General features: G+C 48.5%; 1 protein-coding gene across 1 annotated transcript; it reads right to left on the bottom strand.

The window, feature by feature from the left end:
* Positions 1-30,990: 30,990 nt before the first annotated feature.
* On the bottom strand, positions 30,991-112,562 carry wnt6b (wingless-type MMTV integration site family, member 6b). Its single transcript, XM_078227847.1, has 4 exons — positions 112,323-112,562; positions 82,467-82,687; positions 47,054-47,355; positions 30,991-31,452 (listed from the first exon to the last, which is right to left on the bottom strand). The coding sequence occupies exons 1-4, from the start codon at positions 112,397-112,399 to the stop codon at positions 30,991-30,993; spliced, it is 1,062 nt and encodes a 353-aa protein (XP_078083973.1). The 5' UTR covers positions 112,400-112,562.
* Between the last annotated feature and the right edge of the window lie 31,617 nt (positions 112,563-144,179).

Here is a 144,179-nt window from a genome sequence, read left to right as displayed (position 1 = left end):
CACTCGCTGACACTCGCTGACACTCGCTCTCACTCGCTCTCACTCGCTGACACTCGCTGACTCTCGCTGACTCTCGCTGACTCTCGCTCTCACTCGCTGACTCTCGCTCTCACTCGCTGACACTCGCTGCCTCTCGCTCTCACTCGCTCTCACTCGCTGACACTCGCTGACTCTCGCTCTCACTCGCTGACTCTCGCTCTCACTCGCTGACACTCGCTGACACTCGCTCTCACTCGCTCTCACTCGCTGACACTCGCTGACTCTCGCTGACTCTCGCTGACACTCGCTCTCACTCGCTGACTCTCGCTCTCACTCGCTGACACTCGCTGACTCTCGCTCTCACTCGCTGACACTCGCTGACTCTCGCTCTCACTCTCTCTCACTCGCTGACTCTCACTCTCACTCGCTGACACTCGCTCTCACTCGCTCTCACTCGCTGACACTCGCTGACACTCGCTCTCACTCGCTGACTCTCGCTGACACTCGCTCTCACTCGCTGACTCTCGCTGACTCTCGCTGACTCTCGCTCTCACTCGCTGATTCTCGCTCTCACTCGCTCTCACTCGCTGACACTCGCTGACACTCGCTCTCACTCGCTCTCACTCGCTGACACTCGCTGACACTCGCTCTCACTCGCTCTCACTCGCAGACACTCGCTGACTCTCGCTCTCACTCGCTCTCACTCGCTGACTCTCGCTCTCACTCGCTGACTCTCGTTGACTCTCGCTCTCACTCCCTGACTCTCGCTGACTCTCGCTGACTCTCGCTGACTCTCGATTCCACTCGCTGACTCTCGCTCTCACTCGCTGATACTCGCTGACTCTCGCTCTCACTCGCTCTCACTCGCTGACTCTCGCTGACTCTCGCTGACTCTCGCTCTCACTCGCTGAGTCTCGCTCTCACTCGCTCTCTCTCGCTCACTCTCGCTGACTCTCGCTCTCACTCGCTCTCACTCGCTGACTCTCGCTCTCACTCGCTCTCACTCGCTGACTCTCGCTCTCACTCGCTCTCACTCGTTGACTCTCACTCTCACTCGCTCTCACTCGCTGACACTCACTGACACTCGCTGACTCTCGCTCTCACTCGCTGACTCTCGCTCTCACTCGCTGACTCTCGCTGACTCTCGCTCTCACTCGCTGACTCTCGCTGATTCTCGCTGACTCTCGCTCTCACTCGCTGACACTCGCTGACTCTCGCTCTCACTCGCTGACTCTCGCTCTCACTCGCTGACTCTCGCTGACTCTCGCTGACTCTCGCTCTCACTCGCTGACACTCGCTGACTCTCACTGACTCTCGCTCTCACTCGCTGACTCTCGCTGACTCTCGCTCTCACTCGCTGACTCTCGCTGACTCTCGCTGACTCTCGCTCTCACTCGCTGACACTCGCTGACTCTCGCTCTCACTCGCTGACTCTCGCTCTCACTCGCTGACTCTCGCTAACTCTCGCTGACTCTCGCTCTCACCCGCTGACACTCGCTGACTCTCACTGACTCTCGCTCTCACTCGCTGACTCTCGCTGACTCTCGCTCTCACTCGCTGACTCTCGCTGACTCTCGCTGACTCTCGCTCTCACTCGCTGACTCTCGCTGACTCTCGCTCTCACTCGCTGACTCTCGCTCTCACTCGCTGACACTCGCTGACTCTCGCTCTCACTCGCTCTCACTCGCTGACTCTCGCTCTCACTCGCTGACACTCGCTGACTCTCGCTCTCACTCGCTCTCACTCGCTGCCTCTCGCTCTCACTCGCTGACTCTCGCTCTCACTCGCTCTCACTCGCTGACTCTCGCTGACTCTCGCTCTCACTCGCCGACTCTCGCTCTCACTCGCTGACTCTCGCTCTCACTCGCTGACTCTCGCTGACTCTCGTTCTCACTCGCTGACACTCGCTGACACTCGCTGACTCTCGCTCTCACTCGCTGACACTCGCTGACTCTCGCTGACTCTCGCTCTCACTCGCTGACTCTTGCTCTCACTCGCTGACTCTCGCTCTCACTCGCTCTCACTCGCTGACTCTCGCTGATTCTCGCTGACTCTCGCTCTTACTCGCTGACTCTCGCTGACTCTTGCTCTCACTCGCTCTCACTCGCTGACTCTCGCTCTCACTCGCTGAGTCTCGCTCTCACTCGCTCTCACTCGCTGACTCTCGCTGACTCTCGCTCTCACTCGCTCTCACTCGCTGACTCTCGCTCTCACTCGCTCTCACTCGCTGACTCTCGCTCTCACTCGCTCTCACTCGCCGACTCTCACTCTCACTCGCTCTCACTCGCTGACACTCACTGACACTCGCTGACTCTCGCTCTCACTCGCTGACTCTCGCTGACTCTCGCTCTCACTCGCTGACTCTCGCTGACTCTCGCTGACTCTCGCTCTCACTCGCTGACTCTCGCTGACTCTCGCTGACTCTCGCTCTCACTCGCTGACACTCGCTGACTCTCACTGACACTCGCTCTCACTCGCTGACTCTCGCTGACTCTCGCTCTCACTCGCTGACTCTCGCTGACTCTCGCTCTCACTCGCTGACTCTCGCTGACTCTCGCTCTCACTCGCTGACTCTCGCTCTCACTCGCTGACACTCGCTGACTCTCGCTCTCACTCGCTCTCACTCGCTGACTCTCGCTCTCACTCGCTCTCACTCGCTGACTCTCGCTCTCACTCGCTCTCACTCGCTGACTCTCGCTCTCACTCGCTGACTCTCGCTCTCACTCGCTCTCACTCGCTGACTCTCGCTGTCTCTCGCTCTCACTCGCCGACTCTCGCTCTCACTCGCTGACTCTCGCTCTCACTCGCTGACTCTCGCTGACTCTCGTTCTCACTCGCTGACACTCGCTGACTCTCGCTCTCACTCGCTGACACTCGATGACTCTCGCTGACTCTCGCTCTCACTCGCTGACTCTCGCTCTCACTCGCTCTCACTCGCTGACTCTCGCTGACTCACGCTGACTCTCGCTCTTACTCGCTGACTCTCGCTGACTCTTGCTCTCACTCGCTCTCACTCGCTGACTCTCGCTCTCACTCGCTGAGTCTCACTCTCACTCGCTCTCTCTCGCTGACTCTCGCTGACTCTCGCTCTCACTCGCTCTCACTCGCTGACTCTCACTCTCACTCGCTCTCACTCGCTGACACTCACTGACACTCGCTGACTCTCGCTCTCACTCGCTGACTCTCGCTCTGACTCGCTGACTCTCGCTGACTCTCGCTCTCACTCGCTGACTCTCGCTGACTCTCGCTGACTCTCGCTCTCACTCGCTGACACTCGCTGACTCTCGCTCTCACTCGCTGACTCTCGCTCTCACTCGCTGACTCTCGCTGACTCTCGCTGACTCTCGCTCTCACTCGCTGACACTCGCTGACTCTCACTGACTCTCGCTCTCACTCGCTGACTCTCGCTGACTCTCGCTCTCCTCGCTGACTCTCGCTGACTCTCGCTCTCACTCGCTGACTCTCGCTCTCACTCTCTGACACTCGCTGAATCTCGCTCTCACTCGCTCTCACTCGCTGACTCTCGCTCTCACTCGCTCTCACTCGCTGACTCTCGCTCTCACTCGCTGACTCTCGCTCTCACTCGCTCTCACTCGCTGACTCTCGCTGACTCTCGCTCTCACTCGCTGACTCTCGCTCTCACTCGCTGACTCTCGCTGACTCTCGCTCTCACTCGCTGACACTCGCTGACACTCGCTGACACTCGCTGACTCTCGCTCTCACTCGTTGACACTCGCTGACTCTCGCTGACTCTCGCTCTCACTCGCTGACTCTCGCTCTCACTCGCTGGCTCTCGCTCTCACTCGCTCTCACTCGCTGACTCTCGCTGACTCTCGCTCTCACTTGCTGACTCTCGCTCTCACTCGCTGACTCTCGCTCTCACTCGCTGACACTCGCTGACACTCGCTGACACTCGCTGACACTCGCTGACTCTCGCTCTCACTCGCTGACTCTCGCTCTCACTCGCTCTCACTCGCTGACTCTCGCTGACTCTCGCTCTCACTTGCTGACTCTCGCTCTCACTCGCTGACTCTCGCTCTCACTCGCTGACACTCGCTGACACTCGCTGACACTCGCTGACACTCGCTGACTCTCGCTCTCACTCGCTGACTCTCGCTCTCACTCGCTGACTCTCGCTGACTCTCGCTCTCACTCGCTGACACTCGCTGACACTCGCTCTCACTCGCTGACACTCGCTGACTCTCGCTCACACTCGCTGACTCTCGCTCTCACTCGCTGACTCTCGCTGACTCTCGCTCTCACTCGCTGACTCTCGCTGACTCTCGCTCTCACTCGCTGATTCTCGCTGACACTCGCTGACACTCGCTCTCAGTCGCTGACACTCGCTCTCACTCGCTGACTCTCGCTGACTCTCGCTGACTCTCGCTCTCACTCGCTGACACTCGCTGACACTCGCTGACACTCGCTCTCACTCGCTGGCACTCGCTGACTCTCGCTCTCACTCGCTGACTCTCGCTCTCACTCGCTGACTCTCGCTGACTCTCGCTCTCACTCGCTGACTCTCGCTCTCACTCGCTGACTCTCGCTGACTCTCGCTGACTCTCGCTCTCACTCGCTGACACTCGCTGACACTCGCTGACACTCGCTCTCACTCGCTGGCACTCGCTGACTCTCGCTCTCACTCGCTGTATCTCGCTGACTCTCGCTGACTCTCGCTCTCACTCGCTGACACTCGCTCTCACTCGCAGACACTCGCTGACTCTCGCTCTCACTCGCTCTCACTCGCTGACTCTCGCTCTCACTCGCTGACTCTCGCTGACACTCGCTGACACTCGCTCTCACTCGCTGACTCTCGCTCTCACTCGATGACACTCGCTGTCACTCGCTCTCACTCGCTGACTCTCGCTCTCACTCCCTGACACTCGCTCTCACTCGCTGACTATCGCTCTCACTCGCTGACTCTCGCTGACTCTCGCTCTCACTCGCTGACTCTCGCTGAATCTCGCTCTCACTCGCTGACACTCACTGACTCTCGCTGACTCTCGCTCTCACTCACTGACTCTCGCTCTCACTCGCTGACTCTCGCTCTCACTCGCTGACACTCGCTCTCACTCGCTGACTCTCGCTCTCACTCGCTGATTCTCGCTGACTCTCGCTCTCACTCGCTCTCACTCGCTGACTCTCGCTCTCACTCGCTGACTCTCGCTCTCACTCGCTCTCACTCGCTGACTCTCGCAGACTCTCGCACTCACTCGCTGACTCTCGCTCTCACTCGCTGACTCTCGCTGACTCTCGCTCTCACTCGCTGACACTCGCTGACACTCGCTGACACTCGCTGACTCTCGCTCTCACTCGCTGACACTCGCTGACTCTCGCTGACTCTCGCTCTCACTCGTTGACTCTCGCTGACTCTCGCTGACTCTCGCTCTCACTCGCTGACTCTCGCTCTCACTCGCTGACACTCGCTGACACTCGCTGACACTCGCTGACTCTCGCTGACTCTCGCAGTCTCTAGCTCTCACTCGCTGACTCTCGCTCTCACTCGCTGACTCTCGCTCTCACTCGCTGACTCTCGCTGACTCTCGCTGACTCTCGCTCTCACTCGCTGACACTCGCTGACACTCGCTCTCACTCGTTGACACTCGCTGACTCTCGCTCACACTCGCTGACTCTCGCTCTCACTCGCTGACTCTCGCTGACTCTCGCTCTCACTCGCTGACTCTCGCTGACTCTCGCTCTCACTCGCTGACTCTCGCTGACACTCGCTGACACTCGCTCTCACTCGCTGACTCTCGCTGACTCTCGCTCTCACTCGCTGACTCTCGCTCTCACTCGCTGACTCTCGCTGACTCTCGCTGACTCTCGCTCTCACTCGCTGACACTCGCTGACACTCGCTGACACTCGTTCTCACTCGCTGACACTCGCTGACTCTCGCTCTAACTCGCTGAATCTCGCTGACACTCGCTGACTCTCGCTCTCACTCGCTGACACTCGCTCTCACTCGCAGACACTCGCTGACTCTCGCTCTCACTCGCTCTCACTCGCTGACTCTCGCTCTCACTCGCTGACTCTCGCTGACACTCGCTGACACTCGCTCTCACTCGCTGACTTTCGCTCTCACTCGCTGACTCTCGCTGACACTCGCTCTCACTCGCTCTCACTCGATGACACTCGCTGTCACTCGCTCTCACTCGCTCTCACTCGCTGACACTCGCTGACACTCGCTCTCACTCGCTCTCACTCGCAGACACTCGCTGACTCTCGCTCTCACTCGCTCTCACTCGCTGACTCTCGCTCTCACTCGCTGACTCTCGTTGACTCTCGCTCTCACTCCCTGACTCTCGCTGACTCTCGCTGACTCTCGATTCCACTCGCTGACTCTCGCTCTCACTCGCTGACACTCGCTGACTCTCGCTCTCACTCGCTCTCACTCGCTGACTCTCGCTGACTCTCGCTGACTCTCGCTCTCACTCGCTGAGTCTCGCTCTCACTCGCTCTCTCTCGCTCACTCTCGCTGACTCTCGCTCTCACTCGCTGACTCTCGCTCTCACTCGCTCTCACTCGCTGACTCTCGCTCTCACTCGCTCTCACTCGCTGACTCTCACTCTCACTCGCTCTCACTCGCTGACACTCACTGACATTCGCTGACTCTCGCTCTCACTCGCTGACTCTCGCTCTCACTCGCTGACTCTCGCTGACTCTCGCTCTCACTCGCTGACTCTCGCTGACTCTCGCTGACTCTCGCTCTCACTCGCTGACACTCGCTGACTCTCGCTCTCACTCGCTGACTCTCGCTCTCACTCGCTGACTCTCGCTGACTCTCGCTGACTCTCGCTCTCACTCGCTGACACTCGCTGACTCTCACTGACTCTCGCTCTCACTCGCTGACTCTCGCTGACTCTCGCTCTCACTCGCTGACTCTCGCTGACTCTCGCTCTCACTCGCTGACACTCGCTGACTCTCGCTCTCACTCGCTGACTCTCGCTCTCACTCGCTGACTCTCGCTGACTCTCGCTGACTCTCGCTCTCACTCGCTGACACTCGCTGACTCTCACTGACTCTCGCTCTCACTCGCTGACTCTCGCTGACTCTCGCTCTCACTCGCTGACTCTCGCTGACTCTCGCTGACTCTCGCTGACTCTCGCTCTCACTCGCTGACTCTCGCTGACTCTCGCTCTCACTCGCTGACTCTCGCTCTCACTCGCTGACACTCGCTGACTCTCGCTCTCACTCGCTCTCACTCGCTGACCCTCGCTCTCACTCGCTCTCACTCGCTGACTCTCGCTCTCACTCGCTCTCACTCGCTGACTCTCGCTCTCACTCGCTGACTCTCGCTCTCACTCGCTCTCACTCGCTCTCACTCGCTGACTCTCGCTCTCACTCGCTGACTCTCGCTCTCACTCGCTCTCACTCGCTGACTCTCGCAGACTCTCGCACTCACTCGCTGACTCTCGCTCTCACTCGCTGACTCTCGCTGACTCTCGCTCTCACTCGCTGACACTCGCTGACACTCGCTGACACTCGCTGACTCTCGCTCTCACTCGCTGACACTCGCTGACTCTCGCTGACTCTCGCTCTCACTCGTTGACTCTCGCTGACTCTCGCTGACTCTCGCTCTCACTCGCTGACTCTCGCTCTCACTCGCTGACACTCGCTGACACTCGCTGACACTCGCTGACTCTCGCTGACTCTCGCAGTCTCTAGCTCTCACTCGCTGACTCTCGCTCTCACTCGCTGACTCTCGCTCTCACTCGCTGACTCTCGCTGACTCTCGCTGACTCTCGCTCTCACTCGCTGACACTCGCTGACACTCGCTCTCACTCGTTGACACTCGCTGACTCTCGCTCACACTCGCTGACTCTCGCTCTCACTCGCTGACTCTCGCTGACTCTCGCTCTCACTCGCTGACTCTCGCTGACTCTCGCTCTCACTCGCTGACTCTCGCTGACACTCGCTGACACTCGCTCTCACTCGCTGACTCTCGCTGACTCTCGCTCTCACTCGCTGACTCTCGCTCTCACTCGCTGACTCTCGCTGACTCTCGCTGACTCTCGCTCTCACTCGCTGACACTCGCTGACACTCGCTGACACTCGTTCTCACTCGCTGACACTCGCTGACTCTCGCTCTAACTCGCTGAATCTCGCTGACACTCGCTGACTCTCGCTCTCACTCGCTGACACTCGCTCTCACTCGCAGACACTCGCTGACTCTCGCTCTCACTCGCTCTCACTCGCTGACTCTCGCTCTCACTCGCTGACTCTCGCTGACACTCGCTGACACTCGCTCTCACTCGCTGACTTTCGCTCTCACTCGCTGACTCTCGCTGACACTCGCTCTCACTCGCTCTCACTCGATGACACTCGCTGTCACTCGCTCTCACTCGCTCTCACTCGCTGACACTCGCTGACACTCGCTCTCACTCGCTCTCACTCGCAGACACTCGCTGACTCTCGCTCTCACTCGCTCTCACTCGCTGACTCTCGCTCTCACTCGCTGACTCTCGTTGACTCTCGCTCTCACTCCCTGACTCTCGCTGACTCTCGCTGACTCTCGATTCCACTCGCTGACTCTCGCTCTCACTCGCTGACACTCGCTGACTCTCGCTCTCACTCGCTCTCACTCGCTGACTCTCGCTGACTCTCGCTGACTCTCGCTCTCACTCGCTGAGTCTCGCTCTCACTCGCTCTCTCTCGCTCACTCTCGCTGACTCTCGCTCTCACTCGCTGACTCTCGCTCTCACTCGCTCTCACTCGCTGACTCTCGCTCTCACTCGCTCTCACTCGCTGACTCTCACTCTCACTCGCTCTCACTCGCTGACACTCACTGACATTCGCTGACTCTCGCTCTCACTCGCTGACTCTCGCTCTCACTCGCTGACTCTCGCTGACTCTCGCTCTCACTCGCTGACTCTCGCTGACTCTCGCTGACTCTCGCTCTCACTCGCTGACACTCGCTGACTCTCGCTCTCACTCGCTGACTCTCGCTCTCACTCGCTGACTCTCGCTGACTCTCGCTGACTCTCGCTCTCACTCGCTGACACTCGCTGACTCTCACTGACTCTCGCTCTCACTCGCTGACTCTCGCTGACTCTCGCTCTCACTCGCTGACTCTCGCTGACTCTCGCTCTCACTCGCTGACACTCGCTGACTCTCGCTCTCACTCGCTGACTCTCGCTCTCACTCGCTGACTCTCGCTGACTCTCGCTGACTCTCGCTCTCACTCGCTGACACTCGCTGACTCTCACTGACTCTCGCTCTCACTCGCTGACTCTCGCTGACTCTCGCTCTCACTCGCTGACTCTCGCTGACTCTCGCTGACTCTCGCTGACTCTCGCTCTCACTCGCTGACTCTCGCTGACTCTCGCTCTCACTCGCTGACTCTCGCTCTCACTCGCTGACACTCGCTGACTCTCGCTCTCACTCGCTCTCACTCGCTGACCCTCGCTCTCACTCGCTCTCACTCGCTGACTCTCGCTCTCACTCGCTCTCACTCGCTGACTCTCGCTCTCACTCGCTGACTCTCGCTCTCACTCGCTCTCACTCGCTGACTCTCGCTGACTCTCGCTCTCACTCGCCGACTCTCGCTCTCACTCGCTGACTCTCGCTCTCACTCGCTGACTCTCGCTGACTCTCGTTCTCACTCGCTGACACTCGCTGACACTCGCTGACTCTCGCTCTCACTCGCTGACACTCGCTGACTCTCGCTGACTCTCGCTCTCACTCGCTGACTCTTGCTCTCACTCGCTGACTCTCGCTCTCACTCGCTCTCACTCGCTGACTCTCGCTGATTCTCGCTGACTCTCGCTCTTACTCGCTGACTCTCGCTGACTCTTGCTCTCACTCGCTCTCACTCGCTGACTCTCGCTCTCACTCGCTGCGTCTCGCTCTCACTCGCTCTCTCTCGCTGACTCTCGCTGACTCTCGCTCTCACTCGCTCTCACTCGCTGACTCTCGCTCTCACTCGCTCTCACTCGCTGACTCTCGCTCTCACTCGCTCTCACTCGCTGACTCTCACTCTCACTCGCTCTCACTCGCTGACACTCACTGACACTCGCTGACTCTCGCTCTCACTCGCTGACTCTCGCTGACTCTCGCTCTCACTCGCTGACTCTCGCTGACTCTCGCTGACTCTCGCTCTCACTCGCTGACTCTCGCTGACTCTCGCTGACTCTCGCTCTCACTCGCTGACACTCGCTGACTCTCACTGACACTCGCTCTCACTCGCTGACTCTCGCTGACTCTCGCTCTCACTCGCTGACTCTCGCTGACTCTCGCTCTCACTCGCTGACTCTCGCTGACTCTCGCTCTCACTCACTGACTCTCGCTCTCACTCGCTGACACTCGCTGACTCTCGCTCTCACTCGCTCTCACTCGCTGACTCTCGCTCTCACTCGCTCTCACTCGCTGACTCTCGCTCTCACTCGCTCTCACTCGCTGACTCTCGCTCTCACTCGCTGACTCTCGCTCTCACTCGCTCTCACTCGCTGACTCTCGCTGACACTCGCTCTCACTCGCCGACTCTCGCTCTCACTCGCTGACTCTCGCTCTCACTCGCTGACTCTCGCTGACTCTCGTTCTCACTCGCTGACACTCGCTGACTCTCGCTCTCACTCGCTGACACTCGCTGACTCTCGCTGACTCTCGCTCTCACTCGCTGACTCTCGCTCTCACTCGCTGACTCTCGCTCTCACTCGCTCTCACTCGCTGACTCTCGCTGACTCACGCTGACACTCGCTCTTACTCGCTGACTCTCGCTGACTCTTGCTCTCACTCGCTCTCACTCGCTGACTCTCGCTCTCACTCGCTGAGTCTCACTCTCACTCGCTCTCTCTCGCTGACTCTCGCTGACTCTCGCTCTCACTCGCTCTCACTCCCTGACTCTCACTCTCACTCGCTCTCACTCGCTGACACTCACTGACACTCGCTGACTCTCGCTCTCACTCGCTGACTCTCGCTCTCACTCGCTGACTCTCGCTGACTCTCGCTCTCACTCGCTGACTCTCGCTGACTCTCGCTGACTCTCGCTCTCACTCGCTGACACTCGCTGACTCTCGCTCTCACTCGCTGACTCTCGCTCTCACTCGCTGACTCTCGCTGACTCTCGCTGACTCTCGCTCTCACTCGCTGACACTCGCTGACTCTCACTGACTCTCGCTCTCACTCGCTGACTCTCGCTGACTCTCGCTCTCACTCGCTGACTCTCGCTCTCACTCTCTGACACTCGCTGACTCTCGCTCTCACTCGCTCTCACTCGCTGACTCTCGCTCTCACTCGCTCTCACTCGCTGACTCTCGCTCTCACTCGCTCTCACTCGCTGACTCTCGCTCTCACTCGCTGACTCTCGCTCTCACTCGCTCTCACTCGCTGACTCTCGCTGACTCTCGCTCTCACTCGCTGACTCTCGCTCTCACTCGCTGACCCTCGCTGACTCTCACTCTCACTCGCTGACACTCGCAGACACTCGCTGACACTCGCTGACTCTCGCTCTCACTCGCTGACACTCGCTGACTCTCGCTGACTCTCGCTCTCACTCGCTGACTCTCGCTCTCACTCGCTGACTCTCGCTCTCACTCGCTCTCACTCGCTGACTCTCGCTGACTCTCGCTCTCACTCGCTGACTCTCGCTCTCACTCGCTGACTCTCGCTGACTCTCGCTCTCACTCGCTGACTCTCGCTGACACTCGCTCTCACTCGCTGACACTCGCTGACACTCGCTGACACTCGCTGACACTCGCTGACTCTCGCTCTCACTCGCTGACTCTCGCTGTCTCTCGCTCTCACTCGCTGACTCTCGCTCTCACTCGCTGACTCTCGCTCTCACTCGCTGACTCTCGCTGACTCTCGCTCTCACTCGCTGACACTCGCTGACACTCGCTCTCACTCGCTGACACTCGCTGACTCTCGCTCACACTCGCTGACTCTCGCTCTCACTCGCTGACTCTCGCTGACTCTCGCTCTCACTCGCTGACTCTCGCTGATTCTCGCTCTCACTCGCTGACTCTCGCTGACACTCGCTGACACTCGCTCTCACTCGCTGACTCTCGCTGACTCTCGCTCTCACTCGCTGACTCTCGCTCTCACTCGCTGACTCTCGCTGGCTCTCGCTGACTCTCGCTCTCACTCGCTGACACTCGCTGACACTCGCTGACACTCGCTCTCACTCGCTGACACTCGCTGACTCTCGCTCTCACTCGCTGAATCTCGCTGACTCTCGCTGTCTCTCGCTCTCACTCGCTGACACTCGCTCTCACTCGCAGACACTCGCTGACTCTCGCTCTCACTCGCTCTCACTCGCTGACTCTCGCTCTCACTCGCTGACTGTCGCTGACACTCGCTGACACTCGCTCTCACTCGCTGACTCTCGCTCTCACTCGCTGACTCTCGCTGACACTCGCTCTCACTCGCTCTCACTCGATGACACTCGCTGTCACTCGCTCTCACTCGCTGACTCTCGCTCTCACTCGCTGACACTCGCTCTCACTCGCTGACTATCGCTCTCACTCGCTGACTCTCGCTGACTCTCGCTCTCACTCGCTGACTCTCGCTGAATCTCGCTCTCACTCGCTGACACTCACTGACTCTCGCTGATTCTCGCTCTCACTCACTGACTCTCGCTCTCACTCGCTGACTCTCGCTCTCACTCGCTGACACTCGCTCTCACTCGCTGACTCTCGCTCTCACTCGCTGATTCTCGCTGACTCTCGCTCTCACTCGCTCTCACTCGCTGACTCTCGCTCTCACTCGCTGACTCTCGCTCTCACTCGCTCTCACTCGCTGACTCTCGCTGACTCTCGCTCTCACTCGCTGACTCTCGCTCTCACTCGCTGACTCTCGCTCTCACTCGCTGACTCTCGCTGACTCTCGCTCACACTCGCTGACACTCGCTGACACTCGCTGACTCTCGCTGACTCTCGCTGACTCTCGCTCTCACTCGCTGACACTCGCTGACTCTCGCTGACTCTCGCTCTCACTCGCTGACACTCGCTGACACTCGCTGACTCTCGCTCTCACTCGCTGACACTCGCTGACTCTCGCTGACTCTCGCTCTCACTCGCTGACTCTCGCTCTCACTCGCTGACTCTCGCTCTCACTCGCTCTCACTCGCTGACTCTCGCTGACTCTCGCTCTCACTCGCTGACTCTCGCTCTCACTCGCTGACTCTCGCTCTCACTCGCTGACACTCGCTGACACACGCTGACACTCGCTGACTCTCGCTCTCACTCGCTGACTCTCGCAGTCTCTCGCTCTCACTCGCTGACTCTCGCTCTCACTCGCTGACTCTCGCTCTCACTCGCTGACTCTCGCTGACTCTCGCTGACTCTCGCTCTCACTCGCTGACACTCGCTGACACTCGCTCTCACTCGCTGACACTCGCTGACTCTCGCTCACACTCGCTGACTCTCGCTCTCACTCGCTGACTCTCGCTGACTCTCGCTCTCACTCGCTGACTCTCGCTGACTCTCGCTCTCACTCGCTGACTGTCGCTGACACTCGCTGACACTCGCTCTCACTCGCTGACTCTCGCTGACTCTCGCTCTCACTCGCTGACTCTCGCTCTCACTCGCTGACTCTCGCTGACTCTCGCTGACTCTCGCTCTCACTCGCTGACACTCGCTGACACTCGCTGACACTCGTTCTCACTCGCTGACACTCGCTGACTCTCGCTCTTACTCGCTGAATCTCGCTGACACTCGCTGACTCTCGCTCTCACTCGCTGACACTCGCTCTCACTCGCAGACACTCGCTGACTCTCGCTCTCACTCGCTCTCACTCGCTGACTCTCGCTCTCACTCGCTGACACTCGCTCTCACTCGCTGACTCTCGCTCTCACTCGCTGACTCTCGCTCTCACTCGCTGACTCTCGCTGAATCTCGCTCTCACTCGCTGACACTCACTGACTCTCGCTGACTCTCGCTCTCACTCACTGACTCTCGCTCTCACTCGCTGACTCTCGCTCTCACTCGCTGACGCTCGCTCTCACTCGCTGATTCTCGCTGACTCTCGCTCTCACTCGCTGACTCTCGCTGAATCTCGCTCTCACTCGCTGACACTCACTGACTCTCGCTGACACTCGCTGACTCTCGCTGACTCTCGCTGACTCTCGCTCTCACTCACTGACTCTCGCTCTCACTCGCTGACTCTCGCTCTCACTCGCTGACACTCGCTCTCACTCGCTGACTCTCGCTCTCACTCGCTGACACTCGCTGACACTCGCTCTCACTCGCTCTCACTCGCTGACTCTCGCTCTCACTCGCTGACTCTCGCTGACTCTCGCTGACTCTCGCTCTCACTCGCTGACACTCGCTGACACTCGCTCTCACTCGCTCTCACTCGCTGACACTCGCTGACTCTCGCTGACTCTCGCTGACTCTCGCTGACTCTCGCTCTCACTCGCTGACTCTCGCTCTCACTCGCTGACACTCGCTGCCTCTCGCTCTCACTCGCTGACACTCGCTGACTCTCGCTCTCACTCGCTCTCACTCGCTGACACTCGCTGACTCTCGCTCTCACTCGCTGACTCTCGCTCTCACTCGCTGACACTCGCTGACACTCGCTCTCACTCGCTCTCACTCGCTGACACTCGCTGACTCTCGCTGACTCTCGCTGACTCTCGCTCTCACTCGCTGACTCTCGCTCTCACTCGCTGACACTCGCTGACTCTCGCTCTCACTCACTGACACTCGCTGACTCTCGCTCTCACTCGCTCTCACTCGCTGACTCTCACTCTCACTCGCTGACACTCGCTCTCACTCGCTGACTCTCGCTGACACTCGCTCTCACTCGCTGACTCTCGCTGACTCTCGCTGACTCTCGCTGACTCTCGCTCTCACTCGCTGACTCTCGCTCTCACTCGCTCTCACTCGCTGACACTCGCTGACACTCGCTCTCACTCGCTCTCACTCGCTGACACTCGCTGACTCTCGCTGACTCTCGCTCTCACTCGCTGACACTCGCTCTCTCTCGCTGACTCTCGCTGACTCTTGCTCTCACTCGCTGAATCTTGCTCTCACTCGCTGCCTCTCGCTCTGACTCGCTCTCACTCGCTGACACTCGCTGACTCTCGCTGACTCTCGCTCTCACTCGCTGACTCTCGCTCTCACTCGCTCTCACTCGCTGACTCTCGCTGACTCTCGCTCTCACTCGCTCTCACTCGCTGACTCTCGATGACTCTCGCTCTCACTCGCTGACTCTCGCTGACTCTCGCTCTCACTCGGTCTCACTCGCTGACTCTCGCTGACTCTCGCTGAATCTCGCTCTCACTCGCTGACTCTCGCTGACTCTCGCTGACTCTCGCTGACTCTCGCTGAATCTCGCTCTCACTCGCTGACTCTCGCTGACTCTCGCTCTCACTCGCTCTCACTCGCTGACTCTCGCTGAATCTCGCTCTCACTCGCTGACTCTCGCTGACACTCGCTGACTCTCGCTCTCACCCGCTGACTCTCGCTGACTCTCGCTGACTCTCGCCGAATCTCGCTCTCACTCGCTGTCTCTCGCTGACTCTCGCTCTCACTCGCTGACTCTCGCTCTCACTCGCTGACACTCGCTGACACTCACTGACTCTCGCTGACTCTCGCTGACTCTCGCTCAATCTCGCTCTCACTCGCTGTCTCTCGCTGACTCTCGCTGACTCTCGCTCTCACTCGCTGACTCTCGCTGACACTCGCTGACACTCGCTCTCACTCGCTGACTCTCGCTAACTCTCGCTGACTCTCGCTCTCACTCGCTGACTCTCGCTCTCACTCGCTGACTCTCGCTGACACTCACTGACTCTCGCTCTCACTCGCTGACTCTCGCTGACACTCGCTGACTCTCGCTGACTCTCCCTCTCACTCGCTAACTCTCGCTCTCACTCGCTCTCTCTCGCTGACTCTCGCTGACTCTCGCTCTCACTCGCTCTCACTCGCTGACACTCGCTGACTCTCACTGTCTCTCGCTCTCACTCGCTGACTCTCGCTGACTCTCGCTGACTCTCGCTGACACTCGCTCTCACTCGCTGACTCTCGCTCTCACTCGCTGACTCTCGCTGACTCTCGCTGACTCTTGCTGACACTCGCTGACTCTCGCTGACTCTCGCTCTCACTCGCCAACTCTCGCTGACTCTCGCTGACTGTCGCTGACTCTCGCTGACTCTCGCTGACTCTCGCTGACACTCGCTGACTCTCGCTGACTCTCGCTGACTCTCGCTGACACTCGCTGACTCTCGCTCACTCTCGCTGACTCTCGTTCAATCACGCTGACTCTCGCTCTCACTCGCTGACTCTCGCTGACCTTCGCTGACTCTCGCTGACACTCGCCGACTCTCGCTTACTCTCGCTGACTGTCGCTGAGTCTCGCTGACTGTCGCTGACTCTCGCTTACTCTCGCTGACTCTCACTGACTCTCGCTGACACTTGCTGACTCTCGCCGACTCTCGCTGACTCTCGCTGACTCTCGTTCAATCACGCTGACTCTCGCTGACTCTCGCTGACTCTCGCTGACTCAGAATGGCCGCTTCATTACTCAGAACGGAGGGAGGGAAAGAGGGAGGGTTGTTGGGAGGTATGAAGTCGGGGAGCATTTTTCAATTTCTGCAGCACCTTTTATCTGTGGCTTTGTAAATAAAGTTTACTTTATTTGAATGGAATACAAAACTCGCCAAGGTGCCTGACAGGAACACTGTTGGACAAGAATTGACAGTGGGCCACATGTAGAGATATTGGGGCAGGTGACCAAATATTTGGTCAGATAGGTTGGTTTTAATGAGTGCCCTAAGGGCTGTGAGAGGATCGAGAGACAGGGAAGTTTCAGGAGAGAATTCCAGAAATTAGGGCTTCAGCACTGGAATGCATGGTAGATTAGATAGAATCCCTGCAATGCAGAGAGAGGCCATTCAGCCCATGAGTCTGTGTTGACCACAATCCCACCCAGGCCCTATCCCCATAACCCCACATGTTTACCCGGCTAATCCTCTGGCACTGGGGTCAAGTTAGCATGTCTCATCCACCTAACCCGCACATCTTTGTGTTTTGGGAGGAAACCGGAACACCCGGAGGAAACCCACGCAGACACGGGGAGAACGTGCAAACTCCACACAGACAGAGTGACCCGAGCTGGGAATTGAACCCGGGTCCCTGGTGTTATGAAGCAGCAGTGCTAACCACTGTGCCTGCATAGATAGATGGTTATGCAGAAAAAAAAATTGCTGATGGACTAGCAGCTGTAGATAGGTAGATCAATAGTTCCCAACCAATGTGTCGTGCCCACTAGTGTGCTGTGAAAAAAGATTCAAAATGATTCAAAATACATGTAATTACACAAACACTTTGTCTTCAGCTCTCTGGTCGGCAGCTCCGAGACCCGCTGAATCTCAGGCCTCCCGGGTATGTCACCTGGGAAAGAGCTGCACACGCGCGGTTCAGACCTTTTACATTGGTCCGGCCCATCCGCGTGACCGACGGGACTCGGAGCTGAAGACAAAGGTTCCATCGCGCCCACACAAAACGTGAAAACTCAAAAGGGGCCCAAGAACCCTGGGAGAAGCGAGAGGGACAGGGAGAGGATTTTTTAAAAACAGACGCGAGGACAGGGAGAAGTTAAAAGCAAAGTTCCCAGTCAGGGAAGAAGACAGAGAAACTAGGAGGGATGCCTCAAACCTTTTTTCTCATATGGAGGCATGCTCTGACATGGAAGAGTTTGGGAATCGTTGAGATGGACACATCACCTGAGCATTTTTACAGATGCACCATAGAAAGCATTCTTTCTGGTTGTATCACAGCTTGGTATGGCTCCTGCTCTGCCCAAGACCGCAAAAAACTACTAAGGGTCATGAACGCAGTCCAGTTCATCATGCAAACCAGGGATAGGACCTGGGTGGGATTGTGCTTGGTGCAGACTCGATGGGCCAAATGGCCTCCTTCTGCACTGTAGGGATTCTGTGATTCTCTGTCTACACTTCCCGCTGCCTTGGCAAAGCAGCCAGCATAATCAAGGACCCCACACACCCCGGACATTCTCTCTTCCACCTTCTTCCGTCGGGTAAAAGATACAAAAGTCTGAGGACACGTACCAACAACTCAAGAACAGCTTCTTCCCTGCTGCCATCAGACTCTTGAAGGGACCTACCTCGCATGAAGTTGATCTTTCTCTACACCCTAGCTATGTCTGTAACACTGCATTCTGCACCCTCTCCTTTCCTTCTCCCTTACGTACTCTATGCACGGTATGCTTTGTCTGTCGAGTGTGCAAGAAACGATACTGCATCCCAATATGACAATAATAAATCAAATCAAAAATCATTCAGCTGCCACATCAGATTCTCCTTGTGTCAGAACCCAACTGATTATCATTTCACGGATTTCGCTGGAGCAGCAACAGGGTGGGTTCTCCAATGGACCAGATTACTGTTCAGTAAATGGAGGCAAAAACCAGCCTCCCCCATGGGCTGATAGTGCCATGGACAGATTGAGTTGGACAGAGATAGATGAATAGATTGATAGATAGATGAGAAAGATTGATTCATGACATTTGCCTTTGTTGGTTCACTGTAAGACCACACAAAACAAAGAGTCATAAAAGGGAAGTTGAGAAATGTTCCTTGGCTGCTGTGGTAACAGAGAGCTTTAATCTTTGATGTTTTGAAAACAGCATTAAAATGGTTTGCCCCGGGCAACCATCTGTTGCCAGAGCTCAGGAATTGTCCAAAGTGTTCTCTGTATCTGGGATCACTGTGAGTTTTGCGGAGATTAAACGCTCAGCTTTACTGAAAAATGAATAAAGATAAAAGTATTTGCAATGTGAATGGAACAATTAGCCATGGAAAAAAAATTCCCAATCCTGGATAAACTGGACCATTTCCTTCTTCCTCAGTTTGAGCAACTCTGATTTGTGCCTCTTCTCAGTAAAGTTTTTTTTTTGGTCTTAAACTGTTTTACATATCGTAATCTTTCCTTCACAAGTCTGATCCTGATCTTTTGCGACAGCAACAAGCTCGTTGGAATCGTGGAAGGCAAAAGGTTAGGCTCAGGTCTCCCTCTAGTGGATTTGATAACATCCCAACCCAGGAGCCAGGAAATCTGGATGTGAATGGGAATTATGATGTTCATTTTCACTCAGTCCTTCTCAGGCTGTGACTGTTGCTGGCAAAGTTGGCAATGATTGTGCCACGGTGGCACAGTGGTTAGCACTGCTGCCTCACAGCGCCAGGGACCCGGGTTCGATTCCCGGCTTGGGTCACTGTCTGTGTGGAGTTTGCACGTTCTCCCCGTGTCTGCATGGGTTTCCTCCGGGTGCTCCGGTTTCCTCCCACAGTCCAAAGATGTTCAGCTTCGGTGGATTGGTCGTGCTAAATTGCCCAGTAGTGTCCATAGATGTGTATGGTAGGAAGATTAGCCGTGGTAAATGCTTGGGCTAAGAGGGAATAGGACAGTAGGGTGGGCCTGGGTAAGATGCTTTTGCGGAGAGTCGGTACAGACTCGATGGGACAAATGGCACTGTAGGGATTCTATGGGAGAATGGGCATTTGAATGACGTAATCTGCACATCTTTGGACTGTGGGAGGAAAGCGGAACACCCGGAGGAAACACTCACACAAACGAAGAGAACATGCAAACTCCAACATCCACTCCCTCCACCACCGACGCTCAGTAGCAGCAGTGTGTACCATCTACAAGATGCACTGAGGCAATTCACCAAAGATCCTTAGACAGCACCTTCCAAACCCACGACCACTTCCATCTAGAAGGACAAGGGCAGCAGGTACATGGGAACACCACCAGCTGCAAGTTCCCCTCCAAAACACTCACCATCCTGATCAAAATCCTGGAATTCCCTCCCTAATGGCATTGAGGGTCAACCCACAGCATAAGGACTGCAGCGATTCAGGAAGGCAGCTCGCCACCACCTTCTCAAGGGCAACTAGGGATGGGCAATAAATGCTGACCCAGCCAGCGATGCCCATGTCCCACGAATGAATACAAAAAAACTGTTGAAAAGTGGCAGGAAGGTTGGTAACCAGAGGAGACAGACTTCAGATCCAGAGCTGGAAGCAACATGAGGAAAAATTATTTTAACACAGCGAGTTGTTGTGATCTGGAAGGCGCTGCCCGATAGGGCGGTGGAAACAGACTCAATCGGAACTTTCAAAGGAGAATTGGGTAAATACTTGAAACTGAATAATTTGCAGGGCTCTGAGGCAAGAGCGGGTTGGATTGGACACTCCTTCAAAGAGCCGGCACGGACACAATGGAACGAACGGCCTCCTTCTGTGATAAACATCCTTTGTGTGGAAGATGTTCTCTGATCAGCCACAGCAATTCCCCTGTTGTCCACCAGGAGGGGCATGTGAGCCGTTCTCCCATCCAGATTTACCCTCCTTATTCAGAAGGGGATGTTGGAGCTGTCTGCCAGTTTGATTCGATGGCTCAGGGATCAGGGCTGTGTTTGCCAATGGTGCCAGTCTGTGCTGCAGCCGGCTGAGCGTTTCTGGGGAGTGGGAGTTCCTGCCACCAGGGCTAAAGGTGGCAGTCGACCTCGCTCCGACGGGCGATGACTTACTGTTGGCTAACACTCCGAGAGCTGGCAGCATGACAGTACCAACCTCATTGGGTTTGTTTCGGGGGGGGATGGAGGGAGCCAGGATCAGGCTGGATATCAGTCAGAAATCCTGACAGGAATACTGCAGGAAAGCAAGCTTCAGCACAGCGGTTAACGCTGCTGCCTCACAGCGCCAGGAACCCGGGTTCGATTCCGGCCTTGGGTCACTGTCTGTGCAGAGTTTGCACATTCTCCCCGTGTCTGCGTGGGTTTCCTCCGGGTGCTCCGGTTTCCTCCCTCAGTCCAAAGATGTGCGGGTTAGGTGGATTGGCCGCGCTAAATTGCCCCTTAGTGTCAAGAGGGATTAGGACTGTAAATATGAGGGGTCACAGGGATGGGACCTGGGTGGGATTGGAGTTGGCGCAGGCTCGATGGGCCGAATGGCCTCCTTCTGCACCGTAGATTCTATGATTCTAAGAGTGGGATCACAGCAGGACTAACAAGGCAAGGGAATACACAATGAACGGTAGGACGCTGGGAAGTAGAGAGGACCAGGGGGACCTTGGGGTGCATGTCCATATACCGTGGAGGGAGCAGGACAGGTAGATAAGGTGGTTAAGAAGGTATATGGGACACTTGCCTTTATTAGCCGAGGCAGAGACTATAAGAGCAGGGAGGTTATGATGGAGCTGTATCAAATGCTCGTTAGACCACAGCTAGAGCACTGTGTGCAGTTCCTGTCGCCACACTATAGGAAGAATGTGATTGCACTGGAGAGGGTGCAGAGGAGATTCACCAGGATGTTGCCTGGGCTGGAGGGTTTCAGCTATGAAGAGAGGCTGGTTAGACTGGGGCTGTTCTCCTTAGGGCAGAGAAGGCTGAGGGCTGATTGAGGTGTATAAAATTATGGGAGACATCGATAGGATGGATAGGGAGAAACTTTTCCCCTCAATAGAGGGATCACTAACCGGGGGGCAGAGATTTAAGGAAAGGGGCAGGAGATTTCGAGGGGATTTGAGGAGAAGCATTTTCACCCAGAGGGTGGTGGGAATCTGGAACTCGCTGCCTGAATGGGTGGTAGAGGCGGGAAACCTCACAACATTTAAGAAGCATTTCGATGAGCACTTGAAATGCCAGAGTACACAAGACTATAGACCAAATGCTGGAAAATGGGATTAGAATGGATAGGTGCTCGACGGTCAGTGCAGACATGGTGGGCCGAAGGGTCTCTTTTGTTGCTGTAAAACTCTGTCAGCAGAAATTTCCCGTCCCGCCCACCTTGGGAATCGTAGCAGGCAGAGACATTGACCTCGGGAGGGATTTTCCGGTCCTGGGGGGAGTGCGGCTGGAAAATCCCGCCCTATGACTCTATACCCAACTGCAATGCCTTCAGCAGTCAAATAGCCCAACAACATTGATTGCCTTGACTTCAACAGAGATGGCAGCCAGCTGGGTGCGCTGTGGGAGGGGCCATCAATCTCAGCCCCCACCCTGGGAACCACAGAGTCTGTTCCTTCAGGAGATACAGGAAAGCACTCTGGGAAGGTGGCTGAAGCCAGACTTGTACTTTCCTCTCAGTCTGAGGGTCTCTGAACCACATTGGCTCCCATACAAGCAATGTCATCCTTGTTTTCGAATCATCTTCCTGATCTCTGTAATCTCTCCCAGGCCCACAACCCGCAGAGATATCTGTGCTCCTCAGATTCCAGCCTAGTCTGCATTCCAGCATTGTCGCTTCAACACTGGGGGCTAGGTCTTTAGTTGCCCCGGCCCAGTGCTCCCTGGGTCCAGTGCTCTCTGGGCCCAGTGCTCCCTGGGTCCAGTGCTCTCTGGGCCCAGTGCTCCCTGGGTCCACTGCTCTCTGGGCCTAGTACTCCCTGTATCCAGTGCTCTCTGGGTCCAATGCTGTCTGGGTCCAGTGCTGTCTGGGCCCAGTGCTCTCTGCGTCCAGTGCTCTCTGCGTCCAGTGCTATCTGGGCCCAGTGCTCTCTGCGTCCAGTGCTGTCTGGGTCCAGTGCTCTCTGGGTCCAGTGCTCTCTGGGTCCTGTGCTGTCTGTGCCCAGTGCTCTCTGGGTCCAGTGCTGTCTGGGCCCAGTGCTCTCTGCGCCCAGTGCTCTCTGCGTCCAGTGCTGTCTGGGTCCAGTGCTCTCTGGGTCCAGTGCTCTCTGGGTCCTGTGCTGTCTGCGCCCAGTGCTCTCTGGGTCCAGTGCTGTCTGGGCCCAGTGCTGTCTGGGCCCAGTGCTCTCTGGCTCCAGTGCTCTCTGGGCCCAGTGCTCTCTGCGTCCATTGCTGTCTGGGCACAGTGCTCTCTGGCTCCAGTGCTCTCTGGGCCCAGTGCTCTCTGCGTCCATTTCCTCCCCTAAAGGACATTAGTGAACCAGATTGGTTTTCCAACAATCGATAATGGTTTCATGGTCATCAGTAGATTCTTAATTCCAGGTTCCTTCCCTGCACCTCTCTACCTCCCAATTTTCTCTAAGATGCTTCATAAAAATGACCTCTTTGACCCTGCTTTGGGGTCATCTGATCCAATATCTCCTTTTGTAGCCTGGTTTCATATTTTGATATTGCTCCTGTAATCCCCCGCCCCAACAGACCAAAGTTCAGCCGGGGGTGGAGTGCAAAGTGAGGGGGTGGAGGTTGTTGACGAAAACAAGGGGGTCACTGTGGAACAAGGGCTGTGCAAGGGCAGTGGATGAAGGGTAAGGGGGTGGAGGAGGATGACAAGCATTGGAAGGCAGAGGGAAGACCGAGGGATGGGAGGTTAGATCCTGACAAGTGTGCACGGAATGCTGATAAAGAAGGGTCTTAAAGGGATATCACATTGTTTATGGAAGGGGTGCACGGAGATGCCAGAATATGAGGCGGGGCTTGTTAGCATGGCACATCAGGATGATTCGCACTCAGAATTAAGGGTGTTGTGGTTTGGGAGGGTTACTATTGGCCTTAGTCCTCTTTGGAGAACAGGAACTGGGTCAGATAGGAGAGAGTGCACAGCCTGGTGTGTGAGGTTGTCTTACAGTCGCTGTCCCTGGGCTTAGCGGACTGTGTACTGGGCTGCAGAGGGTAAATGACAGGGGATATTTGCAGCCTTTAGCTAGAGAAGACATAATGCATGGTGGAGGATGTCATTTCTGTACATAACAGTGTGCACACCCTCCGGATGGGGTAGATAGAGGTCCACATGGGGCATGGGCTCGGGGGAAGAGTGGCAATGTCCACCACAACAATGATAAGATCCAGTGTTAGTGGGGGAGGCTAGAGGATAACAGCTATCATCTGTAGCTGCACACTGTGTGTTATATATTTAAGTAGTTGCATGATTGCCTTAAAAACCGGTCACATGATTTGATATCACTTGAGGTGTTGCTGGCTGCTGTTCAGTTTCATTTTTTGTTCATAGAATCATAGAATCATACAGTGCAGCAGGAGGCCATTCAGCCCATCGAATCTGCACCGACCACAACCCCACCCAGGCCCTATCCCCACAATCCCATGCATTTACCCTAGCTAGTCCCCCTGGCAATAAGGGGCAATCTAGCATGGCCAATCCACCTAACCTTACATTTTTGGAGTGTGGGAGGAAACCAGAACACTGGGAGGAAACCCACGCAGACACAGGGAGAATGTGCAAACTCCACTCAGACAGTGACCCAAGCTGGGGGTCGAACCTGGGTCCCTGGCGCTGTGAGGCAGCGGTGCTAACCACTGTGCCACCGTGCCACCCCGGACCGTTCTGTGTGGAGAACATCACTTTCAATAAAGCTGTTGGGTGTCATTTTGAATCTAAGTGTGCAAACCACATCTATTTCTTTTTGTTTAAAACCCACAACCCCTAACATAATTAGGGCATTGCAAAAGGTAAATAGACATTGCGGGTCCTCAACTTTGAATATTAGAAGTTAGTTCTTTACAATGAGGCTCCAGGTTAATTGGAGGCACATGGGGAGGGAGGGAGGGAGGGAGGGAGGGAGGGAGGGAGCGAGGGAGCGAGGGAGCGAGGGAGCGAGGGAGCGAGGGAGGGACGGATGGTCAAACTCCATCCTGCTCTAAAGGTGAAGTGTCACCATCTTGAAGTCCCAGAACAATGCATCCAGCAAAGAGCAAAAGTAAGATCGGTTTTGTCTGGGAGGACTATGAGGCAGTGTGGGAGGACCACGACACTGGGCTACGGGGCTCCAATGGATCAGAACATTCACATTCCCATCCAATGATTTTTAGACGGAAAATCCTGCCCAAAGTCTCTCACCCTGTTCACAATATCTGCAAGTTTAGTATTATCTCAAAATTCTTGAAATCCGACCCTGTACAATAGTAATCATGGCCATTAATATGTATCAAGGATGTATGATGAATGTAAAGGTAGCAGATTTATCATTTGGAAGTTGATCTTATTTGAAAGCAATGTGTCAACAATCAAAGCATATCTCCATCTACTGTGCGCCGGTACGGACAGGGGGCTCCCGGGGAGTGTGTCTGTATTTATAGGGGGCCCCCGGGGAGTGTGTCAGTATTCACAAGGGGTCCCTGGGGAGTGTGGAGTGTGTCAGTATTTACAATGGGGGTACCTGGGGTGTGTGTCAGTATTCACAAGGGGTCCCCGGGGAGTGTGTCAGTATTCACAAGGGGTCCCCGGGGAGTGTGTCAGTATTTACAGGGGGGTCCCCGGGGAGTGTGTCAGTATTCACAAGGGGTCCCCGGGGAGTGTGTCAGTATTCACAAGGGGTCCCCGGGGAGTGTGTCAGTATTTACAGGGGGGTCCCAGGGAGGTGTCAGTATTCACAAGGGGTCCCTGGGGACTGTGTCAGTATTTACAGCGGGGTCCCGGGGAGTGTGTCAGTATTTACAGGGGCTCCCCGGGGTATGTGTCAATATTTACAGGGATTCCCCTGGGAGTGTGTCAGTATTTACAGGGGGGTCCCTGGGAGTGTGTCAGTATTTACAGTGGGGTCCCCGGGGAATGTGTCAGTATTTACAGGGGGTCCCCGGGGAGTGTGTCAGTATTTACAGGGGGTCCCCGGGGAGTGTGTCAGTATTTACAGGGGGTCCCCGGGGAGTGTGACAGTATTTACAGGGGGTCCCCAGGCAGTGTGTCAGTATTCACAAGGGGTCCCTGGGGAGTGTGGAGTGTGTCAGTATTTACAATGGGGGTACCTGGGGTGTGTGTCAGTATTCACAAGGGGTCCCCGGGGAGTGTGTCAGTATTCACAAGGGGTCCCCGGGGAGTGTGTCAGTATTTACAGGGGGTCCCCGGGGAGTGTGTCAGTATTTACAGGGGGTCCCCGGGGAGTGTGACAGTATTTACAGGGGGTCCCCAGGCAGTGTGTCAGTATTTACAGGGGATCCCCGGAAGTGTCTCAGTATTCAGAGAAGGTCCCTGGCAAGCATGTCAGTATTTACACGGGGTCCCCGGGGAGTGTGTCAGCATTTACATGGGGCCCCTGGGGAGTGCGTCAGTATTTACAGGGGGCCCCTGGGGAATGTGTCAGTATTTACATGGGGCCCCTGGGGAGTGCGTCAGTATTTACAGGGTGTCCCCGGGCAGTGTGCCAGTATTTACACGGGGTCCCCGGGGATGTGTCAGTATTTACAGGGGAAACTCAGGGAGCGTGTCAGTATTTACAGGGGGTCCCCGGGGAGTGTGTCAGTATTTACAGGAGGTCCCTGGGGAGTGCGTCAGTATTTACAGGAGGTCCCGGGGGGTGTGTCAGTATTTACAGGGGAAATTCAGGGAGTTTGTCAGTATTTACAGGGGGTCCCCAGGGTGTGTGTCAGTATTTAAAGAGAGTCTCCAGCGAGCATGTTAGTATTCACAAGGGGTCCCTGGGGAGTGTGTCAGTATTTACAGTGGTGTCCCCCGGGGAGTGTGTCAGTATTTACAGTGGTGTCCCCCGGGGAGTGTGTCAGTATTTACAGTGGGGTCCCCGGGGAGTGTGTCAGTATTTACAGTGGGGTCCCCGGGGAGTGTGTCAGTATTTACAGTGGGGTCCCCGGGGAGTGTGTCAGTATTTACAGTGGGATCCCCGGGGAGTGTGTCAGTATTTACAGTGGGGTCCCCGGGGAGTGTGTCAGTATTTACAGTGGGGTCCCCGGGGAGTGTGTCAGTATTTACAGTGGGGTCCCTGGGGAGTGTGTCAGTATTTACAGTGGGGTCCCCGGGGAGTGTGTCAGTATTTACAGGGTGTCCCGGGGGAGTGTGTCAGTATTTACAGTGGGGTCCCCGGATAGTGTGTCAGAGTGTGGGGATGCCCGGAGTGAGTCTCTCACACTCATCCTCTCATACACACACACGCTCTCTCTCACATACATACACGCATTCTCTCACTCTTTCACACAGACACACATAAACACACTCTCATAAACACACAGACACACACACAACATTCTTTCTCACACACACACACTCACTCATTCATATACAAACACATTCTTTCTCACACACACACACAGACACAGACACACACACAGACACACACACACACACACACACAGACACACACTCGTTGTCTGGTACGAATTAACAGAATGCTCAGAAAATAATTCTTTTTTCTTAAATAGAACCTCATGTATTTAATGATAAGTTGTACATAGAACATATTACAGAGAGAGAGACTACAGGGATTTAAAGGAATTGATCTGGGATTAAGATGCAATTGGAGAATTGCCATAGATGGGATACAGATTTCTGTCTGTAACTGTGATTTCACTCGGTAAAACAGAACTGCCCCAGAAATCCAGTCTTTTCAAATGAAAATCTGCTTCCAACGTACTTTGTTTACCAGAATATCACAGCAATCCCTTCCAGCAAGCTCGCACTTTACCCTCCCTCTAGCCCACCACGTGTACACACACACACACACGCACACAAACGCATGACGCACTCACAGATGGACAATGACAGGGGCTGGGATTCTATGTTCAGAGTTCAGGCACACCCCATCAGTGTGTAAAACCGCGTGAGAGGACATTGGGCATGCATATCATCGTGCACCTGCGCGCTATTTCAGTCAGAAACGCGCCCATTGGCGATCGAGTAGCCAATTTAAATGAGTTAAACAGCAATTGACTGGGATTTTACTTGGCACGTCTGCCTTTACGATGGGCGAGTGGGCTAATTGGCCAGACAAACTTTACATTCAAGGCTGCGGCCTCGATCCAGAGTGGAGTGAAAGGTCAGGACTCAAATAAAATTCATAAAAGTGTCTGGGGAGTGAGCTGTGAATGAATGTGCTGCCCAGACACTGGTGGTACAGTTTTAACATTGATATTTACTTGTCACAGGTCAGCAGCTTCCTGAGACACCTCCACAGCGGCTGTCCCTCTGAGGAGGCACATTGGAAACAGCAGACTGCACACCCCATCTCTTCCCGCCCCTCTCCCCGGCAAGGCTCCGCCTTCCCCAGAGCCTGCTTCATGCTGGATGGCCATTAATTGGCCGGTTGTGTAAAATTGCACTCCAGGGCTGTGCGTGGCCCGGGCTGCGTTTCACACATACTTCTGGGTGGGAAGCGTGCACACACAGGGCGGGTGATAATTTCAGGCCACGATGCACAAATGCATCTTTGGACACATACATGCACATGTGGTACACTCGCACAAACACAAATACACCATGTCTACATAAGTAAAGTTAAAAGTAAAGTAGTTTATTTATTAGTCACAAGTAAGGCCTTGTAAGGCCTACATTAACACTGCAATGAAGTTAGTGTGAAATTCCCCTAGCCGCCACACTCCAGCGCCTGTTCAAGTCAATGCACCTAACCATCATGTCTTTCAGAATGTGGGAGGAAACCCACGCAGACACGGGGAGAATGTGCAAACTCCACACAGACAGTGACCCAAGCCGGGAATCAAACCCGGGTCCCTGGCGCTGTGAAGCAGCAGTGAGTCAAAATTTGCAGATGACACTAAGATGGGTGGCAGAGCAAAGTGTGCAGAGGATGCTGAAAGTCTGCAAAGGGATATAGATAATCTAAGTGAGTGGGCGAGGGTCTGGCAGATGGAGTACAATGTTGGTAAAGGTGAGGTCATCCATTTTGGTAGGAATAACAGCAAAATGGACTATTATTTAAATGGTAAAAAATTTCAGCATGCTGCTGTGCAGAGGGACCTGGGTGTCCTTGTGCAGGAATCACAAAGAGTTGGTTTGCAGGTGCAGCAGGTAATTAAGAAGGCAAATGGAATTTTGTCCTTCATTGCTCGAGAGATGGAGTTTAAAAACAGTGAGGTTATGTTGCAGCTGTATAAGGTGCTGGTGAGGCCACACCTGGAGTACTGTGTACAGCTTTGGTCTCCTTACTTGAGAGAGGATATACTGGCACTGGAGGGGGTGCAGAGGAGATTCACTAGGTTGATTCTGGAGTTGAGAGGTTTGGCTTGTGAGGAGTGACTGAGTAGATTGGGGCTACACTCATTGGAATTCAGAAGAATGAGGGGAGATCTTATAGAAACATATAAGATTATGAAGGGAATAGATAAGATAGAAGCAGGGAAGTTGTTTCCACTGGCGGGTGAAAGTAGAACTAGGGGGCATAGCCTCAAAATAAGGGGGAGCAGATTTAGGACTGAGTTGAGGAGGAACTTCTTCACACAAATGGTTGTGAATCTGTGGAATTCCCTGCCCAGTGAAGCAGTTGAGGCTACCTCATTGAATGCTTTTAAGGCAAGGATAGATAAATTTTTGAACAGTAAAGGAATTAAGGGTTATGGTGAGCGGGTGGGTAAGTGGAGCTGAGTCCACGAAAAGATCAGCCATGATCTTATTGAATGGCGGAGCAGGCTCGAGGGACCAGCTGGCCTACTCCTGCTCATAGTTCTTATGTTCTTATGCTAACCACTGTGCTACCGTCCCGTTGCAGGAACTTGCTGACCTGTGACAAGTAAATTTCAATATCAATCACCAGTGTCTGGGCAGCACATTCATACACAGCTCAGACCCCAGTACATGATGCACATGTGTGCACAATCACATACATGCCAAGATGTGTAATGGAAAAAGACAGTGCACGCACACACAGAGTGACATGCATGCAGACCTATGTGACCCACAAGCACATGATGCACACATACACAAGCTCACACAATGCGCACGGCACACACAAACATGTGCACGAATGGCACACACATGCAGAAAGCGTGAAACACAAAAACACGCACAAAAATATAAAAGCAAAGGTTTTGGGTTTCTCCTCGAATTAGCGTGTTTTTCAGAAGCTTTTAGGATTTCCATCCTGGCCATGTCCCAGTGTGAAATGTGGCATTGCTGTCTCTGCTTTTGAGATCGCGGGTTAATGTTTAAGCTGCTCGGTGAGGAGGAAGGCGAGGATTGCAGGAGTTCCAGTTTCTCCGAAGGTTCTTGCGCATCACACACTGTTGGAAAAATATCTCCCCGGTGCCCCAACCCCACCAACTTTATTTAAAACCCACACCTCCTTTGCCCACACCAGTTCTAGTTTCTAAAATAGCTTACGCATCGTCACAGTTATGTAATTAGAACGTGCTCTGTGTTCTCAGAGGCAGTTCTCTGACAATAGCTTCCCCTTTTCTTAAGTTGTCACAAAGTAGATTGTGCAGGGTGTGGAGTGTTCTTTCCGGAGGTTTACCCTGCCCGCACCCACCACCCAATACCCACCGTGCCTCCGGGAAATTCCTGCACAATGGGTTTATGGTTGCTGACTTTTCAGTGTGGATTCGCCAAGCTTCCAGAACTGATCTGGAACCTTCAGGAATTGAAGATTCATCTCCGGGACACACAGCTGTGTAAAACTCCGAGAGGAGGTGGGGGAACGGCGGGGGGGAAGGGTCTGAAAGAATTGGTGGTTTTTGTTTGATATCCATTGAATATTAATTATAAAGAATGTCGGAGAGGGGACGTGGCAAGTAAGGAAAGAAATCTGTGGGACTGGCAGTCAATCAAACAAGTAAGGAAAGACTCCATTCCATTTCCGATTTATTTGTTCATGGGATGAGGATGTCGCTGACTGAGCCAGCATTCATTGCCCATCCCTAATTGCCCTTGTCTCGCTCGGCCATTCCAGAGGGTAGCGGCCAGAGACTCACTCATTGCTGTGGGTCTGGAGTCACATGTAGGCCAGACCGGGTAAGGATGGCAGATTTCCTTCCCTAGACAACATTAGTGAACCAGATGGGTTTTCCCGACAATCGACAATGGTTTCATGGTCATTATTAGACTTTTAATTCCAATTTCTTTCTATTATTGAATTCATATTTAACCATCTGGCCTGGTGGGATTCGAACCCTGGTCCCCAGAGCATTACCCCGGGGGGGGTCTCTGGATTACGAGTCCAGTGACAATGCCACTACACCACTGCGTCCCCTGATGGGTTGGCAGGATTTGCAAATGTGGGGTAATATTTGGTGGGAGTGCGTGGGGCCACCTTGAAGGTGACGGGAGCTGGGGGTGGGAGGGCCGTGTGACGGAAAAGCATCCAGGAATGCGCCTGGCCAGACCTGACCCTCCCTCCCCCACCCTCCAGGTACCCGCCGCCATCCCCCCACCCCCGCCACCCACCGCCCGGTCACAAGCAGAGGCTCAACTGGTTGCGGACGGTGCACTTCTTGCACTGCACCACGCAACACCAGTGGAAGCGGCACAGGCAGTTCTCCTCCACCACCACCGTCTGGTCCCTGAAGCCCCTCCCGCAGCAGAGCAGGTCACAGCCGCTCACATCCAGCGCCGTGCTGTTGCAGGCCCTGCCCCGGGTGCCCGGCGAACCCGTCTTGCGGTTGGGCAGGCAGAAGTCGGGGGAGTTGGCGGAGTAGACCAGGTCGTGGCGGTCGGGGGGCTTGATGTTCTGGCCCACCGGGATGAGGGTCTTCCCGTCGTTGCCCCCCATCACCTTGAAGGCGCCGTTAAAGCGGTCCAAGAGCCGAGAGCCCACCTCGCGGAGGTTGGGCATTTTCTTCCAGCATGTTCTGAGGGTGCAGGAGCCTGATAAGCCGTGGCATTTGCACTCGGTTCTCATGTAACTTTTCACAGCCTGTGGTTCGAGAGAGAGGGAGAGAAAAGCCGAGATCGATTAGCAAGATAAACCTCACTGAAGAATTAATTCTAATAGCTACAGGGAAAGGATTGTCAGGTAACATCACTTACATACCGACTGTAATGAAGTCATGATTAATGCATCAAGCTGCTGTCTGAAAAGCTTTAACCAACTTTAATTAAGGTGGGTTTGCAGACTAAAAGCCGAGGGATATCTTCGGATACCAAGAGGAACGTGCGGACATTCGATCCCTTCCCCCGATTAGTTAAATAGAGATTGGAATCTCTGCCTCAGTAAGGAACTTTAAAGATGCCATTCTCCAACTCCAAGGATTTTTCTTGTCCTTTCATGGGATGTGGGCATCGCTGGCAAGGCCAGCAGTTGTTACCCATCCCTAATTGCCCTAGAATTCAATGTCACATAGGTCGCTTCAGAGGGACATTAAGAACCAACCACATTGCTGTGGCTCTGGAGTCACATGTAGGCCAGACCGGGTAAGGACGGGCAGATTTCCTCCCCTAGACAACATTAGGGCGGCACGGTAGCACAGTGGTTAGCACCGCTGCTTCACAGCTCCAGGGTCCTGGGTTCGATTCCCGGCTCGGGTCACTGTCTGTGTGGAGTTTGCACATTCTCCTCGTGTCTGCGTGGGTTTCCTCCGGGTGCTCCGGTTTCCTCCCACAGTCCAAAGATGTGCGGATTAGGTTGATTGGCCAGGTTAAAAATTGCCCCTTAGAGTCCTGGGATGCGTAGATTAGAGGGATTAGTGGGTAAATATGTGGGGGTAGGGCCTGGGTGGGATTGTGGTCGGTGCAGACTTGATGGGCCGAATGGCCTCCTTCTGCACTGTAGGGTTTCTATGTTTCTTTCTATTAGTGAACCAGACGGGTTTTTGCTGATAACTATTGATGCTAGTTTCATGGTCACCATTACTGTGACTAGTTTTTAGTCCCAGATTGAATTATTATTTCACAGAAACCCTACAGTGCAGAAAGAGGCCATTCAGCCCATCGAGTCTGCACCGACCACAATCCCACCCAGGCCCTACCCCCATATCCCTACATATTTTACCCGCTAATCCCTCTAATCTACGCATCTCAGGACACTAAGGGGCAATTTTAACATGGCCAATCAATCTAACCCGCACATCTTTGGACTGTGGGAGGAAACAGGAGCACCCGGAGGAAACCCACGCAGACACGAGGAGAATGTGCAAACTCCACACAGACAGTGACCCAAGCCGGGAATCAAACCCAGGTCCCTGGAGCTGTGAAGCAGCAGTGCTAACCACTGTGCTACCGTGCCGCCCAATTAATTAATTAATTCAATTAATTAATTGAATTAAAATCCTATCAGCTGCCATCGTGGGTTTTAAGTTCCTGTCACCAGAGTGTTAACCTCTGGATTACTCACTCAGTGACACTGCCTCTCCAGTGTCTGCACTGGATTGCCAACTGAACTGTGGTTCAGACCTGATCTACAAAGGGCCCTGTTCAAATGGAGTTGTAGAATGTTCCTTAGCCCATTGTCAAGAGGTTCCTGGTCACCAGGCTTATTTGGATCAGTTTGGGTCTTACCCTGGGGTGTGCCAGGCTCAGGGAAGAAAAATAAATTCAATAAAAGCCAGAGAATGATGAAGAATTTACAGGACAGAAACAGGCTATTCAGCCCAACTGGTCCGTGCTGGTTTAATCCTCCTCTTGAACCTCCTCTCTTCTCCAGCTCAGCCTATCATTCTACCCCTTTTCCCCTCAATTCTTTAACCAGCTGTCCCTCTCGTCCGTCTATGTTATTCACCTCGAGCACTCCCTGTGGAGGCGAGTTTCACATTCTCACCACACTCTGTCTCGGAATTAGCTGACCGTGCCAGCCCCCCCACCCCCCCAGCTGGGATTCTCCAGTCCCGCTGCAGTGCAGGGAGATTTGACTGAGCGCCCAGTTCTCCGTTCTCTCTGGCAGCGGCAGCAGGGTGTGCGTGACTGTAGAATTCCAGCCTCTGGGTAAAGTAGCATGTTCAGTTGAATTCATCAGTAACTTTCTTGAATATCCAGTGACGCTTGTTGAGATACACAGATAATATGGACAAAAGGCAGGAGGGGGTTGATGGGGGCAGGGGGCAGCGGGGGGGGGGGGGGGGGGGATGCTGTTGGGCGGTGTAGTGAGGATGGGGGGGGGGCATGGAGCGGGTAGGGGGCGAGTCGCCTGTATCACCAAAACATAAATCAAAGCAAAATACTGCAAATGTTGGAAATCGAAAATAAGAACGGAAAATGCTGGAAAACCTCATAACTGAAGCATAATCTCTGTACATTTGCACTCAATTCCCCTCGCAATAAACAAGAATGTTTTATTAGCTTTCCTAATCACTTGCTGTATTTGCATATTATTCCATTGTGGCTCATGCACTAGGACACCCAGATCCCTCTGCACCTCAGAGCTATGCAATCTCTCTCACCATTTAGTTAATAAGCTTCTGTTTTATTCTTCCCGCCAAAATGGACAATTTCACATTTTCCCACAATCCATTTGCCAGATCTTTGCGCACTCACTTAACCTAATTATATCCCCCTATAGCCTCCTTCACAACTTACCTTCCTACCTATCTTTGTATCATCAGCAAATTTAGCAAATACCCCATGGGCGGCACGGTGGCACAGTGGTTAGCACTGCTGCCTCACAGCGCCAGGGACCCAGGTTCGATTCCCGGCTTGGGTCACTGTCGGTGTGGAGTTTGCACGTTCTCCCCGTGTCTGCGTGGGTTCCCTCCGGGTGCTCTGGTTTCCTCCCACACTTCAAGGATGTGTGGGTTAGGTGGATTGGCCATGCTAAATTGCCCCTTAGTGTCAGGGGGACTAGCTAGGGTAAATACATGGGGTTATGGGGATGGGGCCAGGGTGGGATTGTGGTCAGTATAGACTTGATGGGCTGAGTGGCCTCCTCCTGCACTGTAAGATCCTATGATTCTATCCCTTCATCCAAGTCATTTATGTAAATTGCAGAATATTTGTCCAGTCTTGTATGATATAATCTAGATGCTGGACTATTGATTCCCTTGTTATTCTATCCAAACGGAGGAGCCTGTGGTTCAGTTTGCCTCTGATTTTGAAGGTTGTAAGTTCAAGTCTCACTTTATTAAGTTCAAAATCTTAGCTGGCATTCGCAGCTGCGAGAGAAGCTGTCCTTTCAGGTTAACGTTAAACAGCTAACTTGGGCTGACACAATAGATCCCAAAGCATTACGCTAATGCAAGAACAGGGGCGTTCTACCCTGTGGTCACTCAAACAGATTAGTTCGGACATTTACTTCATTGCTGTTTGTGGGATCTTGCTGCGCACAAATTGGCCGCTGCGTTTGCTACACGACAACACTGACTACACTGGAAAGATGCACTTCCCCGACTGTACGGTGCTTTGGGCAGTTTTCAGGCCATGAAGGAACTCTTGTCAGGATCACTCGGTTTTTTTTTCTGTAAGTCTTCATATTCAGATGGAAACTGCATCACCCACACAACTGGGTGGATTCAGCACAAGGAAAAATGCCAAAAATGTGGAAATTCAATCTCAATATTTTGAAGCTTCTTTCTTTCTTAGCCTACATCTGTTATGCTTCTTTCACTTGTTCACAGGATGTGGGCGTTGCTGGCTAGATCAGCGTTTGTCGTCCAACCCTAATTGCCCTTGAGAAGCCGCAATGTGGAGGCGCCGGCGTTGGACTGGGGTGGGCACAGTAACAAGTCTCACAGCACCAGGCTAAAGTTCAACAGGGTTATTTGGAATCACGAGCTTTCGGAGCGCTGCTCCTTCATCAGGTGACTCACATCGTTCCAGTGAGAACAAACCAAGTTTCTCCTACGTGAGTGATGCGCGATAAATCACACGGGAGGCTAGATTGTACCTGGGAAATAAAGGCTTTTATTGCCAACAATAACAGAGCTACTATATACAATCCCAGACTAAAGGGTCACCAGACAGAGCAGTGGCCTTTATACATCTCCAGGAAGGCGGAGCCAACTGGAGTGTACCATAGGACAATATTAACAGGTAGAACAGCCCAACCCTAACCCCAACAGTAACATATCTACAAACCCATAGTGCTGGCCAACCATGGCTCAGCACTCCTGGTGGTAACCAACAATGGTTCACCACAGTGAGCACAAACCAAGTTTCTCCTACGTGAGCACTGGAGAAATTCCATCAACAACTCCTCTGCCACGTCCTGCAAATTCAATGGGTGAGGGGCAGATCATTGAACAAACGTTGGTGCCCTTCTTGAAGCCAACTCCACAAGATTTCAGGCAAATCTCCTGAGAAACTCAATTGCGATGGACCGGACACTGTGTGCCTGGCAGGTCGGAAGCCATCTCCCCAGCCAGATCCCGTGTCCGGAACTCTCGAATGGTCAGTTTTCCAAGAAAACTCCTCAGAGACACTCTGAGGTTCTCACTGAAGTGCGGCAGCATTAAGGTGGGCTGCTACCAATCACTCACAATGATTGACATCGAGCTGCGTCAGGCTGTGAGTCACAATGTCTTAATGATGAAGCAAAGGAGGAAAGAAAAGGAAGAAGGAGATGGCACGGTGGCACTGCTGCCTCACAGCGCCAGGGACATAGGTTTGATTCTGGCCTGGGGTGACTGTCTGTGTGGAGTCTGCACGTCCTCCCCAAGTCTGCGTGGGTTTCTTCCAGTTTCCTCCCACCGTCCAAATGGGTCAGGTGGATTGGCCAGGTTAAATTGCCCCTTAGTGTCAGGGGGATTAACAAGGGTAAATACATGGGGTTACGAGGATAGGGCCCGGGTGGAGTTGTGGTCGGTGCAGACTAGAATGGGCTGAGTGGCCTCTTTCTGCACTGTAGGGATTCTATGATTCTAAGATCCACCGGATCCCACTAACCTGTGGGACATCCTGCCCCATCTGCCCAAAGATCTGCAGGTCAATAGTCATGGGCCTGTTCAGTCACATGGCGGGGACTGCAGACCCTGAGTAAATGTATTCCCTGAATCAAAGGACAAATGAGGCCCAGCCATCAATGAGAGTTTTATCATAAGAACCCCTGCCATAAGTTATTAATCCCATGAAATGAATTCAGACTAACTTTAGCATCCTTCCTTCAGCCGATATCTTTGGAGAATTTGAGCCATCACATCACAATGACTCTGTGGCTGGTATTGGCCCATGCTCCATCTAGTGGTCTAGGTGAGAACTGACAGAGTCACCCTGTGCTGTTGACAGCAGCGAAGTTATCAAAAGAACAGTTCATGATCAATGAGTCTGGAATTTGCAACTCCTGTGCCTGCTTTCATGAATGAAAAGATAGCTTTAGACTGCAGGCCCCCCCACGCCGACACTATAGTTAAGAAAATCCACCAAGGCCTCTATTTTCTCAGAAGACTAAGGAAATTTGGCATGTCAGCTATGACTCTCACCAACTTTTGCAGATGCGCCATAGAAAGCATTCTTTCTGGTTGTATCACAGCTTGGTATGGCTCCTGCTCTGCCCAAGACCGCAAGGAACTATAAAGGCGGCACGGTGGCACAAGTGGTTAGCACTGCTGCCTCACAGCGCCAGGGATCCAGGTTCAATTCCGGCCTCGGGTCACTGTCTGTGTGGAGTCTGCATATTCTCCCCGTATCTGCGCAGGTTTCCTCCGGGTGCTCCGGTTTCTTACCACAGTCCAAAGGTGTACGGGTTAGACGGATTGGCCATGCTAAATTGCCCCTTAGTGTCAAGGGGATTAGCAGGGTAAATGTGTGGTGTCACGGGAATAGGACCTGGGTGGGATTGTGTTCAGTACAGACTCGATGGGCTGAAAGGCCTCCTTCTGTAGCGTAGGGATTCTATGATGAACGAAGCCCAGTCTCCAGTCACGCAAACCAGCCTCCCATCCATTGACTCTGTCTACACTTCCCGCTGCCTCGGCAAAGCAGCCAGCATAATTAAGGATTCCACGCACCCCGGACATTCTCTCTTCCGCCTTCTTCCGTTGGGAAAAAGATACAAAAGTCTGGGGTCATGTACCAACTGACTCAAAAACAGCTGCTTCCCTGCTGCCATCAGACTTTTGAATGGACCTACCTCGCATTAAGTTGATCTTTCTCTACACCCTAGCTATGACTGTAACACTACATTCTGCACCCTCTCCTTTCCTTCTCTATGAACGGTATGCTTTGTCTGTATAGCACGCAAGAAACAATACTTTTCACTGTATACTAATACATGGGACAATAATAAATCAAATCAAATCAATCAATGTTTTCTGTACCACACATCTGGAGCGTGCAATTCTCAGCAATTCTCGGTAATACCCAGGAACCCCGGTTTTTCAATATTTGCTCAACAGATTGAATATTTTGTCTTGAGGCAGAAGTTTATGGTTTTCCAGTCCTGGTCACTTTAACATTGCTCTGCATTATTTATTGCTGTTTGTGAAAGCTTGCTGTGCAGAAATTAGTTGCCGTGTTTCCCACTTCTCTCTGGCACATGTTGGCACTGCCATTTGGCAGTGTCAACCTGGCAGTGCCAAACTGGCAGTGCCAACCTGCAAATACTGCTGACAGGTTAGCCTATACATTCCGCTAACCTCACTGAAAAGAGAAACATGTCACTGATGCTTTTTGCACTGTTCAGGACAAACACAAGAATACCAAATTTCAAACAATCTCAACTATTTATATTACACAAGGAAAGGGTGTTGATTGGTTGGCAACTGGATAGATTCATGAATAGGCAGGGAATAGAGGGATATCGACAACGTAAAAGCAAGAAAATATTAGATTAGAGAGACATCTGTGTCGGCACAGACTTGGAGGGCCGAAGGGCCTCTTCCTGTGCTGTACTGTTCTTTGTTCAAATTATCTATGGAGTCCACAGTGAATGAGTGTTCAGAAAAGTGTCTGTCTTGAAGAGAACTCAGAGCCTACAGGCATCTAGAAGCAGCTGAAATCCACCTTTGATTGAAGTAGGGAACGAGGGAGGAATTGAGTGATGCTCGGGTTAATATTGTCAAGAGCACAATGGAACTTGTAGTTCAATCGGAGCCAGATTAATCATTTGTGGGGAAGTGACCAGCCCCTCACTCAACTCACCAACCCTGCCCATGTCCCTCCACCCTGATCCAGTGAAGCATCAATATTCATGTAGCTCGTAAAGTCGTTCCGCTTGTCACTAATGATTTTTTAAAAAATGAACTTGTATTCATTTTATTTTAAGAATCCCCACAGTGCAGAAGGAGGCCATTTGACCCATTGGCCGGAAATCTATCACCTTGCCCGCCACAGAATCAGAGCGGGCGAAGACCCACATCAGAAATCTCCGTTGACCTTGGCAGGAATTTCTGGTCTCCAGTCTACACTGACTCTCTGGCAGACATCTTACCCAGGGCCCCTCCACCACCCGATCCCAATACCCCACACATTTCCCATGGCTAATCCATCTAATTTACACATCTTGGGACACTAAGGGTCAATTTAGCATGGCCAATCCACCCTAATCTGCACATCTTTGGAATGTGAGAAGAAACCGGATCACCCGGAGGAAACCCATGCAGACATGTGGGTGGCACAGTGGGCAGCACAGTGGTTAGCATTGCTGCCTCATAGCCCCGGGGACCTGGGTTCAATTCCGGTCTCAGGTCACTGTCTATGGTGGAATTTGCACATTCTCCCCATATCTGCGTAGGTTTCCTCCGGGTGCTCCGGTTTCCTCCCACAGTCCAAAGATGGCATAGATAGGGTGAACGGTGGGAAGCTTTTCCCCAGGTCGGTGGAGACATTCACGAGGGGTCATAGGTTCAAGGTGAAGGGGATGAGGTTTAACAAAGATATCAGAAGGACATATTTTACACGGAGGGTGGTGGGGGCCTGGAATGCGCTGCCAGGCAAGGTGGTGGAGGCGGACACACTGGGAACATTTAAGACTTATCTAGATAGCCACATGAACGGAGTGGGAATGGAGGGATACAAAAGAATGGTCTAGTTGGACCAGGGAGTGGCACGGGCTTGCAGGGCCGAAGGGCCTGTTCCTGTGCTGTATTGTTCTTTGTTCTTGTTCTATGTGCGGGTTAGGTGGACTGGCCATGCTAAATTGCCCTTTAGTGTCCCGGGAGCGTACGTTCGAGGGATTAGCGGGGCAAATATGTGGAGTTACGGGATAGGGCCTGGATGGGATTGCTGTTGGTGCAGGCTTAGAACAAGAACATAGAACATAGAAAGCCACAGCACAAACAGGCCCTTCGGCCCACAAGTTGCGCCGATCACATCCCCACCTCTAGGCCTATCTATAGCCCTCAATCCCATTAAATCCCATGTACTCATCCAGAAGTCTCTTAAAAGACCCCAACGAGTTTGCCTCCACCACCACCGACGTCAGCCGATTCCACTCACCCACCACCCTCTGAGTGAAAAACTTACCCCTGACATCTCCTCTGTACCTACCCCCCAGCACCTTAAACCTGTGTCCTCTCGTAGCAACCATTTCAGCCCTTGGAAATAGCCTCTGAGAGTCTACCCTATCCAGACCTCTCAACATCTTGTAAACCTCTATCAGGTCACCTCTCATCCTTCGTCTCTCCAGGGAGAAGAGACCAAGCTCCCTCAACCTATCCTCATAAGGCATGCCCCCCAATCCAGGCAACATCCTTGTAAATCTCCTCTGCACCCTTTCAATGGCTTCAACATCTTTCCTGTAATGCGGTGACCAGAACTGCGCGCAGTACTCCAAGTGGGGTCTAACCAGGGTCCTATAAAGCTGCAGCATTATCTCCCGACTCCTAAACTCAATCCCTCGATTAATGAAGGCCAGTACGCCGTACGCCTTCTTGACCGCATCCTCCACCTGCGAGGCCGATTCAAGAGTCCTATGGACCCGGACCCCAAGGTCCTTCTGATCCTCTACACTGCTTGATGGGCCGAATGGCCTCCTTCTGCACTGTAGGATTCTACCTTTCTATTCTATCATGGGGAGAATGTGCAGACTCCACACAAACAGTGATCCAAGGCTGGAATTGAACCCGGGTCCCTGGCGCTGTGAAGCAGCAGTGCTCACCACTGTGCCATCTTCCACAACCTCAAGATGTCCTAAAGCACTTGGGATCCAGTGAAGCACTTTCTAAATATAGTTACTGTTGTTGTAATGTATGAATCATCTCACGATATTGTAGCTCTCAATAGGTCCAGCACTGGTACATGGTTTCTTTCTGTGTTATTGGAAGTTCCACCAGCCCAACATTTGAATGGAGCTCTGGGAAAGGTCCTGGGTGGAGCCCTGGGGACAGACCCTAGATAGTGCCCTGGACTCAGGCCCTGGATGGTGCCCTGGAAACATGTGCTGGCCTTGGAAAGGGTCCAGAGGAGGTTCACATGAATGATCCCTGGAATGAAGAGCTTGTCGTATGAGGAATGGTTGAGGACTCTGGGTCTGTATTAGTTGGAGTTTAGAAGGATGAGGGAGGATCTTATTGAAACTTACAGGATACTACGAGGCCTGGATAGAGTGGACATGGAGAGGGTGTTTCCACTAGTAGGAAAAACTAGAACCAGAGGGCACAACCTCAGGCTAAAGGGACGATCCTTTAAAACAGAGATGAGGAGGAATTTCTTCAGTCAGAGAGTGGTGAATCTGTGGAACTCTTTGCCACAGAAGGCTGTGGAGGCCAGGTCATTGAGTGTCTTTAAGACAGAGATAGATAGGTTCTTGATTGATAAGGGGGTCAGGGGTTATGAGGAACAGGCAGGAGAATGGGGATGAAAAACATATCAGCCATGATTGATTGGCGGAGCAGACTCGATGGGCCGAGTGGCCTAATTCTGCTCCTATGTCTTATGATCTTATGGACAGGCCCTGGATGGTGCCCTGGGGACAGGCTCTGGATGGAGCCCTGGGGACAGGCTCTGGATGGTGCCTTGGGGACAGGCCCTGGATGGTGCCTTGGGGACAGGCCCTGGATGGTGCCCTGGGGACAGGCTCTGGATGGTGCCTTGGGGACAGGCCCTGGATGGAGCCCTGGGGACAGGCTTTGGATGGTGCCTTGGGGACAGGCCCTGGATGGTGCCTTGGGGACAGGCCCTGGATGGAGCCCTGGGGACAGGCTCTGGATGGTGCCTTGGGGACAGGCCCTGGATGGAGCCCTGGGGACAGGCTCTGGATGGTGCCTTGGGGACAGGCCCTGGATGGTGCCCTGGGACAGGCCCTGGATGGAGCCCTGGGGACAGGCTCTGGATGGAGCCCTGGGGACAGGCTCTGGATGATGCCCTGGGGACAGGCCCTGGATGATGCCTTGGGGACAGGCCCTGTACACCCAGGCATCAATGTGCCCTGAATCTAATCCCAGTATGAAGTTTCCTTGGGTTTCATATCCCAGTCTGTTTAGCATCCATAAAATGGAGCTGGAGGAAATGTTTGACAGTATTTCAGCCCAGGACCTGGACTCTATCAGTGTTTATCTAATGAGCATAGAGACCAGTAGCAGGAGCCTGCATGAATGTCACGCCTCACAAATCCACTGGAATTCTCTGCTTGATTAAACCCTGCATCAAAGTTAGATTAAAAGGTGCTGAGAAAGAGGCAGGACTGGCCGGAAAACTGGTCGAGCAACAGTAACAGAAACAGCACTGATCGATTGGCCAGGATTCCTCAGGCGATGAGACAACCATGTGTAAAGTTGTGAGCAAGATGTTGGGGCAACTCCAGGGTTTGAACCAGGGAGAGTTTGGGGATGTAACTATGTGAGGGAGCCCTTTCGCGATTCCCCCTTGCTCACAGGTGAGGAAGTCGACCAAAAACTCATGAGCTTAACTTTCTATTCTGAAGTTTTTCTAATATATGGATAGTCATCTTGAAGGAAAACATTTGTTTCTACAATCTATCTACCGTCCATCCATCCATCCATCTGTCCACCCATCCATTCCTCTGTCCGTCCAGCCATCCGTCCATCCATCCGTTAGTCCACCCATCCATCCGTCAGTCCATCCATCTGTCCACCCATCCCTCCCTCTGTCCATCCAGCCATCCATCCATCCGCCCATGTCTGGCTATCGGCAAAGTTTTCATTGTAGAATCCCAACAGTACAGAAGGAGGCCATTCGGCCCATAGAGACTGCACCAACTCTCATAGAAACATAGAATCCCGGCAGTGGAGAAGGAGGCCATTTGGCCCATCAAGTCTGCACTGACAACAATCCCACCCAGGCCCTATGCCCATAACCCCATGCATTTACCCTGCTAGTCCCCCTGACACTAAGGGGAAATTTAGCATGGCCAATCCACCTAACCCGCACACCTTTGGAGAGGAAACTGGGGCACCCGGGGGAAACCCACATGGGAAGAATGTACAGACTCCACCCAGACAGTGACCCGAGGCTGGAATTGAACCCAGGTCTCTGGTGTTGTGAGGCAGCAGTGCTAACCACATGCCACTGTGCCACCCTCTCTGACAGAATGTCTTACCTAGGCCCTCTCACCTATCTCCATGATTCCACACATTCATCGTAGCAAACCCCTCTAACCTACACATCTTGGAACACTAAGGGGCAATTTAGCACGGCCAATCCACCTAACCTGCACATCTTTCCACATTGGCTTATTTACTTATCACTCGGTGTTTGTGGTTGTTACATCAATACAGATAGAGACTGACAGGTGAATAGACAACTGGACAGCTGATAAAGAGACAGAGGCAGATAGAATTGTTAAATAAAGGTAAATAAGAAAAGAAAGGTTTGTATTTATGTTGACTTTTTCACGACCTCAGCACTCAAGAGATTCCAAAGTGCTTTGCCGTCAATGAAGTTTTTTTTGAAATGCAGTCAGTGTCAAAATCCAGGAAATTCCACAGCCAATTTGCGTACAGTAAGCTCCCACAAATTACATGGAGATGCCGACCAGCTAACCTGTCCTTTAGCAACGGTGACCAGGGTACTGGGGAAATTGCCCCGGTTCTTCTTTGACATAGTATACCATCTACGTTCACCTGAGGAGGCAGACATAGAAACATAGAAACTAGAGGCAGGAGGAGGCCATTCGGCCCTTCGAGCCTGCTCCACCATTCATTATGATCATGGCTGATCATCGAATTCAATATCCTGATTCCCCCCCTAACTCCCCCCATATCCCTTGATCCCTTTAGCCCCAACAGCTATACCTAATTTCTTCTTGAAATCAGACACTTTTTTGGCCTCAACTACTTTCTGTGGTGGTGAATTCCACACATTCACCACCCTCTGGGTGAAGAAATTTCTCCTCACCCCATTCTAAATTAAGGGAATTATCCCTTATCCTCAAACTATGACCCCTAGTTCTGGACTCCCCCACCATCGGGAACATTGTCAACTCTCATATCTAAGGGACAGTGCCTCCAACAGTACAGCGCTCCCTCAGTACTGCGCAGGAATGGCACCTTAAGCTCTGTCCTCAAGTGTCTGACACAGGACTATGAACCTTCTAACTGAGAGGTGAGAGCTGCAACTGAGGTAAGATTGATTCTGTTACTGAAAGGTTACAGAAGGGCACAGACACATTAAGTTTAAGTCTATTTATTAGTGTCACAAGTAGGCTTCCATTAACACTGCAATGAAGTCACTGTGAAAATCCCCTAGTCGCCACACTCCAGCGCCTGTTCGGGTACACTAAGGGAGCATTTAGCATGGCCAGTGAACCTAACCAGCACATCTTTCAGACTGTGGGAGGAAACTGGAGCACCCAGAGGAAACCAACGCAGACATGGAGAGAACGTGCAGACTCCGCACAGACAGTGACCCAAGCCGGGAATCGAACCCGGGTTCCTGGCGCTGTGAGGCAGCAGTGCGAACCACTGTGCCACCTCACAATAACTGATGAACTAATTAAGGACTTTTGTTACAGGTACAGTGGTTAGCACTGCTGGCTCACAGCTCCAGGGACCTGGGTTCAATTCTGACCTTGGGTGACTATCTGTGTGGAGTGCGCACGTTCTCCCCATGTCTGTGTGGGTTTCCTCTGGGTGCTCCGGGTTCCTCTCGCGGTCTGAAAGACATGTGGGTTAGGTGGATTGGCCATACCAAATTGTCCCTTGGTGACCAAAGATGTGTAGGTTAGGGGGATTAGCGGGCTAAATATGTGGGGTTACGGGAAAGGGCTTGGGTGGGATTCTCTGTCAGAGAGTCAATGCAGACTCGATGGGCCAAAAGGCCTCCTTCTGCACTGCAGAGTTTATGATTCAATGAGTGAAATTGAACCTAAACTCCAGTGAGAGAAATGGAGAATAGAACTGCAAAGTTAACAAAGCTAGAATGAGACTAAAATTTAAAGAAGATATGTGCCTTCCACATGAATATGAAAGTGAAGGAGGGATGAACAACTGATTAAAGACAGGATTGATGGGTATCAGAGTTGACAGAAATTATCAAACAATGTATGGGACATGATGGGGCCATGGTAATGTCATCTGAGGAATGTGGCTGGTCAGCATTGAATAATGTCAGTTGTTAATGTTAGATTAATATCTTGGGATTACCTTCAGGGCCCAGGGAGTAAGTACATATCCATGTAGTTTTATTCTTCTTGGAAGGTTTAGCTGCAGCAAACTCTCTGTCCCTTTAGGCAATTAAATAATGAGTGGATTCCACAAAAGTGCAAATTGTACAGGGTCCATCTGAACAACAGGATCAGTGGAAAATGCTGCCCTGTCTCCATTCATAATGATTTTATTGATATTATTATAGGCTGTAGGATAGCCTGCGTTTATTACAGTGCTGCAAATCACAAACAGTAGGGTCATCTTCCCCTTCACTGCCCGGACAGAGTGCATTTCCCACTCCCGTTCTGCCAGACAACCGTCCACTCATCCCAACAGAATCACAGAATCCCTACAATGCAGAAGGAGGCCATTCGGCCCATTGAGTCTGCACTGAACACAATCCCACCCAGGCCCTATCCCCATTACCCCATGCATTTACCCCAGCTAGTCCCCCTGATGCTCGGAGGCAATTTAGCATGGCCAATCCACCTAACCCGCACATCTGTGGACTGTGTGAGGAAACTGGAACACCCGGAGGAAACCCACGCAGATAAGCGGAGAACGTGCAAACTCCACACAGGCAGTGACTGAAGTTGGGAATCGAACCCGGGTCCCTGGCGCTGTGAGGCAGCAGTGCTAACCACTGTGTAGCTGGTTCTCTCGGTAGCAGCCGGCTATAGTGGTTAGCATTCACCCTCATTTTCCAGCACTGGCTCTCTCTCTCTCTCTCCCTCTCGAGGGCTCTTGTTCACACATTTTCACAGACCCACATTGGTAGCTCGGCGCAGTACTGCAGTAAGCGAGAAATGAAAAGATTTGGTGCGGTAGACGTAGGAAAGATGTTTCCACCTGCAAGGGAGACCAGAACCAGGCCCAGGGAGCAGCAATGTAAGATGATCACTAATAAATCCAATAGGGGGATTCAGAAGGAGCCTCTTTAGCCAGTGAGTGATAGATCTGGCGATGACTGGGAGTAGTTGAGGCGAATATCATTGATGGATTTAAGAGGAAGATACATAAGTACATGAGGGAGAAAGGAATGGAAGGATACGTTAATGGGGTAAGATGAAGTAGAGTGGAAGGAAGCTTGAGAGGAAGCTAAACACTAGCATGTACCATTTGGGCCAAATGGCCTGTTCCTGCGCTGTAAATATTTTGAAAACCGTTCCGCCAGATTACCATCCGATCAATGAGGGTGAGACACAAATGTCCGCTAACCCTGCCTGACCTATAATTGATACATAAAGACCTCATGTATCATAATCACAGAAGGAGAACATTCAGTCCACCTTACTACCCTAAAACCTCCATGCGTGTCATGGAGAACAACACAGCATCTTTGTAAAGAAGAATATTATTATTTCTCTACCATGTTACGCAGGAAATATTTTCCTATATATTTTCTTGGCCGTTAACTGGTCTCAGCTGTCTGGCAGTGTGTTTCCTCTTGAAAAATCTGCCACCAGTTTTTAGAGTCTGCCCCCAAGGCCTTGATCCTCCAACTAGCAGAAATTGGTTCTCCCATTCTACCCCTATCTACCCCGATCTACTCCCTCTACCCCATCTTCTTCAATCTACCCCATTTCCCCTGTCTACCCCTATGTGCCCCTATCGACCCCATCTTCCCCTAACTACTCCTTTAAACCCCTATCTATGATGCCAAGGTCAATATATCCTTTCTAAATTACAGTGCCCACTGTATTCCATGTGGTAATTAGCCAAGGCTTTGTATAGCTGTGGACAGAGAAGAGAGCAAATGTTTCAAGTCTGGATGGCCCTTCGTCAGAGCCTTCAGACGGTCATCCAGACTTGAAACGTTGGCTCTATTCTCTCTCCACAGGAGCTGTCAGATCTGCTGAGATTTTCCAGCATTTTCTGTTTTTGTTTCACATTCCAGCATCCACAGTATTTTGCCTTGATGTTCGTATAGCTGTAGTAGCCATCATGCTGGAACCAGGGACTTGACAATGAAGCCACGTCTCACTATAGTGTGACGCTGTGCATTAACAGGCCAGGGTGAGGGTGAATGCGTCTCTTGTTCCGTGCAATGCAAAGTCACACCCCGTCCAAAGGCAACCTTAAAGTAACGAGGTAGGAGTGAGAACTCACCAGCCTTCCCGCCTCATTGTTGTGCAGGTCCACCAGTGTCCGGATGTCGCTCTTACCCTTTTTCCGCCTCGCGTCCATGAACTGTTTGGACTTCTCATAGCCGAAATCCACGTCGTCTCCGCAACCTCCCCACTCCCAGGCCGTGCCCTCTGCCCGGGCTCCCGAGGCGGGCAGGGGAGGCGTGCGGCCCCTGGACCTATCGCAGCCGCACTGTAGCAGCTCGCCCATGCTGCACGCTTGGGTCACGGCATGCGTCACGCCAGCTGAGGTAATGGCGTACACGAACGCTGTCTCCCGAATATCTGTGAGGTGGGGGAGAGGAAGGGGGTGGAGAGCAAAGATCGTGAGGGGGGGGGGTTACTGAATAAAACAACAAGTTTCATTGAGATAGCACCCGCAACATCACAAAAACATCCCAAGATGCTTCACAGGAGGACTAGATTTGTTACATAATACTATACTGGGATGGGAAAAGCAGGATGAGGCTATTGAGTTGGACGATCAGCCATGATTATGATGAATGGTGGTGCAGGTTCAGTTCATAGAAACCCTACAGTGCAAAAGGAGACCATTTGGCCCATCGAGTCTGCACCAACAACCATCCCACTCCCAACGCTAATCCCACAACGCTACACATTTACCCCGCGAATCCCTGTAACCTACACATCCCGGGACACTAAGGGGCAATTTAGCATGGCCAATCAACTTAACCCGCACATCTTTGGGCTTTGGGAGGAAACAGGAGCACCCGGGGGAAACATATGCAGACACGGTGAGAACATGCAAACTCCGCACAGACAGTGACCCAAGCCAGGAATTGAACCCGGCTCCCTGGAGCTGTGAGGCAGCAGTGCTAACCACTGTGCCACCGAGCTACCCAAATGTTCTGGGGAGCCGGGTTCTAATCCCACCACGGCAGATGGTGGAATTTGAATTCAATAAAAAATGTCTGGAATTAAGAATCTGCTGATGACCATGAAACCATTGTCAATTCTCAGAAAAAACCCATCTGGGTCACTAATGTCCTTTAGGGAAGGAAATCTGCCGTCCTTACCTGGTCTGGCCTACATGTGACTCCAGAGCCATAGCAATGTGGTTGACTCTGGATTGTACTTGGGCAACTCGGGATGGGCAATAAATGCTGGCCAGCCAGTGACGCCCATGTCCATAAGTGAATAAAAAAAAGGCTTGAAGGGCCAAATGGCCTCCTCCTGCTCATATCTTCTATGTTTCTTCTATGTGATCTAGTCATTTATCTCTGTTGTTGTGGGAGCTTGCTGTGCACAAATTGCCCTTCACTACCGCAGCAACCACACGTCAAAAGTGTTTCATGGACTGTGAGATGCTTTGGGAAGTACTGAATTTGTGAAAAGTGCGATTTAAACACAAATAGTTTATTTAAGTCCTTATGTAAGGCAGAAAATTTCTTCACAGTGTGAATTCGTAACAAGGTAGATTCATTGTTGGCACAATTGGAAGTAAACATGTCGGGTGAGATTTCATAGAATCCTACAGTGCAGAAGGAGGCCATTCAACCCATCGAGTCTGTGCCAACCACAATCCCACCTAAGCCCTATCCCCATAACCCCCTGCATTTACCCTAGCTAGTGCCCCTGACACTAAGGGGCAATTTAGCATGGCCAATCAACCTAACCTGCACATCTTTGGAGTGTGGGAGGAAACCGGAGCACCCGGAAGAAACCCTTGCAGACACGGGGAGAACGTACAAACTCCACACAGACAGTGACCCAAGCCAGGAATCGAACCCGGGTCCCTGGCGCTGTGAGGCAGCAGTGCTAACCACTGTGCCACCGTGCTGCCTGCACTTACCACAAAACTGGAAAATCCTGCCCGAGGTGAACGGACCTTTGCATGCTCCGCTCCTCACCCGCTACGATTCCCATGGCGGGTGGGACGGCCCGTAGAATCTTATTGTCATTGTGCGGACGTGCTTGCAGAATGACCAAGGCTGGAAACTGAATATTCAAAGGTATCCAATAATTAGGAAGGACAGACAAAAAGTATAAAGAAGGGAGGGAGTGCTATGCACAATGGGAGAGGTCACTTTGTGAGTGAGAGAAGATATTGGATCGGCAGATGAAGGTGTAGAAACAGTTTGGGTGGAGAAGCAGCAAGGGGCAATGTACTTTGGTGGAGTTATTTATAGGCCATCACACAGCAGTAATAATGTAGGGTGCAGTATAAATCAGAAAATTAGAGATACATGTAACAAGGACAATATTGCAATCAAGGGGTGCAGGTTTGCTTAATTGGCCATGCTAATTTCCCAGTTAGTGTCCCAGGGTGTATGGGTTAGGGGGATTAATGGTGTAAATATGTGGTGATACAGGGATAGGGCCTGGGTAGGATGCTCTGTTGGAGGATCGGTGCAGACTCAATGGGCTGAATAGCCTCCTTCTGCACTGTAGGGATTCTATGATTCTATGATTTCAATCTGCATATTAAGTTCATAAAATATAGGAGCAGAATTAGGCCATTCAACCCATCGAGTCCACTCTGCCATTCGATCATGGCTGATATGCTCCTCATCCCCATTTTCCTGCCTTCTCCCCATAACCCTTCAACCCATTACCAATTAAAAATCTGTCTAACTCCTCCTTAAATTTACTCACTGTCCCAGCATCCACCGCACTTTGGGCTAGCGAATTCCACAGATTCACACCCTTTGAGAGAAGTAGTTTCTCCTCAACTCTGTTTTAAATTTGCCACCCCTTATCCTAAGACTATGATCTCTCGTCCTAGACTGTCCCACCAGCGGAAGCATCCACTCCACGTCTACTTAATTCCTGGAATATTTACGAGATGGTTTCCTAGGACAGCATGCTGTGGAACCAACTAGAAAACAGGCCATTTTGCAATGAAAAGGGGCTAATTGATACGTCATTGTAAAGGAGGCTTTAGGGAAGTCTGATCATAATATGATAGAATTTTAATAAAGTTTGAAAGTGATGTAGTTCAATCCAAAATTAAGGTCTTTAATCTAAAAAGAGTAAATTACGTGGGTATGAGGGGAAAGTTGGCAGTGGTAAAGTGGGAAATTACAGTAAAAGATTTGATGGTAGATAGGCAATGGCTAACATTTAAAGAGTTAATGCATGGTTTACAATAAATATACATTCCTTTGAGACACAAAAATCCCAACCAGAAAAGTGATTCAACCATGGCTCACAAGAGATTGGATTAGGTCAAAAGTATGACCTAAAATGTACAAAAATGTACAAAAAATGTAGTAAGAATAAGAATTGGGTGCATTTTAGAATTCAGCAAAGAAGAACCAAGAAACCGATAAAGAAAAAGAAAATAGCATATGTATGTAAACTACCCAGAAACATCAAAACGGACTATGAAAACTTCTATAGATTTGTAAAAAGGAAAAAATTAGCAAAGACCTCGTGATATTATTCCTCTCCTGGGAAAATAAACCCAACAAAGAAGACAGAGAGAGGCCACTCAAATTTCTGCCACTGTTTAAACTCTACATGAACTTCCTTCACTTTGATGACCACTTTACACCTTGCCCCTGTATCTATCTATTCCTTTACCCCTCATATATGTATCAAGCCGCCCGTCAAAATAATCGGCTCCGATCATCCCACGTTGGAGCACAAAAAAAAGGAATTAGGAGGAGGCCATTTAGCCCTTCAAGCCACCTCCGCCATTCAATAAGATCATGGCTGACCTGATTGTGATCTCAACTCCATTTTTCTGTCAATCTCCCATCGTGCCCCCATTTTCCAGCACTCAGTCCGTAGCCTTGTGTGCCATGGGGTTTCAAGAGCTCATCTAAATGCTTCTTAAATGCTGTGAGGGTTTTCACCTCTACCACCCTTTCAGGCAGTGAGGTCCAGATTCCCACCACCCTCTGGGTGAAAACATTTTTCCTCAAATCTCTTCTAAATCTCCTGCCCCTGACCTTAAATCTCTGCCCCCTGGTTATTGACCCCTCTCTGACTAACTCTGTCTTGAATATATTCAATGATCCAGCCTCCACTACTTTCTGAGGAAACAGTTCCATATACTAACCACTTTTGAGAAAATACATTTCTCCTCATCTCTGTCATGGACATAGAATAGACATAGAATCCTATAGTGCAGAAAGAGGCCATTCGGCCCATCGAGTCTGCACCAACCACAATCCCACCCAGGCCCTACATATTTACCTACTAATCCCCATATCCCTACATATTTACCCGCAAATCCCTCTAACCTATGCATCCCGGGACACTAAGGGGCAATTTAGCATGGCCAATCAACCTAACTCGCACATCTTTGGACTGTGTGAGGAAACCGGAGCACCCGGAGGAAACCCACGCAGACACGAGGAGAATGTGCAAACTCCACACAGACAGTGACCCAAGCCGGGATTCGAACCCAGGTCCCTGGAGCTGTGAAGCAGCAGTGCTAACCACTGTGCTACCATGCCGCCCTAAACAGGAGATCTCTTATTCTTAATCTGTGTCTCCTGGTTCTAATCTCTACCCTCAAGCGGAAACATCCTCCCAGTATCTACCCTATCCAGTCCCCCCAGGATCTGAGATGTTTCAAAAAGATCACCTCTTATTCTTCTAAACTCGAATGGGCCCAATCTGTTCAACCCAAGTTTTACAACACTGAAAGAGGTCCTTTCATCTCAGCACCAGCCATCAAGTATCTATCCCATTTTTTCAGCACTGGTCTGTAGCCACGAGTGCTCTGGCATTTCAAGTGCTCATCTAAATGCTTCTTAAATGTTGCGAGAGTTCCCACCTCTGTCATGAATCATAGAATCTTACAGTGTAGAAGGAGGCCATTCAGCCCATCGAGTCTGCAACAACCACAATCCCACCCGGGCCCTATCCCCACAGCCCCATTTACCCCTGACAATTTTGCATGGCCAATCCACCTAACCCTCACATCTTTGGACTGTAGGAGGAAACTGGAGCATCCGGAGGAAGCCCACACAGACACGGGGAGAATGTGCAAACTCCACACTGGGAACGTCCGACATGTGGAGTTTTTTCAAGGAGCAGCTACTGCGAGTCTGTGATAGGTATGTCCCTGTCAGGCAAGGAGGAATTGGTAGGGCTAGGGAACCGTGGTGCACCAAAAAAGTTTCTTTGTTGGTTAAAAAGAAAAAGGAGGCTTATGTTCGGATGAGACGTGAGCACTCGGGTAGTGCACTAGAAAGCTTTAGATTGGCTAAGAGGGAGTTGAAGAGCGAGCTTAGAAGGGCTAAAAGGGGACATGAGAAGACTTTGGCGGATAGGGTTAAAGTGAATCCTAAGGCGTTCTATAGGTATGTCAAGAACAGAAGGTTGGTTAGGGCAAGTTTAGGGCCAGTTATAGATGGCAGAGGGAAGTTATGTGTGGAACCGGAGGAGATTGGTGAAGCATTGAACCAATATTTCTCTTCGGTGTTCACGCAAGGGGACATGAATATAGCTGAGGAGGACACTGGGTTGCAAGGGAGTAGAATAGACAGTATTACAGTTGATAAGGAGGATGTGCAGGATATTCTGGAGGGTCTGAAAATAGATAAATCCCCTGGTCCGGATGGGATTTATCCAAGGATTCTCTGGGAGGCAAGAGAAGTGATTGCAGAGCCTCTGGCTCTGATCTTCAGGTCGTCGTTGGCCTCTGGTATAGTACCAGAAGATTGGAGGTTAGCGAATGTTGTCCCATTGTTTAAGAAGGGGAACAGAGACTTCCCCGGGAATTATAGACCGGTGAGTCTCACTTCTGTTGTCGGCAAGATGTTGGAAAAAATTATAAGGGATAGGATTTATAGTTATTTGGAGAGTAATGAATTGATAGGTGATAGTCAGCATGGTTTTGTGGCAGGTAGGTCGTGCCTTACTAACCTTATTGAGTTTTTTGAGAAAGTGACCAAGGAGGTGGATGGGGGCAAGGCAGTGGACGTGGTATATATGGATTTTAGTAAGGCGTTTGATAAGGTTCACCATGGTAGGCTTCTGCAGAAAATGCAGATGTATGGGATTGGGGGTGATCTAGGAAATTGGATCAGGAATTGGCTAGCGGATAGGAAACAGAGGGTGGTGGTTGATAGTAAATATTCATCATGGAGTGCGGTTACAAGTGGTGTACCTCAGGGATCTGTTTTGGGGCCACTGCTGTTTGTAATATTTATTAATGATCTGGATGAGGGTATAGTTGGGTGGATTAGCAAATTTGCTGATGACACCAAAGTCGGTGGTGTGGTAGACAGTGAGGAAGGGTGTCGTAGTTTGCAGGAAGACTTAGACAGGTTGCAAAGTTGGGCCGAGAGGTGGCGGATGGAGTTTAATGCGGAGAAGTGTGAGGTAATTCACTTTGGTAGGAATAACAGATGTGTTGAGTATAGGGCTAATGGGAGGACTTTGAATAGTGTGGAGGAGCAGAGGGATCTAGGTGTATGTGTGCATAGATCCCTGAAAGTTGGGAATCAAGTAGATAAGGTTGTTAAGAAGGCATATGGTGTCTTGGCGTTTATTGGTAGGGGGATTGAATTTAGGAGTCGTAGCGTTATGTTGCAACTGTACACAACTCTGGTGCGGCCGCACTTGGAGTACTGTGTGCAGTTCTGGTCCCCACATTACAGGAAGGATGTGGAGGCTTTGGAGAGGGTGCAGAGGAGGTTTACCAGGATGTTGCCTGGTATGGAGGGGAGATCCTATGAGGAGAGGCTGAGGGATTTGGGATTGTTTTCACTGGAAAGGCAGCGGCTAAGAGGGGATCTTATTGAAACATATAAGATGATTAGAGGTTTAGATAGGGTGGATAGTGATAGCCTTTTTCCTCTGATGGAGAAATCCAGCACGAGGGGGCATGGCTTTAAATTGAGGGGGGGTAGTTATAGAACCGATGTCAGGGGTAGGTTCTTTACCCAGAGGGTGGTGAGGGATTGGAATGCCCTGCCAGCATCAGTAGTAAATGCGCCTAGTTTGGGGGCGTTTAAGAGATCCGTAGATAGGTTCATGGACGAAAAGAAATTGGTTTAGGTTGGAGGGTCACAGTTTTTTTTTAACTGGTCGGTGCAACATCGTGGGCCGAAGGGCCTGTTCTGCGCTGTAATGTTCTATGTTCCACACAGACAGTCACCCAAGCCAGGAATCAAAATTGGGTCCCTGGGGCTGTGAGGCAACAGCGCTAACCACTGTGCCACCGTGCCGATTCCCACCACCCTCTCGGTGAAAACATTTTTTCTTCAAATACTCTCTAAATCCCCTGCCCCTTACCTTAAATCTAAGCCCCCTGGTTATTGACCCCTCTACTAAGGGGAAAAGTTTCTTCCTCTCCACTCTATCTATGTCCCTCATAATTTAGCACATCTCGATCAGATCCCCCCTCAGCTTTCTCTGCTCTAAGGAAAACAACCCCAGTCTAACCAGCCTCTCTTCATAGCTGAAACGCTCCAGCCCAGGCAACATCCTGGTGAATCTCCTCTGCACCCTCTCTAATGCAATCACATCCCTCCTACAGTGTGGTGACTGGAACTGCACACAGTGCTCTAGCTGTGGTCTAATGAGCGTGTTATACAGCTCCATCATAACCTCCCTGCTCTTATAGTCTATGCCTTGACTAATAGAAACATAGAAAACAGGAGCAGGAGGAGGCCATTTGGCCCTTCGCGCTGCTCCACCATTTGTTACGATCATGGCTGATCATCCAACTCAATCGCCTAATCCTGCTTTTTCCCCATAACCTTTGATTAATATATTCAATGTTTGGGCATCAACTACTTCCTGTGGCAATGAATTCCACAAGCTCTAAAGGCAAGTATCCCATATACCTTCATAACCACCTTATTTACCTGTCCTGCTGCTTTCAGGGATCTTTGGACATGCACCCCAAGTTCCCTTTGGTCCTTTCTGATTTGATTTGACCATATTTCAGGTATATCCCCTTGTTCGGGACTCAGTGCAATTAGGAGCATTTTCACCATGTCGTCCCTAACAAACTCATTCAGAGTCTTAAAGACAGCGGCGTAGTGGTAATGTCATTGGTACAAGTAATCCCAAGGCCCAAGCGAGAGACGCAGGTTCAAATCCCACATGGGAGCCGGTGAAATTAAAATCTAGAGCTAGCTAGCCTCAGCAATGCGACTGTGAAATTATTATCGATTGTTGTAAACATGGTGGGGGAGGGGCAAAAGGTTATTGGGGGTCGGCAGGAATGTGGGGTAGAGGTTACAATCAGAGCAGCCATGATCCTGGAATGGTGGAGCGGGACCAAGTAGCCTTACTCCTACTCCTCATTCGCATGTTCGTAAAATCTCATCTGGTTCCACCATCCTTACCCAGTCTGGCCTCCAGATCCACAACAAAACGGTTGACCCTCAGTTGTTGCAACGAGGGATGGGCAATAAATGTTGTGCTTGCCAGCAACATCCACATCCCCAAAAAATTATTTTAAAATTCTTTAAATTCCCATTTCTCTTGAGTCGAGAGTTTTGACCTTTGTTTCCAGTTGTGCAGTGTAACATTTCGAGACTCACAGAGTCATAGAGGTTTGCAGCATGGAAACAGGTCCTTCGGCCCAACTTGTCCATGCTGCCCTTTTTTTTTAAACCCCTAAGCTAATCCCAATTGCCCGCATTTGGCCCATATCCCTCTATACCCATCTTATCCATGTAACTATCGAAATGATTTTTAAAAGACAAAATTGTACCCGCCTCTACTACTACCTCTGGCAGCTCGTTCCAGACACTCACCACCTCTGTGTGAAAAAATTGCCCCTCTGGACCCTTTTGTATCTCTCCCCTCTCACCTTAAGCCTATGCCCTCTAGTTTTACACTCCCCTGCCTTTGGGAAAAGATATTGACTATCTACCTTATCTATGCCCTTCATTATTTTATAGACCTCTATAAGATCACCCCTAAGCCTCCTATGCACCCGGGAAAACTGTCCCAGTCTATCCACTCTCGTTATAACTCAAACCATCAAGTCCTGGTAGCATCCTAGTAAATCTTTTCTGCAATCTTTCTAGTTTAAGTTTATCCTTTCGATAATAGGGTGACCAGAACTGTGCACTCCCCCCTTCCCCCACTCTCTGCCGCTTGCACTCCTTCGGTGTGAAGGTAGCTGGTGAGATTTTCATCCTTCTCATTATTCCCCAGGCTAAACATCAGCCTGACTGACCTGACCTTGACTTGAACCCTTGCTCCAGACAGTGTGCGGCGTCTCGAGACTGTGATGCGCATTGGGAAGAGGAGAATTCTTCTCGCTCTCTGAATGCTGACCTGAGCCACCAATCTTAAATATCAACGCTTAGTCCCCCTCCTCAAAGGGATGACGGAACATATGTGCTGAGGAAAATCCTCTTCACGCACCCCCTGAACCACATTGAATTGAAGTGCCCAGTCCCTGTGTTTAGATTGCAATGGGGGAAGATGCCGGGGGCGGGGAGCGGAGGGAGTGGTGGTGGAAGGGAAGGGGAGAGTAAAAGAAAGCTCAAGCAAGCTGGCATCTCCCATCTCCTCCACGCACAGTTTCCTAAAGTAAAAGTTTATTTATTAGTCACAAGTAAGGCTTACATTAACACTGCAATGAAGTTACTGTGAAATTCCCCTAGTCGCCACATTCCAGCGCCTGTTCGGGTCAATGCACATTTAATCACAGTTGACAACCTAGGCTGGACATTCAACACTGGCCTCCCCTGGGGGTGGCGGGGGCGGGGGGGGGTGGAGGGTGTTTGGATCCAGACTACGGCCATTTTGTCAAATTTAGCCGCTCCCCTCCTCCAGCCACCTTCCTTCGCAGCCTGGGGTGCAGTGGCGGGGGGTGGGGGTGGGGCTGTAAAATTCCAGCCTATTTTATGGGACACTCTCAACCCTTCTTGACTCAAGTGTAAAATGAGCATTAATGGGCGAGGGGCAAGCTGTAGCCAGCACGTCTTTCAGACTGTGGGAGGAAACCGGAGCACCCGGAGGAAACCCACATTGGTTTTTAGCCAGACACGGATCCTGCCTAGAACGTATTTCATCCGGGCCTGAAGATAAAAGTCTACACACTACAAATGAACAGATGCCAATATCAATGCCCCCCCCCCCTCTCCCCCCACCACCACCTCCCCCCCCCCCCCTTCCCCTTTTTGTAATTGGAGTCCAGTAACAAACAGCGATGGGGGAAGAATGGGCACAAACTTGCTTCCAGCCCGAAACACACATTTTTCAAGATGTGAAAAATGGATGGGTTAAAGGTCGGCGAGCAGGATATGCCAATTCCTCCTGAACGGGACATGTAAGGATAGCCTCTGGTGCAGCCATGCCATTAACTCTGGTATATTGATAAGGTGACTTAAGTACAGTGGAACCCTTTTAAGTAGCACCTGGGAACTCAGTGTGAGTGAGTGATTAGTTGACTGGAGCCAGACAGTCTGCAGTTTGAACACTGCAGGTTCCCCCCGCCTCACTCACCCCGCCACGCCATCACCCCACAGCTCACCCTGCCCCTTTCCTCTACCTTTGCTGCTGGTCAGAGAGGCAGTGTCAAAGCAAATCTTACAGTAAGGTTGCACCCCCCCCTCCTCGCGCCCGCAAGGCTACAGCTTGCCCCTCGCCCATTAATGCTCATTTTACACTTGAGTCAAGAAGGGTTGAGAGTGTCCCATAAAATAGGCTGGAATTTTACAGCCCCACCCCCACCCCCCGCCACTGCACCCCAGGCTGCGAAGGAAGGTGGCTGGAGGAGGGGAGCGGCTAAATTTGACAAAATGGCCGTAGTCTGGATCCAAACACCCTCCACCCCCCCCCCCCCCCCCGCCCCCGCCACCCCTAGGGGAGGCCAGTGTTGAATGTCCAGCCTAGGTTGTCAACTGTGATTAAATGTTTCCCGGGAGATTTTGTCACATGACTTGGCCCCACGGTCCAGCCAATGCGGCTGACATATCCATCCTTGTGACACATGGCCTTCCTACACCAATCAGAAAGCAGAAAAGACTCATTACCAAATCATATAAGCAAAATACGGCAGATTTTGTTTTATTCATTCACGGGACATGGGCGTCGTTGGCTGGCCAGCATTTATTGCCCATCCCTAGTTGCCCAAGGGCAGTTGAGAGTCAACCACATTGCTGTGGCTCTGGAGTCACATATAGGCCAGACCAGGTAAGGACGGAACATTTCCTTCCCTGAAGGACATTAGTGAACCAGATGGGTTTTTCCAACAATCAGCAATGATTCTATGGTTATCAATAGATTCTCAATTTCGGATATTTTTAATTGAATTCAAATTCTACCAGCTGCCGTGGAGGGATTTGAACCCGTGTCTCCAGAATATTAGCTGAGTTTCTGGATTAATAGTCTAGCGATAATACCACTGGACCATCGCCTCCCCTTCATTAGAGCTGGTGAAGGGTCATCCAGATTCAAAATGTTGGCTCTATTCTTTCCTGATATGGAGATGCCGGCGTTGGACTGGGGTAAACACAGTAAGAGTTTTAACAACACCAGGTTAAAGTCCAACAGGTTTATTTGGTAGCAAATGCCATTGGCTTTCGGAGCGCTGCTCCTTTGTCAGATGGAGTGGATATCTGCTCTCAAACAGGGCACACAGAGACACAAAATCAAGTTACAGAATACTGATTAGAATGTGAATCTTTACAGCTAATCAAGTCTTAAAGGTACAGACAATGTGAGTGGAGAGAGCATTAAGCACAGGTTAAAGAAATGTGTATTGTCTCCAGACAGGACAGCCAGTGAGATTCTGCAAGTCCAGGAGGCAAGCTGTGGGGGTTACCGGTAGTGCGACATGAACCTAAGATCCCGGTTTAGGCTGTCCTCATGTGTGCGGAACTTGGCTATCAGTTTCTGCTCAGCGACTCTGCGCTGTCGTGTGTCGTGAAGGCCGCCTTGGAGAACGCATAGCTGAAGATCCAAGGCTGAATGCCCGTGACTGCTGAAGTGCTCCCCCACAGGAAGAGAACAGTCTTGCCTGGTGATTGTCGAGTGGTGTTCATTCATCCGTTGTCATAGCGTCTGCATGGTTTCCCCAATGTACCATGCCTCGGGACATCCTTTTCTGCAGCGTATCAGGTAGACAACGTTGGCCGAGTTGCAAGAGTAGGTACTGTGTACCTGGTAGATGGTGTTCTCACGTGAGATGATGGCATCCGTGTCGATGCTCCAGCACGTCTTGCAGAGGTTGCAGTGGCAGGGTTGTGTGGTGTCGTGGTCACTGTTCTCCTGAAGGCTGGGTAGTTTGCTGTGGATAATGGCCTGTTTGAGGTCGTGCGGTTGTTTGAAGGCAAGAAGTGGGGGTGTGGGGATGGCCTTGGCGAGATGTTCGTCTTCATCAATGACATGTTGAAGGCTCCGGAGGAGATGCCGTAGCTTCTCCGCTCCGGGGAAATACTGGACGACGAAGGATATTCTGTCCACCGTGTCCCGTGTTTGTCTTCTGAGGAGGTCGGTGTGGTTCTTCACTGTGGCGCATCGGAACTGTCGATCGATGAGTCGAGCGCCATATCCTGTTCTTATGAGGGCATCTTTATTCTTTCCACCAGACCTGCTGAGATTTTCCAGCACCTTCTGTTTATGTTCCATTGCCCAATTGGTTGATGTCTTACTGTTGGCCACAAGGCCATGTTTTTCCCAATTTTTAATATATTTATATCTGGTAAAGAGAAATGTTGAAAGAAAATTTTCAAGAACAATCTTTTTGAATCTCTTGGTGATTTTTCTCCAGAGTCGCACATAACTGTGTCCTGGAGATTTATCTTCATTTCCTGGAGGCTCCAGGCCAATGCTGGAGGGTTCGCAGCCCTCGTCCAGCCAGGCAGACTGGTAATCGGACAAGTGGGTGAGAGGTGCCCGATTTTCCTATGTCCTTCGGAGGCCTCGCACCAAGCTAATTCTCCCTCTGCCCCTCACCCCGGATTCCTCTCAACCCCTCACTCCTATGATCCGTTCTCACCATTCACTGGGTGAAGGAATTTCACCCCTCAACCTTCATCTTTCAAGAAAACAAGAAAGCTGAAAGTAATAAGTCAGTGGGTTCCGGACTGCAGACTCACTCTCGGGACTTTGTTGACACTTCGATGGAGTAAAGGGGGAATGCTGCACTGCCTGAGGTGCAGTCTTTCAGGTGAGATTTTGCCTACCCTGTCAAGTGAATGTAAAAGATCATAAGACCATAAGATATAGGAGCAGAATTAGGCCATTCGGCCATTGAGTCTGCACCGCCATTCAATCATGGCTGATAGGATTCTCATCCCCATTCTCCTGCCTTCCCCCCATAACCCTTGATCCCCTTATTGATCAAGAACCTATCCATCTCTGTCTTAAAGACACTCAATGACCTGGCCTCCACAGCCTCCTGCGGCAAAGAGTTCCACATATTCACCACTCTCTGGCTGAAGAAATTCCTCCTTATCTCAGTTTTAAAGGAGCGTCCCTTCACTCGGAGATTGTGCCCTCGAGTTCTAGTCTCCCACTAGTGGAAACATCCTCTCCACATCCACTCTATCTAGGCCTCTCAGTATTCTATAAGTTTCAATCAGATCCCCCTTCATCCTTCTCAACTACATCAAGTATCGACCCAGACTCCTTAACTGCTCCTCATATGACAAATCCATCATTCCTGAGATCATTCTTGTGAACCTCCTCTGGACCCCCTTCAAGGCCAGCACATCCTTCCATAGGTATGGGGCCCAAAACTGCTCATAATATTCCAAATGGGGTCTGTCCTGGGCCTTGTACAGCCTCAGAAGTACATCCCTGTTCTTGGATTCTAGCCCTCTCAAAATTAATGCTAACGTTGAATTTGCCTTCCTAATTGCCAACTGAAACTGCATGTTAACCTTAAGAGAGTCTTGAATCAAGACTCCCAAATCCATTTGTGCTTCAGATTTCCAAAGCCGTTTTCCATTTAGAAAATAGCCTACGCCTCCATTCTTCCCACCAAAGTGCATAACCTCAGACTTTCCCACAGATCCCTTGGTAAAGTTTGAAAGAAAAGGGGGGGGGGGGGGGGGGGCATGGAGGGTGCCATCACTGGGACTGGAAGATCCTGATGAGGTGAATAGCCAGAGAATTCCAGCCAATGAAAGCCCACTCCTGGAATTGTATAATACAGCATAAGGCCATTTGGTCCATTGTGCCTGTATTGGAACTCCCAAAGGACTATCCCATTCCCCAAAGCCCTGTAAATTTAAAGTAAAGTAAAATTTATTTATTAGTCACAAGTAGGCTTACATTAACACTGCAATGAAGTTATTGAGAAAATCCCCTAGTCGCTACACTCTGGCACCTGTTCGGGTACACTGAGGGAGAATTTAACATGGCCAATGCACCTAACCTGCCCATCTTTGGACTGTGGGAGGAAACTGGAGCACCCGGACGAAACGCACACAGACAACGTGCAAACTCCACACAGATAGTGACCCAAGCTGGGAATCGAACCCGGGTCCCTGCCGCTGTGAGGCAGCAGTGCTAACCACTGTGCCACCGTGCCACCATATCCTTTTCCATGTGTGTCATGTACAAATATGTTTATAACATATGGCAGCCCATTCCAGATCACAGTAATTTACCGTGCAATTTCTTATTTTTCTTTGCTCATTTTGATCTTAATTCCGTGTCCTCTGATTCCCACCCTCCTGGCAATGCGAACATGCCCTCCTTACTTACTCAAGCAGAACCCCTTTAAAATTTTGAACACCTCTATCAAATCTTCCCTCAGGCTTCTCTGCTCTAAGGAAAGCAAATCAACCCCCAGCTTCCTCACTGAAGTCTCTCGTGCCTGGGACCATTCCAGTGAATCTCCCCCCACACCCTCTCCAGAGCCTGGACATCCTTCCTGAAGTGTGGAGCCCAGGAATAGGCAGTCTACTCCAGCTTGACGGACCTTCCTTTAAAAAAAATGTTCGCTTTAAAACGATGCGCCGGGGAAGTAAAGCAAGGGAAACGTACAAGTCAAAAAAACAAAAGGAGCACCGAGCACATAAGGTTGTGTCTGTACAAGTGAGAGGCAGCAAGGGGCTGTTGAAATAACCCACCTGCGCACCACAAAAGTAGGGCACACAAGGGGTTAATCTGCTTAAGTAAACATGGAAGAATGCAGTTTTTTTTCCCCCCCAAAAAAATGGCATGGTGCAATGGTACAGCGATGCTGTCAATGAGGCATGCTTGTGTGAGAGGGGGCGGGCTGTGTTAATACTAAACACTGATGAGTTCAATTCTGCTTCAGGACACAAATTCCGAACAAATTTTACCTGCAAGTCTCTGCCTCAACCTGCCAGGCGCTCGCAGCAAGTGCCAGGAGAGGACATTGAAGTGAATTTTTTTGTTTAAAATCGCTTTGAATATTTACATGGAAAACCTTGCGAAATAAACCTCCCATTTACAAAAACCGGCCAGGAACACGGCGAGTATTTCACCTCCACTTTCTCTCCCTTCCATAAGATAGCCGGTAACATGATCGCTGCGTTCTTGCGAATATGTTGAATGGGACCCACGTATCTTGAAGAAAGGACAGCACAGAAGTTAAGTGTTGGCTTCTGGCTGGTTAGGTAATCTACACTTGACAGCATCGCATTTAGCTTCAGGTTGAATAGAAGGAGAAGGCATTTGCCCACAATTCATTCTCCAGCTGAATCTTGCCAAATTCCAAACTGGTTTCACCTTTAGGATTGTTATGTCTGGCTTAGAGTTTCCAGTTGCAATCGGATTTCAACAAAAAAAAAACATTTTTATGTATTATTTTATTACCAGCGGAGGAGGAGAGGGTGAAACTGGTGCCCTCAGCCCATTGGGCCCCTCAGCCAGCCTTTCTATCTTTTAATTCATTCATGGGACATGGGCGTCGCTGGCTGGGCCAGCATTTATTGCCCATCCCCAGTTGCCCTTGCAGGGCAGTTAAGAGTCAACCACATTGCTGTGGCTCTGGAGCCACATGTAGGCCAGGCCGGGTAAGGACAGCAGATTTCCTTCCCTAAAGGACATTAAAGTTTAAAAGTTCATTTATTAGTGTCACAAGTAGGCTTACATTAACACTGCAATGAAGTTACTGTGAAAATCCCCTAGTCGCCACACTCTGACACCTGTTCAGGTACACTGAGGGAGAATTTAGCATGGCCAATCCACCTAACCAGCATGTCTTTCGGACTGTGGGAGGAAACCGGAGCACCCGGAGGACACAGGGAGAATGTGTAGATTCTGCACAAACAGTGACCCAAGCCAGGAATCGAACCTGGGTCCCTGGCGCTGTGAAGCAGCAGTGCTAACCACTATGCTACTGTGCCACCTGTGAAATTAGATGGGTTTTTCCGACAATCGACAATGGTTTCATGGTCATCAGTAGATTTTTAATTCCAAATATATTTTATTGAATTCAAATTCCACCATCTGCCAGGGTGGGTTTTAAACTTGGGTCCCCAGAACATTAGCCGAGTTTCTGGACTAATAATCTAGTGATAATACCCCTAGGCCATTTCATTCCAATGTCTTGCCCCCTAACAAAAGCAGAGTAAAACTCTCAGGCAGACAATGGAGCGCTGCTGACTTCAATGGATAAAGGTTTGGGAGTTTTCAGTTGGTGTGTATGAGGAGATGGAGGTTCAGCAGGACAGTGGGTCACCTCCCTGCCTCTGAGCCAGAAGCTCTGGGTTCAAGTCTCTCATTCCAAGACCCGATGGCCAAGGAAAGGTGCGCCCATAACACAGACAAATAGGTTCAATGGCAAACCTGCAACTCCATCCAGTATACATCAATGGTTGGTGGTAAGAGTGGGAGAGATTTCCGATCAGCCGTGTGTTGGAAAGGAAATTGGAGCCCCTACCACCACTATTCATAGCTCCAGACTGCAACATGCATGTTGCCACAGCAACTCAGACACCCTGCGTGAACTGTGGCACATCAGCATGTGGCTTGTATATGTTCCCTGCTTTACTTCCAGCGCACACATTCTTTATGAGGCTTCTTTAGATTAATGTGTGACCAGACTTTTGGTTGCCAGATATCACATCATCTTGTGTGTCTCGATGTCGAACGATGTTGCTGTGAATCACCTTGGGATGTTAAATCAATGAATGGTGTTGATGTTCCCTCACTGAAGTCAGTATCTCCTGCTCTAATACAATTCTAAATGTGTCCACCTCACTTGTGTATCTGCGGTGGTGTTCAGTGTTGGAAGCCTAATGGAACACTGAGGGGGAAACATAAACACCACTCTCACCGCCTTTAGTTAGCATCTTTGAATAAGAGGCCTGACTTGAGATCGGCCCATTCGGTGGTTGTGAGAATCAACATGGTGAGGCCCTATGTTAGCTGAGTGCTCCACTACTCCACCTTCTGTACACCTACTCTTTAAGCCAAGGGTCTCCATATTGCCAAATGGGTTGCAAGGGACAGATGATATATTGGGATACTCCAGATCCTGACAGGTTATACCTATCAGGAAAGATTGACCAGAACAGAGAAGACTGCTGCTACGGTTTTAGATATCGCAAACGTATCACCCAAATATTAGAAATAGGCAAGGGGGAAGGAGAAAAGTTTAAAGGGAATATTAGGGGGGGCCTCTTCACGCAGAGAGTGGTGGGAGTGTGGAATGAGCTGCCGGATAAAGTGGTAAATGCGGGGTCACTTTTAACATTTAAGAAAAACTTGGACGGGTTCATGGATGAGAGGGGTGTGGAGGGATATGGTCCAAGTGCAGGTCAGTGGGACTAGGCAAAAAATGGTTCGGCACAGACAAGAAGGACCAAAAGGCCTGTTTCTGAGCTGTAATTTTCTATGGTTTCTATGGGAGGAAATTAGGTGTCACTGCATCAAAAAACATGTTTCTTATGGAACCCAAGAAAAATGTTTGCGAGAGCTGGGCCTAGAGGGAATCACAGTAAGAAGTCTCTTTCGGAGCACTGCCCCTTCATCACTCTCACCTGATGAAGGGGCAGTGCTTTGAAAGCTTGTGCTGCCAGATAAACTTGTTGGACTTTAATTGGTGTTGTGAGACTTCTTATTGTGTCCACCCCAGTCCAACGCTGGCATCTCCACATCCTAGAGGGAATCCCATGGCAACATCATCTATTTAGGCATAAATAGTGTAATGCCTTCAGCAAGGCCCATGTCATGGGCCTGTTAGAGTATGAACTCCCTGATTGAGGTCATCATTGCCTGCCCAATCAGGGAGTCTCACATGTGTATAAAGATGTGAGTGTCAGGTCGTCTGGCACTCCAGATTCTGACTGCGGACCAGAAGCACTCTATGAGTTTGTAAATAAAGGGAATCTGGTGAAGCGGCACTGGCCTCTGAGGAGTTATTTTGTACAGTGTCATTAAAACTGAAGTCAACTGCGCGAGTGGAGTTCAATGAATACTGATTCACACAATGGTGGTGGGTCTAGAACACCATGATATGGTGCTGCAGGGCACATATCTATGTCTTCATTAAGTAGAACATTGTTGACTAGGCCAGCACAGGGTACATGGGCACAGCATCACTGTCAATATGCAAGCCCTGTCTGGTTCTGCAAATGTGAAGGAATCCTTCACCGTGTATGTGGAAAACTTGCTGCAACTGTTTGTCCAACCAATTGGCCAATTCATACTGCGCAGAACCAGTCACAGATAAGGTACTGCGTAAAGGAACATCACTTTTTGTGTGTCTTCGGCAGCCTATAAATATGGTGATGCAGCAAGCTGAGAACAAACCTGTCATATAAACCACACAGCCACTCATCACTCTTGCACAAGTCCAGCAAACATTTTATTAGCTTACTGTTGAGCAAGGCCGTCTGGTCACCTTGAGCAGCAGGTCCAATGGATACAAATTGGGACTTGTCGCGAAGAATGGCTTGCAAGTTGTTGATACAGTCATATTTGTTGAGGATGACAATTCATAGATACATAGAAACTGGAAGCAGGAGTAAGCCATTCGACCCTTCGAGACTACTCCACCAGAAGTCTGAGGACACATACCAACCGACCCAAGAACAGCTTCTTCCCTGCTGCTGTCAGACTTCTGAATGGACCTACCTCACACTGAGTTGATCTTTCTCTACAACCTAGCTATGACTGTAACACTACATTCTGCACTCTCGTTTCCTTCTCTATGAACGGTATGCTTTGTCTGTATAGCGCGCAAGAAACAATACTTTTCACTGTATGTTAATACATGTGACAATAATAAATCAAATCAAATCATACCATTCGTTTTGATCATGGCTGATCACCAAATTCAATATCCTAATACCCCCCCCCCCCCCCCCCGACAATGGTTAATACTGCTGCCTCACAGCGCCAGGGACCCAGGTTCAATTCCAGCCTCGGTCACTACCCATGTGGAGTTTGCACATTCTCCCCGTGTCTGCATGAGTTTGCTCCGGGTCTGGTTTCCTCCCACTGTCCAAAGATGTGCGAGTTAGGTTGATTGGCAATGCTAAACTGACCCTAGTGTCATGGGGATTAGCAGGGTAAATGTGTGGGGTTACGGGAATAGGGCCTGGGTGGGATTGTGGCTGCCTTCTGAACTGTAGGGATGCTATTTTCATATATCTAATTTCTTCTTCAAATCAGACAACGTTTTGGCCTCAACTGCTTTTTGTGGGAGTGAATTCCATACATTCACCACCCTCTGGGTGAAGAAATTTCTCCTCACCTCAGTTCGAAAGGGTTTATCCCTTATCCTCAAACTATGACCCCTAGTTCTGGACTCGCCCCACCATCAGGAACATTTTTTCTGAATCTACCCTGTCTAACCCTATTAGAATTTTATATGTTCCTATGAGATCCCTTCTCACTCTTCTAAACTCCAGTGAATATAATCCTAACCGACTTAGTCCCTCCTCATATGACATCCCAGGAATCAGCCTGGTAAACCTTCGCTGTACTCCTTCTATAACAAGGTCCCTCTGTCAGGTTTACTGATGTGTGTGCCTGGGTTGGTCTTAACGCCTCGCAGCACTGTGAGACATTTGTGTCACATGTGGAAATTAGCCGGGATGGACGGAATCCCAAAATATGCATGCGCTAGATCAGCAAGGCGCACTTTCCGTGTGAGTGTAAGTTGTAAATTATTGTCGAAGAACCAGGTGCAACATAGAAACTAGAAGCAGGAGTAGGCCATTCGGCCTGTCGAGTCTGCTCCACCATTCAGTCTGATCTTGGCTGATCATGGCGGCACGGTAGCACAGTGGTGCTCCAGGGTCCTGGGTTCGATTCCCGGCTCAGGTCACTGTCTGTGTGGAGTTTGCACATTCTCCTCGTGTCTGCGTGGGTTTCCTCTGGGTGCTCCAGTTTCCTCCCACAGTCCAAAGATGTGCGGGTTAGGTTGATTGGCCAGGTTAAAAAAAAAATTGCCCCTTAGAGTCCTGAGATGCGTAGGTTAGTGGGATTGGCGGGTAAAATATGTAGGGGTAGGGCCTGGGTGGGATTGTGGTTGGTGCAGACTCGATGGGCCGAATGGCCTCCTTCTGCACTGTAGGGTTTCTATGATTTCTATGATTAAATTCAACATCCTGATTCCCCCCTTCCTCCCATATCCCTTGATCCCTTTAGCCCCAAGTGCTATAACTAATTTCTTCTTGCATCAGACAACGTTTTTGGCCTCAACTACATTCTGTGGTAGTGAATTCCGCACATTCAAGGACATCCTCAGATAAGGACACCAAAACTGCACACAATACTCCAGGTGTGGCCTCACCAACACCCTATACAATAGCAGCAAAGCATCTCTATCTCTATACTCAAATCCTCTCGCTATGAAGGCCAACTTAACATTTGCCTTCTTTACTGCCTGCTGTACCTGCGTGCTTACTTTCAGTGACTCACAGTCATCAGTAGAATCTTAATTCTAGATATTTTTTGTTGAATTCAAATTCCACCATCTGCCGTGGGGGGATTCGAACTTGGATCCCTCAGAACAGTTTCTGGATTAATAGTCTATGATACCACTAGGGGCCATCACCTTCCCATGGTGGTATTTAAACCCGGACCCCCAAAGAACTATCCTGAGTGCCTGGATCACTGGTGCAGTGATGATAGTAAGAAGTCTCACAACACCAGGTTAAAGTCCAACAGATTTATTTGGCAGCAACCGCCTCTGCTGCAGCGGCTCAAGAAAGCAGCTCAACACCACCTTCCCAAAACACAATCAGCGATGGGTAATGATGGCCTAGCCAGCGAAATCCCATAAGGGATTTTTAAAAGCATCCGCATTCACTGAACAGGAGTGGCCCTTTAAGAAGTCTGCTTCAGTCATCAATATGGGTTATGCTCCGGTGATGTAGAATTCTGCTTTGGGGTGACGAGCAGAAGAGATATCTATACATACCTGCAGCCAACTGTATAATTTTTCCAAATACTGCCAACCCAGAAATCTGGATGTCGATGCACCCTGGACTGATTTAAATGTTTCTTCAGCTGCTTCCCTTGGATTGTCTGTTTCCTCTGAATTATTTAGCACTGGTGTAAATTTACTGAACTCCCAATGCTTTCTAATAAAGTGCAGATGGTGGGATTGTAACATCAGCCCTTACACCAACTGTTCAAAACATGTCTCCCAAAAATACATATGTTTTCCAGCAATCTTACCACAGGGACCATCTCGCTTTCTGCTTTCTTTAAATATTCTTATGCTGGGGTCTCCACCTGCCGTCCCCATCCCTCTACATGTCAGACTGAATTCTGGAAGATCATAGAATCCATGGGATGGTGATAGCCCAGGAGGCCATTCGACCTCTCGTCTTGGTGCCAGCTCCTTCCAAGAGCAAATTCACCTCATGCCAATCCTCTGCTGTTTTTCCCTGTGGCCCGGCAAATTTTTCCTTTTCAGACAATGATCCAATTCCCTTTTGAAAGCCCCAGTTGAATCAGCCCCCACCACATTCTCACGCAGTGCATTCCAAATCCTAACCACTCGCTGCAAATAAAAAGTTTTTCCTCACATCACCATCACCTCTTTTGCCATTTACCTTAAACCAGTGGCCTCTGGTTCTTGATTTTTTCACCAATGGCAACAGTTTCTCCCTATCTACTCTGTCCAGGCCCCTCGTGATTTTAACCGCTTCAATCAAATCTCCTCCCGACTTTCTCTACTCCAAGGGGAACATCCCCAGCTTCTCCAGTACCTCCACAGATCTGAAGGCGATGGCCTAGTGGTATTATCACTAGATTATTAATCCTGAACCTCAGTTAATGTCCTGGGGACCCGGGTTCGAATCTCGCCATGGCAGCTGGTGGAATTTGAATTCAATAAAAGATATCTGGAATTAAGAATCTAGTGATGAACATGAAATCATTGTCAATTGTTAGAAAAGCCCATCTGGTTCACTAATGTCCTTTCGGGAAGGAAATCTGCCGTCCTTACCTGGTTTGGCCTGCATGTGTCTCCAGAGCCACAGCAATGTGGTAGACTCTCAACTGCCCTCCAAGAACAACTAGCGATGGGGAATAACTGCTGGCCAGCCAGCGACATCCATGTCCCACGAATGAATAATGTCCTTTAGGGAAGGAAATCTGCCACCCTTACCCGGTCTGGCCTACACGTGACTCTGGAGTGGCTCTGGAGTCACAGCCACTCTCAATGCCCTCAGGCAACTAGGGATGGGCGCCCATGTCACATGAATGAAAAATCTCTGGAATCATTCTCCTGAATCACTCGTGCGCGCTCTCTAATGCCTTCATATCCTTCTTAAAGGGTAATGCCCAGAACTGGACACAGTGACTGGAATTTTCCAGCTGTTCATTCCACAACCAGCTCCCTCCCCCTCCATCCGCTGTGGGTTTCCCAACGGCAAAGGAATGCATTCAACGGGAAACCACAGTGACAACGGCAGGACCAGAAGATCTGCTGCTGCCTCGTTGCGCAGAAAATCCTGACAAATATTCCTCTTGAGGCTAAACTATTGTTTGAAATTCAGCATGAACTTACCACAGTCTACCTGCCTGTCTGATTGTTTCACTCACAATAAGGGTAGATGGTACAGAGCGAGGGTACAATTTACACAGAGGATGATGGAACATACTGATTCGTTTTTTGGTAGTACGGAATTTGAGTATTGCTGAGAAAAGAGACATGCTGTCAAAGATTTTTGTCTTGCACTTATCAGGACAACTCACAAAGAAACCAACAGTCGAGGGAACAACAATTTATACTGCATGAGAAGAGAGGGCTGTTTGAAATGTCCAATTGCAGAATAACATCTAATGTTACAGACATCTATATTTGCAGACAGAAGGAGCAGGTCCACATATTGCACCTTTTTAATTGAACAAAAGCTTGGGGGATTGTCACCCGATAGCATTTCCTTTGTCAATGCCTTAACCAGTGAAACTTGACCTGCTTAGTTTGACCAAAAGCTTGGCAATTAACTGTTCTCCGCTTCGCCATGGCAACGCTTCTACCAATCACAGTCCCCTTGCTGATCAATCAGAACTCTCTTCTCATGCAGTATAAATTGTTGTTCCCTTTCCTGTTGGTTTATCTTGTGTAGCTGTCCTGATGAGTGCAAGATGAAAAACTTCAATGGCATGTTCCTTTTTTCCAGCAATAATTTGATGGGAGGACACCAGGAGAAAAGTTGTGTCGGAAAGATGGCTTGGTTGCGTTCTGGAGATGCTGTAAGTATAACAAAAATAATTTGCATTTATAATGCCTTTAATGTGGGAAAACATCCTAAGGCACTTCTCTTCAATTGGTGATGAAAGAGTAGATGGGCCAAGTCGGAGGTCAGAATGGGTGGCCTTTGCAATGAGAAGCAAAGCTCGAGATTGAATAATGCACTCATCAGGACAGCTACACAAGATAAACCAACAGGAAAGGGAACAACAATTGTAATATTTATTAATGATCTGGATGAGGGTATAGTTGGGTGGATTAGCAAATTTGCTGATGACACCAAAGTCGGTGGTGTGGTAGACAGTGAGGAAGGGTGTCGTAGTTTGCAGGAAGACTTAGACAGGTTGCAAAGTTGGGCCGAGAGGTGGCGGATGGAGTTTAATGCGGAGAAGTGTGAGGTAATTCACTTTGGTAGGAATAACAGATGTGTTGAGTATAGGGCTAACGGGAGGACTTTGAATAGTGTGGAGGAGCAGAGGGATCTAGGTGTATGTGTGCATAGATCCCTGAAAGTTGGGAATCAAGTAGATAAGGTTGTTAAGAAGGCATATGGTGTCTTGGCGTTTATTGGTAGGGGGATTGAATTTAGGAGTCGTAGCGTTATGTTGCAACTGTACACAACTCTGGTGCGGCCGCACTTGGAGTACTGTGTGCAGTTCTGGTCCCCACATTACAGGAAGGATGTGGAGGCTTTGGAGAGGGTGCAGAGGAGGTTTACCAGGATGTTGCCTGGTATGGAGGGGAGATCCTATGAGGAGAGGCTGAGGGATTTGGGATTGTTTTCGCTGGAAAGGCGGCGGCTAAGAGGGGATCTTATTGAAACATATAAGATGATTAGAGGTTTAGATAGGGTGGATAGTGATAGCCTTTTTCCTCTGATGGAGAAATCCAGCACGAGGGGGCATGGCTTTAAATTGAGGGGGGGTAGTTATAGAACCGATGTCAGGGGTAGGTTCTTTACCCAGAGGGTGGTGAGGGATTGGAATGCCCTGCCAGCATCAGTAGTAAATGCGCCTAGTTTGGGGGCGTTTAAGAGATCCGTAGATAGGTTCATGGACGAAAAGAAATTGGTTTAGGTTGGAGGGTCACAGTTTTTTTTTTTACTGGTCGGTGCAACATCGTGGGCCGAAGGGCCTGTTCTGCGCTGTAATGTTCTATGTTCTATGTTCTAAGATGAAAATTGGAACTGAGACGCAAAAGTTGATATTTTTAGAGGGACCCAAAGGTTTGTCAAAGAGGCAGCTTTTCAAGAGCATCTTAAACAAGGCGAGCAGGGTGGCAGTGGAGAGGCTAAGGAAGAAATTCCAAAGGTCAGGGCCTTGCGAGCTAATGGAATGACCACTCATGATGCAGTCAAGTGATCAGAATTGTGGAAATGCAGGGATCTCAGAGGATGGTGAGGCTGCTATTGAAACAGAGGGTGGGTGGGATGGGGATGGGCGGGGGGGGGGGGGGGGAGATTGGAAAGGGATTTGAAACATGAGGATGAGGTTGGGGTCACCAGGAGAACAGAGGTGATGGATGAATGGGACCAGATGCAGGCTCGGAGGCAGTCAGCAGAGTTTTGGATGAAGTGAATTTCCAGGAAGGTAAAATGTTAGATATCCAGTGAGAGAAAACATTGGGAAAGTCGGGTCTGGAGATAACCAAGTGCATCATCATCATCATTGACAAGTGCCGCGGTTGGAGGATGACATCTACTCAGGGTCATGAGTTGCTACCATGAGTCTTTATGTCAGTGAATATGGCAATTCTCAACCCACAGGCCTCTGGGCACACAGGGCAGGATCTTCCACAAGGTAGTGGGATTCGGAGTACAGGATTTGATTCCTTTTCTTTCCTTCTCTGCCACTGCTCTGCCTCATCATTAGAGAATTGTCGGCCGGGTTTTCCAGCCGCGCTTACTCCAAGGCTGGAAATTTTCACCCGAGGTCAACGGACCTTTGCCTGGTCTGTGTTCCGCCTGCTACGATTCCTGTGGCAGGTGGGACGGGAAAATTCTACCCTGTGACTCAAAGTGTGATGAGGCTCGATGGACAAGTTATCACCATTGTGAACAACTGGTAGCAAAATCCTCCCAGTTATTGATGTCAACGCTGTTGATCTTCAAGGAGAGTTTCTGAGTGTCTTTGAGGTGCTTTCTTTGTCCTGTCATGGAATGCTGGTCGTTTGCGAGTTGGGAAAACAGGACCTGCCTGGGTGGTGGTTTTCAGCCATCCAGATACTGTCCAGTCCACTGAAGTTGATTGTTCAGGAGTTTTGCCTGAATGTTTGTGGTGCTGGCTTCAAGAAGGACACTAGCATCTGTTCAATGGTCCTCCCATTGAATCAAGATGATGCAGTGGAGACATTGCTGATGGTGGGGGGGTGGTGGTTAAAAGTGCAGTGCAAATCCAAGCACTTTGCTTCCTTTGTAACACTCTAGCTCATCAATAACTGACTCATTTTTAGTGCTTTAGTGTTAAAACAACAACATGTACATGTATAATATCATTAAAGTAATGTTTCACAAAGGGGGAAAATGAACGCAGAACAGAAGTTACAAAGAGAATGGGGGAAGTGAGCGAAAGTGTGCATCAGTGCTGAGATTGGTGGGAGTGTGGGAGAAGGCCGAGCAGATTTTTAAAAGTTCATTCATGGGATATGGGCGCCTCTGGCTGGCCAGCATTTAATGCCCATCCCTCGTCGCCCTTGGAGGGCAATTAAGAGTCAACCACATTGTTGGGCTCGGGAGTCACATGTAGGCCAGACCAAGTAAAGACGGCAGATTTCCTTCCCTAAAGGAACCAGGTGGGTTTTTCCAACAATCAACAATGGTTTCACGGTCATCAGTAGATTCTTAATTCCAAATTTTTTTTATTGAATTCAAATTCCACCAGCTGCCGTGGTGAGATTCGAACCTGAGTCCCCAGAACATTAGCTGAGTGTCTGGATTAATAGTCCAGTGATAATACCACTAGGCCATCACCTAGTGGTATTATCGTTGGACTATTAATCCAGGAGGAGAATTCCAAATGTAGGTCATAGAATATTGATCATCAAACTCAATAGCCTGATTGCCCCTTCCTTCAATATCCATTGATCTTCCTCGCCCCAAGAGCTATATTTAATTCCTTCCTGAAAACAATACAATGGTTTGGCCTCAGCTGCTTTGTGCGGTGGAGAATTCCACAGGCTCACCACTCTCTGGGTGGTGAAATTTCACCTCATCTCACTTCCAAAAGGTTTACCCCGCATCCTTAAACCATGCAAACCATTGGAGATTAAGGCTTTCCCACCCACAGTGTAAGAGAGGAAAGCAGGTGGGGAGAGGCAGGGGGTACAGAGTGGGTCTGAGATGGCAAAGAGCAGGACACAACCTGGAGCTGATTGAAGATGGTCATGGAGGAATGGTGGGAGTTGGGGGGAAAGATTGCTGCTGTGAAGGATTTGTAAAGGTGGGCAATAACTTTGGTGTTGATATGTTGAGGGCTGGAGAGCCAGTAGACAGAGATGTATTGCTTGGATTTATTTATCAGTGTCAAAAGTAGGCTTTCATTAACACTGCAATGAAGTTACTGTGAAAATCCCCTCATCGCCACACTCCGGCACCTGTTCGGATACACTGAGGGAGAATTTAGCACGGCCATTGCGCCGAACCAGCACGTCTTTCGGACGTCTTTCGCACGCTGACACGGGGAGAATGTGCAGGCTCCACCCAGACAGTGACCCAAGCTGGGAATCAAACCTGGGTCCCTGCCGCTTTGAGGCAGTAGTGCTAACCACTGGGCCGCTGTTTCTGTGCCATTGTGCCAGTTCCAGGCTGTGTAGGGGAAAGAAAAAGGACTTGCATTTAGCTGGCGCCTTTCATGACCCCTGTGCATCCCAATATGCCTTAGGGCCAATAAGCATTTTGTAGACATTGTAATGTAGGAAATGCAGCAGCCAATTTACACACAGCAAGCTCATCCGAGCGTCACTGTGATAATAATCAGATAATCCTTTCAGTGATGTTGGATTGGGAGATATATATTGTTCAGCAATTCTTCAAAGTAACAACCTTAAGATCCTTTACATTCTTCAGAGAGGCCAGACAGGGCCATGGTTTTAACATGTGATCAGAGACAGCATCTCTGGCAGTGCAGCACTCCCTCGGTACAGCAGTGGAAGTCCCAAGCATCAGCTCAAGGCCTGGAGTGGGACTTGAACCAGCAACGGCGTGACTTAAAGATAAAAGTGCTATCCACTGAGGCACAGCTGAAAACCAGGAATGGCATAGGGCGAGCCAGCATGGGTAAGGTACAATGTTCGAATCCCAATTTCATAGAAACATAGAATCCCCACACTGCAGAAAGTCCAGGCCCATCGAGTCTGCACCGACCACAATCCCACCCAGGCCCTATTCTCGTAACCCCATATATTTACCGTACTGATCCCCCTGACACTAGGGTCAATTTAACATGGCCAATCCACCCAACCCACACATCTTTGGAGTGTGGGAGGAAACCGGAGGAAACCCACGCAGACACGGGGAGAATGTGCAAACTCGGCACAGACAGTGACCCGAGACCGAAATTGAACCCGGATCTCTGGCGCTGTGAGGCAGCAGTGCTAACCACTGTGCCACCGTGCAGCCCCAAGGCATATATTCCAACTGCTCAGTGTTTTTCCAGTTGAGAAGCCTGGAAGCATTGGGCAGAATAACTGCAAGCTTGACAAGTCTCCCTGTATGAACTGGATCCTGTTACTATAATGCTGGGCTATGCCCCAAGAGAACACGGTTAAAGAAACAATATCCCTCCTTGTGGATTTAATTTCTTGTGTGTTTACACATCTAACTCTAAAACCACACAGGCAGGATCCAGAAAGCACCCATCGACACCTCCGCCTTGTGAAAAGAGATGTCATTTGAAGCAAAGTATCAGGAATAACATCATGAGAAAGAAGAATTGCCAATGTTGAAAGGTATAAGTAGCTTTGAGGAGCTGACAAAACATCTCTCTGTCACGTACAGGTCTTGACTGATCTGTTGGAAAGGTCTCCCGTTATTAAAGCGTCTAGCAATCACTAGGTTGGCCTGAATGTTTTTGGGAAGGCAGAGACTTCAGGGTGACCTCCAACCATAGCTTTTAGGTTTGTGGAAGGTAATCCGATAAAGTCCAGCAAACCACACCTCATGGTGGCAAAACTTCATGATGATGTGAAGATGCGGGCATTGGACTGGAGCGGGCACAGTAGGAAGTCTCACAACACCAGGTTAAAGTCCAACAGGTTTATGTGGAATCACGAGCTTTCGAGTAGCACACCTGAGGAAGGGGCAGCACTCCGAGAGCTAGTGATTCCAAATCAATCTGTTGGACTTTAACCTGGTGTTGTGAGAAACCTTAATGACTCACACTTACTTAGCACCCTGAAGATACAAAGGTAACCCACACCCTCCCCGAGAAAGCAGATAGAGGGAGCGGTGGGTCAAAGTTCATGGGGCAGGTGCCAGGGGAGCGGGCATGAATAGGAGGGGGTTTGACTGGAAGCTCAGTCGAATGGTTGGTTTCTCAGAGATGGTGGGGTCAGGGAGAGGAAGAGGGCATTCAGACAGTGAGGTGCAGAGAACAGGGATGAGCAGCGTTAGATTTTGTCACCATTATGGGAAGAGGACAGGAGGGGATGTTAAAAAAGATTACAAATAAAGGGTGCGCAAGGTGATATACAAGGTTACAGAGATAGGTTAGTGAGCGGTGGTGGTGTAGTGGTGATGTCATTGGACAAGTAATCCAGAAGTCCAGGTTAATGTTCATTGATTCAAATCCTAGCATTGCAATTTGGTTAAAAGTGTTGAGACGTGAGTCTTGTTGATATTGAACATGAAATCATTGTTGTAAAAACCCATCTGGTTCACTAATGTCCCTTTAGGAACTAAATCTGCCGTCCTTACCCAGCCTGGCCTATATGTGACTCCAGATCCACAACCAATGTGGTTGACTCTTAACTGCCCTCTGAAAATGGCCTCTCAGTTCCACGGCAGTTGCGGATGGGCTACAATCTTGGCCTTGCTAACATGCCCACATCCCATGAAAGAATACAAAAATAGTTCTGAGGGACGTGGCTCACAAAATTAGGTGAGAAGGAGGCCAAGAGAAAAATTTAAGATAATTTACCTTAAAAATCGGTCCCACTTTGGAAGAGTAACCTCTATGTGGGTTTCCCTGTTTTGCTCTTTTGCTCTCCTTCATATTACAGAAATATAGAAAGATTGAAATATAGAAAATAGGTGCAGTAGTAGGCCATTCGGCCCTTCGAGCCTACTCTGTCATTCATTATGGTCATGGCTGATCATCCAACTCAATAGCCTAATCCCGCCTTTCCCCCACAGCCCCCATGACCTTTGAGCCCTGTGACGATTTTAATCAGGCAATTGAGGTTGGCCTGCATGATTATGAACTCCATGATGAAGGGCCAAGTTGATGGGCCAATCAGGAAGCCCCATGCTCTGTATTTAAACAGGAGTGCCAGTTCCTCTGACACTCCAGGTGTAGACTGCAGACTGAGAACACTCTGTATTGTGTTGTTGGATCTTGTAAATAAAGGAATTTTGGTGAAGGGACTTCCACCTCCGAGGACTTATTACAATCCTCTTCGCCCCAAGAGCTTTATCTAACTCTTTCTTGTGTGGGAGAGCAACTTGCTGCACTAACACCGTGACAACAGCAGGCCTTAATCAGACAGTCGGTTCGGAGATTCACATCTGGGTGGTCCACCACTTTCCCAATGACTTACTGCTGACAGAGGGAAAACTTTGTATTCAAGGAAGGCTGCATTCCCCCAACACAGGAGTCTCTCCTCATAAAAACTGGGGGTGGTAGAGGTGCTGAAGGAAATTAAACATGGAGTACATAAGAAGATGATATTGTTCGCCTCCAAACCACATCTGTCTCCACACCAATGTGAGGTTTACGATGTCCCAATTTGAAATGTTCCTTTCAGACTGATGGAGGATTTAATGAGTACCTCATGACTTTCTTTCGACATCATGTTGATCAAAATCCAACTTACACCATTGAAAACAAATTCAACCACAAAATTGCTTCCTCCCAAGCATTTGTGGTAGGAATCTGTAACTTTGGAAGCAATCATTCTAGATGGCGCAAAATGAGAAAGGTAAAGGAAAGGAAGTGTTGGAAAGGGTGCAGAGGAGATTTACCAGGATGTTGCCTGGTATGGTGGGAAAATCGTATGAGGAAAGGCTGAGGGGCTTGAGGTTGTTTTCGTTAGAGAGAAGAAGGTTAAGAGGTGACTTAATAGAGGCATACAAGATGATCAGAGGATTAGATAGGGTGGATAGTGAGAGCCTTTTTCCTCGGATGGTGTTGGCTAGCATGAGGGGACATAGCTTTAAATTGAGGGGTGAGAGATATAGGACAGATGTTAGAGGTAGGTTCTTTACTCAGAGAATAGTAAGGGCGTGGAATGCCCTGCCTGCAGCAGTGGTGGACTCGTCAACGTTGAGAGCATTCAAGTGGTTATTGGATAAACATATGGATGATATTGGAATAGTGTAGATTAGAGGGGCTTTAGATTGGTACCACTGGTCGGCGCAACATCGAGGGCCGAAGGGCCTGTACTGCGCTGTAATGTTCTATGTTCTATGTTCTTAACATCCTAACTTGTCTCTCAGAAGCATCACATCGTGCTTCCAAACCAATAAGTCCCTTTGATCACCTGGAGTGAAATGTAGTCGTCAACATTGACACAGCAAGATCTCACAAACAGCCAAGTGACTGTTGACCAATTCTATTGCTGGTGTTATTGCTGGGTAGGCCACTCAGAACTGGGATGAGGAGGAGTTTCTTCACTCAGAGGGTGGTGAGTCTTTGGAATTCTCTACCCCAGGGAGGCTCAGTCATTGATTATGTCAATGGCTGAGATTGATAGAATTCAACATATTAAAATCATCAAGAGATGCAGGGATAGTGCAGGAAAATGGGGTTAAAGTAGAAGATCAGCCAAGATCCCACTGAATGGCAGAGTGGGCTGGAAGGGCTGAATGGCCTATTCCTGCTCCCATTTCTTATGTTCTTATCCAAAATAGAAACAATGGGTGGGAATATTCCCCACTTGCCCGGATGAGTGCAGCTCCAACAACACTCAAGAAGCTTGACACCATCCAGGACAAAGCAGCCCACTTGATTGGCACCACATCTACAAACGTCCACTCCCTCCATCACTGACGCTCAGTAGCAGCAGTGTGTACTATCGACAAGATACACTGCAGCAATTCACCAAAGATCCTTAGACAGCACCTTCCAAACCCACGACCACTTCCATCTAGAAGGACAAGGGCAGCAGATACATGGGAACACCATCACCTGCAAGTTCTCCTCCAAGCCACTCACCATCCTGACTTGGAAATATATCATCGTTCCTTCACAGTCACTGGATCAAAATCCTGGAATTCCCTCCCTAACGGCATTGTGGGTCAACTCACAGAACATGGACTGCAGCGATTCAGGAAGGCAGCTCACCGCCGTCTTCTCAAGGGCAACTAGGGATGGGCAATAAATGCTGGCCAGTCAGCGATGCCCATGTCCCACGAATTAATTTTTAAAAATCTATTCTCTTCTTCATATCTCCCCATGGCATCTCCAATGCCTATTTCAACAGGAACATCTGCCTCAGGGACACATGAAGCAACATAAAGCTCAGAACAGCTGGAGTCCTAAGTAAATTTTCAGGCAGTTCATGATCTTCATCATCTCAGGAGGTCTCCCAAAGTCTAACCTGGTTTTAATGCCATCAGGGGTCATTGGGTTGTAAAGGGACCGAGGATTTTAGAGGGGTTGTTCACCCATGAGGCTCTGGGGAACGACCACGTCTTGAAGAGACAATGGATATGAAACGGATGGTCACTGAATAAGGGAATTAAAGTACAAGTGAAATAGTCATGAAGGAAACCAAGATTCCCAGAAGGATGCTTTCTCAATGAGAAGAACAGGTATCCTAGAATGGTTGGACATTAATGAGAAAATCAATAACCGTAGTGGGGTGGACACAGTAAGAAGTCTCAGAACACCAGGTTAAAGTCCAATAGATTTATTTGGAATCTCGAGCTTTCGGAGTGCTGCTCCTTCATCAGGTGAGTGATGAAGGAGCAGCGCTCCGAAAGCTCGTGCTACCAAATAAACCTGTTGGACTTTAGCTTGGTGTTGTGCGACTTCTTACTGTGCCCACCCCAGTCCAACACTGGCATCTCCCTATCATGGCTAGGGGGATGGTTAATCAATAATGACCAGGACCCCTAGATGGGTGATCAATGAGAAAAATCAAGGATCCTAGAAATTTTATTTATTATCTCATAGGATGTTAGAGTGGTTAGGTTGGCGTTTGGTGAGTGAGGGAGTTCAGTGAAGAGGAAAGGAGGTGATCCTTTCATTTTCTACCTTCTCTCTTGCCAGTGGTTCTTACTTTGCTACAGGGGAACAAGCTGACTGGTGAGTCGCAGGTACATTATTCTACTTATTCTAATTGTAATAAATCATTTTTAAAGTTATGGCATGCCAGTTCAATTCAGCCAATTGGAATGTGCATCCTGTGGTATGTGGGAAGTCATGAAGGCAACATGTGTCCTAGATGAACAAAGCTGCAGGAAGTCTCACTGGCTGCAGAAACCTGAGCTCTAGGTTCCAGATCTTGACTGGTGGCTGAAGTCAGTCTAGCACATCCATGAGGCAGAGAACTACAGGGACAGCACTTTTAGGAATATGGTCATACCGCAGATCTTGCGTACTAACCGGTTTTCCATTTCAGACAGAGCAATGTTCCTCAGAGGAGCACAGCCAGAGCCAAGTCCACGGCACCAAGCGTGGCTCAGCTGCACAGGAAAGGAGGAAGAAGAGTGGAAGAGCAGCAGTGTTAGCAATTGTGATTGGGGATTGTTAGTTCGGGGCACAGACTGGTGTTTCTGTGGTTGTAAACATGACATTAGGATGGTATGTTGCCTCCCTGGTCCCAATTTCTGAGGCATTGGGACCCGTTCTGTTGCAGGGGCGGCACGGTAGCACAGTGGTTAGCACTGCTGCTTCACAGCTCCAGGGACCTGGGTTCGATTCTCGGCTCGGGTCACTGTCTGTGTGGAGTCTGCACATTCTCCTCGTGTCTGCGTGGGTTTCCTCCGGGTGCTCCGGTTTCCTCCCACAGTCCAAAGATGTGCGGGTTGGGTTGATTGGCCATGCTAAAATTGCCCTTAGTGTCCTGAGATGCGTAGGTTAGAGGGATTAGTGGATAAATATGTAGGGATATGGGGGTAGGGCCTGGGTGGGATTGTGATCGGTGCAGATTCGATGGGCCCAATGGCCTCTTTCTGTACTGTAGGGATTCTATGGTTCCCTGGTGCCAGGGCCAAGGTTATCACAGAACAGCTGCAGGATGTTCTGCTGGGGGAGGGTGAACAGCCAGAGGTCGTGGTCCACAGAGGCAGGAGAGGGATGAGGTCCTGAAAGCAGATTTTAGGGAGGTAGGAAGAAAATCAAAAAGCACAACCTCAAAAGCAGTAATCTCAGGGTTACTCCCCGTGTCGCGCACTGGTGTGAAATAGGAGGATTGAGCGACTGAACACATGGTTAGAGAATTGGTGTAGGAGGGAGGGTAAAACATTTCTGAGGCATTTGGACCCATTCTGTTGCAGGGGGAACCTGTACAAGCTGGTCCCTAACAGGACCAAGACTAGTATCCTCGCAGAGCCATGGTGGCATGCTTCTTTTTTATTTGTGGGACATGGGCATCGCTGTTGAGCCTCCCTAGTTGCCCAAGGGCAGTGAGAGTCAACCACATTGCTGTGGCTCTGGAGTCACATGTAGGCCAAACCAGGTAAGGGCGGCAGATTTCCTTCCCTAAAGGACATCAGTGAACCAGATGGGTTTTTCTGACAATCGACAATGGTTTCATGGTCATCAGTAGATTCTTAATTCCAGATTTTATTTTTATTGAATTCAAATTCCACCATCTGCCGAACTCAGGTCCCCAGAACATTAGTTGAGTTTCTGGGTTAATAATCTAACAATAATAGTGGTATTATTGCTAGACTATTCACTGGTATTATCATTGGGCTAGTAATCCAGAGACCCAGGGTAATGCTTTGGGGAGAACGAAGGAGTATGAGCAGGAGTAGGCCATTCAGCCCCTTTAACCTACTCCACCATTCAATATGATCATGGCTGATCTTCTATCTCAGCACCATACTTATTGGCACCTTCAGAGTCTACAAATCTATCTATTTCCTTCTTAAATATATCCAGTGACTTGGCTTCCACAGCACTCCCACTAGCTTAGATCTCATCCAATGTAGACCAGGATGTAACCTGGCGCTTGCATGGTCTCCTGGCACAGTCCCTCACCAGCTTTACTCAGAGCGGAAACACATCAGCTCATTCCAACATCAGCCATGATTACCCAATGGGTACCCAAGCAGAATCTGCAGCGTTTGTGACTATTCCAAGCAGAGATCTGTGACCATCATCCTGCCCCTTGGGAACGACAGACCCTGGAACTCTTCCAACAGTCCATGTGGCGATCCAACCAATTATTCCCGAGCACAGGGTTCCCCATTTGGGAACATTTAATTTGGGATGGGCTGATGGTGAAGGGGTAATTGGGATTAAAAGGTTAGACCATGAACCTGCCGTCGCGAAATGTGAAGCTGATTATAGTGCAGGATGGAGCAGCTCAAAGTGTTCGCCTGATAGGCAGCACTTAACCAGGAACCCTTGTGGAGAATTAGTTAATGGGATTACACAATTAGGCAACTAATTGATGGATACACGTATTCTTTGACCACCCACTACCCTCCAGCCCAAGAATCCCATCCATGATCCAATTCAGCTCCTACCTTGCTGCAGGATTTTGCTGAAGTATTTATTGTGGATGGTACAGTTCCATCGACGGCTCCGGAATTGGAACTGACACTCTCGGACCCCCAGCCTGGCTCCTTTTGCCACCTCGTTCACGATCTCTGGCTCGGTCTGGCACAGCTCGGCCTGCTTCCCTGCCAGTCGCTTGGTTTTGCGACAGATGCTGTTTGGGTCCATCACCAAGGGACTTCCCACTGCCCTGCAACCAAAACATCAGAGTCACCATCACCGCGACACAACCCTAACTTCAAATGTTAGCCCCTCGAGTCACATCACTCTGATCAGCACTGGAGCAAGGAGTGAAAAGAAGTGGAAGGTTATAAATATCAGCAAGGACAGCACAGACTGGAGTTCCTTTCTCTAGCAAAGCTAAAGTTTAAAGTTTATTTATTATTGTCACAAGTAGGCTTACATTAACACTGCAATGAAGTTACTGTGAAACTCCCCTTGTCGCCACACTCCGGCACCTGTTCGGGTACACTGAGGGAGAATTTAGCACGGCCAATGCACCCTAACCAGTACGTCTTTCGGACTGTGGGAGGAAACCAGAGCACCCAGAGGAAACCCACACAGACATGGGGAGAACATGCATACTCCGCACAGATAGTCACCCAAGCTGGGAATTGAATCCGGGTCCCTGGCACTGTGTGGCAGCAGTGCTAACCGCTGTGCGAAAGCTAAAGGTGACCTGATAGAGGTCATTCAAAATATGAAATAGTTCATTAGTTTGAGATGGCACAGTGGTTAACGCTGTTGCCTCAACGGTTGCGCTGCCAAGTAGTGACAAAAACGGTTGATGAAGGAAGGGCCATGGATGTCGTCTATATGGATTTCAGTAAGGCTGACAAAGTCCCACATGGCAGGTTGGTTCAGAAGGTTAAGGCTCATGGGATACAAGGAGAAGTGGCTAGATGGGTGGAGAACTGGCTTGGCCGTAGGAGACAGAGGGTAGTGGTCGAAGGGTCTTTTTCCGGCTGGAGGTCTGTGACCAGTGGTGTTCCGCAGGGCTCTGTACTGGGACCTCTGCTATTTGTGAAATATATAAATGATTTGGAAGAAGGTGTAACTGGTGTAATCAGCAAGTTTGCGGATGACACGAAGATGGCTGGACTTGCGGATAGCGAAGAGCATTGTCGGGCAATACAGCAGGATATAGATAGGCTGGAAAATTGGGCAGAGAGGTGGCAGATGGAGTTTAATCCAGATAAATGCGAAGTGATGCATTTTGGAAGAAATAATGTAGGGAGGAGTTATACAATAAATGGCAGAGTCATCAGGAGTATAGAAACACAGAGGGACCCAGGTGTGCAAGTCCACAAATCCTTGAAGGTGGCAACACAGGTGGAGAAGGTGGTGAAGAAGGCATATGGTATGTTTGCCTTTATAGGACGGGGTATAGAGTATAAAAGCTCGAGTCTGATGATGCAGTTGTATAGAACTCTGGTTAGGCCACATTTGGAGTACTGCGTCCAGTTCTGGTCGCCGCACTACCAGAAGGACGTGGAGGCATTAGAGAGAGTGCAGAGAAGGTTCACCAGGATGTTGCCTGGTATGGAGGGTCTTAGCTATGAGGAGAGATTGGGTAAACTGGGGTTGTTCTCCCTGGAAAGACGGAGAATGAGGGGAGATCTAATAGAGGTGTACAAGGTTATGAAGGGGATAGATAGGGTGAACGGTGGGAAGCTTTTTCCCAGGTCGGAGGTGACGTTCACGAGGGGTCACGGGCTCAAGGTGAGAGGGGCGAAGTATAACTCCGATATTAGAGGGATGTTTTTTACACAGAGGGTGGTGGGGGCCTGGAATGCACTGCCAAGTAGGGTGGTGGAGGCAGACACGCTGACATCGTTTAAGACTTACCTGGATAGTCACATGAGCAGCCTGGGAATGGAGGGATACAAACGATTGGTCTAGTTGGACCGAGGAGCGGCGCGGGCTTGGAGGGCCGAAGGGCCTGTTTCCTGTGCTGTACTGTTCTTTGTTCTTTGTTCTCACAGCGCCAGTGACCTGGGTTCAATTCCGGCCTTGTGTCACTGTCTGTGTGGAATCTACCTGTTCTTCCCGAGTCTGCGTGGGTTTCCTCCAGGTCCCCGGTTTCCTCCCACAGTCCAAAGATGTGCAGGTTGGGTGAATTGGCCATGCTAAATTGCCCCTTAATGTCCCAAGATGTGTATGTTGGGGGGATTAGCGGGATAAATGCATGGGTCACGGGGATAGGGCGGGTGGTAGGCCTGGGTGAGATGCTCTGTCAGAGTCGGTGCAGACTCGATGGGCCAAATGGCCTCTTTCTGCACTTTAGGGATTCTATGATTCTATGAAGGGAGACCACAGCAATAGCAACTTCAGGCAGTCACTAATATATTCCATAGGGAATTCAGGAGAAATCGTTTTTTACCAGTGAGGTTAGAATGTGAGGCTTGACACCACAAGGAGTATTCAAGGTGAATAGCTGCATGCAAGGGAATGCTGGAGAGGGAAAGGCCAGCGGGATCGGCTGATTTGGTCCAAAGAGGAGGCTGGGAGGAGGCTCATGTGGAGCAAAAAACTCTCGGGCTGAATGGTGAGTTTCTGTGCTGATGTCATAAGCGTTTGAGCTAAACTTTCGCCACCTTGAGGGGCTGGAACCAAACCGGATAAATGCCCGCTGCTTACTGGGCTAGTTTGTGTTTCATTGAATTCCAACATACACACACACACACACACACACACACATACACATACACACACACACACACACACACAAATACACACACACACATACACATACAAATACACACACACACATACATATAAAAATACACACACACATACAAATACACACATACAAATACACACACGCACAAATACATACACAAACACACACACACAAATACACGCACACTCTCACACATACACACACACAGTCATTACACCCACACTCACATGCATACATTAACACACACAGACAATAACACACACACACACATAGGCACATTCACACAGCAACATAAGGCACACACAGACACCACGCGCACACACATGTATTAACACGCACAGACACACTCTCAGTAACACACAGACACACACACAGATACCCAGACACGTACAGACACATTCACACAGTAACATACAGGCACATACACACAAACACAGACACACATACAGACACATTACACACACAGTAATGCACAGACACACACCCACACAGATATCAAACACATACTCGCAAACACACACACACTGTCTAACACACAGAGACCATGCACAGATGACACACGCAAAAACAAAAGATACGTATACTCACACAGATACAAACACACTCAAATACATAAAGCACATGCAAACACACACAGATTGCCACCAACATTCACACACACACACACACACACACACACAGATACAAACATCTGCACAAACACCAAATATCAACCACGTAGCCACATATTCAGCATCTCTGTTTCAAATCACAGTTTACTCCCCTGAGCATCTTACTGAAGTGTTTAAATTCTCTGAAAAAGACTAAGGCACAGGCAGGCAGTGCCAGATTGCCAAACTGAGATGTCATGCCATCAAACAGAGAATATCTGTGTGTGGGAGCTAACTGGAGGAGAAGGTGCATCAGGAAACTGTGTGAGAGGGGAAGGTATATCAGAGAGAAATGGTGTGAGTGTCTGTGTGTGTGTGTGAGTTTTTGTGTGTGTGTGAGTTTTTGTGTGTGTGGGTGTGTGTGCGCACGCATGTGTATGTGTCTGTGTGTGTGTGTGTGTCTGTCTGTCTGTGCGTGTGTTTGCGTGTGAAGGAAGCCAGGGTCAAGCGAGCGATGGATAAAGCATCCCGCCCCATTCCCACTTTTTAACAATCATCACAAAACCCTCAGCCTGTGCAATGCTGGATTCTGGAAACAACTGGCAAAACAGGTCCCTTCAGAGGGTGTAGAATCGATTATATACTGTACAGCTGATGTGACAGACCAGAATAAGGAGGCTGAATCTCCTTTTTGAAAGGCTCAACTGGGCTTTGTACAATTTGAGACATCAGAGCCTTTTTTTCCTCCCAAACATCAGGGTCACAAGTCTTGCTTCATAACCATTACTGAATTACCCTCGGAAACCACCATCCCATATTCTGGCTCTGAGAGGTCTTTCCTGGTGTTACTCAGAGGTTAGGCATTCATCTGAGTGTTGATAACCCTCCAGCACAGCCGTGGGGTCGCCAAGAATTGAAGTGATTATCCAGAGTAACACAGTCCAAGAGAAAAGTCAACAGGGCGGAGAAAAAGTTATGACTTTTCTTTCAATTTCTTTGAACATCTTAATTTGTCACAAATAAAAGTCTTGTACGTGGGGTTGGAAAGGCTGTTTTATGGGATCAAATCTACACCCCATGGAGTGCCTAATGTAGAGTTCCCAATTCTGACTGGTGTATGGAGGTGGGGGGGGGGGTGTTATTAAATGATCTCAGGAGATCATTTAATAACACCCCCAATACATCCAATCAGAACTGGGAACTCTACATCAGGTACTCCATGGGGTATAGATGTATAGATCTGATTAGCTGGAAGTAGAATGAAATAAAACATTAAAAGACAAACTGAATTCTCAATTTCATGCATTGGAATGTTGGATTTGACGGTAAAGAGATATTATATATTTAACAAGTCAATGATTACAGACATAACAACAGGAAAAATAAGTGGGTCTTATCGCAATTTTTTTTATTCATTCGTGGGACATGGGCGTCACTGGTTGGCCAGCATTTATTGCCCATCCTAGTTGCCCGAGGGCAGTTGAGAGTCAACCACATTGCTGTGGCTCTGGAATCACATGTAGGCCAGACCGGGTAAGGACGGCAGATTTCCTTCCCAAAAGGACATTAGTGAACCAGATGGGTTTTTCTGACAATCGACAATGGTTTCATGGCCATCTGTAGATTCTTAATTCCAGATATTTTTTACTGAATTCAAATTCCATCATCTGCTGTGGCGGGATTCGAACCCAGGTCTTCAGAACATTAGCTGAGTTTCTGGATTAATAGTCCAGTGATAACACCACTAGGCCATCACCTCCCCTAAAGCATAACAAATGGAGTGCAACAGGATCAATGCTGGGACCGCATCTCTTCACAATATATATTAATGATTTGGAGGAAGGAACAGAATGTACTGTGGACAAATTTGCAGATGATACAAAGGTGGGAGGGAAGGTAGGTTGTAAGGAGGATATACATAGTTTACAGAGAGATATTGACAGGTTAAGTAGTGGGCAGAAAATTGGTAAATGGAATTTAATGTTGGAAAACATGAGATTGTTCTTAATTCTTAATGAAAATACTTTGGGCAAAGACTCGGGGATGAGGTGTAGTAAAAGTGTACCTGGAATGCAAAGGGTTAATCTGGGACTGGGAAACAGTACTGCCCACAATGTGATGTAATGAGAGACACGTGACCTGAGACTTGGGTCAGATGTCGACTGGAGCAGAAGCAGTGCCGAACCTGGTAGAGAGTTAATATTTTGGGCTCTCCACTATGCACATAGTTTAGTGATATTAACAAACATTTAACTATCAATCATTCAAGGCTCAGAACCTCTATGTAAGATCCACTGAACATGTAGCACATAATTATCACATTGCTGTTCGTGGGATCTTGCTGTGCACAGATTACGGCCATGTTTTGCACTTAATAATGGTGAGTATGCTTCAAAATGTATTTCATTGGCTGTAAAATGCTTTGGGACATTCTGAGATTATGAAAGATGCTTCAGCAATTTCATTTTGTAAACTTTATTTTCTTATTTAAGCCCCTCCTTAAAATCTATCACTTTGACCAAGCTTTTGGTCACCTGTCCGAATATCGCAAAATCACTGAATCACAGAATACTACAGAGCAGAACAGGCCTTCAGCCCAACAAATCTGCACCAACGCATGAAAGGCCCTGACCTGTCCACCTAATCCCACTTGCCAGCACTTGGCCCATAGCCTTGAATGTTATGGCGTGCCAAGTACTCATCCAGGTACTTTTTAAAGGATGTGAGGCATCCCGCCTCCACCACCCTCCCAGGCAGCGCATTCCAGACCGTCACCACCCTCTGGGCAAAAAGGTTTTTCCTCAAATCCCCCTTAAACCTCTCACCCCTCACTTTTAATTTGTGTCCCCCTGTAACTGACCCTTCAACTAAGGAAAACAGCTGCTCCCTATCCCCTGGCAGCAGGGTGGTTAGCCCTGCTGCCTCACAGTGCCAGGGACCTGGGTTCGATTCCCGGCTCGGGTCACTGTCTGTGTGCAGTTTGCACATTCTCCCCGTGTCTGCGTGGGTTTCCTCTGGGTGCTCCGGTTTCCTCCCACAGCCCAAAGACATGCAGGTTAGGTGCATTGGCCATGCTAAATTCTCCCTCATCTCCGGCATCTCCGAACAGGTGCCCGAGAGTGTGGCGACTAGGGGATTTTCACAGTAACTTCATTGCAGTGTGAATGTAAGCCTACTTGTGACTAATAAATATACTTTAACTTGACTGCAAACTAAAAGATGAATTAGAACCATAATTAGATAGCAATCCAGCCATTGGGTTATACTGTACCAGGAATGTAAGCTTTTTATCACACTTTTATTTTCTCTTTCTCTCTCAAACAGTAAATGGGGCTGCTATGATTCACCCCATCAGTAGTACTAATCAGAATGGATTATTAACAAGATTGATCCAATATTGCTACTGAATGGCCCAACTATATGTTCAATTATTGTAACATTTGCCATGCCAAAGGCTGAACACTTCAAAATCACTGGGATACGAACATACAAATTAGGGGCAGGAGTAGGCCACTCGGCCCCTCAAGCCTGTACTACCATCTGTCGGGCCGTGGCTGATCTGATTGTAACCTCAACCCAAGATAACCTTTCACCCCCTTGCTAACAACAATCTCGACAGGGCACAGACATCAGTGACATCTGTGGCCAAAGAATGAAGCAGGAATTAACAAGACCATTCTTTATATGTTTTGGAATGTTTATGTTTTTTATTGATTACAATCTGTATGTTTATTCTGCCCTAGTTTGTTATCTCAATCCCAGATATCATTATTCTATACATTTTGTGTTATTTTTTCATGGGATGTTGGTGTTACTGGAAAAACCAGCACTAATTGCCCATCACAAACCAGATATAAACCATCTGAAATCTGCATTAGATTCCAGTCTGTAACTCACTCCCGGGTATCTGTTATTCTATATATAAACCCCCCGAAACCCTCGATTAGATTCCAGTCTGTAACTCACTCCCGGGTATCTGTTATTCTATATATAAACCCCCCGAAACCCTCGATTAGATTCCAGTCTGTAACTCACTCCTGGGTATCTATTATTCTACATATAAACCATTCTGAACCCCTCGATTAGATTCCAGTCTGTAACTCACTCCCGGGTATCTGTTATTCTATATATAAACCCCCCGAAACCCTCGATTAGATTCCAGTCTGTAACTCACTCCCGGGTATTTGTTATTCTATATATAAACCACCCCGAACCCCTCGATTAGATTCCAGTCTGTAACTCACTCCTGGGTATCTATTATTCTACATATAAACCATTCTGAACCCCTCGATTAGATTCCAGTCTGTAACTCATTCCCGGATATCTGTTATTCTTTATAGAAACCACCCCAAACGTCTCGACTAGATTCCAGTCTGTAACTCACTCCCGGGTTTCTGTTGTTCTATATGCAAACCACCCCGAACACCTCGATTAGATTCCAGTCTGTAACTCACTCCCGGGTATCTGTTATTCTGTATATAAACCACCCTAAACCCCTTGATCAGATTCCAGCCTGTGACTCACTCCCAGGTGTTCACTATTCTATATACAAACCATCTGAATCTCTCCGTCAAATTCCAGTCTGTAACTCACTCCCGTGTATTTAGAACATTACCTGTCATGTAATGTATAAATCTTTGGTTACATAGTTACATTATAGTTTCAGCAGTATCTCAGCTTCGACTCAACTGGAACAATCATTGTGCCAAACACTTAGTAATTAACACACCAAATGTATATATCTGTGATGTGCAAATATCATCCAGCTGACACTTTGCAAAAAGCTGTAATTCAATCTTTCTGCTAACATTTGTGAGCCACTCAACCATTACATCAGGACTGTCTGTTTAGATTGCAACCTTGTAACTAGCTACTGATTATCTCCTACATAAATTCCTGTCCTGTGTACAGCACACGCCATATCTTAACTGCGTCTCGAGCAGAACAGCGATTACGTTCTCTGATAGAAATTTAATTGAAATATTTATCACTGACCATGTATCGTGATTGGTTCAAATTTCCCAGGAACCAATCACTTATTTATTTATTCTTCAATGCAATTCTCATTACAATCTATAATATCCTCCTGATCCTTATAGAATCAACTACATCAAACTTATAGAATCAACTGCATTATACTTATAGAATCAACTACATCAAACTTATAGAATCATCTGCATCAAACTTACAGAATCAACTGTATCATATTTAAAGCAGTCCATTTCAAAGCATCAAATGTATTGAAAATTAGACAAAGAACAATAATTATTTCAGGCTCTTTCTTTCTCCCCTAATTCCTAGACTCTGTACAAGTAACGTCCAAACTGCAAATTAGACCCCTAGATATAGTGGACACGAAGAGCATGTTTCCACTACTGGGAGAGACTAGGACTCGAGGGCACAGCCTCAGAGTGAAGATTTAAAACTGAGGAGATGAGGAGGAATTTCTTCAGCCAGTGGGTGGTGAATCTGTGGAACTCATTGCCACAGAGGGGCTGTGGAGGCCAGGTCATTGAGTGTCTTTAAGACAAAGATAGATAAGTTCTTGATCAATAAGGGGATCAAGGGTTACGGGGAGAAGGCAGGAGAATGGGGATGAGAATCATATCAGCCATGATTAAATGGCGGAGCAAACCCGATGGTCCGAATGGCCTAATTCTGCTCCGACATCTTATGGTTTAAACTGCGTTTGCCATGCAGCAATTGACCTCTGACTGATCCCAGTTTCATAACTTACACGAATTAGACTTTTCAGCGATTAGGAATGGGCAATAAGTGCCAGCCAAGCCATAAATACATATATTTTTTTAAAAGCCTTCGAGTGAAAGGCCACTGAAACACAACTTCAACTTGGCAGGAAAGTTGGAGTTTGTGGAAAAGCTGGTGAATCAGTAAGCTCCTTTATCCTCCACCCTGTACTGTGCTGGCATGTTCCTCTCCACAAATAACTTGCACCACCCCACCACCTACCCCGCCCCCTCACCCCACCCCTTTTATTTATTTTTATTTCTTATTAGTGACACAAGTAGGCTTACATTAACATGGCAATGAAGTTACTGTGTAAATCCCCTAGTCGCCACACTCCGGCACCTGTTCGGGTACACTGAGGGAGAATTTAGCATTGACAATGCACCTAACCAGCGCGTCTTTCGGATTGTGAGAGGAAACCCACGCAGACACGAGGAGAATGTGCAAACTCTGCACAGACAGTGACCCAAGCCAGGAATCGAACCCAGGTCCCTGGCGCTGTGAGGCAGCAGTGCTAACCACCATGCCACAGTGCCGCCCCTGCCGTGCCATGGACCCTCTTTCTTCACCGCCCCCCCCAGCCCCGCCAGCCCTGGGAAAATCAACCCAATAGATAACAAGCAGCCCCTCTCCTCGCCACTGTTAGCTGGTATTCAGACCCACACATGCTATAAACAATGTGACTGGTGTACCAGGAAGCGACACGAAAGAGCAGGCATGATTAGTTCATTTGGGAATTGGTTCATTTGTGGTCCAGACATTCCAGTACCACTGTACATGGGTTGTAATTGTGCAAAATATGCTGGAATGTTATTACCAAAATAAAGTAGCATTTTTTTCTGTGGGGGGGGGGCGCGGTCAAGGAGGGATCTTGTTTCACACAAACGGCCTCTATAACAACAGCAGCTGAATTTCAGAAGTAACTCATTGATGGTGAAGTGCTTGGGATGTCCTCAGGTCATGTAACATTCTTGGAGTCAGACGTATACAGTACAGAAAACACCCTTTGGCCCATTGCATCTGCACCAACAATAGCAAACCGCCAAACTATTCTCATCCCATTTTCCAGCACTCGGCCAATAGCCTTGCATAAAAGTTGGCAAATTATGTTACAGTTATATAAAACATTGGTTAGGCCATATTTATTGGATAGCTTGATCTTGGTTTCAGATGAAGGTCGGCACAACATCGTGGGCCGAAGGGCCTGTTCTGTGCTGTACTGTTCTATGTTCTATGTTCTATATTTGGAATACTGCGTCCAATTCTGGTCACCACACTACCAGAAGGATGTGAAGGCTTTGGAGAGAGTACAGCAAAGGTTTACCAGGATGTTGCCTGGTATGGAGGGTATTAGCTATGAGGAGAGGTTGAATAAACTGGGATTGTTCTCCCTGGAAAGATGGAGGCTGAGAGGCGACCTGATAGACGTTTATAAAATTATGAGAGGTATAGGCAGAGTGAACAGTTGGAAGATTTTTCCCAGAGCAGAAATGACAATTACAAGGGGGCACAAGTTCAAGATAAGGGGGGAAAGGTTCAGTGGAGATGAGCGGGAGAGGTTTTTTACACAGAGGGTGGTGGGGGTCTGGAATGCACTGCCAAGTGAGGGGGTTGAGGCAGATATGTCAGCGACATTTAAGACTTATCTTGATAAACATATGAACAAACGGGGAATAGAGGGATGTAAGCAGTTGGTCTAGATAGGACAACATGATCGTCGCAGGCTTGGAGGGCTGAAGGGCCTGTTCCTGTGCTGTACTGTTCTTTGTTCTTGCATGCCTGGGGCACATCTAAATATTTCTTTAATGTTATGAGGGTCTCTGCCGCCACCATACTTTCAGACTTCCATCTCTCTCTGGGTGAAAAAGTTTCCTCACATCCCCTCTAAACCTCCTGCCCCTGACTTTAAATCTATTCCCCGAGTTATTGATCCCTCTACCAAGGGGAAAAATTTCTTCCTGTCTACTCTATCTACGCCCCTCACAATCTTACACATCGCAATCATGTTCTCCCTCAGTCTCCTCTGCTCCAGGGAAAACAATCCCAGTCTATCCAATCTTTCTTCATAACTAAAACTCTCCAGCCCAGGCAACATCCTGGCAAATCTCCTCTGCATTCTTTCCAGTGTTATCACATCCCTCCAATAATGTGCATTCCAGAACTGGACTCTTTGTACATGTGAGCAATGTTTTGCTTATTATTGACGGGCGGCATGGTGGCACAGTTTAGCAACTGTGTTATTAGCACTGCTGCCTCACAGCTGCAGGGACCCAGGTTCAATTCCGGCCTTGGATGACTGTCTGTGTGAAGTTTGCACATTCTCCCCGTGTCTGCGTGGGTTTCCTTCGGGTGCTTCGGTTTCCTCCCACAGTCCAAAGATGTACGGGTTAGGTGGATTGGCCATGCTAAATTGCCCCTTATTGTCCCAATATGTGTAGATTAGGGGGATTAGCCATGAGAAATGTGTGGGATTACGGGGATAGGATGGGGGAGAGGCCTGGGTAAGATGCTCTGTCAAAGAGTCAGTGCAGACTCGATGGACTGAATGGCCTCTTCTGCACTGTGGAATTCCCTGATGCTGTGACAATAACATCTTGGCTTATTGTTAGTGTTAAAATAACACCAAGCAGAAAATATAGCACCTAGTGCTAAGTTTGCGATAATGAACTGTTTACATAATCAAATTATCAACTTGTAATAAAATGTTGGTCTCCTTACCCAAGGAACATGATATTGCCTTCGAGGCAGTGCAACGCATTTTAACTAGACTGATTTTGGGAATTAGGGGATTAGCCTCTGAGGGGAGATTGAGTCAATGAGGCCTATGTTCCTCAGAATCCAGAAGATGGAGGAGTTCTCACTGAAACATAGAAAATTCTTAACGGGCTTGAGAATGGATTCTGGTAAGATGTTTCCCCTGGCTGGGGAATTGGGTCACAATCTCATCATAAGGGCTCAGTCATTTAAGATTTAGATGAGGATGCTACCGGGACTTGATGGATTGAGTTATAAGGAGAGGCTGAATAGACTGGGACATTTTTCTCTGGAGCGTAGGAGGCTGAGGGGTGACCTTAACATAGAACATAGAAAGCCACAGCACAAACAGGCCCTTCGGCCCACAAGTTGCGCCGATCACATCCCCACCTCTAGGCCTATCTATAGCCCTCAATCCCATTAAATCCCATGTACTCATCCAGAAGTCTCTTAAAAGACCCCAACGAGTTTGCCTCCACCACCACCGACGTCAGCCGATTCCACTCACCCACCACCCTCTGAGTGAAAAACTTACCCCTGACATCTCCTCTGTACCTACCCCCCAGCAGGACCTTATAGAGGTCCAAAAAAAAATGAGGGGCATAGACAAGGTAGAAAGTCAATATCTTTTCCCAAAGGTAGGGGAGTCAAAACTAGAGGGCATAGGTTTAAGGTGAGAGGGGAGAGATACAGAAGTATCCAGAGGGGAAATTTTTTCACACAGAGGGTGGTGAGTGTCTGGAAGCTGCCAGAGGTAGTAGTAGAGGCGGATACAATTTTATCTTTTAAAAAGCATTTAGATAGTTACATGGGTACGATGGGTATAGAGGGATATGGGTCAAATGCAGGCAATTGGAATTAGCTATGGGGTTTCAAAAAAAAAAGGGCAGCATGGACAATTTGGGCCGAAGGGCCAGTTTCCATGCTGTAAAGCTCTATGACTCTATGAGGAGAAACTTCACCACTGAAAGGGGTGTGAATCTTTGGAATTCTCTACCCCAGAGAGCTGTAGAAGCTCCATCAATAAATACATTCAATGGTGGTCGATAGTGTTTTGGATACCAAGCAAATTAAGAAATAGTGCAGGAATGTGGAATTAAGGTAGATGATTGGGCATAATTTAGATGGCCCATTTCTGCTCTGAATTCTTATGTTGTTGGTTAGAATATATTGTGACTTATTGGGAGAATACAGTGGCTAGTGGAGTACTGAGTGAAATAACTCTTCAGAGGCCAGTTTTCCTTTCACCAGATTCCCTTTATTTGCAAATTTGTCTCCACCCCTACAAGTGCTTCAGATACAAAGTCAGAATCCGGAGTGTCAATAGTCCTGACACTCTTCAATATATATATATATATACAGGTAAGGCTCTCTGATTGGGAAGGCAATCATTATCTCAATCAGGGAGCTCATACTCCAAGAGGCCAACCTCATGGGCCTCGTTGAGGTCATTACACTGAGCAGTACTGAGGTTGCTACTCCAATTGGTGAATTCCACCTTAAGCAGGTCAATCATAGGTCCCGACAATTGGTCTCCTCAAGCAGGAGAAGGCAAAATTAGTTGGGGTTCTTCCTCCTCACCACAACCCAGAGCTCTGTGCGCAGAGGGGACACATCAGGCTCAGCTGTGACATTCCTGGCGATTAACTGGCGAGCCAGCACCCAGCTTAGGCATGAAGGGTGAACACCGGACGGTAGCCATGGAAATATGGTCGAGGAAGAGTCAATGCCTTTGGGAGTAGAGGGCAGAAAACTGGTATAGGACAATCTAATACCCGAATTGAACTGGTGGCACTCAGCACTCTGTCTAAAAGGGGCATCAATGAACAAAAGGCAGCTAATAGCAGAAAATGAGAAGTCGAAGGAACCTCCAAGGGGCCTACTACTGTAGGCTCATATTTTCAAACATAAATATGCTCACATGTCCCATACACAACAATGCAATAATGTCTCCTCTCAGAATATATCACTGAGCTCTTTGGATGAAAGCTATTCCACATCGTTTTACAACCTTTGAGGTACAGGACAGCGGCTGGGCATATGTTTCTACAAGAAATGTAAATTATCAATCATTTTAAGTTTATTTATTAGTGTCACAAGTAGGCTTACATTAACACTGCAATGACGTTAATGTGAAAATCCCCTAGTCGCCACACTCCAGCACCTGTTCGGGTCACACTGAGGGAGAATTTAGCATGGCCAACGCACCTAACCAGCACGTCATTCGGACTGTGGGAGGAAACCGGAGCACCCGGAGGAAACCCACGCAGACACGGGGAGAACGTGCAGATTCCGCACAGACAGTGACCCAAGCCGGGAATCGAACCCGGGGTCCCTGGCGCTGTGAGGCAGCAGTGCTAACCCACTGTGCCACCGTGCCGCCGTATGACTTGTGATGTCTTCCGTTCCTATCTCTTTCCTTTTCAAGAAAGAAGACATTAAAATTATACATAAGATGGTTGACAGGGATCATAGTTAAACTGAGTGGTTCTAAGCAAGTCATACAAGATCACAACATGAAGAGCTTACAAACACAAGTAGAGCCTATTAAGATTGAATTACTATCTTGAAACCACAGGCATTTATCCTGCCAAAAATCTCATACCGTGTCCCTGAATCTATCCCCATACTTTGGCACTCAATCAGGTTCAGTCTGCAATCTTGGTGTCATATTCAATCAACAGCAAGATATGTTTCAAACCCCACCCCCCATCTCCTCCATCACAAAAACCAACTGCTTCAACCTCTGAAACATGGCACACCACCCTCACTACCTCATCCTCATTGTCACTGGGACTCCTTCATCACCTCCAGACTTGATCTTTCAGTTTGTTCTGAGCCCCTAAACTCCAACTCACGCACAAAGCTGCCACCTCCATTCGGACCCATAGCAAATCCCATTGCAGGTATCACCCTTTCTCTGCTCCTCAGCGCATCAAGTTCAATCGTGGGATGTGGGCGTCACTGTCTGGGCCAACATTTATTGCCCATCCCTAATTGCCCTTGAACTGAGTGACTTGCCAGGCCATTTCAGAGGGCATTTAAGAGTGAACCATATTGCTGTGGCTCGGGAGTCACACGTAGGCCGGACCAGGTAAGGATGCCAGATTTCCTTCCCTGAAGAACATAGATACATAGAAAATAGATGCAGGAGTAGGCCATTCGGCCCTTTGAGCCTGCTCCGCCATTCAACATGATCATGGCTGATCATGCACTTTCAGTATCCCACTCCTGTTTTCTCACCAGACCCCTTGATCCCTTTAGCCACAAGGGCCATGTCCAGCTCCCACTTGAACATATCCAATGAACTGGCCCCAACAGCTTCCTGTGGTAGAGAATTCCACAGGTTCACAACTCTCTGAGTGAAGAGGTTCTTCCCCATCTCAGTCCTGAATGGCTTACCCCTTATTCTTAGACTGTGACCGCTAGTTCTGGACTTCCCCAACATCAGGAACATTCTTCCTGAATCTAGCCTGTCCAGTCCCATCAGGATTTTATATGTTTTTATGAGATCCCCTCTCATTCTTCTAAATTCCATTGAGCACTAGCCCAGTCGATCCAGTCTCTCTTCATATGTCAGTCCTGCCATTCCAGGAATCAGTCTGGTGAACCTTCGCTGAACTCCCTCAATAGCAAGAATATCCTTCCTCAGACTAGGAGACCAAAATTGCACACAATACCGAAGGTGTGGTCTCACCAAGGCCCGGTATAACTGCAGCAAGACATCCTTACTCCTATACTCAAATCCTCTCGCTATTAATGCCAGCTTGTCATTAGCTTTCCTCACTGCCTGCTGTCTGCATGCCAACCTTCAGCGACTGTTCCACTATGACACCCAGGTCACGTAGCACTTCCCCTTTTCCTAAACTGCCACCATTCAGATAATAATATTCCTTCCTGTTTTTTGCCACCAAAGTGGATAACCTCACATTTATCCACATTATATTGCCCACGCAGCCAGCCTGTCCAAGTCACCCTGCAGCCTCTTAGCATCCTTCTCACAGCACAGCTTAGTGTCATCTGCACATTTTTAGATATTGAATTCAATTCCTTCATCCAAATCATTAACGTATATTGTGAATAGCTGGGGTCCCAGCACTGAACACTGCGGTACCCCACTTGTCACTGCCTGCTACTCTGAAAAGGACCCATTTACTCCCACTCTCTGCTTCTTGTCTGCCAACCAGTTCTCTATCCACGTCAATACATTAACCCCAATGAGTTTTAATTTTGCTCACTAATCTCTTGTGTAAGACCTTGTCAAAAGTCTTTTGAAAATCCAGATATTCAACATCCACTGGTTCACCCTTGTACACTCTGTTGGTCACATCCTCAAAGCATTCCAGAAGATTTGTCAAGCACGATTTCCCTTTACTGAATCTATGCTGACTTGGATCCTGTCACCACTTTCCAAATGCTCAGTTATTGACTCCAGCATTTTCCCCACCACCGATGTCAGGCTAACTGGTCTATAATTTCCCGTTTTCTCTCTCCCTCCTTTTCTAAAAAGTGGGGTTACATTAACTACCCTCCAACTCATTGGAACTCGTCCAGAGTCTGTAGAATGCTGGAAAATGATCGCCAATACATCCACTATTTCTAAGGCCACTTCCTCGAGTACCCTGGGATGCAGAGCGTCAGGCCCTGGGAATTTATTGGGTTTTAATCCCAGCAATTTCCCAATACAATTTCCTGACTAATAAGGATTTCCCTCAGTTCCTCCTTCATGCTTGACCCTCTGTCCCCTATATTTCTGGAAAGTTATTTGTGTCCTCCTAAGTGAAGACAGATCCAAAGTATTTGTTCAGATGGTCTGTCATCTCTTTGTTGTCCATTATGAATTCACCTGGTTCTAACTGTAAATTTGTCTTCACCAGTCTTTTTCTTTTATCTATAAAAGCTTTTGCAGTCAGATTTTATGTTTTCTGCAAGCCGACTTTCGTGTTCTATTTTCCCCTTCCGAATTAAACCCTTTGTCCTCTTCTGCTGGATCTTAAATTTCCTCCAGTCCTCAGGTTTGTTGCTTTTCCTGGTCAATTTCTTTGCCTCAGCTTTGGGTTCAACAACATCCCTGATTTCGCCCATGAGCCATGGATGAGCCACCTTCCCCATTTTACTCTTACGCCAGACAGGGATGTACAGTTGTTGAAGTTCATCCATGTGTTCTTTAAATGTCTGCCATTGCCTAGCCACTGTCAACCCCTCAAGTATCCTTTGCCAGCTTATCCTAGCCAATGCACGTCTCATACCATTAAAGTTAGCTTTCCTCAAGTTCAGGACACTAATAAACCAGTTGGAGTTTTGCACCAATCGACAATGGTTTCATCATCATCATTAGACTCTTAATTCCAGATTAATTCCAGCCCAAAGATGTGCAGAGGTGGATTGGCCGTGGTAAATGTGTGGGATAGGGCGGGGGAGAGGGCCTGGGTAAGTTAGTCTGGTGCAGACTCAATGGGCTGACTGGCCTCTTCTGCACTGTCGGGATTCTATGATTGTTATTGAATTCAAACTTCACCATCTGCCGTGGCAGGATTCGAACCCTGGGTCTCTGAATATAGACCGGGACACTACCATTCTGCCACCAGCTCCCCTAGATTTCCTTCATCTACGAATCTATCCATAGCCCCACTCATCTGATCTCAGTAATTTCATTCAGTACAATGTTCCTTGCACTCTTCCAAATGCCTTCCATTGTACATTTCGTGTTGCTACCAGTCGTACAAAGAAAGAGTTTGCATACATATTGGACCTTTCATGATCTCAGACATCCTGAAGGACTTGGTAGGCAACATTTTGAAGAAATGCCATTGTAAAGTAGCAGACATGGCAGCCAATTTATGCACAGCAAGCTCCCACACACAAAATCAGATAGTAACCAGAAAATCCATGTTGGTCATGTTGATTGAGGGACAAGGACCCCTCAGAAACCTTCCTGGCGCTCCTTTGAAAAGCGCCATAGGATCTTTATCATCCACTTGTAACAACGGAGGTTGGAGAGGAGACGATGTGGGGTGGCTTGGCTTAAATTCTCATTTGAAAGACTGTTCTGTCAACAGTGCAGGTTTCTCTTAGTAGATATCAGCCTGGAGTGGGACTTGAACCTACCAATTCTGAATCGCACTGAAATCATCTACCATCCTGGCCTCACGCTATATAATTCTTTACATTAGGCCCATTGACTCTGCAACATCCCATTCCTCCTTCAAAATGCCTCCCTGATTTTAATGACTCCACTATTGACAGCCATGCCTTCAGCTAACTGGGTCGTAAGCTCTCAAATTCCTTCGCTAAATCAGCCACACAGTGGTTAGCACTGCTGCCTCAAGCACCAGGGACCCAGGTTCAATTCCGGCCTTGGGTCACTGTCTGTGTGAAGTCGGCACGTTCTCCCTGTGTCTGCATGGGTTTCCTCCGGGTGCCCCGGTTTCCTGCCACAGTCCAAAATACATGCAGGTTAGGTGCATTGGCCATCCTAAATTCTCCCTCAGTGTACCCGAACAGGCGTGTGGTGACTAGGGGATTTTCACAGTAACTTCATTGCAGTGTTAATGTAAGTCTACTGTGGTGCTGATAAATAAACTTTAACTCTTCACGTCTCAACATCTCCTTCCTCCTTAAAACTTGGCTCTTTGACTCTTTAGGGAAGGAGGTGGCATAGTGGTACTATCACTGGACTAGTAATCCAGAGATCCCAGGGTAATGGTCAGGGGACCCGGGTTCGAATCCCACCACAGCAGCTGGTGGAATTTGAATTCAATAAAAAAATCTGGAATTAAGAATCTACTGATGACCATGAAACCATTGTTGATTGTTGTAAAAACCCATCTGGTTCACTAATGTCCTTTAGGGAAGGAAATCTGCCGTCCTTACCCGGTGTGGCCTACATGTGACTCCAGAGCCACAGCAATGTGGTTGTCTTGTAAATGCCCTCTGAAATGGCCTAGCAAGCCACTCAGTTCAAGGGCAATTAGGGATGGGCAACAAATGCTGGCCCAGCCAGTCACACCCACATCCCATGAGTGAACAAAATAAATGACCAAATGGTCATTGATTCAATGGGTGGTGCAGTGCGAAAATTCATTTGTCTGCACTCTTGTAAAGTGTCTTGGGGCATTTTATGATGGTCAAAGCATTGGCCGGAATTCTCCAACCTCACCCGTGGCTGGGATTCTCCGGTCCCGCTGCAGTGAATGGAGATTTGGCCGAGCGCCAAATTCTCTCACTGGAAGCGGTGGCGGGATGTATGACACTGGAGAATTCCGGCCACTATATAAACGCAAGTTGTTGTTGTTGTTTAGTCACTCCCCGAATCCATGTTGCAGCCAATAATGTCTCTGTGAGAGTGTTCATTCTTTGCTGATCAGAACTCAACCTCAGAAAGAAAACTGCAGGAATTAACTGGCTTTCTCGCACTTAATTTCCATGCTTGTTTGAGCTGGTTCAGTTGTGATTTCTGGCCATTCGAAACAAACTGTGACGTCTGCGGAGAGCAGACACATCTGGTAACTTTTCTAAATAAACCACATTGTCCATAACTTTGTAAGAAACTTTATCGTGTCATCACTGGAAGGAAATGTGAGGCAACATGAAATGTTTCTGCATTCGACAGGCAGGCAGGCTCAGCAATTTGTCCAGCCACTGAACAGTCCTGTTCTCTCCTCACATCTTCATTTTACACATGTCAGTTGGATAAAAATCTGTTTGAACCTTGCCAGGAAACCAGCACCTGCTGTTTCTCAACCAGCACTGCTACCCCTGCTCCTCCAGGGATTTTAACTGCCTTTCTAATCCAAAATAAAGTCAGATGCGCTCCAGTTACCTTTGCTCAATGCAAACAAATTGAAACGATACTAAAAACAATATGGGTGGCACGGTGGCACAGTGGTTAGCACTGCTGCCTCATAATGCCAGGGACCCGGGTTCGAATCCTGGCTTAGGTGACCGTTTGTGTGGAGTTTGCACATTCTCCCCATGTCTGCGTGGGTTTCCCCCGGGTGCTCCGGTTTCCTCCCACACTCCAAAGATGTGCGGGTTAGGTGGATTGGCCACGCTAAATTGCCCCAGTGGATTTTTACAACAATGGAGACGATGATCGAGTGATATTATCGCGAGACTATTAATTCAGAAACCCAGCTAATGTTCTGGGGACCCAGGTTCGAATCCCGCCATGGCAGGTGGTGGAATTTGAATTCAATAAAAAATACCTGGAACTAAGAATCTACTGATGATCAGAAAACCATTGTCAATTGTCGGAAAAACCCATTTGGTTCAGTAATGTCCTTCAGGGAAGGAAATCTGCCATCCTTACCTGGTCTGGCCTACCTGTGACTCCAGAGCCACAGCAATGTGGTCGACTCTCAACTGCCCTCTGAACAAGGATAATAAATGTTAGATAAAACCTAGGCAGCGATGCCCATGTCCCACGAAAGAATTAAAAAGAAGTTTCATGTTCGCCATTACTGAGACTAACTTTCAATCCCAGATTTATTAATTCAATTTAAATTCAATGCACTGCCACCGTGGGATTTGAACCCATTGTTCTGGAGATCAGTGTATTAACCGGAGCCTGTGGATAGTCCAGTGACATTACCAATGGGCCACCATCTTCCCTCACATGTTGTCATTATTCTGAACCACATTCTGGCCAATTAACCAAATGAGTTAACTGGCTGCCAACGAAGTGATAATGACCAGATAATCTGCTTTTCGTTTGAAGTTTAGGATAAATATTGGTCAGGGCACCAGTGACAACTCTCTTCTTCAAAATAGTGCCCGCGGCAACTCTCGGATGAGACAGGGCCCTGGTTTGACATCTCATCCAACAGATGGCACCTTCCAATCTCGCAGCATTCCCTCAGTACAGCATAAGACCGTCAAACCAGAGTTTTGTGCTGAAGTCTCCAGTCGGAGCAGCTGATGCAGTAAAGCCAAATCCCTCTCGACTCAGAGACTTAGGCAGAGAATAAGGAAAAATTGTCTTGGGCTTGTGGAGGAGGGTGGAGGGGGAGGGGGAAGGTGGGGGTTGGTGGAGTGGGAAGCATTAAGTAACTTTGAGGAAAGAGTCACCTCAAAATGATTTAGTTTCACAAGGTTCGCACTAAGATATCACTGATCTCTGGAAATGCAACACAGGTGGAGTAAATAATCAGTAATGGTGGTGGGAAGGGAATGAAGCAGAGAAGAGTCACATAGACTACTTTGTGATCTACAAACAATCTTTTTTTAAATTATTCATTCATGGGACATGGGCATCACTGGCTGGCCTGCAGTTATTGCCCATTCCTAGTTGCCCTTGGAGGGCAGTTGAGAGTCAACCACATTGCTGTGGCTCTAGGCTCTTGTGTAGGCCAGACCAGGCAAGGTCCAGCAGATTTCCTTCCCTAAAGGGACCCTTGCTGTTTGTCATTTTCATAAATGACCTGGATGAGGAAGTGGAGGGATGGGTTTGTAAGTTTGCTGATGACACCAAGGTTGGTGGGGTTGTGGGTAGTCTGGAGGGATGTCAGAAGTTACAGAGGGACATAGATAGGATGCAAGACTGGGCGGAGAAGTGGCAGATGGACTTCAACCCAGATAAATGCGTAGTGGTCCATTTTGGTAGGTCAAATGGGATGAAGGAGTACAATATAAAGGGAAGACTCTTAGTACTGTAGAAGGTCAGAAGGACCTTGGGGTCCGGGTCCAGAGGACTCTAAAATCAGCCCCGCAGGTGGAGGAGGTGGTTAAGAAGGTGTATGGTGTGCTGGCCTTTATCAATCGAGGGATTGAGTTTAGGAGTCCGAGGATAATGATGCAGCTATATAAGACCCTCGTCAGACCCCACTTGGAGTACTGTGCTCAGTTCTGGTCGCCTCATTACAGGAAGGATGTGAAAAAGATTGAAAGGGTGCAGAGGCGATTTACGAGGATGTTGCCTGGATTGAGTGGCATGCCTTATGAGGATAGGCTGAGGGAGCTCGGTCTTTTCTCCTTGGAGAGACGAAGGATGAGAGGAGACCTAATAGAGGTGTATAAGATGTTGAGAGGCATAGATCGGGTGGACTCTCAGAGGCTTTTTCCCAGGGTGGAAATGTCTGCTACGAGAGGACACAGGTTTAAGGTGCTGGGGGGTAGGTACAGGGGAAATGTTCGGGGGAAGTTTTTCACACAGAGGGTGGTGGGCGAGTGGAATTGGCTGCCGTCAGTGGTGGTGGAGGCAAACTCAATAGGGTCTTTTAAGAGACTCCTGGATGAGTACATGGGACTTAATAGGATGGAGGGTTATAGGTAGGCCTAGAAGGTAGGGATATGTTCGGCACAACTTGTGGGGCCGAAGGGCCTTTTTGTGCTGTAGTTTTTCTATGTTTCTATGTTTCTATTAGTGAACCAGATGGGTTTTTCCGACAATCGACAATGGTTTCATGGTCATCAGTAGATTCTTAATTCCAGATTTTTTTTTTATTGAATTCAAATCCCACCTCTGCTGTGGCAGGATTCGAACCCGGGTCCCCAGAACATTAGCTGAGTTTCTGGATTAGGAATCGAGTGATGATACCACTCGGCCATCATCTTCCACATGCCGTTCACCAGAATTATACCAGGACTTAAAGAGTTAAATTATGAAGAATTGAGATTTTACCTCACTCAAGCATTTATACAGAGTTATAAATCACACCAAGTGTCTCTATTCTCTTCCCATAGATACAGTCTGACTGGCTGAGATTTTCCAGCATTTTCTGTTTTTGTTTGCGCAAGTGTCCATCAACGTGGCTTGTATTCTCTGGAGTTTCGAGCTTTCAGGGGGTGATTTAAATGAGAAAGGGGTTCAACAGGGTTAATTGAATAAACTATTACAGGCAAGTGGTTAGAACCTGGAATGCACTGCCCGAGAGTGCAGTGGAGGCAGGTTCAATCATGGCTTTCGACAGGGAATTAAATTTTTATTTAAATTCATTTACAGCATGTGTGTGTTGCTGGCTAGGTCAGCATATGTTGCCCACCCCTAAATGAACAGAGTCTCACGCTCGGCCATTTTCAGTTGAGAGTCAACCACATTGCTGTGGTTCTGGGGTCACATGGAGGCCAGACCAGGTAAGGGTGACAGATTTCCTTCCCCAAAGGACATTAGTGAGCCAGATGGGTTTTTACAACAATCGACAATGGTTTCATGGTCATCAGTAGATTCTTAATTACAGATTTCTATTGAATCATCTGCTGCGGTGGGATTTGAACCTGGGTCTCCAGAGCATTACTGTGGACCTCTGGATTACCAATCCAGCAACAGTAACACTACACCACTGCCTGCCCTTCAATTACCCAAAGAGAAAGACAGCATTTACTGCCAAAGCCGCAAGTGCACAGTTGTACACACAGCCTAATGCTCCTGGAACACAGGAATCCCGCCAAGGCAGATGGTGGAATTTGAATTTGGCGGCACAGTGGCACAGTGGTTAGCACTGCTGCCTCACAGCGCCAGGAACCTGGGTTCAACTCCAGCCTCGGGTCACAGTCTGTGTGGAATTTGCACATTCTCCCCGTGTCTGCGTGGGTTTCCTCCGGGTGCTCCGGTTTCCTCCCACAGTCCAAAGATGTGCAGGTTAGGTAGATCGGCCATGCTAAATTGCCCCTTAGCATCAGGGTTACGGGGATAGGGCCTGGGTGGGATTGTGATTGATGCAGACTCAATGGGCTGAATGGCCTCCTTCTACACTGTGGAGCTTCTATGATTCTAAGATGGCTGCCGATAGCTGTCCACGCAGGTGCACTTGTCAACATTTGCGCAGAGTCCAATGATGTCATTTGGAGGAGATACAAATCCACCTTCATAAACGGTGACAGCTTCTTTTCACCAGTCTTCAAACTTTTAATAATGAATTTTATTTCATTGCCCATGTAGCCCCCTGGATGGAAAGGATTGATAATAATGTTAACTTGATGCTGACTGCGCGGTAATGCTTGCAATTGCAGGGCCTGTGATGGCCATGCATGTGCCCTACTGCACATTGCTGCCTGTAAAGGTAGCGGCTTTTTTATTCATTCATGGGACTTGGGCCAGCATGTATTACCCATCCTAAGTTGCTCTTGTTCAGAGGACAGTTGAGAATCAACCACTTTGCTGATGCTCTGGAATCACATGTAGGCCAGACCAGGTAAGGACGGCCTACCTAACCCGCACATCCCACCTAACCCGCACATCTTTAGAGTGTGGGAGGAAACCCACGCAGACACAGGGAAGAATGTGCAAACTCCACACAGATATTCTGGAATTGAGCCCCGGTCCCTGATGCTAACCACTGTGTCACCATGCTGCCATCTTGGGTTGGCAGGAGATACCGTGGAAGAGAACCGATTTGCAGGGCTATGGGGGGGAAAGGTCGTGGAGTGGGAGCAGGTGATGGCTGTGTGAGTTGCTTTTGCAGATACTAGTGGCTAAGTGGCCTCCTTCTGTACTTGAATCATCCTCTGATTGAGTGATTCTCTGCTGCTAGAATCATGGCTTTCGATGTTGCCCATCCCTAAATGATGGGATGCGGGGCAATTAATTCAAAATTAGACAATTTAAAGTCAAATGAAGATGCACTTCATCGTGCAGAGTGGTGGAAATTTCAAACTCTCTCCATCAAATGGTAGTGGAGGCAATTGAAATCTTCAAGATAGATTGATGGATTTGTGTTGGCGAAAGGGCATTGAGAAGCAACTGGAGCAAGGGTGGGCAGGTGGAGTTAAGGTTAATCATGACCTCAATTGGACTGAATGGCCTCCTCCTGTTCCCACGCTCCAAGATGTTTAATGATAAAAATCACAAGACTAGACATGCTCCAACTCCTCACCTCCCCCCACTCCTCAACCCCCACCCTCCACTCCACCCTCACCACCCCCCACCCCATCCATGTTGTGTACCAGACAGTCTGGCTTTTCACCCAAACTGGATGTGGGGAGCTACGAGGAGAGTTTGGTTTGTTTTCACTTGAATGTCGGAGGCTGAGGTGACCTGATAGAAGTTTACAAAATTATGAGAATCATGGATAGAATGGATAGTCAGAGTCTTTTTTCCAGGGAGAAATGTCAATTGCTAGGGGACATAGGCTTAAGATAAAAGAGGAAAAGTTTGAAGGAGATATGGGAGGCAAGTTTTTTACACAGAGGGTGCTATGTGCCTAGAATGTGCTGCCAGGGGAGATGGTAGAAGTAGATGTAATAGCAACATTTAAGAGGCATCTTGACAGATACATGAATCGGCAGGGAATAAAGGGATATGGACTGCGTAGAGGCAAAAGGTCTTTAGTTTAGAAAGACGTCATGTGTCGGTGTTGGCTTGGTGGGCCGAAGGGCCTGTTCCTGTGCTGTACTGTTCTTTGTTCTTTGTTCAAAACACAACCCGCACACCATTAAACCTGTCTTAGTCAATAAAAGTCCTTCCTTCCCTTGATGTGGAATTAGGTTTTTCGACTACTTTCATTCAGCAGTTAGGAAAGGGTCGGGGTCAGGGCCCCTGTGCCCAGTTCAGATTTGTATTTGGCCGAAGGTGGCAGCATTGCCATGGGAGATGCCTCTTGGAGTCTGTCCCATGTCCTTGGCTGAAAAGATTGCAGTGAGAATGAGTGGGGAAATATTTGGCTGCAACACCAATGATACAATTGACACTGAAGAGGCAGTGGGGAAGGTTTATGGAAAGGCTTTCCGAAAATCCCACACAATTCACTTTCTCTCTGTGTTTGGAAACAGGTTGACTAGACACAGTCACCTGTCCCTTGTCGGAGCTGGGTGGATGAGAAATTGGGCCAGGTGGAGATGGGACTATCCATCCCCCACAGTCTCCATGGAAATGTGTTCCGCCAAACACTTTGATCTCCCTGATTTGCTATGGAGAGACAGTAGAAATCTACCAACTGGTCCTGTCGCTATCGTGACACACACAGTAAGTTCAAATGTATGTTTTTGTTGGATTTCCATTGCTTCATGTCCACAGAAAATAAAATTAATTCCTTCAAGAAGACTGCGTCCTTTAAAATGTGGCTAGTTTGACTCTCTGACCATTCGGAAGCCAGGGGAATGTTTGGGCAGACTAGGACTGCACAGGAGAACCCAACTAGAGGGAGAGATAGAGAGAGAGGGAGAGAATGGGGGACAGAGGGAGAGAATGGGAGGGGCAGAGAGACAGAAGGAGAGTGAGGGAGTGATAGAGGGAGTGATAGAGGGAGTGATAGAGGGAGTGATAGAGGGAGTGATAGAGGGAGTGATAGAGGGAGAGATAGAGAGAATGGGGGACAGAGAGAGAGAGGGAGGGATAGAGGGAGGGATAGAGGGGGAGATAGAGGGGGAGATAGAGGGGGAGATAGAGGGGGAGATAGAGGGGGGAGAGGGGGGAGAGGGGATGGGGGAAGAAGGGGGAGAGAGGGGGAGAGGGGGAGGGGGATGGGGAAGAGGGGGGAAAGAGGGGAGAGAGGGGAAGAGGGGAGGGAGAGGGAGGGAGAGGGAGGGAGAAAACCATAGAAACGTAGAAGATAGGAGCAGGAGGAGACCATTTTACCCTTCAAGCCTGCTCCGCCATTCATTAACATCATGGCTGATCATCCAACTCAATAGCCTAATCCTGCTTTCTCCCCATAACCTTTGATCCCATTCACCCCAAGTGCTATATCCAGCCGCCTCTTGAATACATTCAATGTTTTGGCATCAACTACTTCCTGTGGTAATGAATTCCACAGGCTCACCACTCTTTGGGTGAAGAAATGTCTCCTCATCTCCGTCCTAAATGGTCTACCCTGAATCCTGTGACCCTTGGTTCTGGACTCCCCCACCATCAGGAACATCCTCCCTGCATCTACCCTGTCTAGTCCTGCTAGAATTTTATAAGTCTCTATAGGTCGCATCTCATTCGATTGAACTCCAGCAAAAACAATCTTAACCTAGTCAATCTCTTCTCAAACATCAGTCGCACCATCCCCGGAATCAGCCTGGTAAACCTTTGCTGCACTCCCTCGAGAGCAAGAACATCCTTCCTCAGAAAAGGAGACCAAAACTGTACACAATACTCTCGGTGTGGCCTCACCAAGGCCCTGTATAGTTGGAACAACACATCCCTGCTCCTGTACTCGAAACCTCTCGCAATGAAGGCCAACATACCATTTGCCTTCTTTACCGCCTGCTGCACCTGCATGCTTACCTTCAGTGACTGGTGCACAAGGACACCCAGGTCCCGCTGCACACTCCCCTCTCCCAATTCACAGCCATTCAAGTAGTAATCTGCCTTCTTGTTTTTGCTTCCAAAGTGAATAACCTCACATTTATTCAAATTATACTGCATCTGCCATTGATTAGCCCACTCACCCAACCTGTCCAGATCATGCTGAAGGATCTCTGCATCCTCATCACAGTTCACCCTCCCACCTAACTTGGTATCATCAGCAAACTTTGAGATGTTACATTTTGTTCCCTCATCCAAATCATTAACATATATTGGGAATAGCTGGGGTCTCAGCACTGATCCCTGTGGCACCCCACTAGTTACTGCCTGCCAATTTGAAAAGCACCCATTAATTCCTACTCTTTGTTTCCTCTCTGTCAATCAGTTTTCTATCCATCTCAATACACTTCTCCCAATCCCATGCACTTTAATCTTGCACGATAATCTCTTGTGCGGGACTTTGTCAAACACTTTCTGAAAGTCCAAATATATCACATCTACTAATTCCCCTTTGTCAACTCTACTAATTACACCTTCAAAGAATTCCAATAGATTTGTCAAGCATGATTTCCCCTTCATAAATCCACGCTGACTCTGTCTGTTCCTGCCACTGCTTTCTAAATGCTCTGCTATAAAGTCCTTGATAATGGGTTCGAGAATTTTCCCCACTACCGATGTTAAGCTTACTGGTCTTTAATTCCCTGTTTTCTCTCTAACTCCCTTTTTGAATATTGGAGTGACATTCGCTACCCTCCAATCTGCAGGGACTGTTCCAGGGTCTATAGAATCCTGGAAGATGACCACCAATGCATCCACTATTTCTAGAGCCACTTCCTTAAGTACTCTTGGATGTAGGTTATCAGGCCCTGGGGAATTATTTGCCTTCAATCCCATCAACTTTCCCAATACCATTTCTCTACTAATATTGATCTCCCTCAGTTCTTCCCTCTCACTAACACTTGCATTCTCCAACATTTCTGGCATCTGATTTGTGTCCTCTTTTGTGAAGTCAGAACAAAAGTATATATTCAGTTGCTTGGCCATTCCTTTGTCCCCTATTATACATTCCCCCATTTCTGTCTGTAGGGGACCTACATCTGTCTTCACCAACCTCTTTCTCTTCAGATATCAAGAGAAACTCTTAGTGTCAGTCTTTATGTTCCCTGCAAGCTTACTTTCGTACTGTATTTTCCCCCATCTTAATCAATCCTTTGGTCCTTCTTTACTAAATTCTAAACTGCTCCCAATCCTCAGACCTATTATTTTTCTTGGCCAATCTGTATGCTTCTTCCTTAGATCGGATACTCTCGCTAATTTCCTTTGTAAGCCATGGATTGGCCCTCTTCCCAATTTTGCTTTTGTGCCAGACAGGAATAAACAGTTGCTGCAGTTCCTCCATGTGTTCCTTGAATGTTTGCCATTGCCTATCCACTGTCATCCCTTTAAGTAACTCTCCCCAATCTACCAAGGCCAACTCACGCCTCATATCCTCATAGTTTCCTTTATTAAGATTCAGCACCCTAGTCTCTGAATCAACTACTTCACTCTCCATCCTGAGAAAAAATTCTATCATGTTATGGTCACTCATCTCCAAGGGGTCTCGCACAGCTAGATTGGCAATGATTCCCTTCTCATTACACAGTACCCAGTCTAAGATGGCCTGCTCTCTAGTTGGTTCCTCCACATATTGGTCAAGAAAACCATCCCGTATACATTCCAAGATTTCCTCCTCGACAGCATTGTGGCTAATTTGATTTGCCCAACCTATGTGCAGATTAAAATCACCCACGATCACTGATATTCCCTTATCACATGCATCACTAATTTCATGTTTAATGCCATTCCCAACATCACCATTGCAGTTTGGGGGTCTATATATGACACCCACTAATGTTTTTTGTCCCTTTGTATTTCTCAACCCGACCCATGCAGACTCCACGTTGTCAGAGCTAATATCGTTTCTCACTATTGCATATCCTTTCTCACTATTGAGATGGAGGGAGAGGGAGGGAAAGAGCAGGAGAGAGCGGGAGAGAGAGGGTGAGATAGAGGGAGAGAATGGGGGACAGAGAAAGGGAGAGATAGAGGGAGAAAAAGAGAGATAGAGGCAGAGATAGAGAGAGGGGGAGAATGGCAGATAGAAGGAGAGAGTGAGGGATAGAGGGAGAGAGGGCGAGATAGGGGGACAGTAAGAAGTCTCACAACACCAGGTTAAAGTCCAATAGGTTTATTTGGAATTACAAGCCTGGTCGTGATGAAGGAGCAGCGCTCCGAAAGCTCATGATTCCAAAAATACCTGTTGGACTTTAACCTAGTGTTGTGAGACTTCTTATTGCACCCACACCAGTCCAACACTGCCATCTCCACCTCAGAGAAAGAGGGAGAGATAGAATGAGAGATAGAAAGAGAGAGAGGTTGAGGGAGAAAGGGAGAAATGGAGGGAGAGATACAAACGTCAGAGTCAAAGGGAAGGAGAGAGAGAGAGAAATACAGAGACAGTCAGAGAGGGCACACCTGACTCACCTGATGAAGGGGCAGCGCTCCGAAAGCCCGTGCTACCAAATAAACCTGTTGGACTTAAAACTGGTGTTGTGAGACTTCTTACTGTGCCCACCCCAGTTCAACGCTGGCATCTCCACAGTCAGAGACGGAGAAGAGATAGATAGAAAAATATTATATTTATCTCAAAATTGGGAGAGAAAGGCAGAGGGAGGAGAAGAGAAAGAGGCAGAGAAAAATCGGGGATGAAAAGGGAAAGTGAAAAAGACAAGAAATAGAGATTACAAGGAGACAGAGAGGAAAAAAAAGACAAGAGGGAGAGAGAGAGATACAGAGCGAAAGACAAAGAGACAGAGAAAGAATAATTTGGGTAGTTACTCACCACCAAAGGCTGATGATCTTGGCAGGACAGAGGAGAAACAGAAAGAGGGCGAGTTGTACACGAGACACAGATTCCATCCTCCAGATTGCGGGATTCAGGCCACCAGCAACTGGACAATCCTGTCAGGAACTGGACAATCCTCTCAGGCCAGCAACTGGAAAATCCTCTCAGGACAGCAACTGGACAATCCTGTCAGGAACTAGACAATCCTCTCAGGACAGCAACTGGACAATCCTCTCAGGACAGCAACTGGACAATCCTCTCAGGACAGCAACTGGACAATCCTCTCAAGACAGAGACTGGACAATCCTCTCGGGAACTGGACAATCCTCTCAGGACAGCAACTGGACAATCCTCTCAGGACAGGAACCGGACAATCCTCTCAGGACAGCAACTGGTCAATCCTCTCGGGACAGGAACCGGACAATCCTCTCAGGACAGCAACTGGACAATCCTCTCGGGACAGCAACTGGACAATCCTCTTAGGACAGAGACTGGACAATCCTCTCAGGAGCTGGACAATCCTCTCAGGACAGAGACTGGACAATCCTCTCAGGACAGGAACTGGACAATCCTCTCAGGACAGGAACTGGACAATCCTCTCAGGACAGCGACTGGACTATCCCCTCAGGACAGGAACCGGACAATCCTCTCAGGACAGGAACCGGACCATCCTCTCAGGACAGGAACTGGACATCCTCTCAGGACAGCAACTGGACAATCCACTCAGGACAGCAACTGGACAATCCTCTCAGGACAGAGACTGGACAATCCTCTTGGGACAGAGACTGGACAATCCTCTCAGGACGGAGACTGGACAATCCTCTCAGGAACTGGACAATCCTCTCAGGACAGAGACTGGACAATCCTCTCAGGACAGGAACCGGACAATCCGCTCAGGACAGGAACTGGACAATCCTCTCAGAACAGCGACTGGACAATCCTCTCAGAACAGCGACTGGACAATCCTCTCAGGACAGAGACTGGACAATCCTCTCAGGACAGCAACTGGACAATCCACTCGGGACAGGGACTGGACAATCCTCTCAGGACAGAGACTGGACAATCCTCTCAGGACAGAGACTGGACAATCCTCTCAGGACAGAGACTGGACAATCCTCTCGAGACAGAAACTGGACAATTCTCTCAGGACAGCGACTGGACTTGAGGCAGGAGTTGCAGACTGCAGGCTGGAGGCTGAAGTTGGTGGCTGGAGGTGCAGACTGGAGGCTGGAGGGGTGGGGGTGGAAGCTGGAGGTGGAGGCTGGTGAAGGTGGAGGTTGGAGGTGTGGAGAGTGGAGGTGCAAACTGGAGGCTGGGGGTGGGGGGGTGGAGGCTAGACTGGAGGCTGGTGGAGGTTTAGTAAGTGGACAGTTGTCTCCTCTGTGTCCAGGGCAGCGACCCTGCCTGGGGCTCCAGGGAAGCAGCAATGGGGAGGGGTGTGAGCGGCTCTGCTGCTCCCAGGAAGCAGCTCTCCAGGACGGGGAGAAGCTGAATTCGGGCGAGGCTGGCAGCAAATCCTCAGCGGAGGAAAGTGAGGAGCAGGTTTGTCTCGGTCACTGAGAGAGGCTCCTCCAGAGCCCGGGGGGGAGACATGGGGAGGGGTCCCGGGGGAGGTAGCAACTGTCTCTGTCCCCTCACCTGAATGTCCAGCTTTGGCACGGTCACCTGGCTGAGAATTGGTGAGGATCTGGGACCCTGCCGCAGCTTAGACTCAATTCAGGGAGAGAGAGAATTGAAAAAGCAACAGCTCATACCGAGATGTGAAACGGAGGAAAAGCAGATGGACCTTTATTCACCCGAACCGCTTTTACAAATATCCCTGTCCAATCCGCCAGAAATCCGACACCCAAAATCCCAATAATTTCACTGTCCCGAACGACTCGGAGCTGGAGAATTGGTCTGTCCTGTATCCCAGAGAGAATCCCTATTCCCCCTCCACCTCCTGAATGACAGTAAACTTTCCCCAGTTACAAACTTTCTCCCCAATTACAAAACTTTCCCCTCCTGAGTTAGGAACTTTCCCCAATTACAAACTTTCTCCTCCTGAGTTACAAGCTTTCCTCTCCCCAGTTACAAACCTTCTCCCCAATTACAAACTTTTTCCCCCAATTACAAACTTTCTCCCCCAATTACAAACTTCCCCTCCTGAGTTACAAACTTTCCCCTCCACAATTACAAACTTTCCCCCCCAATTACAAACTTTCTCCACAATTACAAACTTTCTTCCCCAATTACAAACTTTCTCCACAATTACAAACTTTCTCCCCCAATTACAAACTTTCGCCGCAATTACAAACTTTCCCCTCCACAATTACAAACTTTCCGCCCCTCAGTTACAAACTTTCAACAGTTACAAACTTTTTCCCCCAATTACAAACTCTCCCCCCAGTCAAACTGTGAACAGCCAGAAAACAAAATAAAAAGCAATGAACAAGATCAGAACGAACACACACACACACACACACACAGAGCTCTCTGAGGACAGTCAGTGGTGTGACTGAAGTTTGGGACAAGTTGTGGAAGGGCTCACTCTGCACTGTCAGCTCTCTGTGTCTCTGGCTCCGGCGCTCTGCTCTCTCCTGTTCTGTGAAGTGTTGGGGAATTTGCCAGCGAGGGAACAATTACTTACTCTCTTCTCCCACACATTCGCTCATCTTACGCTCCTCGCTGACGTCGCTCCCGGCCAGAAAATGTTTATGTGTCAGTCAGTGAGGAGGCTTGATCGTTTCAGCGGAGATGGGAGGGGAGGTGATGGGGAGCCAGGGTCGCTGGCGGATCTGTTTACTGTAAGTATTGTAAGAATCTAGCATCAGAGAGGGGAGGGGAGGGGGGAATCACACGGTTATTCACCTGGCAAGCAGCACAGGTAGAAAGGGAGAGGGAAACTGACAGAGAGAGAGACTGTGTGTGTGTGTGAGAGAGAGAGAGAGAATGTGTGTGAGAGTGACTGAGAGGGTGTGAGAGGCACAGTGTGATGAGACTAAGAAAGAATATGAGAGAGTGTGTGAGAGGGAGAGTGTATGAGTGAGACTGAGCGAGAGAGAGGGAGAGACTGAGAGAGAGTGTATGAGTGAGACAGTGTGAGAGACTGATAGTGTGAGAGAGAGTGTGCGAGACTGAGAGAGAGAGTATGTATGAGTAACAGTGTGAGAGAGACTGAAAGGATCTATAAGAGAGTATGTGAGAGTGAGAGACTGGAGAGAGAATGAGTGAGAGAGACAAACAGACTGAGAGATAAAGAGAGACTCAGAGAGAGGCTGTTGGCGAGAGAGTAAAAAAGCTTGGGAGAAACTATGAAAGAGACTGAGAGAGTGAATGTGAGAGAGAGATAGAGTGAATGTGAGAGAGAGATAGAATGAATGAGAAAGAGAGGGTGAATGAGAGAGTGAATATGAGAGAGATGGAGATAGCGTGAATGTGAGAGAGAGAGAGAGTGAGACTGAGAAAGTACAGTAAAGAGTGCGTGAGAAGGACAGAGAGACTGAGGGATAAAGAGAAGGAAACTCAGAGATACACTGTAAGAGAGAGAGAGAGTAAAAAGACTGGGAAAAACAGAGACTGAGGGAGAGAGTGAGTGTATGAAAGAGATAGAGTGAGACTGAGAGTCTGTGTGAGACTAGGAGACACAGAGACTGTGAGAGAGTATGGTGAAAGACAGAGAGAGAGACTAAGAGAGAGTGAGAGAGACTCTTGAATAGGAGTGTGTGAGAGAGACTGACTGACTGACAGATCAGACTTTGAGAGAGAATGAATCAGTGGGTAACTGAGAGTGACAGAGAAAGGAAGAAAGCACGTGAGAGAAATAGAATGTGAGAGGGAGATTGAGAAAGACAGAGCAGGAGATAGATAGAGAGAAGGAGACGGATAGAGAGATTGAGAGAGAGAGAATATGAGAGAGAAACTTAGAGAGAGAGAGAGGTTACATGAAAGGGAAAGACATTAGAAAAGAGTGGGGAAAGGTATTTATTGGGGATTGGAGGTAATCAGAATGGGGAACAGTGCGAACGAGAGAAAGAATGAGAAAACAAGAAGAGCAACACAAAAACAGTGTGAAAAACAATAAACAAAGAGGAAAGCAGCAAAAGAGAGTGGGAAGGATGAGAAAAGAGGAAGAGGCTGTGAGGGTCTGCTGTAACATAGGAAGTAACCGAGCCAGTAAGCCCCCACAACACAGCAACGTGATACTGACACGTTAATCTGGTTTTGTGATGATGATTGAAGGATAAACATAAGCAAGGACACAGAGGAGCATCTCTGCTGGTCTTTGAAATACCGCCTTGGATTATTTTCCCTTCACTGGAGCAGGCCTCAGTTTAACATCTCTTGAGAAAGGTAGCAGCTCCAGCAATGAAGCAACTCACTCAGTGTCCCACCGAACTGTCTGCCTGGATTTTGTGTGATTAGCTTGGGGGAATGGGGCGTGAACCCACAAACTTCAAACTCAAGAGGCAGCGAGCGCTGCCCACTGAAGCCACAGTGGGCAGAGGTATGAAATAGAGGAACAAAGAGAGGGGAAGGGGATAGGGAGCGAAGGCAGATAGTTTGAGATGGCAATAAAAGGAAGACCAAGGCAGTTTAAGATGATTGACGAGAAAATTGAAAACAGCATGAGGAAAAAAATGTCATTTTTTTGCGGCGAGTGGTTAGGGTCTGGAATGCGCTGCCTGAGAGTGTGGTGAGGGCAGATGCGATCGTGGCTTTTAATGGGGAATTGAAGAGAAAATATTCACAGCGCTATGGGGACAAAGGCTGGGGAGTGGGATTCGCTGATTTGCTGTTGTAAAGAGCTGGCACAGATACAAGGTGCTGAATGGCCTCTGTCCGTGCTGTAACCATTTAGTGAAATAGGGAAGCAGGAGGAAATGTAGGGCAAACAAATTCAGAGTTCCCTGGATGGCAAAGGAGATAGAAATTGAGATAAAGAGGAAGAAGTGTACTTACGACATGTCAGGTAGAAAGTACAGTTAAGAAGCAGGCTGAATATAGAAGGTTCAGAGGGGAGGTGAAGAAGCAAATGCAAAAAGCAAAGAGGGAGTATGGAAAGAGACTGGCAACTAACATAAAAAGGAATCCCAGAGTATTTGATAGGCATATAAATAGCAAAAGGGCAGCAAAAGGAGGAGTAGGGATGTTGAGGGACCCTGAAAGGGAATTTACACATGGAGACTGAGGGCAGAGCTGAGGTATTAAATCAATATTTTGCATCAGTCTTTACCAAGGAAGAAGATACTATCCAGGTCAATTGGAGGTGATTCAGACACTAAAATGGCTTAAAATTGAAAAGGAGGAGGAATTAGATAGGTTATCTGCACTTAAAGCTAATAAGGCATCAGGATGGAATGAGATAGAAACATAGAAAATAAGTGCAGGAGGAGGCCATTCGGCCCTTCGAACCTGCACCACCATTCAATATGATCATGGCTGATCATGCACTTTCAGTATCCCACTCCTGCTTCCTCTCCATACCTCTTGATCCCTTTAGCCACAAGGGCCCCGTTCAGCTCCCTCTTGAACATATCTAATGAAGTGACCCCCAACAGCTTTCTGTGGTAGAGAATTCCATAGGTTCACAACTCTCTGAGTGAAGAAGTTCTTCCTCATCTCAGTACTGAATGGCTTACCCCTTATTCTTAGACTGTGACCTCTAGTTCTGCACTTCCCCAACAGCAGGAACATTCTTCCTGAATCTAGCCTGTCCAGTCCCATTAGGATTTCATACGTTTTCTATGAGATCCCCTCACATTCTTCTAAATTCCAGTGGGTAGAAGCCCAGTCGATCCAGTCTCTCTTCATATGTCAGTCCTGCCATTCCAGGAATCAGTCTGGTGAACCTTCGCTGGACTCCCTCGATAGCAAGAATATCCTTCCTCAGACTAGGAGACCAAAACTGCACACAGTACCCAAGGTATGGCCTCACCAAGGCCCTGTATAACTGCAGCAAGACATCCTCATTCCTACACTCAAATCCTCTTGCTATGAGGGCCAGCATGCCATTAGCTTTCCTCACTGCTTGCTGTACCTCATGCCAACCTTCAGCGACTGTTCCACCGTGACACGCAGGTCACATAGCACTTCCCCTTTGCCTAAACTGCCACCATTCAAATAATAATCTTCCTTCCTGTTTTTGCCACCAAAGTGAATAACCTCACACTTATCTACATTATATTGCATTTGCCAAGTATTTGCCCACTCAGCCAACCTGTCCAAGTCACCCTCTTTCATCCTCCTCACAGCACACACTGCCACCCAGCTTAGTGTCATCTGCAAATTTGGAGATATTGTATTCAATTCCATCGTCCAAATCATTAACGTATATTGTGAATAGCTTGGATCCCAGCACTGAACACTGCAATACCCCACTCGTCACTGCCTGCCACTCTGAAAAGGACCCATTTATTCCCACTCTCTGCTTCCTGTCTGTCAACTAGTTCTCTATCCATGTTAATACATTACCCCCAATACCATGAGATTTAATTTTGCTCACTAATCTCTTGTGTGGGACCTTGTCAACAGCCTTTTGAAAGTCCAGAAGATACACAAGGATACTGATGGAAGTGAGAGTGGAAACTACAGGGACCATGGACATAACTCTCCAGTCTTCTTTAGATTCGGGGTGGTTCCAGAGGACTGGAGAATTGCAAACTTTGCACCCTTGTTCAAAAAAGGGTGTATGGATCAACCCAGCAATTACAGGCCAGTCAGATTAACTTTGGTGATGGGGAAACTTCTAGAAACAATAATTCAGGACAACATTAATAGTCACATGGACACGAGGGTTAATTGAGAAATGGCAGGAGAGATTTCTTCAGTAAAAATCACGTTTGACTAACCTGTTGGAGTTTTTTGAAGAGGTAACAAGGAGGGTTGATGAGGGTAATACGGTTGATGTGGTGTACATAGACTCCCAAACGGCATTTGATACAGTGCCACATAGCAGACTTCATAGATTAATAGAATCCTACAGTGCAGAAGGAGGCCATGCAGCCCTTCGCATCTGCACCGACCACAATCCCACCCAGGCCTCATCCCCACAACCCCATGCATTCACCCTAGCCAGTCCCCCCGACACTAAGGGATAAATTATCATGGCCAATCCACCTGACCTACACATCTTTGGAGACTAGTGAGACTTGTGAGAAGAGTTATAGCTCACTCACCTGATAAAAGAGCAGCGCTCCGAAAGCTCGTGATTCCAACTAAACCCGTTGGACTTTAACCTGGTGCTGTGAGACTTTTTACATAGCTCATGGAGTAAAAGGGACCGTAGCAATATGGATACAAAACCGACTGAGTGACAGAAAATAGTGACTAATGAATATTTTTCAGACTGAAAGAAGGTTTTGCAGTGGAGCTCCCCAGGGGTCAGTGTTTGGACACTTGATCTTCCTAATATATTAATAATGTAGAGTTTGGAGTGCAGGGGATAATTTCAAAGTTTGCAAATGATAGAAGATTCCTAAGCATTGTGAGGAGGGTAGTGTAGAAATTCAAAAAAGCACAGACAAGTTGGTGGATTTGGTGGGTGGGCAGATTGCAGTTGAAGCTCAAAGCAGAGAGATGTGAAGTGATCCATTTTGGTTGAAAGATCACCGAGAGACAGAACAAAATAGGGATACAATTCTCAAGGAGCAGAGGGACCTGGGTGTATGTGTGAATAGATCATTGAAGGTGGCAGGACAGGTGGCGAGAGTGGTTAATCAAGCATAGGACATCCTGGGTTTATTAATAGGGGCATTCACAAGCAGCCTATGTTGAACTAGTTTGGCATCAGCTGAAGTATTGTGTCCAGTTCTGGGGGCTGCGCTTCAGGAAGGATGCAAAGGCATCGAAGAATGCAGAAAAGATTCACAGTGCCTCAATGGGCGGCACGGTAGCACAGTGGTTAGCACTGCTGCCTCACAGCTCCAGGGACCTGGGTTCGATTCCCGGCTTGGGTCACTGTCTGTGTGGTGTTTGCACTTTCTCCCTGTGTCTGTGTGGGTTTCCTCCGGGTGCTCCGGTTTCCTCCCACACTGCGAAAGACATGCAGGATAGGTGCATTGGCCATGCTAAATTGCCCCTCAGTGTCTCAGGATGCATAAGTTAGAAGGATCAGAGGGGTAAATATGTGGAGTTACGGGGATAGGGCCTAGGTGGGATTATTGTCTGTGCAAACTCGATGGACCAAATGGCCTCCTTCTGCACTGTAGGGATTCTATTTAAAAAATGGTTCCAGGGATGAGCAACTTCAGTTATGAAGATAGATTGTTTATTTATTTTGTTTATTATTGTCACAAGTAGGCTTACATTAACACTGCAATGAAGTTACTGTGAAACTCCCCCAGTCACCACACTCCGGCACCTGTTCAGGTACACTGAGGGAGAATTTAGCATGGCAAAAGCACCAAACCAACATGTTTTTCAGACTATGAGAGGAAAGCACCCGGAGGAAACCCACCCAGACACGGGAACAACATGCAGACAGTGACCCAATCCGGGAATCAATCCGGGGTCCCTGGCGCTATGAGGCAGCAGTGCTAACCACTGTGCCGCCGTGTGGAGAAGTTGGGACTGTTTTCCTTAGAGAAGGTAAGGTTGTAAGGAGATTTGATCAAGATGAGGGGTCTGGACAGGGTAGATAGGGAGAAATGGTTCCCATTGGTGGAGGGATGGAGAACCTGTGGACACGGATTTAAAGTAATTGGCAAAAGAAGCAAAAGTGAAATGAGGAAAATCTTCTTCCTGCAGCGATGGTTAAGATCTGGAGTCATCTGTCCATGGGGGCCGGGTTACAGGGAGATGGCAAGAGACTGGCGCTGGCTGAGTGGCTCATTCGGAGAGCCTGTGCAGACATGATGGGTCGAATGGCCTCTTTCTGCACCATAATAATTCTGCATTTGTGTGAAAGGAGAAAGAAATGTAGAGAGAGTCAGTGTGAGTGAGGATAGACAGAGAAAGGTGCAGGTTGGAGCAAAATATAAATAATGAGAAAGGAATGTAGAAGGAGCATCTGAAAAAAATCAAAGTGTGAAGTGGAAGTGCCAGATGAGAGCCGAGACACACGGGAAAAAGCAAAATAAACAAAGCAAAAATAGGCTCAGAAAGTGAAGGAACAGGAGATAATAGAGCAGAGAATGTGAGGGTTAATGTGCGAGAGAGAAAGACAGAAAGAATCATAGAATCGTAGAATCCCTGCAGTGCAGAAGGAGGCCATTCAGCCCATCAGGTCTGCACCAACCCACTGACAGAGCATCTTACTCAGGCCCTTACCCTGTAACCCCATGAATTTACTCCAATAATCCCCCTGACCTACACATCTTTGGACACTAAGCATGGACACAATTTAGCATGGCCAATCCACCTAACCTGCACATCTTTGGAGGAGAGAGAGAGAGCAAAAGAGAGAAGGAGCGAGAGAGATAAAGAAAGAAAGAGCGAGAAAGAGATTGAGAGAAATAAAGAGAGAAAGAAAGATTGCCTATTTCTACCTCTGTAACATCACTTGTCTTTGCCTCAACTCATCTGCTGTTGAAACCCTCACCCTTATCTCAATTTCCTCTGGCCTTGACCATTCCAATGCTGGCCTCATACAATGGGTGGCACGCGGTGGCACAGTGGTTAGCACTGTTGCCTCACAGCACCAGGGATCCAGGTTCAATTCTGGCCTCGGGTCACTGTCTGTGTGGAGTTTGCACGTTCTCTCCGTGTCTGCGTGGGTTTCCTCCGGGTGCTCCGGTTTCCTCCCACAGTCCAAAGATGTGCGGGTTAGGTTGATTGGCCATGCTAAATTGACCCTAGTGTCAGGGGGATTAACAGGATAAATGTGTGGGGTTACGGAAAAAGGGCCTGGGTGGTCGGTACTGACTCGATGGGCTAAATGGCCTTCTTCTGTACTGTAGGGATTCTATGACTCTATGAATCATAAGCTTGAGGCCATCCAAAACTTTGCTGCCCCCTGTCTTGACGCAGCAAAAGTCCCATTCCCTTATCTGCCCTGCGCTCACTAACAATCACTGGTTCCTGATTCAGATATTAAACATTTCATTCTCTTTCCAACTCTTGTTGAGTCCAGCACAGATATCTATTGCCTCTACGACTCAGGTAAGCAATGACACACGATGAGTAAGGATGGCTCATAATTAAACAAGAGGAAGTCTCACAACACCAAGTTAAAGTACAACAGGTTTATTTGGAAACACGAGCTTTCGGAGCGCAGCTCCTTCATCAGGTGAATGGAGAGGTCGGTTAAACAATGCCTTCACCACCTCAGGGCATTGCAAATGAAGCCTGGCTGAAATGTGGTCCCCGCTATAACATTAGAAATGTGGCTGCCAATTTGCACACAGCAAGTCCCCACTGTCAGCAATGTGATTGTGACAGATAATCTCTTCTTCGTGGTGTTTGAGGGAGGATACATTTTGGTCCCTGCCCCTCTCCTGCAATGGGATCTCTTATATCTACCCTGAGAGGATAGATGGGCTTTCAGTTTAACACCTCATTCAAAAGATGGCATTGCTGACAGTGCAGCACTCCCTCATAGAAACATAGAAACTAAAAGCAGAATTAGGCAATTCGACCCTTCGAGCCTGCTTCTCCATTCATTTTGATCATGGCTGATCATCGAATTCAACATCGGACCGTCAGCCTTGTTTTTGTGTTCAGGTCTCTGGGTTGAACCCATGCATTTCAGGCTCAGGGACAAGAGTGTTTTCTTTTATTCATTCATGGGACATGGGCGTCACTGGCTGGTTAGCATTTATTGCCCATCCCTGGTTGCTCTTGGCTAGGCCATTTCAGAGGGCAGTTGAGAGTCAACCACATTGCGATGACTCAGGAGTCACATGTAGACCAGACCAGGTAAGCACAGCAGATTTCCTTCCCTAAAGGGACATTAGTGAACCAGATGGGTTTTTCCAACAATCTACAATGGTTTCATAGTCATCAGCAGATTCTTAATATTATAGTTATTTGGAGAGTAATGAATTGATAGGTGATAGTCAGCATGGTTTTGTGGCAGGTAGGTCGTGCCTTACTAACCTTATTGAGTTTTTTGAGAAAGTGACCAAGGAGGTGGATGGGGGCAAGGCAGTGGACGTGGTATATATGGATTTTAGTAAGGCGTTTGATAAGGTTCACCATGGTAGGCTTCTGCAGAAAATGCAGATGTATGGGATTGGGGGTGATCTAGGAAATTGGATCAGGAATTGGCTAGCGGATAGGAAACAGAGGGTGGTGGTTGATAGTAAATATTCATCATGGAGTGCGGTTACAAGTGGTGTACCTCAGGGATCTGTTTTGGGGCCACTGCTGTTTGTAATATTTATTAATGATCTGGATGAGGGTATAGTTGGGTGGATTAGCAAATTTGCTGATGACACCAAAGTCGGTGGTGTGGTAGACAGTGAGGAAGGGTGTCGTAGTTTGCAGGAAGACTTAGACAGGTTGCAAAGTTGGGCCGAGAGGTGGCGGATGGAGTTTAATGCGGAGAAGTGTGAGGTAATTCACTTTGGTAGGAATAACAGATGTGTTGAGTATAGGGCTAACGGGAGGACTTTGAATAGTGTGGAGGAGCAGAGGGATCTAGGTGTATGTGTGCATAGATCCCTGAAAGTTGGGAATCAAGTAGATAAGGTTGTTAAGAAGGCATATGGTGTCTTGGCGTTTATTGGTAGGGGGATTGAATTTAGGAGTCGTAGCGTTATGTTGCAACTGTACACAACTCTGGTGCGGCCGCACTTGGAGTACTGTGTGCAGTTCTGGTCCCCACATTACAGGAAGGATGTGGAGGCTTTGGAGAGGGTGCAGAGGAGGTTTACCAGGATGTTGCCTGGTATGGAGGGGAGATCCTATGAGGAGAGGCTGAGGGATTTGGGATTGTTTTCGCTGGAAAGGCGGCGGCTAAGAGGGGATCTTATTGAAACATATAAGATGATTAGAGGTTTAGATAGGGTGGATAGTGATAGCCTTTTTCCTCTGATGGAGAAATCCAGCACGAGGGGGCATGGCTTTAAATTGAGGGGGGGTAGTTATAGAACCGATGTCAGGGGTAGGTTCTTTACCCAGAGGGTGGTGAGGGATTGGAATGCCCTGCCAGCATCAGTAGTAAATGCGCCTAGTTTGGGGGCGTTTAAGAGATCCGTAGATAGGTTCATGGACGAAAAGAAATTGGTTTAGGTTGGAGGGTCACAGTTTTTTTTTAACTGGTCGGTGCAACATCGTGGGCCGAAGGGCCTGTTCTGCGCTGTAATGTTCTATGTTCTATGTTCTATGTTCTAATACCAGACTTTTTTATATTATTGAATTCAAATTCCACCATCTGCCGTGGCGGGATTTGAACCCGGATCCCCAGAACATTAGCTGAGTATCTGGATTAATAATCTAGCGTTAATACCACTAGGCTATTGCCTACCCAATAAACCACAGCTGACACTACTGTGCTACATATTAATATCACGAAAGGCGATTTTACAATGCCAATTTAACTCTTTCTTTGTACAGAAAGGGACATTCATGGACCTTTATCCATCTTTTAGAATTTGATACCCGTTGCTTTAAGCTTTGTTGTTGAAAACCGAGCTACAGTGGGTGGGATTTTCCAGCTCTTCCTGCCCATGAAATCTTCCAGTCCTGCCGAAGGTGGCGACAGGTTCCCTGGCAGTGAGGTGATGCAGAAACGGCACGGTGACAATTCCTACCTCAACCCGTAGACAGGAATGTTGAGTATAAAAGCAAATAATAGTTTCTGAAATGGTAATAAGATCCTGGTTGACTGGATCTCGGTCAGAGAAGGGGTGGAGTGATGTCTGTTTTTCATCCTGGAACCTAATTTTCCTGTTTGGATGTCCAAGTCTGGACACTCCATGTAAGAGGAACATAACAAGGGATAAAAAAGGTCAGCGAGATTCACAGTGCAGATGGGGATAAAAGATTATTGATAAAAAAGTGATGTGCTGTCAAAGTTTTCTGTCTTGCACTCATCAGAACAGATGCAAAAAAAACAAATTTAAGATTGTTGCTTCTTTTGAAATTTGGCATTATTGCATCTGCCCTGATGAGTACAAAGCCAAAAGATTTGACAGCTGTCCCTTTTTCAACAATGCTCAAGTTCTGTACGAACAAGCAAAATGGCTTGGAAATTAAATTGGTTTGCGTTGGAACAGTATTTGACAAGGATGAATATTGGAGGTAGTGCAGAAAAGGGACAATATAGTATTAACACATGATGCATAGGCTGAAGGGCTAATATTGACACAGGGCAATGGGCCCAATGGCCTCCCTCCATGCTGCACTTGCTTTTTTTATTCATTGATGGGATGTAGGCATCGCTGGCTGGGCCAGCATTTATTGCCCATCTCTGAATCAACCACATTGCTGTGGCTCTGGAGTTACATGTAGGCCAGACCAGCTAAGGATGACAGGTTTCCTTCCCTAAAAGACTTGCTATGATTATTATAGGAAAACTGATAATTCCTCCAATCCCACCCCTCATGGTGGGAATTTCCATGTCTGCGTGGGTTTCCTCCGGGTGCTCTAATTTTCTTCCACAGTCCAAAAATATGTAGGTTAGGTGGATTAGCCATGATGTATGCACAGGTTAACAGGGTTAGGGCAGAGGTATCTGGCCTTGAGTCAGACGCTCTTTTGGAGAGTCAGTGCAACATTGATGGGCCGAATGGCCTCTTTCTGCATTGTCGAGATTCTGTGGTTCTAATATTTGTCCAGAAAACTGACCCTTTTTGCCAACCCTAACCTGTATAAGTGACTGTTCCTGCTAACCCTATCCATTGTGGTAGCCTGTGGAGTGGCACAGTGGTTAGCACTGCTGCCTCACAGCGCCAGGGACCCAGTTCAATTCCTGCCTCGGGTCACTGTCTGTGTGGAGTTTGCACATTCTCCCCATGTCTGCGTGGGTTTCCTCCGGGTGCCCCAGTTTCCTCCCACAGTCCAAAGATGTGCAGGTTAGGTTGATTGGCCATGCTAAATTAACCCTCGTGTTAGGGGGATTAGCAGGGTAAATATGAGGGGTTATGGGAATAGGGCCTGGGTGGGATTGTTGTCGATGCAGACTCGATGGGCTGAATAGCCTCCTCCTGTTCTGTAGGGATTCTATGATTCTCAAGCTTTATTTCTTGTGATGGTTTTTCTCGCTAACCCTTTCCCTGGAGCTGCTGTGTGTTTTCCATTTCACCCCAAGGCATCACCATGCTATCAGTGATGTGGAGATGCCAGCGTTGGACTAGTGTGGGCACAGTAAGAACTCTCACAATGACAGACTAAAGCCCTGTTTATTTGGAATCACGAGCTTTCAGAGCGCGGAGGTGAGTGCTGAGAAGTAGCAACGCTCCAAAAGCTCGTGATTCCAAATAAAACTGTTGGGCTTTAACCTGGTGTTGTGAGACTTCTTACCATGTATTCAGTGGCTCATGCAATGTTTCAGTGTCAGTTCTGCAGGATGCCTCCAGCAAGTAATCAGAGAAAAATCATAGAAATCCCACAGTACAGAAAGAGGCCATTCGGCCCATCGACCTACCCCCACATATTTACTCACTAATCCCTCTAACTACGCATCTCAGGACACTAGGGCAATTTTTAGCAATCAACCTAACCCGCACATCTTTGGACTGTGGGAGGAAACCAGAGCACCCGGAGGAAACCCATGCAGACACGAGGAGAATGTACAAACTCCACACAGACAGTGACCCAAGCCGGGAATCAAACCCAGGTCCCTGAAGCATGTGAAGCAGCAGTGCTAACCACTGTGCTACCGTGCCGCCCGAATGCGACTATTGAATTGCCAGCTCAGAAACAGGCCATTCGCCCCCTCTGCTGTCTGCTGGTGTTGCCACACTTGTACAAGGGAAAGGTGCAGAGTGCCGGATGGATGAGGGGCACGCTTCATTGCACTCTGAAATCAGCTGCAACTGGACTGTTCGGTCTGGATCATGTTGGATTGCTGCTCTGTTAGCACTGCTGGGGTCACAGCACCTTCCATGAGCTGCAATTTAGAAGCAGCGATTACGGGATCGGCCTGAATCTTGGATTTATTTGTTAGTGAGATGCTGCGGATTTTTTAAACCCTCTCTCCTTCTCCCCAGGTGTTGGAGAGAGTTCCAGGTTAGCTCGACAGCGCCGTCCCGCGGGGGGGACTCTCCAACTTGCTGACTTCAGAGAGGCGAACTCCACAAGTTGAATACTTTGGGGGTAAACTTGAACTGAAAGGAGAGGGAGGATAAACTTCCTCCCGTTAATCAGGGCTGAGATTTTGTGTTCCCTTTCTTACAGAAGTTTTCAAACAAGACCCACTCCCCTACCTCCAAAGGCAATTACATCAGTGAAGTTATTCTAACATGCTCACGTCTTAAAGTATATTTTCTTACCAAGTGGAAATATTGTATCGGGGACAGACTGAGGAAGCCGGGGAGTGGAAGCAGCTGCTTCTCGGAGAGTGAAGGTTTAAATAGAGTAAATAAGAAGAAACTCTTTCCTACTGGCAGGAGGTTTGGTAACCAGAGGATGAAGATTGTAAGATAGTTGGCAAACAGACAAGAGGCAAGATGAGGAGGAATGAGTTATTTAAGCAATGAGTTATGGTGAGCTGGAATTCAGCTCCTGACTGAGGGATGGAAACTCCCAGAAAGGAACCGGATAAAAAATGGAGTTTTTTAAAAATTGGTGACTTATGTCCCATTTGGGACTCGTGTGAGAAACGTCATCTCGGTTGGGACTTGTGTGAAAATTGTTGTTCCTGTTGGGACTCGTGTGCCCTAGAAGGTGAAGTAAGAAAGTCTCACAACGCCAGGTTAAAATCCAATTGGTTTATTTGGAATCACGAGCTTTTGGAGCGCTGCTCCTTCATCAGGCCTGAAGACTCACCTGATGATGAAGGAGCAGCGCCATGAAAGCTCGTGATTCCAAATAAACCTGTTGGACTGTAACCTGGTGTTGTGAGACATCTTACTGTGCCCACCCCAGTCCAATACTGGCATCTCCACGTCATAGAAGGCAAAACTCTGGAAGGTGAAACTCCAAAAGGCGCACCCCTGGATGGCATAGCCCCAGAAGGCGTAACCCCGGAATGAAAAACCCTGGAAGGTGAAACTCTAGAACGATAAACCCAAAAGGTGACAGATATCTTACAATGAATTCCATTTTCACTGGAAGAGAGGTTGTTTGCTGCTGTATTGAGGAAGGTAGACTTGCCGTTGACATTGTAATCCTAGCAGCTTGTTTTCATAATTTATCACTGAGAAATTGTAATGTATTTGGGTTGTAATGTATAATGTATTTGGGTGAACTGTTTAAATAAAGAGAAAGTTGGGGATGGGTAGAGGTTGGGATTATCTGGACAGCCGCTTCAGTGAGCTGAAACACTCCTGATGGGCCAAATGGCCTTCCCTTGTTCTGGATGATTCTGTTATCCTGAATGTGTGAGTTGGGCGGGGGGAGGTGGGGGGAGGGGGAGGTGGGTAGGGGCAGTTGTGTGTGCTGGGGTTAACAGTCACGTTATATTGTTGTGGATGGTGCAAGGGGTGGCACAGTGGTTAGCACTGCTGCCTCACAGCGCCAGGGACCTGGGTTCGATTCCTGGCTTAGGTCACTGTCTGTGTGGAGTCTGCATGTTCTCCCCGTGTTTGCATGAATTTCCTCCGGGGTTTATCAGGGTAAATACATGGAGTTGCGGGGGGATAGGGCCTGGTTGGGATTGTTGTTCGTGCAGGCTCGATGGGCTGAATGGCTTCCTGCTGCACTGTAGAGACCCTATGATCCGATGATAATGGGCTGAATGGCCACTTTCTGTACCGTATTAAGGGTGGTGGTGGGGGTGTGGATGGGGGAAGGGTTTACACAGTAAGAGTTTTAACAACTCCAGGTTAAAGTCCAACAGGTTTATTTGGTAGCAAATGCCATTAGCTTTCGGAGCGCTGCTCCTTCGTCAGATGGAGTGAAAATGTGCTCTCAAACAGGGCACAGAGACACAAAATCAAGTTACAGAATACTGATTAGAATGCAAATCTCTACAGCCAACCAGGTCTTAAAGAAACAGACAATGTGAGTGGAGGGAGCATTAAGCACAGGTTAAAGAGATGTGTATTGTCTCCAGACAGGACAGCCAGTGAGATTCTGCAAGTCTGAAGGGTTTACAAACAGCAATCTTGAGGGGTACTTAGAATCATAGAATCCAGCGCAGAAGGAGACCATTCGCTCTCTAACCTATGCATCCTGGGACACCAAGGGGCAACTTATCATGGCCAATGCACCTAACCCGCACATCTTTAGAGTGTGGAAGGAAATCGGAGCACCCAGAGGAAACCCACGCAGACACGTGGAGAACGTGCAAACTCCACACAGACAGTGACCCAAATCGGGAATCAAGCCCAGATCGCTGGAGCTGTGAGGCAGCAGTGCTAACCACTGTGCCACCGTGCCGCCCTGTGAAGAGAGAAGCACCGACAAAGGTGGGCCACTGTACATTTTTATAGAGCAGGTCTCACTTTGCGAAGCTGGATTCACAGATTCCTCACGTGGCAACATTTCCCTTTCCTGAAATAAAAGCTCCTTTGAGTTCACCACAGAATACGTATCAACAGTTGGAATAGGAGATGGTCCCAAAGCTTGTATCTTCACACCTTCTTTAGTAAAAGTCTAATTGAGTGGTTTATAAAGAAATGGATTTGGTCTAAGTATCAAGTGAGTTCGCTGTAACCGCAAATGAATAAACAACTTTAGTATTAAAGAAAGAGTGCCCGTCAGGCCCTCCAACAAAGGCAAATGATTAACAGTCAACAAAGTTGTTATTGCCCATGAATAGGCCCAATTGTAATATAGTTTCCCGAGGCTACTGTACTGCAAATTTCATTAAAACTTCAATTAAATTCTGACCGCAAAAAAAAAACAGGTAGAACCTGATTGCCTGGAAGAGGAACAAAAAAAGATTTTGGAGCAAGAAGAACACAAGTAGACCTTTTATAACAATTACCTGGGCAGGACTAGCTGTCGGTCCAGCTTACACGTCTCCCCACACAACCTCCCCGCTCGCCAACACCAACCCCCCCCCCCCCCCCCGCTCCCCGATCCACTCCCCAACTTCATTGAGCCAACCTTTAAAATGGGGAAAGATTTTTACTCTCAAATCACCAAAAAACAATCCGTTTACTTCTTCCCTGTTTCAGAGCCTGTCTACTGCCCCTTCCCCCTCCCCCTCACCCCCACTCCCCCCAATCTGAGTAACGTTAACTCCCAGGGACAAGTAAGTGAACAGAACAGACAGGGAAATTTTTTTAAAAACGGTGGCCACTTTCTGGAAATTCCTCCTCAGTTTACCCGAGGCAATGAAACGGACTCCATAGTTACCGAGAAGGCAACACCAAACACGCTTCAGTTAACCCCATCATCACCCCAACATATACGAAAACAGAGAGGAAGGAGGCTTGTTTATCTATAGCATTTGTCACAACCTTGGAACACCCCAGAAATGGAATCGCTGCAGCATTAGGGTTCGGGCCAGTGTTTTAATTCAGGAAATAAGCCCCAACGCCTGAGCAAATTACTTCATTTTCTATCACTTGTTACGGACATACGAATTAGGAGTAAGTTTAAGTTTATTTTTTAGTGTCACAAGTAGGCTTACATTAACACCGCAATGATGTTACTGTGAAAATCCCCGAGTCGCCACACTCTGGCGCCTGTTCGGGTTACACTGAGGGAGAACTTAGCACGGCAAATGCACCTAACCAGCACGTCTTTGGGCTGTGGGAGGAAACCGGAGCACCCAGAGGAAACCCACGCAGACACAGGGAGAATGTGCAAACTCCACACAGTCACCCAAGGCTGGAATCTAACCCAGGTCCCTGGCGCTGTGAGGTAGTAGTGCTAACCACTGTGCCACTGTGCTGCCCTTGAAGTAATCTGAACCCTCTGCACCCCCTACTTTTTAGTTTAAGTTTAAGTTTTAAGTTTATTTATTAGTGTCACAAGTAGGCTTACATTAACGCTGCAATGAAGTTACTGTGAAAATCCCCTGCCACACTCTGGCACCTGTTCGGGTACATTGAGGGAGAATTTAGCATGACCAATGCATCTAATCAGCACGTCTATCAGACTGTGGGAGGAAACCAGAGCACCCGGAGGAAACCCACACAGACACGGGGAGAACGTGCAGACTCCACACAGACAGTCGGCCATTCAGCCCCTTTAAGCCTGCTTGTCCATTCAATTAGATCATGGTCGATCTGACTGTGGCCTCAACTCCACATTCTACCTACCCCCGAAACCCTTTGACTACGTTGCTCATCAAAAACTTATCTACCTCTGCCTTAAAGAATATTCAATGACCTGACCTCCACCATTCTCTGGGGAAGAGAGTTCCACAGATTTACTACCTTCTAAGAGAAAACAAATTCTCCTCAACTCCCTCGTAAATGGGATGTCCCCTTATTTTTAAACTGTGTCCCCTAGTTCGAGTCTTCCCCACATGGGGAAACATCCTCTCAGCATCCACCCTGTCAACTCCCCTCTGGATTTTATAGTTTTCTGTAAGATCACCTTCAACCTTCTAAACTCCAATGAATACAGGCTCAATCTATCCAACCTTTCTTCATAAGATAAACCTTTTATCCCAGGTATCAATCATGTGAACCTTCTCTGAACTGCTTCCGACCTATTTATATATTTTCTTAAATAAGGAGACCAAACTGTACTCTGTATTTTAGATGTGATCTCAGCAATACCGTGTACAACTGTAGCAAAACATCCCAACACATATATTCTGTTCCGCTTGCACCAACATTCCATTTACCTTCCTAATCACTTAGAATCATAGAATCCTACAGTGCAGAAGGAGGCCATTCGGCCCATCGAGTCTGCACTGACCACAATCCCACCCAGGCTCTATCCCCATAACCCTATGCATTTACCTTAGCTAGTTCCCCCTGACACTAAGGGACAATTTAGCATGGCCAATCCACCCAACCCACACATCTTTGGACTGTGGGAGGTAACTGGGGCACCCGGAGGAAACCCACGCAGACACAGAAAGAATATGCAAACTCCACACAGACAGAGACCCAAGCCGGGAATCGAACCCGTGTCCCTGGCGCTGAGGCAGTATTGCTAACCACTGTGCCACCGTGCCGCCCATTGCCTTATCTGCATGCTAACCTTTTCTGATTCATATATCAGGACATTCAGATCCCTCTGTACCTCTGATGCAATCTCTTACCATTTAAATAATGTGCTGTTTTTGCATTCTTCCTGCCAAATCTTACTCCATCTGCCAAATTTTTGCCCACTCACTTAATCTGTCTAAGTCTCACTGCAGACTCCTTACATCACCTTCACTATTTACTTCCCTACTTATCTTTGTGTTATCAGCAAATTTAGCAACAATACATTTGGTCCCTTTGTCTAAGTAATTGATATAAATTGTAAATGGTTGGGGTCCCAGCATTGATTCCTGCGGCACTATCTTGCCAACCTGAATTTCGTTTATCTATGTTTCCTATTAGCTATGATGTGGAGATGCCGGTGTTGGACTGGGGTAAACACAGTAAGAAGTTTAACAACACCAGGTTAAAGTCCAACAGGTTTATTTGGTAGCAAAAGCCACACAAGCTTTCGGAGCCCCAAGCCCCTTCTTCAGATGAGTGGGAATTCTGTTCACAAACAGGGCATATAAAGACACAAACTCAATTTACATGAATAATGGTTGGAATGCGAACACTTACAGCTAATCAAGTCTTTAAGATACAAACAATGTGAGTGGAGAGAGCATCAAGACAGGCTAAAGAGATGTGTATTGTCTCCAGACAGGACAGCCAGTGAAACTCTGCAGGTCCAGGCAGGCTGTGGGGATTACAAATAGAACATAGAACATAGAACATTACAGCGCAGAACAGGCCCTTCGGCCCACGATGTTGCACCGACCAGTTAAAAAAAAAACTGTGACCCTCCAACCTAAACCAATTTCTTTTCGTCCATGAACCTATCTACGGATCTCTTAAACGCCCCCAAACTAGGCGCATTTACTACTGATGCTGGCAGGGCATTCCAATCCCTCACCACCCTCTGGGTAAAGAACCTACCCCTGACATCGGTTCTATAACTACCCCCCCTCAATTTAAAGCCATGCCCCCTCGTGCTGGATTTCTCCATCAGAGGAAAATAGTGTGACATGACCCAATATCCCGGTTGAGGCCGTCCTCGTGTGTGCGGAACTTGGCTACCAGTTTCTGCTCAGCGACTCTGCACCGTCGTGTGTCGTGAAGGCCGCCTCGGAGAACGCTTACCCGAATATCAGAGGCCAAATGCCCGTGACCGCTGAAGTGCTCCCCGAATGACATCACCACAACACCACCATCTCATCTGAATATGCTGCCTGAAAGACTGGTGGAAGCTGATTCAATATTAACACTCAAAAGAGAATTGGAGAAATATTTGAAGAGAAAAGGTTACACGGTTGTGAGGAAAGAATAGTTGTGCGGGAGGTGGGGAGTGGTGAGGGAAGAAGGAAGGTTTTTGAACAGAGTGCTATTAGACTTTGGGATGCGCACCACAGCTGACTATTGAGGCAGAGGCTGGAACATCATTTTAATAGGGAATGGGATAAATGGTTGATTTGGAGGAATGTCATAAGGTCAGGGGGATAAGGGAATGGGGTTTCAGGACAGAGCACCAACACTGAGGGCCGAATGACCTCCCCCTGTGCTATACTTTATATCATTCCATGAAAACTTTCTTTTCCCGCTCAAAATCATGAAGGTTTCTGGGCAGATAGAGAATTTTTTTCCCCATTGCTGGAAGGGTTGAGAGCCAGAGGTGACTGGCAAAGGAACTAGAGGCTACATGAAGAAAAACATTTTTGTGAAGTGAATGAGTAGCATCTGGAATGCACTCCCTGAGAATGCATAAGAGGCCGATAAAGCGTGGCTTTCAGATGGAAAATGGATAAATACCTGAAGAGGAATAGATTGTGGGGCTATGGAGAAAAGGCAGGAAGAATAAATAAGCAGCATATTATCTAAATGGTGAGAGATTGCGTAGCGCTGAGGTGCAGAGGGATCTGGGTGTCCTAGTGCATGAATCATAAAAGGTTAATATACAGATACAGCAAGTAATTAGGAAAGCTAATAGAATGTTGTCATTTATTGCGAGGGGAATTGAACACACAAAGGTTGTGCTTCAGTTGTACAGGGCATTCGTAAGACCACATCTGGAGTGCTGTGTATGGTCTCCTTATTTAAAGAAGGATGTAAAAATGCATTGGAAGCAGTTGAGAGAAAGTTACCAGTCTAATGCATGGAATAGGCTATTGAGGAAAGTTTGGACAAGCTAGGCTTATATCAGCTGGAGTTTAGAAGAGTAACAGGTGACTTGACTGAAACGTATAGGATCCTGAAGCATTTTTACACGGTGGACGTGGAAAGGATGTTACCTCATGTGGGAGAATCTAGAACCAGGGGCCGCTGTTTAAAAATAAGGGGCCACCCATTTAAGGGGAATTTCTTTCTCTCAGAAGGTAGTGAGTGTTTGGAACTCTCTTCCTCAAAAGCCGAGTTCTTGAACGTTTTAAGGGATAGATGAATAAACAAGGGGGTGAAAGGTTATCAGAAATAGGCGGGAATGTGGAGTTGAGGTCACAAACAGGTCAGTCTTGAATGGTGGAGCAGGCTCAAAGGACTGCGTGCCCTATTCCTGCTCCGAATTTGTACATCCGTATAAAAGGTCGTGAATGTAGCCCAATCCATCACGCAAACCAACCTCCCATCCATTGAATCTGTCTACACTTCCCGCTGCCTCGGCAAAGCAGCCGGCATAATCAAGGACCCCACGCAAGACATTCTCTCTTCCACCTTCTTCCGTCGGGAAAAAGATACAAAAGTCTGAGGTCACGTACCAACCGACTCAAGAACAGCTTCTTCCCTGCTGCCGTCAGACTTTTGAATGGACTTACCTTGCATTAAGTTGATCTTTCTCTACATCCTAGCTATGATGGTAACACTACATTCCGCACTCTTTCCTTTCCTTCTCTATGAATGGTATGCTTTGTCTGCAGAGTGCACAAGAAACAATACTTTTTACTATATGCTAATACATGTGACAATAATAAATTAAATCAAATCAAAATTTGTTCTTTTGTGTTACTTGCACAATGTAGTTGAGGTAGGTAATATTTAAGGGGAAGTTATGAGAGAGAAACAGTTTTAAAGATAAGTTGATGGGGTTAGATGATGAGGGGTGTGGGATGTTTGTGTGGAACATAAACACCAACATGGACTGGTTGGACCAAATGGTTTTATTTATATAGAGAAATCAATGTCGTCATGACTTGCTTGATTTCCAGAGTGCCAAAAAAACTACTGGATTCCACTGCGAAGAAAGAGAAGTCAGCGAAAAGGCAGACAGGGATAGCGTGCAAATGAAAAGACAAGCAAAACGAGGGTACGAGAAAAAAAGTTTATCTTAACGCCACTTAACCCTGCTTGCCATCTTTAACCATCTGTGCCTGACGAGTTGCTTGCGTTACACAGTTCCACAGACTGAAAGTCTCACGCTTAGAATCCGTCCAGTGTCAACAGGCTTGCCTTGAGGGGTAGGTGCCCAGTGGAGAGACAGCACAGCGAGAGAGGAAAAGTCAGGAGCTCTCGCACGCATCCCTGAACAGCGGGCGGTGGAGCAGCCTTGGCAAAGGCCAGCGAGGAGGTCACATCGCCAGCCCACACACAGCAGGCACCAGTGGATCCCGCTGATGGGGAGGAGGGGGGATAACTTAAAGAGTGGGAAAATATCTTAGAAGAAGGAAGGAATGTGAGTATTGTAAAAGAAAAATATTGTGATATGGTCAGAGCAGCAGGAATATTAATATTAAATGATTATTGATGTCATTCCTTTTCCATCCTTTCGCACATTCTGAATTGAATGAAGTCATGTGGTTGCTCTGTATGTAAGGTTCAACGTTAACCTTTTATCCCCAGCACTTTTGAGATCAGCACTCAGTAAACTTTCCAAACTTCTCTAGTTAATGCTTGCCTACATCTACTTAAATGAATAGTAATACTGGAATCACTTTTACTTACCCCGTTACCAATGCCATCCATTCCCTCAAACCCCCTGCCCCAACTTCTGTCTTGCGATATCATTCCTCTGGTTGTCTAATCTCACATGCCTTCCACCCGATCACAGACCTTCCAGTTCTTTCTTCACGCCTCTCCAGCCTTTCTCTGCCTCTGTATTTGCTTAGAAACTATTAAATCTCTAACTTGTTCCGGCTCTGATGAAAGGTCACCCAACCCCGCTTCTCCCCCACAGACCTGGAATGAGTTTCTGTTTTATTTCATTTATCCAGTGTCCACCATATTTTGCTTTTGGCTTGGAGATTGGCCAATATTGTATTGTCCTTTGATTGGCCTAGGGTGTCCAGCATTGTCTTTTGAGTTGGCCAATGATACCTAACACTGAATTGTGATTGGCCAGCGGTGTCCAGCATTGCTCCGATTCAATGAAGAGCAGATGACTCTAGTCCAGTGTCCTGGTCAATATTTCTTCCTCAACCAACACGAGTAAACTAGAGGGCAGAATGTTCCCGTCCCGCCCGCCATGGGAATCGTAGCGGGCGGGACAGAAAATTCGGCGGACCATGCAAAGGTCTGTTGACCTCGGGCAGGAATTTCTGGTCTTGGAGTGAGCGCGGCCGGAAAATCCTGCCAGTTTGTCTGGTCATTTGCGTATCGCTTTTGGTGGGAGCTTGCTATGTGCAAAATGACTGCTGTGTTCCCTACAAGTGACCGCACATTTCACTGGCTGCAAAGCACTTTGGAACATGCTGAGATCATCAGACAGGTTTGCGGTGACCAACGTTGATTTTGAATTGACCAGTATTGGCCAGTGTTATTTTTACATCATGTCAATCCCAGGATTACAGTGACATTTAGAGACTGGATGGTGCTCTTTTTCTCTGGCACATGTAGAAACATTGATATGTTGAAGAGTCTCCATTTGAAATTCCACAGATGCACTTCACTCACCTAATCAGAAAAACTGGAAACAGTTATGTACGAGCTAAGAAAGCACAGAATCAATCTCTGAATCCTACGATTTAATTGATTAGAAAAATACTGATATGGGCAAAACGTTGCAGATGCTGGAATCATAGAATCCCTACAGTGCAGAAGGAGGCCATTCAGTCTATTGAGCCTGCACCGACCGCAATCCCACCCAGGCCCTATTCTCATAACCTCACATATTTACCCTGCTAATCTGCTGACACTAGGGTCAAATTAGCATGGCCAATCAACCTAACCCGCACATCTTTGGACAGTGGGAGGAAACGGGAGCACCCGGAGGAAACCCACACAGACATGGGGAGAAAATGCAAACTCTACACAGTCACCTGAGGCTGGAATTGAACCTGGTACCCTAGCACTGTGAGGCAGGGGTGCTAACCACTGTGAGGCAGGGGTGCTAACCACTGTGCCACCATGCAGCCCAACCTGAAACAAAAACAGAAATTGCTGGAGAAGCTCTGCAGGTCTGACAACATCTGTGGAAAGAGAATAGAACCAATGATTTGAGTCAGAATGACCCTTTGTCAGAGCAGAGAAAAATACTGATAATTGGTATAAACCTAATATTTATCTCCCCATAAGTGGTTTAATAATCGCACTCCCACCCCTGAGTCAATGGGCTGTTATTTCAGGTCCCTCTCCAGAGAACTTCAGTGTATAATCTCAGCTGATAATTCTGTACTGAGGGAGGGAAAGTTACACATGTTACAGGTATTATCTTTCAGAGACGACATTCAATCGAGGCCCCATCTGCCCTAAAAGAAGCCCTACTTGAAGAAGAATAATGGTGTAATGGCTAATATTCATTCCTCAACATCACTGAAAGTGGTTAATCTGGTCACTAATTTTGTGGCTGTTTGTGGGATTTGCTGTGCAAACAGGTAACCACACAGTCTGCATTACAACAGTGGCAACACTTCAGAAGTGCTTAATTGATTGCACAACAGTTCAGGATATCATGAGGTCACGATCTGTGCTATGGTACAAGTCTATGCTATGGGTGCCATGGTGCAAGTCAATGGGTTCTATGGTGCAAATCTATGCAATAGGTGCTATGGTGCAAGTCTATTCTGTGGGTGCTATGGTGCAAGTCTATGTTATGGGTGCTATGGTGCAAGTTATTCAGGGTCAACACCTCAAAAGTGCTTCATTCACTTTGAAGTGCTTTGCAATATCCTGAGGTCATGAAAGGCGCCATAGAAATGCAAGTCTTACCTTCGACACTCTATCCTTCCTTCTACGACGTGCAATCTTTTAAAAACTAAACTTGGCATCATCTAATCATTACTTGGTGATTTGTGAGACTCCTTTTCAGCCGAGGATATTGTCCGCTGTGGATCTGAAGCAATGGTTAATTTTCTCACTGAGAAACAGGAGCTGAGCTGCAGTTGGATTCAGAGTCTCCCCACCACAAGTATTGAGGGTATTTTCCCCAGAGGCTGCTTGTATCTTACACACATGGACCCTCTGTCTCCCTGACTGACAAAGGCTATAATTCCAAAGTCCCCAAGAAATGAGAATTTTTTTAAAAAGCAAGTTTGTAATGACACCCTTTTGTTTGCCAGGAATAATACCCGAGTTTGGAGCTGTAAGCTGTAATAAAGTGCGCAGTATTTGGGAAAATTTAGCAAAAAAATACATGATTAAACTGCCCTAGTTACTGAGCTGATTACAAGCACTGTCATTTTACATGTTTTCTGTTAAAATACCTGTTTAAGCTCAACCACCAGACACATGATGAATGTAACCGGCGCCATCTGCAGTGCCTCCAACACATGAACATGCCAACTCAAGCCTGTGGTCTAAACAGTGACTGGGTTTTGTGATTTGATTTATTGTTGTCACATGTATTGAGATACAGTAAAAAATATTGCTTCTTGCGCGCTATACAGACAAAACATATCGTTCATAGAGATAATTGGGGAGAAGGAAAGGAGTGCAGAATGTAGTGTTACAGTCAGAGAAAGATCAGCTTAATATATGATAGCCATGATGTGGCGTTGCCGGCGTTGGACTGGTGTAGGCACAGTAAGTAGTCTCACAATGCCAGGTTAAAGTCCAACAGGTTTATTTGGTAACACGTTGCTCCGAAAGCTTGTGGGGTTTGCCTGGGCACTCACCTGATGAAGGAGCGGCGCTCCGAAAGCTCGTGCTACCAAATAAACTTGTTGGACTTTAACTTGGTGTTGTGAGACTACTTACTGTAATATATGGTAGGTCCATTCAAAAGCCTGATGGCAGCAGGGAAGAAGCTGTTCTTGAGTCAGTTGGTACGTGACCTCAGACTTTTGTATCTTTTTCCCGATGGAAGAAGGCGGAAGAGCAAATGCCCGGCGTACGTGGGGTCTGTAATTATGCTGGCTGCTTTTCCGAGGCAGGGGGAAGTGTAGACAGAGTTAATGGATGGGAGGCTGGTTTGCCTGACGGATTGGGCTACTATTGTAAGACTGCAGAAACACAAAATGAATTGACACGAGTGCCTTTAATGTCACAAGGTCCTTCACAGTTAATGCAATCGGAGAAATAATGCCTCTGGGTCAAGCAAGAAAATACTGGGTGGAATTTTACCAGCTTGCCCCGCCCATCGATGGGCGGAGTGAGCTGGTAAAATCGCACGAAAGCCAAGAGATCAGGATCACACCTGATTTCACGCCTCGCAATTTTATGAGAGCCAGATTTCTGGTGAAGTCAGCCTCTCGCTGGAAGTGGGCGCGAGGTGGAATAATTTATTGAAGTATATTGAAATTCTGATTTGCATGTGTTCAGTGAGCCCGGCACTCAATCGTCCAGGCTCAGTTGCCTTTATGGCCTCACCGGGAGAGGTTCAATCCGGCGAGGAAAACACCTACTCCCCAAGAACGGGTAATTGTCCTATTGGCCTCACCGATGGAACCAATGGCCATTGAGAACCCCAGGGAGGCCAAGGTTAAAGGGGGGTGTCTCTTGGGCAGTGCCAGCCTGGCAATGCCACCCTGGCACCTTGGCACTGCCCACTGGGCACCTGGGCAATGCCCAACCAGCAGTGCCAGGGGGCGAGGCCTATGGGGGCAGGGCTGATGGGGCGGGGCCTATGGTGGCATGGCATATGGGGGCAGGGCTTATGGGGAGGGGCATGATGGGGCAGCCCGATCGGGCGGGGGGGGAGGGCGGTGAGGGAGGCCCGTTGTGCACGCTGCAATGGGATTGAATCTATGGAGGGAGAGGGGCCCGCTGCCACTCTGCAGGCGATTGGATCGGGGGCGCGGGGGGCCGTCACCACCTTGTAATGTGATTGGATTAGAGGGGTCCTGATAGGTCTGGACGGCGGGGGCTAGATGCCCATGCATATTGGGGTTTGCGATTGGCCGTGCGGGGGTGAGGAAGCTGGTTGAGGCTGCCTGCAGCAGCAGGGGCCTGACAGCTCTCTCTCTGTCTGCCAGACCCCTGCAGTTGCTATTGCGCATGTGCAGGCTCAGAGGTCTGCACATGCACAGTAGCTCCCTCTACAGGTTATCTGGCAAATTGAGACAGCCCACTGCCTGCAGCAGCTCAAAACAGTCTACAACATTTTTTCAATGACTAAGTGCATAAGATTGGGTGTGAAAACTCACCCAAAAAATGGATCAGGAATTCTCCCATTTTCACACTCGCTGGACACTTAGAATCAATCTTGCAAAATTCCACCCATTGTATAAGCAAAAGAAGATATTATGACAGGTTTGGTCAAAGAGGTAAATTTCAAGGAAAGGAAGAGAGAGGTGGAGAGGTTGAGGGAGGGAAATAGAATCCATAGAATACTTACAGTGCAGAGGAGGCCATTCGGCCTATCAAGTCTGCACCCACTCTCTGACAGAGTATCTTACTCAGGCCCTCTCCCCGTAACTCCACACATTTCCCATGGCTAATCCATCTAACCTAGACATCTTAGGACACTATAGGACAATTTAGCATAGCAAATCCACCTAACCTGCACGTCTTTGGACTGTGGGAGGAAACCAGAGCACCCGGAGGAAACCCACGCAGACACGGGGAGAATGTGCAAACTCCACACAGACAGTGACCCGAGGCCGGAATCGAGCCCGGGTTCCTGCTGCTGTGAGGCAGCAGTGCTAACACTGTGCCACCCCAATCTAGAGTTTAGTGCCTAGGCAGCTGAAGGCACAGATGCCGAAGACTCCTTTAGAATTGAAAATCAGAAAAGATGTACAAATTTATTATTTCACAGGATGCGGCAAGGCCAGCTTTTGATGCCCATCCCTAATTGCCCTTGAACTGAGTGTCTCGCTCGGCCATTTCAGAGGGTTATTAAGAGTCAACCGCATTGCTGCGGCTCTGGAGTCACATGTAGGCCAGACCAGGTAAGTATGGCAGATTTCCTTCCCTAAAGGACATTAATGAACCCGATGGGTTTTTAACAGTTTTATGGTCACCATTCCTGAGACCAGTTTACATTCCAGATTGAATTCAAATTCAATTTGAACCCACATCCCCAGAACGTTCACTCAGGTCTCCAGATTACGAGTCCAGTAAAAGGTGAGGTGAGCGTGACTGCCTTTGACATCAAGGCGGCATCTGAACGAATGAGGCATCAAGGAGCCCGAGCAAAACTGGAGACAATGGGAATCAGGCGGAAAACTCTCTGCTGGTTGGAGTCATACTGGGGACAAAGGTTGAGGTGGTTGGAAGTCAATCATCTCAGCTCCAGGACATCACTGCAGGAGTTTCTCAGGGGAGTGTCCAAGGCCCAACCATCTTCAGCTGCTTCACCTTTCTTCCATCATAAGGTCAGCAGTGGGGCTGTTCGCCGATGACTGCACAGTGTTCAGCACCAGTCGCAATTCCTCAGATACTGAAGCAGTCCATGTCCAAATGTAGCAAAACCTGGACAATATCCAGGCTTGGGCTGACGAGTGTCAAGTAACATTTATGTCACACAAGTGCCAGGCAATGACCATCTCCAACAAGAGATAATCAAGATGGGTACTAAATGTTGGCCTAGCCAGCAACACCCTAACCCAAGAATGAATCAAAAACATTAGCTCTATTCCACCACCTATCCCATTCAAGAATATCATAGAATCATAAAAACTTACAGTGCAGAAGGAGGCCATTCAGCCCATCAAGTCTGCATCAACCACAATCCCACCCAGGCCCTATCCCCATAACTCCATGCATTTACCCTAGCTAGTCCCCCTAACACTAAGGGGCAATTTAGTATGGCCAGTGCACCTACCCAGCACGTCTTTCAGACTGTGGGAAGAAACCAGAGCAGCCGGAGGAAACCCATGCAGACACGGGGAGAATGTGAAAACTCCACACAGACTGTGACCCAAGGCAGGAAGCGAACCCAGGTCCCTGGAACTGTGAGGCAGCAGTGCTAACCACTGTGCCACCATGCCCCTTTCCTTCTATTCCTTTCTCCTTCATGTAGGTATCTATCTTTCTCTTAAATACACCAATGCTGCTCACCCCAACCACTCCCTGTAGTCTTGAGTTCTATATTCAAATCATTCTCTGGGCAAATAAAGTTTTGCTGAATTACCTACTGGACTTGTTAGAGAATATATTTATATTGAAACAGCAATGTGACAATGAACAGGTAATATTTTTAATGATGTACATTGAGGGGTGAGTGTTCATCAAGGTGTCTGACATCAAAATAGTGCCATGGGATCTTTCATGTTTACCAGTGAAGACAGACGTCACTTTAAAGTCTCTTCTGAAAGACAGCTCCTCCAGCACTGCAGCCCTCCAGCAGTACTGAACAGAAGTGTCAGCCTAGATCAAATGTACAGGTCTCTGGAGTGAGGCTTGAACTCACAATCGTCTGACAGAGTGATCCACTAAGGCTCGGCTGTTTGCAAGCAAATGAAATCCTATGGAATTAAATCACTCCACCAGCTGTCAGTCATAAACATGGCACGTTGCCCAGCCCCTGTCAATAGATCATAGTTGCCCAACACTTTTCCAAGAAGAGGGCACCCATTTAATAAATAGTTACATAACCTTTTCCTGAGTTATGATGTGGAGATGCCAGCGTTGGACTGAGGTAGTCACAGTAAGAAGTCTCACAACACCAGGTTATAGTCCAACAGGTTTATTTGGCAGCACAAGCTTTCGGAGCACTGCTCCTTCATCAGCTGAGTGAAGAGTTGGGTTCACAAACAGGACATATATAGGCACAGACTCAATTTACAAGATAATGGTTGGAAGACGAGTCTTAACAGATAATCAGATCTTTATAGATGCAGACAAAACTAGTGGAGAGAGGATTAAGCACAGGTTAAAGAGATGTAAAATGTCTCAAGCCAGGACAGTTAGTAAGATTTTGCAAGCTCTTACATTTCTTTTTCTTTTACTTTTCCTGAGTTAAGTGGTTGGGCGGCATGGTGACACAATGATTAGTTCTGCTGCCTCGCAGCGCCAGGGACTGGGTTCGATTCTAACGTTGCGTGACTGTCTGTGCGGAGTTTGCACGTTCTCCTCGCATCTGCACAAGTTTCCTCCGGGTGCTCCCGTTTCCTCCTGGTCCAAAGATGTGCAGGTTAGGTGGATTGGCCATGCTAAATTGGTCCTTAGCGATCCAAGATGTATAGATTAGGGAGGATTAGCAAGGTAAATGCATGTGGTTACATGGGTGGGCCTGGTTAAGATGCTCTGTCAGAGAGTCGGTGCAGATTCAATGGGTCAAATGGCCTCCTTCTGCACTGTAAGGATGATATGAAAGATTTATTAAGAATATAATGGATAATGACACCTGTTCTACAGAGCCACACGGCGTCAGCCTGAGCTCACTGCAGTCCACATTATTCGAACCTCACGCTCCACTAGCTAACTT

This window comes from Mustelus asterias, chromosome 14, assembly GCF_964213995.1.
Source record: "Mustelus asterias chromosome 14, sMusAst1.hap1.1, whole genome shotgun sequence".
Classification (NCBI taxonomy): Eukaryota; Metazoa; Chordata; class Chondrichthyes; order Carcharhiniformes; family Triakidae; genus Mustelus; species Mustelus asterias.
Note: the sequence above shows the minus strand (reverse complement) of the source record. Positions and strands in the feature narration are given on the sequence as shown.

What these genes read in the sequence shown, in the direction of transcription:
- wnt6b (XM_078227847.1), bottom strand. Translation starts at nt 112,399, where the DNA reads ATGGAATCTGTGTCTCGTGTACAACTCGCCCTCTTTCTGTTTCTCCTC. An exon ending in AAGATCATCAGCCTTTGGTG is followed by an intron (nt 82,688 to 112,322) that starts GTGAGTAACTAC and finishes TTTTGGTTGCAG; the next exon opens with GGCAGTGGGAAGTCCCTTGG. An exon ending in CAGCAAAATCCTGCAGCAAG is followed by an intron (nt 47,356 to 82,466) that starts GTAGGAGCTGAA and finishes CCCACCTCACAG; the next exon opens with ATATTCGGGAGACAGCGTTC.